General features: G+C 38.9%; 1 protein-coding gene and 1 long non-coding RNA gene across 7 annotated transcripts; one reads left to right on the top strand and one right to left on the bottom strand.

The window, feature by feature from the left end:
- Window positions 1-26474: 26474 nt before the first annotated feature.
- Window positions 26475-32255, bottom strand: LOC140620600 (uncharacterized). Its single transcript, XR_012020341.1, has 3 exons — window positions 31867-32255; window positions 28978-29198; window positions 26475-26686 (listed from the first exon to the last, which is right to left on the bottom strand). It is a non-coding gene; the product is annotated as an uncharacterized lncRNA (long non-coding RNA).
- A 579-nt stretch (window positions 32256-32834) lies between these two features.
- Window positions 32835-102890, top strand: HECTD2 (HECT domain E3 ubiquitin protein ligase 2). Of its 6 annotated transcripts, none has more exons than XM_072806134.1 (21): window positions 32836-32998; window positions 52269-52398; window positions 69115-69253; window positions 69952-70054; window positions 70466-70555; window positions 72349-72413; window positions 74478-74523; window positions 76207-76316; window positions 77789-77937; window positions 78881-79004; window positions 81396-81492; window positions 84590-84697; window positions 85527-85659; window positions 86543-86631; window positions 90004-90162; window positions 93748-93822; window positions 94456-94543; window positions 94629-94735; window positions 95998-96113; window positions 97049-97192; window positions 100407-102890. In XM_072806134.1, exons 1-21 carry the CDS (start codon window positions 32858-32860, stop codon window positions 100525-100527), a joined length of 2334 nt encoding a protein of 777 aa, XP_072662235.1. In that variant the 5' UTR covers window positions 32836-32857; the 3' UTR covers window positions 100528-102890. The 6 variants fall into 6 exon arrangements, 3 of the variants coding, with proteins under 3 accessions (XP_072662235.1, XP_072662237.1, XP_072662236.1); XM_072806135.1 differs by lacking the exon at window positions 32836-32998 and adding an exon at window positions 33106-33302; XR_012020882.1 differs by lacking the exons at window positions 94629-94735; window positions 95998-96113; window positions 97049-97192; window positions 100407-102890 and adding an exon at window positions 94210-94300.
- Window positions 102891-144179: the final 41289 nt, after the last annotated feature.

Genomic DNA, 144179 nt, shown 5'->3' with positions numbered 1-144179 from the left:
AATATTATTCCATAGGACATACAGTGCTCCATCACCCAGCCATGTGGCTGAGTGTGGAAAGCTTGCAGTTCAACTACTTAGCATATAGCAACATATACAGTAGTAGAGTAACAGGAAAAGTTTTGAATTTAATCAAGTATACAAACAGGGAGTTTTTGGATCTATGAGTAAAAAGGATGTCTTGCTGGCCTATGAGATTAACTTCCCTACTAAGACCAAGTAGTGAACACTTACAAGAACTGGGCATTAACACCCTGTTATAGATGGTAGCACTAAATCCTCTCTACTCTAGGCAAATCCAGTCCTACTCCACCCCCATTCTGGCAAAATAATGAGCAGCATAGATTCATAAGGTTGTATCAGTGAGTGGTAGGATTAAAAACAGAACTTGGGTCTGGGAATTCCTAACTTTCTATTAAAGTACAAGGGTCATTATTTCTTCCTTGTTCTTTCCCAAGAAATAAAATTTCAAAGAAATGGCAATTAATTAGGACTGAATTTATGATTATTCATTATCAATAACATTACAATGGGATTGTGCCATTAATATTTCATTCCACTTCATGCCATTTAGAAGTTTCCAATGATCATTTCTGATATTTTCCAGTGTCATATAATAAGTGATAAGATTTCTTTTTCTACTTTTTTCTTCTTCCCTCCCTTTTACTGAAACTTATGTAATTTTTATATGACTTTTCTTGCTAATTCTATATAAGAGCTACAAAGAGAAAACTTTGTTCAAACATGAAATTTTTTGTTACACCCAGAGCTGTTTGTTCTTTTGGCATTTTCTGAATACAGCTGAAGAGACAGTGTGTCTACCAGCATGTGGTCTGTAGCAGACTGCCAGACGACAATGTTATTCCAAGCATTTGGAGATTTGAGTAAATGAAAGAGTTTTCCCTTTTTAGTTTCATGTATTACCTTAATTATTTGGATGGAAGAATGCAGTTGCCATATGCCAGTCACTTTCACATGCAATAAGATTCTCTTTATCACCTTTGTCTGCTGCTTGGCTATTTATATGCTCTTGCTTTGAGAACTGAAAACTGATTTGTAAAAGCCAAATATTATTAAATTATTTCAAGCTTCCAAAGTTATCCTATTTAAACTATAATACCCCTAAGTATAATCACAAAAACCTTTTCTCTCACCCACAATTTTGAGACTCATTCTGTATATGCTGTTAACAAAAACATCCCTTAAGTGTCCAGCTTTAGACAGGGAGACATGTTTCATTTTATAGGTATGAGGAGCCAGGGGCAGGAGGGCTTTGTGTACAGAGTGCATATCCCATCAAAGGAAATCAGTTTGTTGAGGCTCAAAGAATGCAGACCAGTGGTCAACAGATTTAGGTTCTAGGCTGGACTCTGCTGCTCTCTTACTATGTGATGTTGGGCAAGTAAATTCCCTCGCCAAGTTTTACTTGTTTCATCATATATTAAAGCTCTTAGATCTACAGTGGTTTTGTAAATTTCTGTTTGTATTCATTCAAAATTTTGTTACAACAAAATTCATTGAATGTTTGTTACAACAACATTCATTGAATATCATTTAGTTCATAAAGACCAATGACTAAATCTTCACTGAGGAAATTACATATGATCAAGATAAAAGTATTCAGTGGGTTTTTTTTTTTTTACCATTTATTGCATTTTCTCTTGAATTCTACATTAGTATTGCAATCACTTCTTTCTTTTTCTTAAACATTTTGATTGAGGTTTTTGACTCATTGAGGGTATAAACATGGAACAGCTTTATTATACAAATAACCATTATCGGCTAAGCTCAAGAGACTCTATAATATTTCAGTCTGATCTCATAACTTTCACTGTCTGTTAGGTTAATGAAGTTCCCCAATTATAATATTAATCTCTTCTCCTCCAGGCCCAGGCTAGAGTTGTGCTTGCAGTACGTTGGTGAGAAAGGGTCCATGAAAATGGAAGAAGGAGGAGCAGAGATCCACAAAACCAGAGTAATGCTCTCATGCCCTCTTCCTAATTCCTGTGGCTGTTCCTCAGCTGATTAAAAGGAAAATGATTTTTCCTTGTGTGACTGTGCAAGAGAAGGTGAAGGGCCTCTGATTTGTTGGCTGTAAATGTCATTCTTTTTTGAGAGCAACCATCAATCAATGGTGACAAGGCAGCTGACTCTATTTTTTCTCATCCTGGCTGAACCAGCTCATTAACTATTGACTTGCTGAGTGTGCCCAGTGGTGATAGTTGAAATCCCAAGAACCTCCCCTGAACACAGGTGAGCCCTTATAGATTCAAATGAACTTTCCCCTGGGCCCCAAACAGTACCCCACATCCTGTGACATGCATCAGATGCATGTCCAAGCTATCCAGTCTCTAGCAAGCTGCAGCTCCCAGCCTCTTCCACAGTCTTCACCCTCAACTCTGGGAACAAGTGGATATATATTCTGGATTCTCAGGAACTCAAGGGGCAGCCTTCCAGAAGTCTCTTGTCCCTTCTCAGTTTGGCTCTTTTATCACTTAAGGTAGGTCAGTCATCACTACAGATTTCTGGACTTTCAATTAGAGAGCAAGATATGTCTCCCTTTTATGCAAAAAAACAAATCTGAAACCTTATAAATAATTCCATCTTGGGTTTCTCTTCTTTGTCCTTGGAAAGAGGAATTAGTTAAGTACTCCCTGCCTTTACAAACACCCAGGCATTCCTAAAAGTAAAGCTTCTAATACCCCTCCTCTACCTTACAGCCCTCTTTGTTGAGGGAATAGGGGATGGGGAGGCTGGAGTGTCAGTTCTACTGAAATGAAATTTCTCAGCAAGCCTTGTTGGGAGATGGCTAGCACATGAACTGGTGGTGCTCTTATAAAGAGATGAGGAGCTGTGGGTGCTAGACTGAATTACAAAAAAAAAAGGAATTGTTATAAAATCATGTTTTTGTTTTTTTGTAAATATTTTATTTATTTATTTGACAGAGAGAGAGCACAAGTAGGCAAATCAGCAGAAAGAGGGAGAGGGAGAAGCAGACTCCTTGCTGAGCCGGGAGCCAGATGAGGGGTTCTATCCCAGGACCCCAGGATCATGACCTGAGCCAAAGCCAGACGCTTAACCAACTAAGCCACCCAGAGCCCCCACATGTTTCTTTTAAATTCTTTTTTAAAATTTTGTTTTAGAACTGCCTCTAATAATTGCATATATATTTTTTAGTTCATCTGAGAGTGTTTACTATTTAACAAGAGAATTTAACTCTCTTACACCTATTATCATAATTGGCATGCTTGGTCTCACTTTCACTGTCTTTTTAGAATGCTTCCTTACTATTTCCTCTATGTATTCTATGATTTATTTTTGGTTGTTCCACCACCCCCTTTCTCTTGTGATCTGAAAGACAGGTATCATGTGCTTTATTTTTTAATTCTTTACTAGTGACTGCCACTGTAATAATACAAGTATTTAAGCCCATATAAAAATTTGAACTACTGATTTGAAACAACAAAATAAAAAGCACCAATCAATAGAAATATTTGGAGGAATCTAAGATAACTCTAAATTTTTTTTTTTACTGTGCCTGGTAAACTGTTTTGTTGTTTTGCCTAGAGAATTATTGAATTATTTCTTTATATTTAAATTTTTTTAAATGTCATCAGCCTTCAACAAGTGAACCTTTAAATAAACTGTGGTACATACATACCAGAGAATATTACTTAGTAACAAAAAAGGATGAAATTATTGATACACAACAACAGCTTGGAAGAACCTCTAAGGAATTATGCTGAGTGAATAAAGGCACTTCCAAGAGGTTACATACTGTATGATTCCATTTATACAACATTCTTAAAATTTTTTTATTTTATTTATTTAAAGATTTTCTTTATTTATTCATGATAGACGGGGAGAGAGAGAGAGAGAGAGAGAGAGAGAAGCAGAGACACAGGCAGAGGGAGAAGCAGGCTCCATGCCGGGAGCCGGATGTGGGACTCGATCCTGAGACTCCAGGACCATGCCCTGGGCCAAAGGCAGGCGCTAAACCGCTGAGCCTCTCAGGGATCCTTTTTTTTTTTTTATTTTTTAAAAAAAGATTGTATTTGTTTACTTGAGAGAGAAGACAGTGAGAGAGAGAGCACAAGCGGGGTGGGGCGGGGTGGGGGGGTGGGGGGAGAAGGAGGTTCCCCACTGAGCAGGGAGCCTGACGCAGAGCTCAATCCCAGGACCCTGAGACCACAACCGGAGCCAAAGGCAGATGCTTAACAACCAACTGAGCCATGTAGGCGCCCCTTGAAAAAATTTAGACCTGGAGAAGGGATTCGTGGTTTCCAGGAGTTAGAGATAGAAGGCAGGGTGTAGGGGTGGGAAGGATGTTAGTGTGGTTATAATAGGGCAATAGAAGGGATACTTGAGGTGATGGAAATGTTCAGCATCTTTACTGTGGCGATAGATATACAAACCTGCACGTGTGATAAAATTGTACAAAATATATACACATACAAATTGAGCAAAACACATACACATACAAATGAGTACAAGTAAAACTGAAGGAATCTGAATAAAATTGGTGGATTGTATCAATGTCAATATACTGGTTATAGAATTATACTACAATTTTGCAATTTGTTACCATTGCAAAAGCTGGGCAAAGGTATATGGGATCTCTCTGGCTCTACTTATTACAACTGCATATGAATTTAGTTTTCTCAGTAAAATTTTCAGTTAAAAATGATTCACTAGGATTTGTATAGGTCTTGGTAACTTTATAAAAACATTTCCTTTATACCACTATGAATGAATCACTTTCCTTTGCAAACTTTAGTCAAGCTTCAAATCATATATTTTTGAAACTGTTGTTTCAGTTCCACTAGCTTTTTTTTTTTTTCTTTTCTGTATCTTCAGATCTCTCTTCTTTACTCTCCACACCTGACATTCTTTTTTATCGCATTCTCTGAGTACTTTTCCTCTGTATCCTAAAAGACTTTGACATTGGCTCTCTAGTGTCTACAGTATGGATTTGGTTTTCTGTAGTGTTAATTCTTTAGTATGGATTCTGATTATTTTGTATTTTATATTTACATTTTTACTTCATTTGGACATTTTTCTTAATCCAAGGCCTTTTCTGTTTATTATTCAATAAGCTCCTTTTCCATTTTAGTGTTTTAACTTCCCATCTTTGATCTTTTGCTTTGTGTAGTCCACAGTTTTCACACTTCTAAGCATATAAGTGATTCCTAAAATTAACTAGCTCCTGGAAGTAAATCTTTATCCAAAGTAAGTTCTTTTTCAGACAGTAGTGCGTTATGTTATCATCTTTAATGCTAGAGACACATTTAGTTTTGTTTCATATTATTTTAACCTTACTCATCCCTGAAAGAGGAGAGTTTCTTTTGAGCCCAGCATTTGTCCATAAACCAAGTATGTAGTTTCTCTTAGTCTCTTTTTATTATTCACCTAGCTACCATCAAAATCTTTCTCTTTGCTCGTAACCTAAAAGGCCATTTCTAGATTACTTTCTAGATTTTTGTGCCTTTTACTTGGTATAAATTTGCAATCCTTAGGAAATGTTTTTTGATCTTTTTGCTTGATTATCTTTCCATGAGGAGTGGCGTTCATTCCAGAATTATTTGAAATCTTTTATGTTTTGTTCCCTTCCAGAAATCATTCTTTCAGATTCAGTCCCTTGCCATTACCAAATTCACAACCCACATGCCAGTGCTCCTGGCCACTTTACATTACCCAGAGCCCTATTCCAAATAATATTAGTTAATAAGCTGGGGTACCTGGGTGGCTAGGTTGGTTAAGCATCTGTCTTTGAGCCTTAGGCTCAGGTCATGATCTCAGGATCCTGGGATTGAACTCCACATGGGGCTCTCTGCTCAGCAGGGAGCTTGCTTTTCCCTCTCTCTCTGCCTGCTGCTCCCCCTACTTGTGCTCTCTCTCCATCAAATAAATAAAATCTTTTTAAAAAATACATTAGTTGATAAATTTATAGTGTTATTAATTTATCTGGATTACTTTCTATGTTTTTCAAAACAGTGGTGAATAATCCAGAAATACCCACTATGCATTGTAAGCAAGGGAATAACATGACTTGATTAATGTTTTTGAAAGACCACTCATCGGAGAAGGACAAACATTATATGGTCTCATTCATTTGGGGAATATAAAAAATAGTGAAAGGGAATAAAGGGGAAAGGAGAGAAAATGAGTGGTAAATATCAGTGAGGGTGACAGAACATGAGAGACACCTAACTCTGGGAAACGAACAAGGGGTAGTGGAAGGGGAGGTGGGTGGGGGGTTGTGGTGACTGGGTGATGGGCACTGAGGGGGGCACTTGGGATGAGCACTGGGTGTTATGCTATATGTTGGCAAATCGACTCCAATAAAAAATATATATATATACAAAAAAAAAAAAAGACCACTCAGACAACATTGTGGGAAAAAAGTTTGAAATGAATTAGAAGTGAAAGCAGAAAGTCAAATTAGGAGGGTATTGTAAGAGTGCAAGAAAGCAATGTTAAGACTTGGACCAGGGAAGCAGGAGTGGAGACTGAGGAAGCAGAGATCCATAGAGGTTTATTTTTTTTTTTAAGATTTTATTTATTTATTCATAGAGTCACAGAGAGAGAGAGAGTCAGAGACACAGGCAGAGGGAGAAGCAGGCATCATACAGAGAGCCCCATGTGGGACTCAATCCAGGGTCTCCAGGATCACCCTGGGCTGTAGGCGGCGCTAAGCCACTGCGCTACCGGGGCTGCCCTCCATAGAGGTTTATAAGGTAGAATTGACCTGAATGACTTCCCTGTGGTAAGCAGGTTAGTTCAAGATAAATAGTGGTAACCGTGCTAAATGGAGAAATCGGAAGCTCCTATGTGACTTCTGGTGAGTATGTTAAAATGTTAAACTATTTAATTTATTGGGGAAAGGATGCTAATACCAACAACCCTTCCTAAAGGTGTATACAGGGTTTTTTTCTCCCCTGTTTGTTATCAATTCTAGAATATTATGTTTATTTAACTCTGTCTTAGCCAGGTAACTTTTTAGGAAATTCTTTTATTTTGTGATACAGAGTCAATATCATTAGCTTGTCCTATGGGTAATCAAACCTGAAGAAATCACAGGATCTTTTGGTGCTGTTGTCTGGGGTGCCATCTAGTGACCAAAATTCTGCACAGCAGACAAGGAGGCCCGAGAATGTCCCAGCAAGGAATAATCCTGCTACTTGAAATTCATGTAGATTGATAGCCTCACATAGCCAGTCCAGAAGGTGAATGCTTGCCAAATACAAATCAATTAACCATCTGTGAGATTTTAAGTAACTTTATCTCAATTGGTCTGTTTCCAAATCCATAAAATGTAAGGTAAATGCTAGCTCATTTCTAAGGCACTAAAAAAGTTTAATACTTCTAGGTCTTGTCTTTTTTTTTTTTTTTTTTTTCAAACAGGTCAAAACAACAATCCAGGATGACACATATATATTTTTGCTTTAATTTGTTCACCAAAATCACATATTGTATAGCTAGCTTAAGGTCCCCTGAATGGCCTCAAATTTTAAGAGTTCATATTCAGCCATTTCATCTCATTTCAGGTCCTTCATTGCCTCAAGTAATTGTCCATATTGCTAACGCTAGTGATTTTTCTAAGAGCCAAATCAAATAATAAAATAATATCATATCACCATTTGAAACACTCCAATTGATCTTAATATGCCACAGCAATCATCTCCAAGATTTTAAGCATTCATCCTTATCTGAAAAAAATGTGAGCATGCAACTCCTATGTATAATATATAATAGTGAAGTATTATTACCTTTTCATATTATACATGCCTACTACACTAACATAAAACCAGAGGTGTTCAAAGGATAAGATAAAGATGAAATAAAATGTTATTTTTTATTTCAGGGGGAAAAAACTGTTTTCATTAAAATATCCTGACACTTTTATTTTATTTTATTTTATTTTATTTTAAAGATTTTATTTATTTATTTGTGAAAGACACACAGAGAGAGGCAGAAACATAGGCAGAAGGAGAAACAGATTCCCCCTGAGGAACCCCCAGTCTTCCCATGGGAAGCCTGATGCAGAACTTGATCCCAGGACCCTGGGATCACACCCTGAGCCAAAGGCAGATGCTCAACCACAAAACCACTCAGGTGCCCCCATCCTGGCACTTTTAAAAGGTATTTTTTTTAAGATTTATTTATTTATTCATGAGCGACAGAGAGAGAGAGAGAGAGGCAGAGACACAGGCAGAGGGAGAAGCAGACTCTTCTCAGGAGCCCAATGCGGTATTCAATCCTGGTACTCTGGGATCACAACCTGAGCCACCCAAACACTGAGCAACCCAGGGTCCCAAAAGATATTTTAAAATAAGAAAAAAAAAAAAAAGAGTCTTTTGTATTAGCTAACATATTTCCCATTTTAAGTGCTCTTCATTCCTTTATAAAAACCCAGATTTCTATCTAGTTCCATTTTCTTTTTACATTAAAGTCTATCTTTGAGATTTCTTGTAGTAATGGTCTGCTGTCAGTGAATTTCTTCAGCTTTCATATGCCTGGAAAAAAAATCTTTATGTTGGTTTCATTTTTGAAGGATATTTTTGCTGGGTATAGAATTCTAAATCCACACAGGTGTTTTTCTTTCAATACAGATGTTGCTCCACTCTCTTTTTTGTTGTTGTTTTTTTACTCACATTGTTTCCAACAAGAAGTCTACTGTCCTTCATATTTTTGTTCCCCTCTGTTTGTGTTTTTACTCTAGTTTCTTTAAAAGATTTTTCTCTTTATCACTTATTTTAATCAATTTGATTAGAATGTGCCTTGGTGTAGTATTCATTTTTCATCTGCTTGTAGTTCATTGAGATTCTTGAATCTGTAGATACATAGTTTTCATCACAGTTGGAATCTTTTCAGACATAATTTCTTCAAAAATCTTTACCCCCAACATTTCCACTCCTTTTGAAACTCCAGTTATGGACATATTTCCAAAGCTTTCTGATAATCTTTAGTATTTTAATGGAATAATTTCCATGCTGTATTCAAGTTCACTAATTGTTTTCTTCCGAAGTATCCAATCTATTATTACTCTAATTCAGTGTATTTTTCATCTTAGACATTGTGTTTTTTATTTTCAGAAGTTCAATATGAGTCTTTTTGATATCATCTCGATCTCTCCTAAAACTGCTAATGTTTCCATGTACATGCTTGAACATATGGAATATATTAATCATAGCTATTTTAACATTCTTCTTTCTTAATTTTATCATCTGTGCTGTTCCTGAATCTGTTTCTAATTGATCATTTTCCTCCTCACTGAAGTTTATCTTTTCTGCTTTTTTGCATGTCTGGAATTTTTTGATCGGATGTCAGACATGGTGAATTTTATATTTTGGCACACTAGATTGTTTGTGTTTTCAATATGCCTCAACTTTGTTTTAGAGTGCAGCAGAGTTCCTTAGAAATAATGTAATTCTTTTGCAACTTGCTTTTAAGCTCCATTAGGCAGAACCAGAGCCACTTTTCATCTCAGCAACTAATCTCCACCAGGGACAATTCTGACTCTAAGGAAGGGTGCATTGGCAATGTATGGAGATACTTTCAGTTGTCACAATTAGTGGAGTAGGTAGGCAACTGGCATCTAGCAGGTAAAGGCTAGGGATGCTGCTAAACATCCTATGACACATAGGCAGCGCTCCATGATAAAGAACTATTTGGCCCAAAATATCAATAGTGTCAAGATTGAGAAACTATTGTCTAGACTATTTGGGCTCCACTATTGAAATAGTACCCTTCTCTTTTTTTTTTTTTTTTTTTAAGTTTTTAATTTATTCATTCATGAGAGACTCAGAGGGAGAGGCAGAGACATAGGTAGAGAGAGAAGCAAGCTCCCTTTGGGGAGCCCAATGTGGGACTCAATTCCAGGACCCTGGGATCATGACCTGAGCTGAAGGCAGATGCTCAACCAATGAGCCAGCCAGATGCCCCTGAAGTAGTACCCTCCTGAGCGCTCTATGTGATGCCCCCATTTATTAAGAGATTTCTCCATTCTGGTTCTTGGGAATGTAAACTATTCCAAGTTCTTTGGGATATCTGGGAATTGTTTTCCCTACTCCTTTCTGGTGGCTTTGGGTCATTTCTTCATATATACATGCCAATCAGTTTTTTAGTTGAATAGTGAAAGAGGACCCCTGTCTCTGTGATGCTTCTCTTCTCCAGTACTTTGCCTGGTAGATTCTAGCCACTTTGGCCTCTCCAAATTCTCAACTCTTTGTCCTAAACACAGAGGCCTGCAAGCATTGGTTTGGGATTTCCTTCCCTGTGTTTTGGCCTGGAAACTCTCTGTGAGTAGTAAACTGGGGTAATTGTTGGGCTCAATTCATTCATTTCCCTCTTTCCAGGGATGACTGTTCCACACCAGCTGCCATCCAATGTCTGAAAGCCACTCTTTCATATGTTCTGGCTGTTTTTTTAGTCAAATGATTTTTAAAACAGGTGAATTATATGAAGCAGTGGCTTTGATCCTTGAGTAGTGGTTAATATCCTAAGGCACAATATGCAGTTAGATCAGGATTCATCTTTAAACATATTTCAAATAGTCCTGGTAACTGAGATTTTTCCCAGCTTCACGTCAGCTCTAATTAGATTATCATTGTTTTTATCTCATTAGATGGCTGATAAAAGGCTTACAGTAGGAGGAATATGTCAGCTCTGCTATTTTGTTGTTGGTATGCGCAGTATTTTGTATTCTTCAATCTGTCTTATCTGTAAAAATCTATTTTATTTTTATGATAGAAAAATTCAATCATATACAAAGGTAAAGAGGATAGGATAATGAATCTTGATCTGCCCTTCAGTCAGCTTCAACAATTATCAACTCACAGCCAATCTTGTTTCATCTACATTCCCACCCACTTCTCAGAGCATTCTCCTAACCCTGGATTACTCTGAAATAAATCCCAGGTATCATATCATTTTATCTATAATTATTTCAGTGTGTATATATAAAAAAGCAAAGCATAGTTCTATTGCCATACTTAAAAATGTAACAATAACTCTTTAATACCACAAATATATAATCCAGACTCAAACTTCTCTGATTATTTCAAACTTCTTGTTTGTGTGTGTGTGTTTATTTATTTGAATCATCATCCAAATAACACTCATACATTGTGATTGGTTATATGTCTCTAAAGTTGCTTTTAATTTAGTTTCTTCTCCATCTTTACCCATCCCCTCCAAGTTATATGTTAAAGAAATAGAGTCATTTGTCCTGTAGGGTGTCAGGTATCATTTAACAAATTCCTCAGTTCCCTGTATTTCCCACAATTGGTAATTATATGTAGAGATTTTATCAAATTCAGGTTCAATTTATTTGGGTAAACTACTTCATGGATGGTATGTGATTCTGTCAGGAAGCACATTTGGGGATGCTAGCAACTCTGGATAATCATTGTATAAATCCACTAATTCATTAGGGATATAGTGTCTAATATTATCATTCTTTCTTCATTATTAGCTGGAATAAATATATAAAGGCAATCTTTTCTTCATGGTTATTTCTAATTCTATCATGCTTTCTTCACTTAGTAAATTGAATACTGCTACAAAGTTAATACTTCTTAACTTCAACCATTTCTTTTCCCAAGGGATAGAAATTGTATAGGAAAAGAATAAATGCTAATCCTTTCCCTTTAGTCACTAGTTTGTTAAATAATAATTATTTTCCTATTGTTCTCCAAAGGTAACCAAAGCTTTCTGCATCATTATTAGCTCATTGATTTAAATATATTTGATGTGGGATCCCTGGGTGGCACAGCGGGTTAGCGCCTGCCTTTGGCCCAGGGCGCGATCCTGGAGACCTGGGATCGAATCCCACGTCGGGCTCCCGGTGCATGGGGCCTGCTTCTCCCTCTGCCTGTGTCTCTGCCTCTCTCTCTCTCTCTCTCTCTCTCTCTCTGTGTGTGACTATCATAAATAAATAAATTAAAAAATAAATAAATAAATAAATAAATATATTTGATGTATATCAATCCATTGCACTTTATTCTTGTTAATGCTTGATTTGTCCCATCTTTCACCACTGGGAGCCTATTCAAGTTAACTCTTGTGGCCTTTGATGACCTCAGTAGTCTCATGGCTTCTTTGCTACTTGGTTTCACAAGATATTTCAGGCATATGTGATTTTGCTAAATAGTATCAAGTTCTCTCCATTGGAATGGTACCATATTGCATCCCCACTCCCCTCCAACCCCTACAATGTGATAGCACTGGTTTCCCCACAGCCTCACCAATTGAGTATTAAGTCAAACTTGAATATTTGCAAATCTGATAGGTGACAAATAATATTCTTGTGTGGTTTTAATTTCCATTTATTGCCATGATCATCTTTACCATGGTTAAAAGCCATTTGCTGTAAGCTGTCTGTATTTCAGCCCATTACACAAAAAGCTTCTTAGTAATCTATAGTTTCTTTGTAAGACTATCTCAAGCCATGTGTCTGTCCATCTTGTAAAGTCAACTTAATCAAAATGTAATAAAATCTATCAGTCCATTTAACCAGGCAATATAAATTTGAATATGTGGTGTATGCTAAGAGGAAACAAAACTGAAGGCCCAAGTGATAGACACTGAACTATAAAGCTCCCATCTTGCTCTGTCCTCCTGATACTTCATGCTCCATCTGTGATACACTGGACAGCTGGACCAAGTGAAGGGGCCATGGTCAATCTACACAGTATAGTTGAGAACCATCTATTTTTAAATTTTTAGATTAAAAATATAATACAATTACCCCAATAAAGTTAATTTTTTTAGTGAATATAAGTAGCTCTAGATTTTCTTTCCACCCTCCAGTAGCTCACTTTGTACATCTCCAATGCGTAGACAGAGCCCACTTTGGATAGCACTGACTACACGATAAAGTTTAAGCCTTCTGGCTTGGCAGAACAGAAAGACTATCAGAAGGTGGCCCCTGCCCATCTTCCAGCCTGTCCCATGCCTCTAGTCCCCTTGCTCTAGCTCTGTCTATGTTTTTGTAGTTCTCCCTAAACTGTTGTTCTCTGTTTCAGGCACACTACATCCTTCTCCCCTCTAACTAGCAAGCTCCTACTATGGGCTGCCACATAACCTGCACAAATATGCCAAGAGCTCTACTCCTATTCCACCAGGGACAGACAGTTCCTCTGGGAAACCATTCTGACTTTTTCAGTCGGACTTAGGTCTTATCTTCCTCTAGACTCACCATGAACACTGTGGCAAAACCACTGACATCTTTGTGGAGAAGCTAGCAAGCAAGCACTATTGGGTCTCTTCCCTTGACTTGAGAATCACTCTCCAACTCTCCTCCACTGGGAAGGCAACTTCAGAGGAGGCATAAGAAGAGGTGCCTGAGAATGAGATCCAGCCTGCTCCTGACTCCCCCCATTGATAGTGATCTGCCCAGAGAAATGCCTGAGGGGTCAGAACCTGGGTACAGTTACTCGAAGGCAGGCCATAGGCAGAAGTCCTCACTGAACACAGTGGGAGAGACTTAGCTGAAAGAAAGAACTAAGCCAAAAACTGGGCTTGATAGGTGAGGTCAAAATTCATGGAAAAGCCTGGTGGAGTCCAACAGAGAGTAGCTCAAGGAAACAGAATAGCAAGCTATTCAAACACTGAATAGCAATGTAATTCTAGAAGGGAACTCTTCTGTCAGCACCTGCCTTTTCAGGGATAGTTGAGAAGAAAGAGGGACTCACTATTCACATCTGTCTACCAGGCAGAGTTACCATTTTCCAGCAGAGCCCTAACTTATCTCTTGATTCCTCTGAACCTGCCCAAATGTACCAGAACCTGTCCCCATTCTCCATGCACAAAGGTCTCCTTGTCAGGGCCTCCCTGCCATTCTCCATTTCAGACTTCTAAAAGCCCCCAAATCTAAGATCTAATAGAGAGCTGGGAGGTCCCAGCCCATCTGTCCACCTAAGCCTGACCAGAGAGGACAAAATAAAACCAGCACTTAGATCCCCATTTGACTTCTTAAACTGATTATTCAATGAATCAGAACCCAGAGAGGAGGAGAGATGAGCTCCTGGCTTCCTAGACATCACACAATAAGTTTAACTGAGCAAATCCAATCAACCAAGTGGACTTCACTTAAAGACTGAAAAGAAAGTGAATGATCAACCTAAAACTATGTTTAGGTTTTATACATCCTATGGAGAATTGATCAAATGCAGATTGCAAGGTCCTTCCCTTGAGATTTTGATTGAGAAGTCTCAGATGATACCTGAGAATCTGAATATTTAAGTTCCCTGGTGAATTTGGATGCAGGTATTTTCAGACCAGACCCTGAGAAACAGTGGTCCAGATGATAAAACAGGGAAATTTAAAGCATCTAAAGCAGCTAGGGTCATCGAAGTCACTGCCCAGGGGCTAGTCATTCTGTGTCGCTGCATCCTGGTTGTGAATTACATAGCAAACTACCCTTGTTCCGGTTGCAGGCTCATCTGCAACCTTTTGGCCACCATTTGACTTCCCTAGTCCCTTGCCTGCGGGAAGGTAACCTACAGATCTGCACACATGAACATTCTGCTCCGTCCACAGCTGTCTTTCTCATTACAAATCGATACATTGGCATTTGCTTCTATTTTCATTTCTGTGGCTTTGCTCACTACGGGTCGCTCCTGAAAAGCAGAGCTTCTCTCCCGGTACAGATGGGAACCATTTTCCGCCGGTACAGACACGGAGCCTCACCATGAGCTAGCGGATGAGTCTCGCACCCTGACACGTCCAGAAGAACGTGCGGAACACTAACGTGCGGCTGGAACCATCTGCTCTAATTCCACAGCGAGGACCGCGCGCAGAGCTCCGCCCCCGCCCCCGCCCCCGCCCCCGCCCCCGCCCGGCCTTTGTTCTCTACTGCGGGGCCACCCACGCTGTCGCTCCTCTCCCAGGGCCCCGGGGGAGCCCCCGCCCTAACCGAGTGCTTCTAGTTCCCCAGCACCTCTTGTCTTTTAAATTCCTTGGTCCCTGGCTCTCTGATCTTATCTCTTCCCCGCCTCGGCTTTTTGGTCTGTGTTGCCAATCATTCCTTTCCTTCTGCTTTTTGTTCTTTTCTTCCCCTGGGATGGAGCTGCGGAGTTTCCCCATCCCTGCTGGCGGCGGAAGTCCTGGCACAGCAAAAGAACCCTCTCGGTTGTCCTGGCCCAGCGCGCGCCCGGGCCCAGTGCCCAGTGGGGTGTGTGCCAGGCCCGGGGCACGGGGGGGGGGGGGGGGGAGGACTCGTCTGCCAATCGGATTCAACCAGCCCCTTGGCTGTGTTCAATTCACTACAGTGAATGTCACCCTGCGCTGAGTCTTGGCAGCCAGCTGGCTTTCCTGGGCCGTTCCCCCTGCGAAGTGCCTGAACTGCACGCATTAGCATTCACACTGCGTCACCATTCAAGGAAAAGAACCGATGAAAAGCTCAACTAGATTAGACCAATCTTCCTTCCCAGGCACTCCTGGGCTCCTGACAGAGGCCCTGAATGACAGGCTGCCCTCCAAGCTATTTACCTCAATAGAGGAGGGACAGCCTCACACAGCTTCTCTCCTTTGGTAACTTGTTATTTAAGCCTCTCCTTTATTCCCTCTATCAAATTTGTCATCATGCCCTGCCAATTTCTGTTGCCACCATCGTCGTTCTCTCATATCCTGGCTCCAGCGAGGGTCTGATTTCTGTGATGTCTTCCCACACCGCCCACTGAAGCCATCTTCAGGACTTTCATCATCTCACTTGGTGGCAGAGTCCTACTGGGAATAGGCGGATCAGACTCCCCTTCCCAGATCTCAACCTCCTGGCTCTACCTAATTGGCCCCTCTTCCCAGCACACAATCCCCTCTTAGTTCCAGGCCATGCTGGTCCAGTGTCCCCAAGACTTCACATTCCTGTCTGCCTGCAGTGCCCCCACCTGTGTTTTCTTTGAAATCTACCACTTTTGAAAATGCCCACCTCAACCCTTGCTATTTCAAGTGGGCAAAGGGGCTACGATGAGGTGGCACTGGGCCTGTGAGCTTGGGATGGGGGCCGGAGGCTAGGGCAGTGAAAGGACTCACCCAAGGCAGAGCAAAAGAGAAAGAAATTTATTGAATACACCCGCAAGGGAGTGGTGAGCAGGATGGCAAAGGAGAGAATGTCTGTGGTGAGAAGGGGTGGTGAGAGGCCACAGTTCCTGGACGAGTGAGGGAGTATGGGGAAGGTATGGAGTTCTCCCTTTTTGGTAATCTTAGGAACTGTGCCTGGGTGTAATTGGTCAGTTAGGGCCTATGGCTATTTTGAGGTGGGTTGCTTCATGAACCTGTTTGCATTAAGCTCCGTGGTGTCTTGGTCGCTGTGACCCCTTTAGCCTTGATCAGGTTTCCATTGCTCAAGCCTGTTGCCTAAAAGCAGCCTCCACAGGCTGGTAACTTAATGTCTCTGAACAGCATTGTTATTAGACAATAATCATAGTGCACAGGAGTTCTATACTCTCTGTTAACCACCTGAACTTGATGAAGGATACATAGTACCTGGTTTTCCTCCAGGTTCTTGCCTTCTGCCAGGTTATATAACTCTCCTCTCCTGGTCCTTGACCAACAGGTTTCTGGAAACTTTGGGTTGTAAGAGCAAATCTCACTTCCAAACATTAAAAAGTCCAGTCCGGGGATCCCTGGGTGACGCAGTGGTTTGGCGCCTGCCTTTGGCCCAGGGCGCGATCCTGGAGACCTGGGATCAAATCCCACATCGGGCTCCCGGTGCATGGAGCCTGCTTCTCCCTCTGCCTGTGTCTCTGCCGCTCTCTCTCTCTCTCTCTCTCTCTCTCTCTCTGTGACTATCATAAATAAATAAAGAAAAAAAAAAAAGTCCAGTCCAACCCAAACACAAACCTAAAAGCTTCTCCTTTGCCCTCACTCTTTCCCCTCCCCATCAACTCAGCTTGACTCGTGGCTCAGGGACCTGCTGGCGTCTACCGTTTTTCCATGCTCTTCTACTCCTTTTCTGCCTGCTTCTGGATCTTCCAGAGTCAGAAACAAAAGAAAAATGGCAGTCTTTTTACTTTGCTGGTGCTGCCTCAACCAACGATGCCCTCTGTCGTGATGGACAGCTGAAGCCTGGCTCTCCCCGTGGCAGATGTGTGTGTTCTTTGAGGCCCCCCAGGGACCTCTGCACTGCACAGCTCTATGATCATTTAGATGGACCTTCTAGGCATTTTCTTCTGTTGTAGCAAGCACAGTGTTACACATCATCAGCACAGGACATTGGAGGGACTGGAGGAGAAAGAGGCTTCTCTTCCTACTTCCAAGATACTTTCATTTGCTTCTTTTTGATCCTACTGCAAAGCCATAGGTGCTGTGGAGTGTAGAACATCCAGTGGTGCTCCAACCCCAGCCAAGTGCCCCGACATGCAACGCCTCGGCAAATTTGCACCCCTGGCCTGGTGACCACCTCATTGTGGCCCTCCTGATGGAGTACATGGGGTATGTTTTGCTCATACAACATATATCCACATGCAGAGGATGTGTGCACCTGTTAGCAATCGCCATCTCTGTGCTGTGGGTGTATGGGTAATTTTTATTTAATTGTTATGTATACATCAGGAAGCAAGGCCAAAGAAAAGATATACAAATTCTCAAATTTTAAAATATAATTGACTTTCTCCTGTCTTTTAGAAAGAAAAATTCTCTAAGCTAAACTGGTATATATCAGTAGGTTAGTTTTCCTTATGTAAGTGCACAGAACTATTACTTTGAGCTCTTTTATTGGTTTGGGCTCCATAGAAATATACAAAAATAGAGCAATCACTCCAAGTCTATTCACCTGCTACCAAGGACAATGGCAGCGCACCTGGGAGGGATATTTTACCTAGAAAAATACATCTTGTATTTCTTTCTTTAAACTTGGGAAGTAGGAGAAATTAAAAGGAATAAGGAATGCAATCAAATATGAATAATTACATGTGCAAATGTGTAGTTACTTGTTCATTTTGGGTGTTTCATTTTGCCCTGGCAGCAAATATATATTCTGAAACCTACAGGATGAGTAGTATATACCCTGAACTTCTACCTTAATTGCTGTATTGATTTGAGGGTTCCCGGAAGGAAAGCCCCAGGAAAGACAGAGGGGTAGTATGCTGGGGGCGGGGAGGTGGTTGCATTTGCAATGATAATTCTGTTATAATACCTGAGAAGCCCAAACTGTCTGTCCTCTTCTCTGTGGGTTAAAAATGTTTGTCTCTAATATCAAAATAAATCTATTCCTTGGCATTTAGAAGAAACACTCAAGTAACATAATCTCAAAGTGTTAAATCAATTTCAATTTCTGGGAGGTGAAGGAGTGTGTGTGTGTGTGTGTGTGTGTGTATAAATTCTTTTCCAAGTCTCTTGGATTGTGCTGACACCATTGTTATTTCTTGAAAATAGATCCTTCCGAAGTCACCCACTCATATTTTGAAACTTGCCAGGATTTGAAATAATTTGATGCATTTTCAGTGCTAAAATTATCCTTGGAGGAAAAGTTCTACACACCAAACGTTCACCCAGAAAAAGGACTTCTAAAAATGCTAATGGCGGGGGGTGGGGGTTCATGCCAAGAAACAAGGCAGGAGAAGTGAATTCATCCCTGCACAAGTTAGGGAGGGGGGAAAAATATCTGCTGTGCCTCTCGAAACACAACTCCTTCACCATCACGGCTTGGAAGCCTGCTCACCATGCTGCTGCGTGTGCTCCTTAGCTCACTATTGGCATTCTGATTTTTTTTAACTCAGCAAGATGAGGAGTGAATCCAAGATGTCCACATTCGGTGAGTAGCTGGGGTACAGGGGTGGAATGCACAGAGTGAATAAATCATGTTGTTGGCTAAGAAAATTTTCCTTCTTTTTAAGGTGGTTGTTGTAGTCTAGAAAATCCAGGAGTTTCTTTGAGGAAAAAATACATCACACGAATATTCATGTATATGAAATAGTACTGGCACCATGATTTCGTGAATAATTTATTGCTACTCTGACTAGGATTAGAGACACTGCGGTGTAACTAACAGCTTTGATCTGGCGTCAACTAGCCCGTGGAGGAGTTATTTCAGGTACAGGAACCTGTTTTTCCGAGAAGCTTCAGTTACCTGGGCTACAAAACCCATTCATTTCACCATATCACATTCACCAGGCACATAAATAGATGACCAAAATACAATGATCTAGAAGGTTCATTTGATCACAAATATGGATTTTGTTCTTCTAGCCTCAATAATCTGTGCTTTCTCTTTCTGGAAAAGTCCTCTCTCTCCATCTTCACCACTTTCTGTCCCCTCCCCCATCTTCCTACCCACCCACCCATCCCCCATGCATACTTCCTTTCATTTCCCACAGGAGAAACTATTATCCTTCCTGATTCACTTCAAGTGGAGAGCCCACTTCAATCCAAACACCAGCTTAAATTAGATGCCCTTCCTCTGGGCTCATTTAGCACCCCCACCCAGATCACCCACAGCCCTTACTAAGCTGAATTGTAGCTGATTTTCTCATCTGCCTCCTTGCACCTGACTAAAGGGCCTCTGCAGGGTAGCAATGGATGCTTTCATCCCAGCGTTTTATTTGGCATAGAGTAGACCTTCAATAAATGATGGGCAAGAGATGTTACAATGCTGTGCTTCACAGGGTTGGCTGCCAATCCAATGAAGTGAGGCAAAGGAGATTGAGTTTCAAATGGCAAGGCCCTTTTTAAATGTTAGGTAGTTTTGACAAAATGCAATACACAAAAAGTGTTGTTCTACTGTGCTCATATTTATGTGGAAGTTTGGAACAGCTTACACTTGTTCCAATGAATAAAGGGAGTTAGGAAGAGAACAAATCTTCACTGATCATTTTCTCTGTGCTGCATACTTTTCACACATTCTTGTTAATCCCTCCTGCAATCCTGGAGGTAGAAACTAATATCTCCATTTCATAGAGGAGGAAACTACAGCTCAGAAAGGCCAAAACATGTGCCAGCATCACATAGCTAATAAGCAAGAGAGCCAGGATTGGACCCAATCTATCTGCCTTCAGAACCCATGTTTGCTTCTCTACAGGATCTTGCTTTTGTAGAGGAAAGTATCTTGTGTCATAGATTGTATTACCTTAGTCATACCTATTCTGCTCATCCCATTCCACAGATCTGACAAAAGGGGAGGGAATGGCGGGCACCAGGAGAAATTGCCTAAGGCATGCAGCCCAGTGGTGGCTAAGCTGGGGATGGCCCATGAATCTATGCTAGTGTTGACTGGATGCACACCCAGAAGCCAGGAAGGTGCTGCATTTTTTGCACAGCCAAAGGAGAAGAAGCCCACAGAGCAGGTCAGCAAACCCACAAACCACTGGAGTCTGATAGTTAAATAAATGTATTTTTCAAGGTCTGTTTTTATCCCACAAATTAAGGAACAGGAATTTTAAAAGGGATGGTAAAACAAAGTATTATACATACACCCAAGAAGGGGAGGGTGAGAACCATAGCATGTTTTATAAAGTAGCCTGGATTATTATTAAGAACACAATCATTTACATATTATTATGTAAAATACATACATATATAATCATAATAGATAGAATCATGGTAGAACAAATTCTTGGCTATGATATAAAGGCCTATTTAAGTAGTTTGTCCCTATCTTTCCAATATAAAACCTGCAGGAACTTTATGAAGTGCTTTGTGTGTACCACATGGGGAGGCAGGATTATATTATCAGGCTGAAACACATTTGAATCTCACATGGAAGGCCCCTAGCCATCACCGGAACACACTGTGTTTTTTAATAATGAAGGACTTGCTTCCTTTATTCAGACTGCTCCTTCAATCATAAAAGCAACACACACACACACACACACTGCTGGAAAACTATGCATTTTTCAAGATGCTTCTCAAGTGTCTGGAAAATCCCTTCCAGACACACGTAGGGAGAATTAATTATTTTTTCTTCTGCATGCTCATAGATCTTTGTACATACTTCTGCTGTAGTTCCTACACTGTGCTGTAGTTAATGCCTCAACTGCTGGGCCAAGAAATCAGCAAGAGTAAGAACCAGCTCTTAACATCTCACTATTCTCAGAAGCTGTCTCAGCGCTATACAGTAGATGCTCAATAAATGTTAAGACTACCTGAAAGGAAATGTTTACTGTACTTGACACCACTAGAGGGCAATGTAGTCAAGATTACTGAACACCACTGCTATAGTTCCGGATGAATAGCTTGAAAAAAATGTATCCTTTTTCAGATGTTCTTTGGTTTTTGCTTTTTTGTTGTTTTGTTTTGTTTTGTTTTGTTTTGTTTTGTTTTGTTTTTGCCATGCCTTTTGATAAATTCTGTACCTCAGTTTAAGCAAACATTCCACAAATGTAAAAAGAACACTTGAAATAGAGGCTAAGTGCCTGAGTGTCAAGACATCTAGGAATTAAGTCCCTGGCCTAGAGAGAAGAAACCAGTCACTACAAATGCGATTAAATGCTCCTTGTTCCTCTCAGACATGAAACAGGGATCTGAAACATTGGTGCTCCATCTTTTCATATTTAAAAATGCTTGATCCTGGGACACCTGGGTGGCTCAGCAGTTTGGCGCCTGCCTTCAGCCCAGGGCGTGATCCTGGGGACCCGGGATGGAGTCCTGCATCGGGCTCCCTGCATGGAGCCTGCTTCTCTCTCTCTGCCTCTCTCTCTGCCTGTGTCTCTGCCTCTCTCTCTCTGTATCTCTCATTAATAAAAAATAAATAAAATCTTAAAAAAAAAAAAAGCTTGATCCTCCACATTCATCCCAAGTGAAGTCAAGCATCACTTCACTTAAGGAAAATCTACAGGACATGGGAATTACATCTGTGGGGTGTATGTTGAGGGGATAGAGCACAATTCTCCATCTAAATAGTTTCAGTGTATCTATTTCTGAGGAACAGCAATTCCACAGCTGGTTTTCCTTCTGTTCACATTTCAGGCCCTTGACAGGACAAGCATTCAAGGGGCAAGTTTCTAATGAGACATTTCCTCTATATAATGTAATAAACTTTGGAGGAAACCACTCAATGACCATCGTCATGGTGCCAGAGGACACCTCCATGAAGCCTTTCCAGCCCTTCCAGCCGCAGGGAAGCTCTCCACCCTGTTAGCTCCCATAGTCCTTTATTTATTCCCAACAGCCCCACAGACATTCTACCTGTATGCATTTATGTGGGTATGTGCCTCTTTGCTCCCCTCCAGGGCTGTTACACCTGTAGGGTCAAGGCAGGTTTCTGCATCCTCATAATCCAAAGAGTGTCTACCGATACCTTATGTATAGTAGGTGTTCTGTAAATTTTGTTTCATGAAACCGAATGGAAATGAGTGTTTCACTGTGACTCTAAAGCCTGCTTTTTAAATTTTTCTATTTATTATTTTTTTAAAGCCTACTCTTTCTTTCAGTCTATTTCCACTTTCTTTTCACACAACTGATCGAGCAGCAGCACTTACTAGTTTTAAACTTGGATTGATTCTTGTTTGATTAGAAAATTTTCTATCATAAACATTTAGAACTGGTGCCATGGTTTAGCTAACAGTTACATACTAATTTAGCCTAACTACTTCCCTCATCTGCATCTTTAAGGGTGGGATATGGACAAAAATAATAGTTGTTTTTTTAGACAAATTAATAACTAATGTCCATTTATTACTATCCCCTGCCCAACAAGCCTGTGGTTTGAATGATTTGACCAATCTAACTGCATTTCTACACAAGCAAGTTTATTATTATCTTTCTAATGAATTAAAAATATAATTGGCAACAATTGAATAATTGTGGTTATAATACAGACTTGATATAATTCTAACTGAAATGTTTTATTATTTATTTATCATTTATTTGTCCTAGGTTCTGTTCTTAATATTGAGCATAATGGGAATAACTTCTATTTCAGTAGGGCTGAAAACAGAGAAACTTGGTGGTTACCAAGATCAAGTAAATCTGTGTGGCAGTATTTAATAATAAATGCATGACTTAATGTAGGCTTTTTCAAGTTGGAAACTGCTTGTAGTTGCACAGTTTCCTGTGTCTAGAGACCCTCTTTGTCTAGGAAACCAGTGGCCTAAAAGCATTCTGAGGTCCCTTCTACCTTAAATATTCTGCTTGCATTTTTCTTGACCATATCAGTTTTCTATTACAATGTAAAAAATTGCCACAAACTTGGCTGCTATGATAACACCCATTTATGATCTTACAGTTCTATAGGTCAGAAGTCTAGGAGACTTGGGTGGGTTCTCTGCTTAGGGTCTCACAAGGCTGGGGTCAAACTGTTGGCCAGCTGGCTCGTGTCGTGGAAGCTCCGGGAAGAATCCACTTAGAAGCTCATTCAAGCTGTTGGTAGAATCCAGTTACTTGAGTTATAAGACTGAGGTCCTGCTGCCTGGCTGGCAGTCACTGAGGCCTCTCGGCTCCTCAAGGCCACTTACATTCCCTCTTAGGCCTCCCTCATCGTCAAAGCTATTGTGGCACATGAAGTCCCTCTCACACTTTGAATCTTTCTGATTTCCGCTGCCAGCCAGGAAAAGCACACCACTTTTCAAGACCCATGTGATTAGAGGAGATCCACCTGAATAATTGCCTTATCTTTTTTTTTTTTTTTTTTTTTTTATTCATGAGAGACACAGAGAGAGAGAGAGAGAGAGAGAGGCAGAGACAAAGGCAGAGGGAGAAGCAGGCTCTATACAGGGAGCCCGATCCTGGGACTCCAGGATCACATCCTGGGCCGAAGGCAGGCGCCAAACCGCTGAGCCACCCAGGGATCCCCAATAATCACCCTATCGTAAGGTCAGCTGTGTCCCGAAACACACGAGAGAGATGTCATCACATTCATGGGAGCTGGATCGTAGGGCAGGACATCTTTGAGGATCATTTCAGAAATTCTGCCTACCATACTGACCAGCAGAATTTCTGCCTCAAGCAATCAGTCATTTGGTGACCTCTGCTGCCAAATAGGAAGATTTCACCCAAGCCACAGATAAGGTTCTTAGAATCATATAAGATTATCTTATGGGACACCTGAGTGGCTCAGTGGTTGAGCATCTGCCTTTGGCTCAGATTGTGTCCTGGGATTGAGTCCCACACCGGGCTCCCTGCATGGAGCCTGCTTCTCCCTCTGCTTGTGTCTCTGCCTCTCTCAGTGTGTCTCTCATGAATAAATAAATAAAATCTTAAAAAGAAAAAGATTATCTTATTTAATTGAGTGGAGGTCTTTTAAAAGTGCATGTTGCAGGGTGCCTGGGTGGCTCAAAGAGTTAAGCCTCCAACTCTTGATTTTAACTCAGGTCACGATCTCAGGGCTGTGAGATGCTCAGGTTGTGGGGCTTCACACTCATTGCAGAGTCTGAGATGAGATTCTCTCTCTGCCTTACCACCCCCTCCCACCCTGCTCTCATGCACACACTGTCCCTTTATCAGTCAACCAACCGGTGTTTTTAAAAAAGCAGTGCATGTTGCAATTTTATAGAAAACTTTCTAATATTGTTTTGGTCTCTTTTCTTCAGAAAACATTAGGAGGTAGAAAGAAGTTCTCCTTGCCCAGCAATAAGCTCAGTCAGTGAGAAACCATCATTAACCTGAACTGTCCATTTCCTCCAATGGACTTCAGTTTAAAGCAGCCGTTCCCAACTTCTTCCTTTTGTCTATAAAGATGCTCTCCTTTGATCTCCAGACTTGCTTGTTTTCCCATAGCTTGCATGTCCTGAGTTGCAATTCCTCTGCTATTTCCAAATAAACTCATCTGGTGTTTTACTTTTTTTTTTTTTTTTTTTTTTTTAAGAAGGCTCCACACCCAGCATGGAGCACAACATGAGGCTTGAAATCATGACCTGAGGTCAAGATCTGAGCTGAAATTAAGAGTCGAGTGATTAACCAACTGAGCCACCCAGGCACTCCTGCTGTTTAACTTTTAAGGTCAACAGTCCCTACTCTATATAACAATATTAAAAGTAAGATTCCTGAGAAGAATACATCAACCAATCCTTGGAAAGTTCTTAGCACAGACTCTGGTACCCAGTAAGTAGTCATCAAATTAGATTTATTAAAATGCATCACAATTCACAGGGTGCCTGGGTGGCTTAGTCAGTTAAATGTCTGACTTCAGCTCAGGTCATGATCTCTGGGTCCTAGGATCAAACCGCACACTGAGCCCCACATTGAGTCCTGCATTGAGCCCCATGTCGTGCTCTGTGCTAAGCTGGGAGTCTGTTTCCCCCCTCTCCATCTACCCCTCCCCTCACTTATGCTGTCTCTCTCTCTTTCTCTCAAATAAATAAATAAATAAATAAATAAATAAATAAATAAATAATATTTTTTAAATGCATCGCAATTCACAAACCATTTTGTATAGTTTTCTCATTTTGCTTCACAATATCCATGCAAGGATAAGGAAATTAACTCAAAGATGGAGTGATTTTGCCAACACCACATAATTAGCTAAAAATTGGAAGAACCAGAACTAAAAGCCAATGCTCTAAAACTCATAATTTTACTCTCTCCAATACCTTGAGTTGAAACACAGAGGCATCTTTTCTAACTCTGAAGGGAAATGTTAATGCTTGTACAAAGGTTATTGTAATTTCCAAAGTATTATTCTTAAAATTAAGATGACACAGTTTACTTGATTAGGATTGTGTTTTCAGGGACACCTGGGTGGCTCAGTGCTTCAGCATCTGCCTTTGGCTCAGAGCATGATACCAGGATCCTGGGATCAAGTCCCACATCGGGCTCTCTGCAGGGAGCCTGCTTCTCCCTCTGTCTATGTCTCTGCCTCTCTGTGTCTCTCAGTAATAAATAAATAATATCTTTAAGAAAAAAACAAAGTAGCAAAAGTTTGCCTAAAATACTCAGCTTACACCTCATTGGCTAGAATTGTCACTTTGCCATGTGTAGCTAGCTACAAGGAAGTCCAGAAAAGCAACCACCTTTAACTGGACATCGTGCCATCTCAATTGAATCAGGGTTCTGTTAGCAAGATAAAGCCAAAGAATGAAGAGCAACATTTGCCATTTTGACTTGTTTTGATATCTTCAGCAACCTTAGAACATACAATTTTTTTATTTGTAATTTACTTTTAAAGTTTTATTTATTTAGGGGCACCTGGGTGGCTCAGTCGGTTAAGCGTCTACCTTAGGCTCAGTCATGATCCCAGAATTCCAGGATCAAACCTCGTGTTGGCTACCTGCTCAGCAGGAAATCTACTTCTCCCTCTCCCTCTCTCTCACACACACTCTTTCTCTCAAGAAAATAAATATTTTTTTAAGTTTTATTTAAATAATCTCTACACCCTACATGGGGCTCAAACTCATGACTACCAAGATCAAGAGTTGCATGCTCTTCCAACTGAGCCAGCAAGGTGCCCCGACAAAGTTTCTTTTAACTTAGATTCATGAAAATTTGAAATGAGTGCATCATGCATGAGATGTTTTTGTTGTGCCATTGTTTTATTGTTGTTTTTGTCTCACATGAGTAGAAAACAAATATAAAATTGGGGTTAAGACTTAAAAGCAACATTTGTGTACCTATATTGAGGTATCTAGGCATATACACCCATATATGTGTGTGTGTATTGATACATTGATGTTTCTTTGGAAATATTTTAAAAAGACATCCAAAACCAACTTAAAAACACATGGAGACATTTTTATTTTACTGCCATTAATACTTTCTTCTACGTTGCACTGGGCTAAGACAAGATGTTTGCTTCACCCATAAGTGTAAACTCCTATGAAAACAGAATAAAAAAAGAACTTAAAAAAGGAAGAAATTATTGAGGCTGTTAAGCTTGTTATCAGAACTCTTTTAGATCTGCCTTCATTATTTGGGGAAGATTTGCTTGCATATCTTCTAAAGAATGAGGTTAAGATGCAATAAAGCTCATTAATAAAGATGCCACTAATTTGGGGGTACTTCAAGAAGACTTCTGAAGAGTTGAGATGTGACTCTAGAGCACTGCTGTGCACTAAGGTCACCACTAGTTACATTGACTACTCAAAAATAACTAGGGCAGCTCAGGTGGCTCAGTGGTTTAGCGCCGCCTTCAGCCTAGGGCATGACTCTGGAGACCTGGGATCCAGTCCCAATCGGACTCCCTGCGAGGAGCCTGCTTCTGTCTCTGCCTCTCTCTCTGTCTCTCATGAATAAATAAATAAAATATTTTAAAAAAATAATAAAGTAACTAAAATTAACAATTCAGTTCCTCAGTCACAATAGCCACATGTGGCTAGTGGCTATTGCATAGGACAGTACAGATATAGAACACTTTCACCATTGCAGGAAGTTTTATCAGATGGCACTGCTCTAGAAGATCAAGACTTTTAAGAAGCGATACCAGACCAAATTATCTGAATGAGTGCAGCCCATCACTCAGAGCATTTTTGTAATTCCTCTTTGGAAACTGTCTTCAGAACCTTTACAAGCCATAGTAAGAAAATATCTTATTTCATTTATTCTGAGCATATCAAGTGCCTTCTTAACAGCACACTCCAGAGAGTGTGCTGAATGTAGGGATTCAAGGAGTAATGAGACATGCCCTTTCCTCTTTATGCCATGACCTACTGGGGGAAGAAAAAGCTAAGATGTAAAGTAATAGGTGTATAAATGGAAGTGTGTTAGTAGGGCACGTGATGTGATGAGCACTGGGTGTTATACACAACTGATGAATTATTGAACACTACCTCTGAAACTAATGATGTATTATATGTTGGTTAATTGAATTTAAATTTAAAAATTTAAAAATTAATTAAAAAATCAAAAAGTGTGTACAATATGCTCTTGGAGCAGAAAGAAAGAAACAATTGATTCTAATTAAGAAAATGCCTTCTTTATAAAGAATTCAGGTAAAAGCTAAATAAGGGGTTTCAAAGTTTTGCCTTGAAAGATCACTAAGTATTTTTTAAACAAAAGACTGACAAGAAGTTGTGTATTTTTGAAAAGGTTATTCTTATAGGAATTGGAGCAGGTAAAACACTGAAGGCAAGACCAACTGGCAAGCTAAGGAAATAATTTGGGTTAGAGATGCTGAAGGCCCGCGTAGGTCAATGGCCATGAGAATCCAGAGAGAAAGAACAGATTCAATAGCGATCTGATTCAGAATTCAAAGCTTGGTAATTATCCACTCCATTCTTCAGTTTTGCCTCTACATAACGTTGTGCAATTTTTTAAAAAAGTCATCCTGGGGGTATTCTAAAGAATAAGTTGCACAGATTCAAAACAGCATTTTAGCATCTTCTGTTTTTATAAAAACAAATCAAGAAACAGTGTGTGTGTGTGTGTGTAGATAGAAGATTTTGTGAAGATACAGATGAAGATCTTGGCAATTATCTGAACCTGGGTAGGATCCAGAGTTTATTTTTTTCATTTTGCTAATTTGTATTTTCTATCTTTTTCTGTAATGACAATGTATTGTTTATGTAATAAAGAAAAGCTATTTTTTTTGTTTTTATTTGCATTTATTCTATGCAGAATTTACCCCCGGGCCATAAGGTTTTTTTCTTCAGTTTCTTCTGGAATATCTTTTTCTTCTGTGAAACCTCCTCTTCTGGTTTAGGAACAATCTGCTCTTTTTCAGTCAGAATCATCTCGATGTGGCAGGGAGAGCTCATATATGGGTTAATCCGGCCATGAGCTCTGTAAGTTCTATGTCGCATCTTGGGGGCTTTGTTCACATGGATGTGCTCAATGACCAGAGAATCTACATCTAAATCCTTTTTTTTTTTAATTCTTTATTTATTTATGATAGTCATACAGAGAGAGAGAGAGGCAGAGACACAGGCAGAGGGAGAAGCAGGCTCCATGCACCGGGAGCCCGACGTGGGACTCGATCCCGGGTCTCCAGGATCACACCCTGGGCCAAAGGCAGGCACTAAACCGCTGCGCCACCCAGGGATCCCTACATCTAAATCCTTAAGTTCAGTATTACTCTCTGCATTTTTAAGCATGTGCAGTAAAAATTCACACTCTTCTTGGGCCACTGACCCTGTGTCCAGCCCCACTGTTTGGCCTGCACACACTTACCAACTCCACCATTGTAGCAACGGAACGGCACACACTGCTTCTGCAAAGTGACATCTTTCAGATACTTGGTGGCTTTTCAGAAATGCATACCCTTGATGGCCACGGCAGCTTCAAGCGTGTTCTTAAAGTGAACACAAAGATCTGAACCTCTCGATTTGCAGAATTTTGTAGGGTATTCTGGGTCCAGTGAGTAGCAAACCATTTTCAGAGGTCACCTCAGGCTGCTCGGGGAAAGAGCGGAAAAGCTATTTTTTATTTTTATTTTTATATTTTTTTAATAATATTTTTTTATTTATTTATGACAGTCACACAGAGAGAGAGAGAGAGGCAGAGACACAGGCAGAGGGAGAAGCAGGCTCCATGCACCGGGAGCCCGATGTGGGATTCGATCCCGGGTCTCCAGGATCGCGCCCTGGGCCAAAGGCAGGCGCCAAACCGCTGCGCCACCCAGGGATCCCTATTTTTTAAATAGTAATTTTTAAAAGCCATAGTCATTAAACCTAAGGAAGCGTTCTAACAATGTTTTTAACAATGCCAACATGGCTAAAATCGTGTCTTTTTCCAAGTTTACTACTACTTTAGGATAACAGTCAGTTGAAATGTGAAAGGACATTTTCTTTAACAAAACAAGCTTACTATTTCATAGCTATAAGTCACTCGTAAATGACCTGCCAAAACTTTGCTATTATTCACTAGATTAGTATTATTCTATGTAATTATAATAGAATGTTGTCTATAATTAGACTTTCCATTACCTTGTAATTTGGTCCTTCCTTTTCTTCCTTTTCTCCCATGGAAATGACCAATTCTCTGACCTATCTCCCCCCCCCCCCCCTCAAACTCCTATTCTGCATAGGTATAATTAATGAGCTTGGTTTTCCACCTGGATTCAGGAAGGTGAAATGTTTCTCCAGCTTCACTGCCAGTCTTCCGAAGGCTAATGAGTTTATACTCGGAAGCCATCACTGTTGCACTTCTGGCTGACACTTACATAGCTGAAAAGCATCTCTGCACCTTTGCACAGAACGGCTGGAGCTCTCAGCACGTCCTGCTCTACAAGCCTTGTGGGGCCTGGAGGCACATTGGTGGTGGTTGGGAATGTGCCTCTCAAGCCCATTAGTTCCCCACGGGCTATCATTCTGCAGTGTTCTAGCAGCTCCATCTGGACTCCAACCCCCACCCTGGAGTTCATGTGCATTAAAGAAGGATGGAGTGGTGCCTACAGGACAAAGTATTTAGTAGGAAGTAAAAGAAAACATCAGCAAAATATGATTTTTGGAACATAACTCACAGGTGAATTAATCAGTGGACTTGTTTAGAAATGGATTATCCATACTAATGCAGTAGCAGAAATTAAAATTTCTGACTTGCCTTGTTTTGCCAATATTTAGGCATTTTGTTCTACTGAATGTGACTACATGTACAGACACACTTTTATTTAGTCTTACACAGGAAAAGAGAAAGCATAAGGCATGTACTTTAAGTGGTTTCTCATCCAAGCATTTTTATCACAAATTACTCAATCTAGTTGAAAACAGTAAGAAGGAGAATACTTCTGCCCCTCCCCCCAGTATTTGTTCTACCAACCTAGCTTGGCAGCCCAGAATATATTGAATTATAGTTAAAATAAAGGCTTCTCTTTCTAAAACAACATTTGAGTTGTTGCCATAGCAAAAGATCAGCAAGCTGACCTGCTAAAAGTAGGATGTGATTGCATGTTCCTCTCTATAGGATGAGTATTTCAGAGGTTTAAGAAGGAAAGAAAATCCTGAAAGAGAATTCAAGAAAAATAGAAGAATGTTTCAAAGTAATGTCTGTATACATCATTTCCCTCCAAGGCTATTTGGCACATAAATACTTTTTCCTGACTATATGGCACTCACTCCATATTTTTAACTAATTAATATTTAAACAGGTGACGACAGCAACTATATTAAAACTAGAAAGCCTTTCAATAAATGAGTCAGAATTTATAACTTAGAAATTAACTGAATAGGGACGCCGACGCCTGGGTGGCTCAGGGGTTGAGCATCTGTCTTTGGCTCAGGGCGTGATTGGCCCTGGAGTTCTGGGATGAGTCCCACATCGGGCTCCCTGTGAGGAGCCTGCTTCTCCCTCTGCCTGTGTCTCTACCTCTCTTTCTGTCTCTCATGAACAAATAAATAATCTTAAAAAAAAAAAAAAGAAATTAACTCAGTACTAACTGCTATATTCATTCCACTGGTTGCTTCAGATGTGCTTGCTACAAATTCTGGGTTTGAAAAAGATGCAACCTCATCCAACGATGCACTTTAGTACTTAGTTATGCTAATAATTCTGAATTATGTAAAACAACAGGTAATTCAAACATCATCTTTGGCTTTGTTTCAGATATATTTTTGGTTCTTTTTTTTTTGGATTTTATCTATTTATTCATGAAAGAGAGAGAGAGAGAGAGAGAGAAAGGGGGGGGGGCAGAGACAAAGACAGAGGGAGAAGCCGACTCTACGCAGGGAGCCCGACGTGGGACTCGATCTCGGACTCCAGGATCACACCCCGGGCTGCAGGCGGCGCCAAACCGCTGCGCCACCCGGCTGTTCTCACATTTGGATCTGGGTATCCTCGATCTGAAATTCACTCAAGCTCAAATAAAATAACAAAGCCTAAAAACCTGAAGACTTGAATGTCGAGAAATTGCCTATTTTTAATAGGCGACACAGCGCATTCTCACTCTCCCTCCTCTTAGATCTGCAGGTGTCTCCGCGGCTCCAGTAGACAGAGAAAAGGGAAAGGAGGGGGGCGGTGGAGACCAGCAAGGAAAGGAAATCGTCTGTGTGGCTTGGCGGGCGGGGAGGGGGAGGTGTTCATGTTATGATTAAAAGCTTTCCTCTTCAGTTTGAAAGTTCTTACCCATATTAATGTTCTGACATTAAGGAATAGGAGACTGAGCAGCAGCGGAATTTGAGTCTGTCCATCTGTAACTTATAAAAGGAAAGGAACAAAGCAGGGATAGGAGGCAGGAAAGCGATGCAGGGAGAGAGCGAGATGTAGGCGCGTGGGGACGGGAAGGGAGAGGCGGACTTGGCAGCCGAAGGGGGGACGAAGGAACAGGAATGGAAAGTGTGGCCTGGCCGTCCAGCCCGGTGGCGGAGAAGGTGGAGCCCACGACGTCTCACTTCCCCCCGCCCCCAGATCCTTCTTCCGTAGGTGGAGGCTCTCAGGGCATCTGGAAAGAATCGGTGGGCTAAGGAAGGAAAGGCAGTCGCCCGAGGATGCGCAGGCTCCCGGGCGCTCGCGGGGGCGGGGGCGGGGCGGGGCCGGGGCCGGGTCGTGACCCCAAGGCGCGCGGCTCTGCGGCCGCGGGGGGGCAAGGCCGCCGGCCCACGCCCGCCGTCCCGGGGCCCAGGCCGCGGCCGCCCCGCGCTAACCCCGCCACCCGCGCGCTCTCGCTCCCGGCGCCACCCTCGGCGGGCCTCGCCTCGTCCCGCGTGCAGACCCCCCGGCGCACGGCCTGCTGGCCGGGTCGGCGGCAGGCGGCGAGCAACATGGCCGCCGGCGTCGGCCGCAGGGCCCCGGGTCCCAGCCCTCGGGGGCGGCCCGGCAGGCAGCGGCGGGCGGCGGGACCCGCGGCCCGGGAGCGCGGGGCGGGGCGGGGCGGGGGCGGCGGCCGCGGCGGGCGGGGGCGGCGGCAGGGCGGGGCATCCGGGCGCGCGCGCGGGGCCGGGCGCGGGCGCGGGCGCGGGCGCGGCGCGGGGGCGGCGCGGCGGCGGCGGCGGCGGCGGTTGGGAGCGGCGGCCCAGAGCCCTCTCGCGGCCGCGGCGGCAGCAGCGCCAGCCCCACAGCAGCCCGGCCGCCGCCGCCGCCGCCGCCGCCGCCTCGCGCTCCCGCCGCCCGGCCCGACATGAGTGAAGCGGGCCGGGTGCCCTCGCCCGCCGCGCCGCCCGAGCTGGCGGCGGCCGCCCCGGAGGACAGGAAGGGAAGGGAGCCGGAGCGCGAGAAGCTGCCGCCCATCGTGTCGGCGGGCGCCGGAGCGGCTGCGGCGGTAGGTGCGGGCGGGGGCCGCGGGCGCCCCGACGGCTGGCGTCGGAAGGGGGCGGGGGCGGGGGCGCGGGCGCCCGGCGACCCGAGGCCCGACGGCGGAGATGCTCCGAGCGGTCCCCGCCGGCTGGCGCGGGGTGTGCCTCGTGGACAGCCGCCGGCGCTTCTCGAGCTGCACCTTCCACGAAAACTGGGAAATGTTGGGGGGGGGGGGCGTCGGCTGCCTGTTCGCGGTTATTGCCTGGGAGGGGGCACTTTCTCTAAGGAAGTGACCAGCGCCCCGGGGTCGACGTGATCACATCTGTTGGGTGAGGACAATGTGTCGGGCAGGGGACAGTGGGTTTTCCGCGGAGGTGCCCGCCTGCCTTTGGGGCGCAGAGATTTTCCCCCTGGAATCTCTTCGCCTTTCCTTCCCTTCCCCCCTCTGATTGAACAGGCTGTGCGACGAGTTTCCACTTAATTGTGACCTTTCCGTTGCTGTCAGGATAGTGGGAGGTAGATGCCTCAGTGATGGTTTTATTTTTCATAAGGCACAGACATGTGACGTAAGGCGGGGAAGCTTTTTTAACCTTTTATTTAAACTCAAGTTATCTAAGCTTCACAGGGATGATTTCCCAGCTGGATTTTCTTAAGGATTATTTGGAGAGGGCTCTGAGGCTTCAAACTACATATTGCCAGATGATGTAATGGGACAGCTACCCCCCCCCCCCCCTTCCCTGTTTTTACTGGTGGTTATGACTCTCGTTACTTTGGAGCACACACACACAAATTAATCTCTGATTTTTGAGATTTTTATTTGACTTAACATTTAAATACTTTTTGAAAGTTTGCTTTCATACATTTAAAGGCCATGACTTGTCATGCATCTGTGCTTGACAAAATAGTAAAAGTTTAGAGAACATGATACATTTTTTTTATTCCTACTTGCAATTCATTTCTTGAAACCTCCCTCTTAAATGACTAAGAAGTTACTAAAATAGCTCACTCTTTAAAGTGTTAGGAATAATGTTTTGATTCTGTAGGTTTTTCAAAAATGTCTAAGGACTGGAAATTGTTAGAACAAGCTCTGCTTATTAAATTAGCAAGATGTGGACAATAATAAAAGGACATACGTATTAAAATATAGCTGCAATCGAGTGGTCTATTGGAGTTGTGCGCGGTAAAGAATCACTTAGGGAAATGCGTTAAAGGACTTTGTCACCCAACTTCTGCAGACTTGGTTCCTGCATTTGTACCCTAGGCTTTCAGAGTTTATTCAGGACATTCCGAACATGCAAAAAATTCTAAATCAGTTGTTTAAAACAATGAACGTATATGCTTATAAGAAACAGTTATATGAAATGGTTTAGGTCCTCAAGTTAGCACCCTTCCCAAAACATATTTATCTCAGTGTAACTGAAAAATTGAAGGTTTGGAATAAAAACTTGGAGAAATTGACACAATATGGACCCAGGTCTACAGACTGTTTCCTGAAGCCCTTGGAGTTTAGAGTTTTGGAATCCAGAGTTTTTCAGAGTTTAGAAAGGCAATTCAATGCATATGTTATAGATAACATCCACAGTGAGGTCCTGGCCAACTAATTCTTTGTAGTCAAGCATGTCAGTAGCTCTGGAGTGAAATGTATGTGTGTGTTCACACTAAGTGAGGTAAAGGCAGGCTTAAGTGTTAATAGCTTCATATCAGTTCACATCAGGTTGGATTGTCCGAGTTTAGGTCAGGTATATGTTTTGTCACCATATGAGTTATAAAAACCTTTCAGTTTTAAAAGCTTATAGGATTTCAGAAGTATGAATAAAGGTTTATGGATTTTTACTACTAGCTAAACAAGAGTAGAGTTTTAAGTTTTTAAAACCTTGAATGGAAAATATGTGTTTAGCCCTCCAGAGGGCAGGAGAGTTGGGATGATATCTGAGTTCAGCAGCAGGTGACTTGGAAGGCCTTGGTGTGGAGGATCAGGAAAAGACAGTTTGTGGCCTGTTTGGTTGTTTTTCAGCCTCTGGTGCGGATTAGATGAAGCTTCTGGAGGTTTGCTTAGGAACCTGATTACCATCAGTAACTTTGTCTTTGGGCCACTTTAGTGATTCTTTTTGCCCCAGGTGAACAGTTCTATGTAGACTAAGTTTATGACTCAATTAATGTGACCCTACATTATTGGCTTTTTCCAAAAATCATTCTATTACATTTTTATGGGAGTTTGGAAATAATTTAGAGTGACAGCTCCCTAGCATAAGAAGAAAGCCAGGTTACGATGACCCAAATTAAGCTTGAAGAGCTGGGACTATATCCTAGAAGTATAAAGAAATGTGCAAGGGTGGGATTGAGGGTGCTGGAAAAAGCAGCCCTAAAGTGATTGATTCTAAGACCACTTTAGTGTGAGGGAAGTCCATTCTAGCCGGGAAGTGCCTAACAAAATGTTCTCAAACCTGACCAGAGTTTCCCTGGTGGCACGTTAAAATCCTGATTCCTGATTCGAAGGTCTCACCTCAGAGCAACTGTTTTCAGCCTTTGATGCACAGTGGAACCACCTCGGGAACTTTTAGAGCCATCATTGCTCAGTTTCTATTGCAAACCAGTTGAATGAATTTCTGTGGATGGGGCTTAGACTTCTTTTTAATTCTCAGATGTAGCTAAGATTGAAAATTCATGCTTTATGTACTAAATTAAGTGCTCTATGAAATCTGTATTTTAACTACATTTCTTCAAGTCTACTTAGTTTATGGAGCAACATTTGAATGGACTGGTGAAAAGTATGGATTAAGTGAAAGGCACATCAGAAATCAAAAAGGTGGGGGAATGGAGAGAAATGGTGGTTCTAGCAGTTCTAGTTAAGAGATCCTCAAGAGGCTCAAGATAGAGACCTCAGAAAACCATCAGGGTGCATGGTTTGGCCTTGTTGCTGTGGAGAGGTGATGCAAGTCCAGAGAGTTGAGGAATTGGAAGCAGGACTTGGCTACAAAGGGATGGTGGTATGAACATTGAATCTACTGAGGTTGAGAGAGCGGAGGAGAATATTGTAAATTAGTTACTGATATAATCCAAAAGTTAGGGGAATAATGGTGAATAAGGAAGAAGAAAATGGTCAAAGGAAGAGTAGAAATAATAGTGGCTGGATGGCTCAGTTGGTTAAGTGTTCGACTCTTGGTTTCGGCTCAGGGTTGTGAGCTCGAGCCCTGCATGGGGCTCTACATTCAGTGCTGACTCTGCTTAAGATTCTCTGTCACCCTCTCTCTCTCCCCTGGCATGAGCGAGGGCTCGTGCTCTCTCTCTCAAATAAAATAAATAAATAAAATCTTTAAAAAAGAAAAGAAATAATAGTGGCAAGTGAGGATGAGTTTGTCTACTTCAGCATTTAAACCAGGTGAACAAGAAGAGGGAGGAGGTTCTCCACAGGATAGGTTAGCAAGGAATGAAATGGGTTCAAGCAAGAGCCAGATTTAATTAAGTCAGGAAGGTGAAGGAAAATGGAGAAAATCAATTTAGGATTTCAAAGGGAAGTTTGCCCACAACGAAGGTCAGAAGACTTGTCAAGGAGGTGGAACAGAAGCTGAGGAGGAGGAGGTTTTGAAGGCAAGCATAAAGTTTGCAGAGAGGATTTGATAGGAAGTAGCGAGCATGAGAAGTTCATATACGTTGTGTCAGGTGTGTATACATGGGCTTGGTGAAGCCACTAGCCAAAACATTATTGAACATCTGTTATGTTTAGCTTTGGACTGGATGCTACAGAAAACACAAAAACATGGTTTAAGAGAATTCCAGCCTCAGAGGAGGCAGGGCTAACACATGAAAGCATAACAAAGGAAAGCAAGTCACAATGAGCTGTAGAAACAATTTGCACTCTAGGAGACCAGAGAAAGGAAACCATTGTGTGCAGAACTATGAAGAAAGGCCTTCAAGTAAAGGTAATTATTTAAGCCAGCTGGCCATTGGAGGATGATAGGATTTGGATGGACAAAAGAAAGTGGGGTAAGTGATCCAGTGGGGAAAACAACATGAACAAGGCTTAAGGAAAAGCATTAGGGAGTAATACAGTGAGCCCAATGGAAGCGTGCTGGGAACTTGTGGGAGGTAAGTAAGATTGCATGGGGGCTGGAGCCAGATCACTAGGCACAGAAGTATGGACTTTTTTTTTTTTTCCTGTGGTTACTGGGAAGCCCCTGGAGTTGCTTAAAATAAAGGAATGACATAATGAAATCCACAGTAGTGATTAGCGGTAGTTGGCCTGGAGGGGGAGGAGGAAGGGCACAAAGGAAGGAGCTTTGAGCTTTGAAGTTGGTACCCAAGGTGACAGGTGCGTCCACTCAGGTGGTGGCCATGTGATAATGGAAAGAGATGGAAGAGCCCATGTGATGTGGAACCTTATTAGAGAACAGAATAGAAAAGAAGGAAGATTGATACGGAAAAAGATTCTATAGTTTCCAGACAAATTCTCTCAGAGAAAAATGTTTACATCAAAAGGCAATCCAGCCAACAGCATTCCAAGTACACATATGTGTGTGTGAACTCACATAAACACTGATCATGTAGGCATTTGGAACGATCTTTTTTTTTTAATTTATTTTTTATTGGTGTTCAATTTACCAACATACAGAATAACCCCCAGTGCCCGTCACCCATTCACCCCCACCCCCCGCCCTCCTCCCCTTCCACCACCCCTAGTTCGTTTCCCAGAGTTAGCAGTCTTTATGTTCTGTCTCCCTTTTTGATATTTCCCACACATTTCTTCTCCCTTCCCTTATATTCCCTTTCACTGTTATTTATATTCCCCAAATGAATGAGAACATATAATGTTTGTCCTTCTCCGATTGACTTACTTCACTCAGCTGGAACGATCTTATATATGAAGACTCTTGTGCCCTTTGTCCATTGTGTTTTAAATAAGAGGTGAGACGGGAAAGAGTGAAGGCTGTGATGCCGTAGGTGTTTTAGGCAATTTAATAAACCACAGATGTTATAAAAATACATCCTATATGTATATGTTAAATATATATAAGTAACATACAAGCTAGTATTTGAGTACCTACTGTATGCTAAGCATCTTCCCTATATCTCTTGCTTAGATTGCAATCAAAAACAATCACAACCACTGTGATGGTGTGGAAGCTATTCTCATGTCACAGAAAAGGAATCCAAGAGTCACAGAGATTACCTGTTACTTGCTGAAGGGTAAATGGCTAGTAAGGAGAAAAATTTGGTTTAAAATGGATATGTTTCTGACTCAGAAACCCATGTTCTTTCTATATACCGTATCTATGGTCAGGGCAATGTGGTTCAAAGAGCCTGCACCTAAAGCAATATTTGTTATTTTTGAGAAGAGGATGTGGTCCAGTGACAAGTTTGTTCAAAATTTTGTTACCAGAGATAGAACTATTATGGAGGAGAAAGTGTGTTCTAGGATATCTGATAGTGTCAGTTTTAATGGTATGAATGAAAGAATTTTCTATGTAAAATAAAACGATCTCTTTAAAGAAAAATAATCAGAGTTTTAAGACACAAAAAGGAGGGTGATAGCTATATTAATACATATCCAGGGTGTCTCTAATTTTGAGTGGGTTGTAAAATCTGTCAATTTTTTTTAACTGCATGGCCATTATGTTGTTGCCTGCTTATTCTCTCAACTGTAACTAATTCAGGATGTTAGGACACAAGTAATTTGACTCTATGTAACAATTGGAGAAAAGTGGTCATTGTAAGTTATGAACCAGGGAACCTCCAAGAGTACCCTGTAAGATACTGAACCATAGTGAGAAGATTAAATTAATATACATAGGCATTTTTTAGGACATAGTGAGCACTTGACATAGTGAGCACTCAATAAATGTTGGATGATGATATTGTTATCTTCAAACCAACCTCTGTAGCTGGAAATCTGTTTGTAAGCCAGCCAGCCCTTTCTAATTCTGTCCTGTGGCTTTGGTACTTTCCTTCCTACTGTTCTATATCAAGCCTCCAGCCCTGTACCACCCCCATCTTCCTTTTCCACTGTGGCGCGCACACACATACACACACTGAATTAGAGGACATCATGCATTCTCTGAACTCTTTGGGGCTGGTGTATGCCTGGGGTCATATACATTTCTTTTTGAAGAGGAAAACAAATAGCTTCAAAAGGGTAGAACTAGTGTTGCCAGAGTAGCAGCTTATTTTGGCATAGAGTTTGGAAATTAACTTGCTTATTTTTTGTTTGAGTTGAGGAAGACAAGAGTAGGGAAAGATCAACAGAAGACAAATAAGGAAGTGGGTGGAGCTGAGAAAACTCTGGGAAGCTTTGATTTCCCTACTTTTTCTACTGTTTTTGTTTTGTTTTGTTTCTAATATAAGTTTACTCTGTGGGTGAAGGATTCCTTCTTGCATTGCAAAAAGGTTAGACTAGTAAGCCTTACATGAGTAACTAGTTGTTCCTAAGTTGGTATTTGTAACTTAGTAACATTTTGGTAAGCAGTCAAAAAACATGTTTTGGGGAATGATTATAGTAAATGAATATGCCTTTTAAACATAGAAATTACTGAAATGTTACTAATTCAACTGAATTGAAAAGTCTGTCGGAAGTCTGAGCCTAGTCATTAAAGAAAGCTCTATTTCAAAATAACTTGGTTTTGATCCACATGTTTTTATTAAAGAACAGCAGATTGGTTGAGGAATTGTGATTGCATCAAATCATACATTTTTAAAGTAGTATTTTACTATATAATGATAATCTATTGCTGCAATTTTTTTCTTTTCCGAGGTTGTAAAATAAGTGAATAGACTCTCCCCCATGCCACCTTGCCTTCTTGATGAGTGAACACTGAATTTTCTGAGCTTCCGACTAACATTTCTTTTGTATAAAGTTTTCAGTTCTTTGTAAGATTAATTGCATTGTAACTTTCTTGGTGTGGAAATTTTGTTTCAGAATCCACATCCTTATTTCCTAGTCTCCTTTGAAAGAGGTGATTTATATCACTTAAAGAAAAGTAATTCCACTTGGACTGGTGCTACTTAGTCTGAGAGGGAAGTTCACCCCTTGCAAATAGCTAACTTTTCACATCTTAATAGAAGGCTGTCCAGCAAAGTTAGCACTTCTGATTTTATAACCCAGCACCCTAATAGGGAACTGTGAAAAAACATACAAAAAAGAAAAAGTATCTTTACCCGGTAACAGGGCCTAAAATAGTCCCCTTTGTAAACTAAATATAATTGAGCCCTCTCATCTGATATGACCCTACTTGGTCAGTTTCTATAAAAAGTTGGTAAAGCAGACTATCTTAAATATTTTTTTATTTTAACTTAAAACATATAAATGTACTTTTTTTTTCATCTGTCTTTTGACACACTAGCCTTCACTCAGTATCATAGGAAGCTACTCTCTGTACTTTTTCTGTGCATTATAGGTAGTCTCTGGATTCGTTGATACTGAATGATACATGCATTATGCATTATATTAGGAGTACTTAACCTGTTGCTGAAATATTTATCTTTAAACTTGAAAAATAAATTTGGTGAGGTATGCCCCAAAGTATAGATTGCTATTGTCCCTATATCCATATCAGAGATTACCAAAGCAAGAAACTCAGTTTTTATTCATTTAGAGATCTCTTATGCTTTGTCTGTGGAGTATTTTATACCATATTTAAATTCACTACCTTTCCAGCAAATCCCTTCTTCCAAAAATTATGTGGGGATATTCTGAATCAGAATAATTCTCTTCTTTTTCCTAAGTTTGTATGCTATATTGGATCTAATGTAGGAAAATATGTTTTCATCTGTCTAGATGAGCTCTGTCCAGGAGAAATACAATGCGAACCACATATGTAATTTAAAATTTTCTAATAGCTACATCAAAAAGAATGAAAAAGGAGGTAAAGTTACTTTTAATAATATATTTTATTTAGCCCAACATATCTGGAAATTTATCATTTCAGTATTTAATCAATATAGACACTGGTTGATATACTTTACCTCTTTTTTTTTTCATACAAAGCCTTTGAAAATTGTGTATTTTACACTTACTAAATATCTGTTTGGATTAGCACATTACAAGTGCTGCATAGCCCCCTCTAGCAAATGGCATATTAGACAGTGTAGATCTAGATGATCTCCTCTTGTCCTCCCAAGATATCTTTAATTCATTTGTAGTTTTAATTATTGTTTATCCCTATTGTAGCAGTCCTCAAAGTGTTGTCTTCCACATCCTTACAGAGGTCCATGAGGTCGAAACTACTTTTATGATATGAAGATGTCATTTGTCTTGTCTTATTGCTACTCATTCTCCTGGGTGTAGAGTGTAGTTTACTAAAGGATACCGTGACTTGGTATTGCAACAAATTGAACACAGAAGCAGATAGAAGGATCCAGTTGTCTTCTGTGAAGTCAGATGTTAAAAAATTGATTTGCAAAATGTAAATGCCATTCTTCTCACTAAGATTTTTTTGTTGTTTGAGAAAATATATTTTCCATAAATGGGTTTATTGTTATCTTAAAAGGAATTAATACATGCAATAATTTTTAAGAGTGTAAAGGGATCCTGAGACCAGAAAGTTTGAGAGCCACTACCGTAACATATGTTGAATTTTCTTTGTTTGCTTTTTATTGGGCATTATTGATGACCAGTATTCTACATAAGTGTATTTTCCAACCAACCAAGTGTTATTGAACATTTTAGAATGCCTAATCATTATTTATTGTATGGAGCGTTTTCTAAAATACTTTATGTACCTCTCAGAAGATACTAAACACAATTTAACATGTCCTGTTAACTGGATCCCTGTGACAGCTTTGCATCCAGAGCTGACCTCATCACAGAGCTCTATGCAGAGTCCACCTATCTATATATTTGTAGCATTTGTCTCTTCAGTAAGTAAAACTTCTGCCAATTGACCTTCTAAATAGCTGGAATGTAATATTAATTTTTACTTGATATGGTTTAAAATGCAAACATTTCCCAGCTTGTTCACAAAACTAGTAATTTAAAACATGTTATGAATAATTAATTTTGTAGATATAAGAATTCAATTTAAAATATTTTAATTCAAAAACTCTAAGATAGTGAGATATTATGGTCTTAAAATGTGTTTCATGATGGAACAGAGAGAGCCAACGTATTCTTTTATCAGTGATTGGTTTAGAATGTGAACAGAAATGTTGTATCTTCTGCAGCAGCTTTTGGGGGATAGAGGATAAGCAAGGTAAATTTTACCAGAATCCTGAATATGATGGAACTTGGTATCCAGTACAAAAGTTATCACAGAAAACCATGAATAGCTGTCTTACTAGCACCTGGTGAAAAATATGATAAAGGGGCGCCTGGGAGGCTCGGCTTAGTCGAGAAGGCATCTGCCTTCCACTTGGGTCATCATCCCAGGGTCCTGGGATTGAGCCCCCATCAGGCTCCCTGCTCAGTGAGGAGTCTGCTTCTCCCTCCCCCTCTCCCTCTGCCTTGCTTATACTCTCTCTCAAATAAATAAATAAATAAATAAATAAATAAATAAATAAATAAATAAATAAATAAATAAATAAATAAAATACATATTTTTAAGGTTCTATTTGTTCATGAAAGACACAGAAAGGCAGAGACATAGGCAGAGGGAGAAGCTGGCTCCCTGTAGGGAGCCTGATGTGGGACTCTATCCCAGGACAGTGGGATCACGACCTGAGCCAAAGGCAGATGCTCAACCATTGAGCCACCCAAGTGCCCCAAATAAAGTCTTTTTAAAAATATGATAAATCAGAAATATAACTCAGGTGTAGTTTGATCCTTAGTAAAGGTTGGAAATAGAAGTTTGTATTAAAATTTAAAATAAGATTGGTAATATTATATGTTAACAATAGCAGAACATAATCTAAGTATTTGTCTATATTTTTTGAAATTATTTATGATTATGAATAGTCAGACCACTGAGGTCCATTTTAGTACTTGTGAAATATGATCTTTGATTAGTTACATAATTAGTACATGAACATTTTTCTGCTATTTGTTGAACCTTTGCCTAGAGAGTCAAGTCTATTATTTATTATGCCAGGTTTAAATATTTTTGAGGGTTTTTTTTTTTCTTCAATGAATTCTTGATTTTTTTTAACCCGTGTTCTCTATTTGTGCTTATCCTCAATCTGTAACAGCTGGTTTGGTATCCTGCTACTCTCTATTCTTCAGCATATCCAGCCCACTGCTTGTAGGCTGGCCACATTCCAGGGCTTCATCCTTAGTGTTCTTCTGCTGTAGAACTCATAGATTGCATTTCCAAAACTCCTCAGGAAACCAGATGTAATAAACTGTGGTAGATCCAATTCTTAGAAGACTCAGTAATGTTCTCTAACCTTCAATTTAGTCTGATGTTTGATGTCAGTACCCAATAGCTTCTTGAGTTCATTCTCTATTTTTTAGTTTACCATGGCCAAACAATGCTGCCCTGTTTTTCTCTTGTGAAAGTATTAGGTTATGCGTAAGATTTCTCTTCTATGAGCTAGTCTGGGGCAACGGCAGATTTGCAAGTTTGCTTTTATTAATCATCTGTAGTGTGCTGTCAGCCTCTGAAATTGTACATGATTTGTTCCATGTCATTTCAAATATAAAGTATTGGGAACATAACCATCTTAAAAGACTTACTAGACCAAGGATTTTCCCCCATTGTCTTGTAAGGTTTTTGTTTTTTAATACAAGGAACAGAAAGCCAGCCCATATATGCCTCCCTTAGGAAAAGGGGGGTTTATTGGAATGATACACACACACATAGATCAGAACCAGAGAGCAAACTGGAACAGAGATTGGCTGTTCTCTCACTCTTGGGCGGGCACTCGTTTCCATATTCCTTCATCTAAAATCTGGAAAGACCTCTTTCTGATTACATACTAGAAAGCATCAATGCTCTTTATGCCAGGCCACCTAACATGTGGCCACCCAGGCTACAGATGGCTGCCTTCTGGTTGAGTGCCTATCTCTGCTCCCATCTGTGGCCATTCCTGCACAAAGAATAGCAGTAATGCTGTGGGGACCACAGAAGCAAACATTGGATTTGGCAGCCATGAAATATGCTCAGTGTTACCTTCCCTCAAACCTTTGTCCCCTTCCAGCCATTTAGCCTTTCTCCTCTTCTGTAAAACTTCTGGACAGAGCAATCCTTGCTCTTTGCCTACATTTCCTAATTTCCCAGTCATTCACTAGTCCAGTTCATATAGTTTCTGCCACCAGCATTCTACTGAATCTGTGGTCTCCAGTGTCCACAAGATTTCACAGTTGGTCATTCTAGTAGGCACATTTTAGACCTAACCAGTCTCCATTCTTTTTTTTTTTTTTTTTTCAGTCTCCATTCTTTAACATCATCGACCCACTTCTCTTGAAACTTGATCCTCCCTTCATTTGTAACACATCACCTTTTCTTGGATTGCACATCTCTTTGGCTATTGATTCTTTATCTTCTTTGTCAGCTCATATCATACATGCCTCAGAGATACTCCAGGTTCAATTCCAGACCACTGCGATAAAGCAAGTGTCACAGTTAAGTGAGTCAAATGAAATTTTTTTCATTTCCCAATACATATAAAATTATGTTGGTACTATACTGTAGCTTATTAAGTATATAAAAGCATAATATCTTGAGAAAAATATACATACCTTAATTTAAAAATGCTTTATTGCTTAAAAAATGCTAACCATCATCGGAGGATTCAGTAAGTCATAATTTTTGTTTTGTTTTGTTTTGTTTTGTTTTTTGCTAGTGGAGGGCTTTGCCTTGATGTTGATTGCTGACTGATCAGGGTGGTGATTGGTGAAGGTTGGGGTGGCTATGGCAGTTTCTTAAAATAAGACAATGAAATTTGCTGTATCAATTGACTCTTCCTTTCACAAATGATTACTCTGTAGCATGTGATGTTGTTTGATAGCATTATATCCACAATAGTACTTCTTTCCAAATTGAAGACAATTGTCTCAAACCCTGCCTCTGTTTTATCGACTAAGTTTATGTTGACATTTCAACAGTCTTTACCAGGACTAGATTTCATCTCAAGAAACGACTTTCTTTGCTCATCCATAAGAAGCAACTCCTCATCTGTTGAAGTTTTATCCTGAGATTGCAGCAGTTCAGGCACATCTTAGACTCCACTTCTAAATCAGTTTTCTTGCTATTCCTACCACATTAGCAGTAACTTCTCCACAGTAATCTTGAACCCCTTAAAAGTCATCCATGAGGGTTGGAATCCACTTCTTCCAAACACCTGTGAATATTGATATTTTGACCTCTTCCCCTGAGTCACAGATGTTCTTAATGTCATGTAGAATGGTGAATCCTTTCCAGAAGGTTTTTATTCTAGAAGGTTTTCATTTGACTTTGCCCAGATCCATCAAAGGAATTCCTATCTAGGGCAGCTACATCCTTATGAAATGTATTTTTTAAATATGACTTAGAAGTCAAAATGACTCCTTGATCCATGAGCTACAGAATGGATGTTGTGTTAGCGGTATGAAAACAGCATTCAGTTCATTGTACATCTCCATCAGCGTTCCCAGGTGACCAGGTGCATTGTCAGTAGCAGTAATATTTAGAAAGACATCTTTTTTCTGAGCAGTAGGTCTCAACAGCAGACTTAAAATACTCAGTAAACCATGTTGTAAACAGATGTGCCGTCACCCAGGCTTTATTATTCCACTATTAAGAGTACAAGCAGAATAGATCTAGCATAATATTTAAGGGCTCTAGTGTTTTTGGAATGGCCAGTGAGCATTGGCTTCAATTTAGAATCACCATCTGCATTAGCCCCTAGAAAGGGAATCAGCCTGTCTTTTGAAACCAGGTATTTATTAACTTCCTCTTTCTATGAAAGTTTTATAGTTTACGTGAATCTTCTTCCAATAGGCTATTTTGTCTACACTGAAAAACTTGTTTAGTGCAGCTGGCTTCATGAATTAGCTAAATCTGGATAACTTGCTACAGCTTCTATATCAGCATTTGCTGCTTCCCTTGCACATTTATGTTATGGAGATGGCTCCTCTCTTTACACCTCATGAAGCACCTTCTGCTGGCTTCCAACTTTTCTGTAGCTTCCGCACTTCTCGCAGCCTTCATAGAATTTCAGAGAGTTAGAGTCTTGCTCTGGATTAGGTTTTGTCTTAAGGGAAATGTTGTGGCTGGTTTGATCCTCTATGTGGACCACTAAAACTTTCTCTGTATTAGCAATAAGGCTATTTTGTTTTCTTATAATTTGTGTGTTCACTGGAGTAGCACTTTTAATTTCCTTCAAGAACTACTTTTCCTTTGTATTCACAACTTGGCTGTTTGGAGCAAGAGGCCTAATTTTCACACATTTCATACATCATCATATCTTCTTCCCTAAGCTGAATCACTTCTAGCTTTTGATATAAAGTGAGAGTATGCAACTCTTGCCTTCATTTGAATACTTTAGAGGCCATTGTAGGGTTTTTAGTTGGTCTAATTTCAATACTGTTGTGACTCAGGGAGTAGGGAAGTGGGAGAGGGGGAGAGATGGGAGAACAGCTGGTCATGAAGCAGTCAGAACACACACACTTGATCAAGTTTGCCATCTTATATGGGTGTGATTTGTGGAAACGATTGCAATAGTAACATCAAAGATCATTGATTGCAGATCATAATAATAATGATAATAATGAAAAAGTTTGAAATATTGCATGAATTATCAAAATGTGACACAGAGACCCAAAGTAAGTAAATGCTGCTGGAAAAGTGGTGCTGATAGATTTCTTGATCCAGGGTTTCCACAAAACTTAAATTTGTAAAAATGCAGTATCTGTGAAAAATAAAGTATAATAAAAGGAAGTGTGTCCATATTTCCCACAGTTCTGTCTTTATATTAGTTTTGTATAACAGTTGCTATGTGACAGTGGCATGATGATAACCTTGTCAATTAGGAAAAAATCCATTATTTTGGCACAAGAAACATGATTTTACCTAGTGTGCATTGATTCCTTTTCCAGTCACTCACAAATCATATTCTTATAAAACCCAGTCTAGAATTTTCGAGTTTTTACATATTCTTAAGACATACACCCTCTTGTTTATCATGAGGTGTCAAAGAGTGCCTGTTCTCTTGAACTTTGAAATAAAGCATTATATGTTATTTATTTTGTAATTGACAGAAACATTTTGTGATTCTTATTATGCTTCACATTTGGAACTGAAGTAACTGTTATATCATGCCATTTCTTTGGCCCAGCCTTTCATGACTCCTCATTCCTTATTCCTGTTGTCTTGGTTCTTCAGACTTTATGTTCTCTGATAGGCCTGGTTTAGCTTTTAGTATTACTTCCTTCTAGCCTCTTCCTTACACTGCTGACAGAATAATTTTGCTAGGTTACAGATATGATCATGTCACACCCTGCTTAGAAGTCCTCAGTGATTTTTCCCTTTTCTCCTTCTAGCACATCATTTCTACTCCATGGCTTGAGGGCTTCATGATGTGGTTTCTGCCTGTCTTTCAGTCTCATCTCACTGGGCCATTCTCCCTATCTGATTCTCTGTTTCAACTACACTGCTCCCTAAATCCTGTTGTTGCTCAGTCCTAGATAGCAGTTAACTGTTTCTGACAGTTATCAATGAAAAAACAACACTGCCCTTGGTATATTAAATTATTGCAGATATTTAAAGCTAAGTCGACAAAGCTACATTACTGAGAGGCTATTCATTGATCTCATTTCACAAATTGGTTATTTTATTAATTACTATGTATAAATGAAATATAATTCATCAAATTTGGCTTTTGTTCCCACTAGTATTTAAGATGTTCTATAGAACAAAACATACAAGTAAGCAAACATGGCCCTAGTAGTTAACAAAATTTTTAAGTATCCTCATATTTATAGTAAGGAATGATTTACTTTTTCAAATGTATAGTTTATTTTTATTTTCTTTTTCTTTTTTAAGATTTATTTATTTATGATATACATAGAGAGAGAGAGAGAGAGAGAGAGAGAGAGGCAGAGACACAGGAGGAGGGAGAAGCAGGCTCCACGCCAGAAGCCTGATGCGGGACTCGATCCCGGGACTCCAGGATCGCACCCTGGGCCAAAGGCAGGCGCTAAACCGCTGAGCCACCCAGGGATCCCCCTGATTTTATTTTTCTAATCAACATACTTGTTCTGTGAATTTGAGTTTATTGCTATAATTTACCAAGAAAAATACTGGATATCACTGTCTTATTATCGCATTCCCCAGTTTTCTCTTTCCTCAGGAATCTGTTAGCGATTAGAATTGATTGGCTGTTAAATGGATTTGTTGATTGAATTAGTTATTTTTTATTATTCAGAGAATCCACAAGTGAACTAAGCAATGTTCTTTAGGAACTTCTTTTATTGAGAAGGGGTAGAAGAAGCAGGAGGAAAATAAAATGTTGAGTCTTTCCTAGATTGCTAGGACCTAATTTCCTTAAAATACACTTAAGTTTTTCTCCTTATGTTGATTTCCTCTGCTTACGTGAATTGCTTCTAAAGCTATAGAATTTTCATTCAGCATATATCTGTAAAAATCTAGAGTAGCCACAAAGTGTTGCGTAAACAGTCTGATATGTGTAACATACCTACTGTCACAGGATAAACTCTTAATAGTGATATCTACTATATGGAGAGATTGATATATGGTTATTTAAGGGTACAGACTTCAGGGTCATTCAGAGCTTGAATTCCCACTTACCAGCTCTGTGAACTTGGGCTTGGTCCTTCAATTTCCTTATTCATATAGTGAGGTATAAATACATATCTCAGAGGAATGGTATATTAAGGTACTTAATACAACACCATGCCTATATAGCAAGTAGTCAATAAGTGAATTATATATTATAGGCATTTGTTGAGCCACTCATCACGTTGTAGGTTTTGTACAGGACTCTAAATGATACTGTTTATGATTGTGGTACCAGATTCATATATTACATCTATTAGAAGATTATTTTAGTTAGGCAACATGTCTAATAGACTGGCTCATGTAGACTAATCCTAACACGTAAATACTAATGAGTCTTCACTGAACCTAAATCTAGTCAGTAGGCAAGCAAAATTTATACTTGTGGCCCTATGAAAATGAATCAGATGATCCCATGTTATCTATAAGAGAGTCGGGAATGTGGGAGAGTCAATCCTTGGTAATCGTGAATGTTTTTGCTACATGGTATATGAGCTAATTCTGAAAAGGCAAATGGAACTCAGTGAATTAGGAAGGAGGAGAGGAAAAGGAAACTATTCTGAAAGCAAAGAAATTACCTTTAGAGTAAAGGAGTGAATATCAGGGAGGTAGTTATGTTCTATTAAGCATCTGTAAGCTAGAAAGATCTAGAGCTAGGAATAAACCCTGAGGTAGCTCCATAATTGAATATTGCCCTCATAATATTTTACTTATAATTATAAAGTACAGATGAATTACATGTTATGGACTATACAGTTACTGTTTTGTGGAAAGTACGCTAATGGATAGATTCTGTGCTATAGAAAGACTGTGCTGTTATATGCACCTAAGGATCCCTAAGTGCTTTGCATTATCTTTTTTTTTTTTAATCCCATCTCCTGTTTAACCCAACCCATCCCCCCATCCATCTCCCTTCTGGTAACTGTCAGTTAGTTCTCTATAGTTAAGAGTCTGTTTCTTTGTTTGCCCCCCTCCTTCTCTTTTTGCCCTTTGCTCAGTTGTTTTGTTTCTAAAATTCCACATATGAGTGAAATCAGTGGTATTTGTCTTTTTCTAACTTGCTTCACTTAGCATAATGCTCTCAAGCTCTATCTACATTGTTGCAAATGGCAAGATTTCACTCCTTTATGGCTGAGTAATACTCCTGTGTGTGTGTATACGTTTTCTTTATCCATTCATCAGTCGGTGGACATTCAAGCTCTTTCCATAATTGAATTAGTATTTTTGTATTCTTTGGGTAGATACCTAGTAGTGTAATTGCTGGATCATTGGGTAGTTCTGTTTAACTTTTTGAGGAACTTCTATACTGCTTTTCAGAGTCGCTGCACCAATTTGCATTCCCACCAACAGTGCAAGAGGGTTCCGCTTTTTCCACATCCTCGCCAACACCTTGTTTCTTGTTTCGTAGATTTTAGCCATTCTGACCAGGTGTAAGGGAATAGCTCCATTGTAGTTTTGATTTGCATTTCCCTCATGATAAGTGATGTTGAACATCTTTTATGTGTCTGTTGGCCATCTGTACTCTCCTTTGGAAAAATGTCTATTCATGTCTTGTGCCCATTTTTAGTTGGATTATTCGTTTTTGGGGTGTTGAGTTTTAAGAGTTCTTTATAGATAGATTTGGGTACTAACCCTTTTCAGATATGTCATTTGCAGATATCTTCTCCCAGTCTATAGATTGCTTCTTAGTTTTGTTGATTGTTTCCTTGCTGTACAGAAGCTTTTAATCTTGATGAAGTTCCAGTAGTTCATTTTTGCTTTTGTTTCCCTTGCTTCCAGAGATGTGTGTAGTGATGGGCAGCCCCGGTGGCTCAGCGGTTTAGCACCGCCTTCAGCCGAGGGCCTGATCCTGGAGACCCGGGATTGAGTCCCATGTCAGGTTCCCTGCATGGAGCCTGCTTCTCCCTCTGCCTATGTCTCTGCCTCTCTCTCTCTCCCTCTCTGTGTCTCTCATGAATAAATAAATAAAATCTTAAAAAAAAAAAAAAAAAAGAGAGAGAGATGTGTGTAGTGAGAAGTTGCTGCTGAGGCCAAATACGTTGCTGCCTGTGTTCTCCTCTAGGATTTTTCTGGATTCCTGCCTCACAGTTATATCTTTCATCCATTTCAAATTTATTTTTGTGTATAGTGTAAGAAAGTGGTCCAGTTTCATTCATCTGTGTCTAACTGTCTAATTCTTCTAACACTATTTGTTGAAGAGACTATCTTTTTTCCATTGGATATTCTTTCCTGCTTTGCTGAAAGTTAGTTGACTCTAGAGTTGAGAGTCCATTTCTGGGTTCTCAGTTCTGTTCCATTGATCTATATGCGTGTTTTTGTGCCAATATCCATACTGTCTTGATCATTATAGGCTTGTAATATAACTTGAAGTCCGGAATTGTGATGCCTCCAGCTTTGCTTTTCTTTTTCTCAAGATTGCTCTGGGTATTCAGGGTCTTTTGTGTTTCTGTATGAATTTTAGGATTGTTTGTTCTAGCAGTATTATTACTATTCCATTGGTATTTTGATAGGGATTACATTAAATATGTAGGCTGCTTTGTGTAGTATAGACATTTTAATGGTGTTTGTTGTTCCAGTCCATGGCATAGACTATCTTTCCCTTTCTTTGTGTCATCTTCAGTTTCTTCCATCAGTTTTTTCAGAGCACAGGCTTTCATATCTTTGGTTAGGTTTGTTCCTGGGTAGCTTATTATTTTTGGTATAATTGTAAATGGGATTGATTCCTTAATTTCTCTTTCTGCTGCTTCATTATTGGTGTAGAGAAATGTAGCAGATCTCTGTATATTGATCTTGTATCCTATAACTTTACTGAATTTTTCAGTTCTAGCAGTTTTTTCCTGGAGTCTTTCATGTTTTTTATGTATAGTGTCATGTCGTCTGCAAAAGGTGAAAGTTTTACTTCTTCTTTGCTGAGTTGGGTGCCTTTTACTTCTTTTTGTGGTCTGATTGCTGTAGGTAGAACTTCCAGGACTATGTTAAATAACAATGGTGAGAGTGGACATCCCTGTCTTGTTCTTGACTATAGAGGAAAAGCTCTCAGTTTTTTCCTCATTAGCTATGGGTTTTTCATCTATGGCCTTTATTATGTTAGCATTACCTTTTTAAATCCTGGTACACTCAAAGTATAGTCACAGTGCCTAAAAAGAAATGAACTCTAAAAAGTTTATCTTTTTACCTAAACTGTTAAAGTTGCATCAAAAGGCAAGAAAACCTTCAATGAATCAATGAAGTATCTATCACATGTGTGTTAACTATTGAAAATAATATTTGTGGTGCTCATAAAAATACTGTTACCTAAATACAAAGTCAAAAGAGCCATTAACACGAATGGAGCATGTACGATGTATGAGGAGCTGTGCCAGTGATTTTATATGCATTATCTCAGTGAAACCTCACAGTAACCCTATAAGGAAGATACCATTAATATTTCTATTTCCAAACTTTATCAATTTGTAGCATGATACAACCATTTTCATTTTATATTTAAAATAATTTGGTCCTAGAAAAGGTAAGTCAGTGTTATATATTTTATTTATATATCATATCTATCATCAAATTAAAATCTCGGTTATAAGTGTCTATGATTTCTGCGATAAAATAATTTAAATATAGCTAGTGAGAATTATGCTGCAATGTTAACTTTTCTGTTTTTAGGGTTTGGACAGAGGATCCAAAGGTCAAACTTCCACTTTTAGCAGTTTTATTTCAACTGTTAACCAGAAGAAAGAAGCTGCTGAAAACAGAAGTTCACCTACACATCTCATTTTCCCTAACATCAAGAATGGTAAAATAATAATTATTATTATTATACACACAGTCTGTATATTTTGGCTGAAAATGTATTATCAAACTATTAAAAAGTAGTTTTTTGGTAGGTGAAGTTAATATATAGTATGAAAAAATAAGCTGTATAAATATTTACAGAAAGGAGCAAAATTGTTATTTTTAGGTGATTGTTACCTGGGGTAAGGCATGAATGACATACAAAGCTGATGAATAACAGAATTTGGTTAGGCAGCCAGACACAATACAAATATATGAAAATTCAATAGACTTCTTTTATTTGAGGAATAATCTATTAGAAGACTTGATGGAAAATAATGAAATACTTAGAAATAAACCTAAAAGAAGGTAAGCAAACCTGTATGAGGAAAACTGTAAGACTTTATCAAAATACTAAAAGGTCATGAGAGGGAAAAACAAGATGTCAAGTATATCCAGTTTACTCTCTGCATTTAATACGTTTTTCAACAGTTTTGGGGCGAGGGGGGTGTGAATTGTAAGAAAGTAATGCCGTTTGTGCGCTATAAGAATTAGTGTCCAAGAAAATGCAAGCAAAAATAATGAAGGAGCCTTTTCCTCCATAGTACGTATATTATAGAGCTATTGTAATTGCAATACTGCCACAAAGACAGCCAAATAGGTAGAGATAAATGAGTAAAAAATATAGTATGTAAGTGGTATTCATTTATTCAAAAAAATAGAGTTAGGATGACTGGATAATATTGCTAATAATAACCTGAGATTTTTTAAAACTACAAAGTACTAGAAGAAAACACAGGGGGTTATTTATATAAAAAATCTCTTGGCACAATAACAATGTCAAGAGCCATAAAACAAAAAATTGACAAGTTTAGATACATAAAAAAATGTAAAACTTCCATAGGAATTCCTTAAAGTCATAAAGTATAAACATCTACAAATGTCATAGTCCTTGAAAAACATATCATTGATCATAAAGACTATTAATAAATCAGTAAAATGAACATTCCAATAAAGAAAAGGCAAGGGATCTGAACAGACCAATCAAAAGAGGAAATTTAAGCAATTACTACTAAATATGAAAGGATGCTCAATCCTTTTAAATACAATCTTGTATTTAAAGTACAAATAACAATAAGTTAACATTTTCCTCTGTGGTTGCAGAGAATGAAAGGATTTGCATCTGTGATGTCTAGGGAGTGTGAAAATTGGCACTTTATGAATGAGTAGCTTGGAGTACTATGCCTGGTTACGAAAAATGTGATACGTGTATAAAGTGTCTAGGAGAAATGCCCACAGTACACTGTAAAATGAAAAACACAAGTTATACATAATAGGTGCAATATGACTCCAGGTTTTTAAGAGTGAGGAAACCTTTTATACTTCTTTGAGCATATAAAGAGGTATGGAAGGATGCCCACTAATCAGTTTTATGGTTTCCTCAAGAAAGTAGAATTTAAATATGCTTTATTTCTTCATACAGCTCTGTATTGTTTTGTCTCAGGAAACATCCATTACTTGCATAATTTTAAGTTCCCCTAGCCTATAACAAAACAAATCTGCAAAGTTTCAAATGTCCCTGCATCCAAATGACACAAAACAAACCTAGAAATGTTTAAGGACATAGTTTTTGGTAAATTGCTTGTGTCCATAAGCTGCATGTGGCATAAATTACTCTCACACAGATTTTCAGGTGACACTCCATGCTAGTGCTAGACTTATTCTATGCTTTTGCAAGTTCATCTTTACATTATTTCATTTATCAACCTTTGCCTTTGATAACTTCTTTCTTCCTTTATTTGTACATTCACAGTGTGCGCGCACGCACACACACACACACACACACAGTCACACACACATTCTATCACTTCAGTCTCCCTCCAAGGAGGCACTAGTGCCCTTTATTTCAGTCCCCCAACCCACAACTAAACAAAACAAGCCTGTAATTGTGGTACCTTTAAAGAAATAAAGAAATTGAGCCTATTTGATGAGTTGAGAGAAATGACATGTTAACTGGAAAACAGCTATAAATTATATTTATGTATATACATTTTTTTGAGTCTCGCAACAATCACGTAAAATAGAGTAGATATTAGAATCCCTGCTGTATTAGTTTTCTATTGCTGTCTAACGAATCACCACAAACCTAATGGTTTAAAAGCAATACCCACTTCTTAGCTGATAGTTCTTTAAGTCAGAGATCTTGGTGAGTGTGGCTGGGTTTTCTACTCAGATCTCACAAAGTGTTGGCTGGGCTGTACTCTGGGAAAGAATCCTCCTCCAAGCATCTTCAGGTTGCTGGCAGAACCTCTGCTGGCTATCAGGCAGGGCTGTTCTCCGCTCCTAACAAGACCACTTGGAGTCTGCCACATCCACTCACAGAGCCTCTTGGAGTATTGTCGCTTCCTGTTTTAAGGCTGGTGGCAGGAGCCCTTGTGTTGAATCCCCTTCATGCTTCTAGTCTCCCTGACTTTGTCTTTTGCAACCAGTGGGAGAAAACTCTGCTTCTCAAGGTCTTGTGTTATTAGGTTTTGCCTACCTGGATAATCTCCCTGTTTTAAGGTCAACCAATTAATTATTTATATCTGCACAGTCCTTTTGTCATGTAATGTAATGTAATCCTGATGGGACATGAAAAAGTTGAGACTAATGGGGGCCATCTTAGTTTCTGTTTACCACACTATTTTGTAAGGAAACAAGTTCAGAGAGGGTAAATGACTTGGCTGAGGTCACTGCTAAATGTCCAATGTCCAAACCAATATTCAATCCACATTTTCTGACAAAACTTTTGTTCCTCTATCTGACAGAGGAAATTCCTGATTGACTTGTTTCTCTTGCCTGATTAATCATATCACATTAATCATACAACTCTAATTACATCATCTTCATACTCCCTAATGCTTCCAAAATTAAATAAAAAATTTTTACCTTGACACTCAAGGACATTCAAAATATGACAGCTTTTCAATGTTATCTCCCACTTTTCTCCTACATATAACTTATATTTCAGCTGTTCTCTTGGATGCCTCATACCTTACCTCAGAGATTTTGCCAGTTTATTCCCACTGCCTGGAATGCACTCTCTCCTCTTTTCTACCTGACAGATCCTATCCTTCAATGCTACTTCTTTATTGAACCTTTGCTGATTCTCCCCAACCAGATATAGTTCTTCCCTTCTTTGACTTTCCATTTAGATTTTCCTTTGTTATTACTTCTTATCAGTCACTTAGTCTTACATATTATCATTTGAATACTGTAATCTCTTAGACTGTATCCCATGAAGGAATAAATACCTTTGTAATCTTTGCAGGCCCTAAGCAGTTTTTACCTTGTCCATTAGAGGTTCTTAGCAAGTACAGTTGACCAGTTGACTCTTGAATGGCACAGATTTGAACTGCATAGGTCCACTTATATGCAGATTTTTTTCAATAAATACAGTATAATAAATGTATTTTCCTTGTGATTTTCCTGTTTTATTTTCTCTAGCTTATTATAAGAATACAGTATATAATACACATACAAAATACCAACTGTTTATATTATCATTAAGGCTTCCAGTCAATAGTAAGCTATTAGTAATTAAGTTTTGGTGTCAAAAGCTATACATGGATTATACCTCAACTGCACGAGAGTTTGGTACTCCTGACCCCCATATTGTTAAAGGGTCAACTGTGTTTATTGCATAGAGTAAAAAAAGAGAGAACTCAAGGCAGAGGAAATAGCTGTCAGAGTGTTTGTGCCAAAGCAATAAAGGCAGCAGCCACAACAGCAACTTCATGTAGTTCTTACTATGTGCCATTCGTGTTATGAGCACTGTGCATATATGAATTCATTTAGTCCTTACAGTAGCCAAAGGTTGGAATTATTTTCTCATTTTAAAGGCAAGGAAACTTAGGCCACAGAGAGTTTTAAGTGACTTGTCCTTCAGGAACTTATATAGCTAATGAATGGCAGACAAAGAAAAAGGAAAAGTGAGCCAAAGGTAGTTTTGGATAATGCCTTCATTAAAAGAGTTGGTAAAAGAAAAGAAAGTGAGTCCTTTAAGAGGGTAAAGAACCATGTTGTGCTGTGACTTGGAAATCAAGGGAAAAGAGGGGTGCCTGGGTAGCTTAGTCAGATAAGCATCTGACTCTTGGTTTTAGCTCAGGTGATGATCTCATGGGTCATGAGGTCAGGCACCATGTGGAGCCCTTCGTTAGGCTCTGCACTTGATGAGGAGTGTACTTGAAATTCTCTTCCTCTGTCCCTCCTCCAACTCCTGCATCGTGCCTATACCCTTTTCTTTTCCTCTACATTAAATAAATAAATCTTTTAAAAAATCGAGAAAATTTACAGGAGAGGATTTTGTCTACAGTGTCATTGCTAAGTGAGAACACCGATGAGATGAGTAAGCACCGAGACAAAGCCAAGGATTTGTTGTTTAATGCGTATATTGGTGACTTTTAAGATAACAGTTTTAATAGGATGGTATGAGAAGAATTCAAGTTGTAGAAAGTTAGGGGACAGATTAGTGGCAAGGATATAGGGACAGTGTAGACTGCCTTTATTTAGCTTAGCTTGAACTGAAAGAAAAGCGGGATCTTGCAGAGTAGTGTGGTCAAGGGAAAGGATCTAATACAGATGGAGAGACTAAAGTTGCAGTGGGAAAATAGAATAATAAAACAAACTAGTAGAATAGAGAAGTGGTATGAGGATAGGATCAAAGAAAAAATGCAAACCACAGTGGTTAAGTTGTCAGCTCCAGCAAAGAGAGAAGAGCACTTCTTATACTATGGAATGAGAGGGAAGAGAGGAAGTAGGAAGAGGAAATGGAAGTAGGAAACTTACTTCTTCTTGCCTTGAATTCACTAATCTCCTTGGAGGGTGTATTAATTTCCTCCTATTGCTATAACATAGAACACAAACCTGATAGCTTAAAACAGCAGAATTTTATTCTCTCATGGTTCTGGAGGGGTCTGAAATCCAGACATTGGTAGAATTGGTTCCTTTTGAAGGTTCTTAGGGAGAATCTGTTCCATGCCTCTGTCCTAGCCTCTGGTGATGACCAGCAATCCTTGGTGTCTCTTGGCTTGTAGATGCCTCTCAACAATTGCTATCTCTGTCTTCACGTGGCATTCTCTCCTGTATGTCTGTGTCCAAATTGCCCTCTTCTTGTAAGGACACCAATCATTGAATTAGGGCCCACCCTAATCCAGTATGACCTCGTCTTAATTTGTTTGCATCTACAAAGACCCTTTTTCCAAATAAGGTCACATTCACAGGTCATAGAGTTTAGGACTTCAAAATATCTTCAAACTTATTTATTTGACAGACACACAGTTCAGCGCACAACAGTGTTAAGAATCTTAAGAACATTGAAATGTCTGCTATGGAGAATGGTAGTCAGAAAGTCATGAATAGCTATAACCTTCTTTGTTTGGACTGTTGTTCAAATTCATTAGCCTTTGCTTCCACTCTGATTCCTATATTCTATTCTGTCTGTACCAAAATCCTGCTGTCTGAACCAATGTATTTGCCCACAACCTACCTGCCTTCTCCTTGGGTGGATGCACTGACTCTGAATATGGTCTGTCTGTTTGAGCTCCCACCACTTGTCTGTTTCCCTCTCATCTGTGCCAGTCCTGTGGAATCTGGAATCAGCCCCAATCTGAACTTGGAGTATGTGTTTACACCACTCTCGAGAAGCAGACTCTTAGCACACTTCTTTTACTTCATTAGAACTCCTAGTGTTAACTTCTTCTAGCTATTTCGTCTGGATGCCACCTGGATTCAGGTGTGACTTGGAGTTCATACACTATGGAACTGTCAGGGCTGTTGCAGAAAGAATTCTTTTATTGAATGGGAAATTAGACTCAGTCTTCTAAATGTAAGCATGTTTATACCTCCTTGATCTTTTGGAAAGCCTCTTTTACTTGCCAGTTAGATTGTTTCCTCAAAGATGTACCATCTTTGGCAGTTATTATCATTTCCTCCCTCTTCTCTGGTAGCAGGACCTATGCTGTGTATTCTCTAACAGCTTGTCTCCCCATCTGATCTTCAAGTGGTATTAGAGAAGCTGCAAAAGCCCAGCGTGGGTTTACCTAACAGCTGAGGGATGCCTTTCCTCCCTGTAGATCACATGACTAGGTATGCCTGTCGAGTTGGCTGTCCTTTTGAAGATCAGAGAAGTGTAGGAGTTTTACCTACTACAACAGCTGCTAGGGATGATACATCTTCAGAAAAACAATATAAACTGGTAAGTAATGGTGGAAGGGGATTAGCATTACATTCTCTTATTCTTTTGTATCTTTCTTTCTAAACTGTTAATGTATCCTGCATGGCTTAGCAGTTGGGAGCCTGCCTTCAGCTCAGGGCATGATCCTGGGATCCGGAATCGAGTCCCACATCGGGAACCTGCTTCTCTCTCTGCCTATGTCTCTGCCTTTCTCTCTCAGTCTGTGTCTCTCATGAATAAATAAACATTTTTTTAAATGTCTTTAAATAGCACAGAATATCTTTAGAAGAGGTGAAGCAGTTTCTCCCCATATCTTTTATAATGTCTTTGCAGTCCTGATAATTCAGAAAAGAGTAGACAGGAACTCTGACGTTTACCTCAGGGACACTGTTCCTCTCCCAGCTCAGTGCATTTCATGAGTTTGCTCTAGAGGAGCCCCAATGGGACATAGTGAGCACTGCAGTTTTCTGCCTAACTCTGGAGGAATGCAGATCATGATCTTTACCATTCTGAAATAGCTCAGGGAAAAACAAAGTGGTCTTTAGCTCAAATGGCGGTTGGATCTCTGCGTGGTGGGGTCCTGCAATTCTACACAGGTGAAGTACCCGAGAGTTTTCACAGTTCCTCCAAGAGCAACTTTAGAAGCAGACAGAGAAGCAAGCTGTTAGAAGAAACTCAGCGCAGGACTTGCCATCTGGGAAGATGAAAAGGTCTTGAAATAGCTGCTTTAGGAATCTTACCCTAGAAGAAGTATCTACAAAGCCTCAAATGACCCCATCTCCAGGTTTTTGTGGAGAATGAACTGATTTTAGACTCAATCTCCAAAATCCTTCCCCTGGGTCAGAGTAAGTACATTGGACTTGACTCTTGCTAACTATGCCTATGGGAGAAATGTATCTATCAAGAACTTAGAGTACCCTGCTGCATTTATTTGTTTACTTACATGTCTCTTTACCAGTTTTTAGGCTTCTTAAACCTCTATTTTGGAGAGGGAAAGGCCTATCCTTTTTATTTTTTATATTGAAGTTAGTTTTTTGAATAGGTGACACACTTGTGTGTTTCCAAAGTCGAAACTGTTTTTAAAAATATGTTTCAGATGTCTCATCTTTACCTTCTTCTCTGCTGTCTATTATTTCCTGTGTTTCTTTATGCAAATGAAAGCAAATATACATTCTCATTTCCCACCTCTTCTTAAAGAAAAGATAACTGTATATGCCTTGTCCAGCACCTTGTTGTTTTTAGTTAGTACATCTGGATTTTTTTTCTTTATTGGTATATAAAGAGATCCCTCATTCTTTTTTATAATTCCACTGTATTAGATATACTATAACTTATTTAATAAGATCATATTAAAAGAGGGACGCCAGGGTGGCTCGGCGGTTGGGTGTCTGTCTTTGGCCCAGGACATGATCCTCGAGTCCCAGGACCGAGTCCCGTATCAGGCTCCCTACATAGAGCCTTCTTCTCTCTCTGTCTGTGTCTCTGCCTCTGTCTCTCTGTGTCTCTCATGAATAAATAAGTAAAATCTTTAAAAAAAATCCTATTAGGGATCCCTGGGTGGCGCAGTGGTTTGGCGCCTGCCTTTAGCCCAGCGCGCGATCCTGGAGACCCGGGATCGAATCCCACGTCGGGCTCCCGGTGCATGGAGCCTGCTTCTCCCTCTGCCTGTGTCTCTGCCTTTCTCTCTCTCTCTCTCTCTCTCTCTCTCTCTCTCTCTCTGACTATCATAAATAAATAAATAAAATTTTTAAATCCTATTAAAAGAAATGAGTTGTGTCCATTCTTTTACTAAATGATGCCACAGTGAATGAATCTGTACATACATCTTTTTGTGTTTCTAAGATATTCCTAAAAGTGGAATTGTTGGGTCTGAGAGTAAATGCATCTACAGTCTCCTTGAGTTTTTAATTCATCTGTGTATCTTCAGGTTCTAGCCTCTGTGGTACATAGGGTCTTTACTTGGCAGATAGTTTACTAAACGAGGAAATATATCTGGGTTTCTGGTCAGTTTTCCCTGTTGGAATGTTAGACCTTTCTCTATAATAAATTCTCTAAGATACATCCAGTATAAGGCATCCTTTCCACTAGAGGTAACCTTTTGTAAAAAGGACTTTTGAATATTTTTATAACTAGATCTGTAAAGAACATTTCACCTGTGTTTTTATTGCAGTTTTACAAACATAAACATCATTAAACTAAGTAAAAAGTACATCTTCAAAAAACTAATGAAAATATTGCAATATATTTGGCTCTGGTGACTAAAGTCCTATGAGTCAGAGGGTTTTTTTTCTCCCTCTTTCTTCCTTTCTCTCTCCCACCTTCAATTTTATTTTTTGCCAAATGTTTAGAAAATCACCCTAAAGACAATGATGTAAACACCACCTGTTATGACTAATCACTCTGGCCTCCCTGTTTTCAGTTGCCTGCCTGCCACTACTGACATAGTCAAAAGCAGTAAAAATACTGAATTGATAGAGGGATCCTTCAGTTTGTAGCTCATTTATTACCTGTCTGATACCCACACATTGTAAATTATGATATTAAATAAGAACTGAGTATTTGAGCTAATTACTACCAGTAACTGTCAGTTGCGATCTTAGACATTACACTTAGCCCTCATAAGCCTCCATTTACTCATTTATAGAATGAGGAATTGGAGTATTATGAGTTGTAAAATATCCTCTACTTCAAAGTTTTGTGACTTAAAGGGTTCATTTTCTAACATAGTGATTTTGTTTGATCCTTGTTGAGCTTTGTTTTGATATTTCATAGTTTACCAAGTCCTACTTCCATGTAAATTTAGGGTTCAGTTTTGCTACTTGTTCTTATACATGGTGGAAGATTTGGCATTATTTGATTGTGGAAAAAACATGGTGGTGTAACTTATCCAGATGGGTTTGAATCCTGGCTCTGTAACTGATGATTCTGGAAAAGTTAGATCTCTGTGCTTGTTTTTCCGTCTGTAACATAGCATAACAAAGAAGCTACCTCATAAGGCTGTAAGGATAAATGGAAAAAAAGCATTTAAAAGTATTCAGTTTCATGCCTTATGAAATTCAGTAAATGTGATAATATTATGGGCAGCTAAGTTGTAGGGAAGGGGCTGTGGTGGCAGGAGTTTTCTTTCTCTTGTTTCAGTTTTCTTTCTCTTATTTCATGAGTAATTGCACAAATGTTTAAAAATTTGAAACATCACACATATAGAAGAATCAACAGTTGTATACGGTTTTAGTAATAAAAGGAAAGCACATGAACTTAGTGCTCGAATTAGGAAAAAGAACATTACAAGCTTCTGTGAACCCACCCAGTTGCATTGCCCTACCTTTTTGTCCAGGGGTAACTACTGTTCCTGTGATTTAAAAAAAAAATAGTTTTGCTGTCTTTATACATTGCTATAAGCAATATACTGCTTAAATTATATATGTAATCACATACACACACTGCTTAGTTTTGAAAAATGGAATAGCAAGCATAAACTTTGGGTGTTTAAGGGACAGTATTCCCATTATTAGGTGAAGAGATGATAGTCTGAACAGTCTCTTGAGTCAGATCTAGCTTCAGCTTCCATAAGAATGCATGACTCCTTTCTGGGGAAGTTAGTGAGCAAGGTCATGAGTGAGTCCAGAGGAACAAAGCATGTCTGACAGAGCTGTGATTTGTTGGACTATGTATGTATTAGATGTCAGACAGAAATACAACCCCTCCATCTGTCAGGAGTACCAGGTTAAAGTGCCCTGAGGTGACCGGAGTGCCCTCAGCTGATTCAGATAGCACAGCAAGAAATGGAGACCAGGGATTTCATCACCCCACTGGCAAGACAAGCCAAAGTACAGATAACAGTCTGGGCTGGGCTCACCTCTTCTTTCTATCTTCAGTTTAAAAAGAAGAGTACAGAAGTAGTCAGGATCTTGGTGTTGGCAGGCATCAAAATGACTCACTCTTGGGTCATTCTGTTTAAGTGTGTGCGGGGTACAGCTCTCACTTTCCAGGTCCTTTGTATAAGGACAACAACAAAAACAAAAAACCCCTCAAGATTAAAATACATGCATACATACATAGAATGATCTTGTTGCTTTGGGGCTTTCTCTAAAATTGCACAGAGCTGTGACTTGGTGTGGGTCTAGTTTCATCCCTTGTGCAACATGTTTGGTAGGCCTTTTTCATCTAGCAGTTCATGTCCTTGGATTCCAAGAAATTTTCTAGAAACTTTTCATTGATGATTTCCTCTCATCTGCTTCTCTTTTCTTGAGTAATAGGATCTCCTATTACTCAAAAGCCAGACTTTCTAATTTCCTAATTTCCGTATTTTTTTTCACTTCTATTTTCCATTTCTTTATGCTTTTGCTATACATTTTAAGGGCATTCCCTCAAAACCCTTCTATTAAATATTTTGTTTCTGCTAATATACTTTTAACGAATAGGAATTCTTTTTTCTCCCCTCTCTAAATATTTCATTTTTTATAGAACCCTCTTGTTTCCTGATTGTACTGTGTTTTATCCCTCTAAGTTAGTGATAGGTTTTTATTTTATGTATTTATGCATGTATTTTAGTCTCAAGGGGTTTTTGGGGGGTTTGTTGTTGTTCTTTACATTTATCCTGCCATGAATTCATAGGGAATGGGTTCCAGCAGCAGAGGTTCCTTTCCATTGGTTCTCACAAAATGTGCTTTGCTGGGTGGAGCAGGCTGGTGCTTCAGTTGAACCCAAATGCCTTTTTCTTCAGCTTCCTACTTTCTCTGATCATTTTCCTTCATGAACTTCAAGAAGCTATCTCGGCTCTTTGAGTGCTTAATATGCTCCATATATACATTAATTCTCTTGGCAAGAACCTTGCCTTTAACTTGCTTGTTTACAGCAATACCAACAGCAAGCTGGGTAACGTTGTAGACTCTTCCAGTTTTGCCATGGTAACATCTATGGGGCATTCATTTTTTAACAGTGCCCATTCCTTTGGTGGCGACAATATTACTTTTCTTGTAGATTAGCATCTATGTGGCCAAAGGAACAACTCCATGTTTTCTAAAAGTCCTAGAGAACACATAGCAGGTGCCTTTCCCCTTTCCCTATGAGTTGATGATTTTGGCAAATTACTAGAAGATGGTAGTTCTGGCTGAAAGTCTAGTGATAGGTTTCTACATTTTTTTCCCCTCCCTGCATGATTTCTGACTCTTCAAGGTTGCTCTTGTTTATTTGTTTTGGTTTCTACAATATTGAAATCCCATGAAGTCTGTTCACTCACATGCTGGTGGTTGATACTGGCTATAGGCCTTAAACTTTAAATAGGTTCTAGCTGGAACACCTACAGCTGGCCTTTTCATGGACTGCTTGGCTTCTTCACAGCATGGTGACTGAATTCCAAGGTGGAGCACCCCAAAAAGAGGCAGCCAAGCAGAAATTTTATTACCTTTTATAACCTAGTCATACAGCATCACTCTGTCACATTTTTTTATTAGTTAGGGATCCATTAAGGCTGACCCATATTCCAAGGGAGAAAAGTTAGACTCCATCTTTTCATAGAGGAATCTAAAAGAATTTATGGACTGACCTTAAAATGACTGCATCATGTCAACGTAAAATCCCAAAAGAGAACCCAGATCTTTTGACTCTTATTTTAGAACTTTTTCTTATACCCTGTTGTGGGGATAGGAAGTCGTAACTAAAATCAGGCGTTTAGATGACATTATGCATGGTAAGTTTCCATGCTGCTTCAGTTTCTCTATTATATGTCTTCATATAGTTCACTCTAATAGAGAATTTTAACTTTTTTGATTGGTTTGTAAGCCCTACCCATTTTGTTCTTAAATAGTTGTAAAGATGGAAGTTAGAGATTATTAAACTAGTGGTTTTCAAACCTATTTTTATTTTTTATTTTCATAGCAAAACACTTTTGAAAAGTAAAATTTTTCTTAGAGCATCATTATATTAAACAGAGGAAAGCTGAACTGCTCTAAGTAAACATACCCGCCATTACCAGTCCCATGAGGTAGCCCTTGAAGTTCTTTGGAGTCTTGGGAACAACAGACTTAGGTCACCTCTTTCATTTTATAATGTCAAAATTGAGGTTTAAGGAATTTCAGTGACCTATCTAAGGTTATGAAGGTTAGTGACCTAGCCAACAACAGGACCAAGCCCCTTACTCCCAAGGCTGGTGCTTTTTTTGTTGTTGTTACTACTTATTTATTATTTACTTAATTATAACTTAATTCAGGATGAAACGTAGAGTATAGCATTTTGCAACAGTATGTCACCAGCCGCAAACCTTTTAAAACAATATTTCCTTTCCAGCAATAGAGGGATAAGGAACGAACACCTAACCTCCATAGAGACTCTTGTTTACCTGTGATGTTGTCATTGCCATCTGTGCTAGATGGCGGGGAACAATCTTCAGTGTCCTAATCATGTGGCCAATTTAAAATGTCAGTCTTAATTTTGGTGACTACAGTTGTGGAAAACCACATATTACTAGTTTTCAACCAGAGTCAGCTTCTGATAGCTTCTTGAAAACAGTGAGTTGGCTGGCAAAATTTGACTGATAATCTCACACTCTCATACACAGTTGTATTATGATCTTCATGGTTTTTTTCTATATACTTTCAGCTTCTACTAGAACCCTTATTCTTCTTGCACTGGCTTCAAGTGTTTTACTTAATGTTTCTAAGCAACCAACTAAAATTGGCAGCACTATATTAAAAGCAAGGGAAAATGATTACTGCTTATCAATTTAGCACACAGTGTTCCCAAGTATTGGCTGAATGAAACCAAAATGACAGGTTTTCGCTGATAAATATATTTTGGCTTTTTTCAGTGAATTTACGGTATTCTATGTTGCAGAAAAAAACCTGTATGTGATGGAACAAAGAATTGCCTGTTCCATTTATAATATCAGTTTGAGATTTAATTAATCTCACATCACTACATTTATTGATTTTCTCTTTTGAATTAGATTTTAATAACCATCTGTGAGAACAGACTGAAAGCTTGTCTCTGGAAACAATGCCTTGATATTTAGGGACATGAGAGCAGCTGTGAGCTGTTGTTCTTCCTTTCTTAATAGCTGAGTGTCACATCCTGTAGTTTGGCTTTCATTCACTAATGTGAGCAAATGATCTGCCTTTCTTTCTGACTCAAGTTCCATTTACATAGTACTTTAGCATTCTGTATTACTTTTCAGTCCAAGTTACCTTCTGACCTAAAAATAAATCCTGTCTGGGCCTCTGGTTCTAATCTCACCCTATAATCCTCTTGGCCTTACCATTACTATTTCTCTTACGTAAGAATCTTCCCACTCTCAGGCATTGCCAAAATCTAATTCTCTTGCTAAAATTTCACTCTTCTTCCACCTCAGCATGGTATTAATAAAAATGAGTGGGTATAAAAATGTGTATATATGCTCTTGTGAGTGAATAAGTTAATTTATATTTGAATGAGTCTGTGTGTATCTAATAGTGGGTGTTTATAGCCAGGTTGGGAAAGGTGTGTGGGAAGGGATAGGAAAGGGTAAGCCTGGTGAAGAGGAAGAGAAACTGTAGAGGAGCCTCAAGACAATAGTAACAAGACTAGTGTTGGAGAGAAGAGACTATCATCTGTTTCTTTGCTGCTGAGATGCCCTTTCTTTCTTAATAAAGATTTCCAAACATAATAAATCATTTGTAGAGATATCTAATCTTACTTGCTAATGAATTAAACATCTGTCCAATATGTGCCTAAAGTAAAAATTACTAGAAATTGGATATTTCCATACTTAATAAAGGATATAAAAATCAGTTATGTAGAAGTGAATGAAAGAAACTTAATGTTTTTACTGTCAGCACCATGGTTCTTTCCTCTTACCACTGAACAATGTTTCTCAGTGTGACCCTCAGACTAGCAGCATCACCATCATCTGGTAACATGTTAGAAATACAAATTCTCGGGCCCCACCCCAGACCTACTGAATCACAAACTTTGGGGAAGGGCCTAGTAATCTGTGTTTTAACAAGCTCTCTATGTGATTCTGATATATTGTGAAATTTGAAAATCATCGCTTTTAATTATAAGAAATTGGCATCTCTGTAGTATCTTCTAATATGAAAGACATTTTAGTATAAAATATGCCCTAACACTAATGAAATTTATCTTAGTTCATTGAAGTTAGTGATAGATCTAGGAATAGATATTTATTGGGAGAGCGGATAAGGAAATACCTTATAGCTGCGTTACTACTGTCATGATTGATATAGCTATGTTTGTTTAGTTCAAAAATGTATCTTGATTACATAAGAATAGAATTAAAATTCTACATATGTACATTCCACTATTGTAGAATTTAGAATATGTAAAATATTCACCTATTCTATTGGTTTGAAAGTATTAATAATTAAGAAAATACAGTGACCAAAATAAAGTGCTTAGTAGATGGGCTCAGCAGCAGAATGGAGGAGACAGGAATAAATGAACTGGAATATAGAACAATGGAAATTACCCAATCTGAGCAATAGACAGAAAATAGACTAGAAAGCATGAATTATCTCAGGGACCTGCAGGACCATAACAGAAGTAGTTACATTCTTGTCATTGGTGTCTTGGAAGGACAGTAGAAAGAGGGTAAGCTGAAAAAGTACTCAGAAATGACTGAAAGCTTCCTATATTTGGCAAGAGACCTAAACCTACAGGTTTGAGAAACTGAGCAAACCACATTCAGGATAAGCCCAAAGAAATCTATGTCAAGATATATGATAACTTAAATCTCTGAAAACTAAAGACCTTTGAAAAGCAGCCAGGGAGAAACACCCCCTTACTTACAGAATAAGGATAATTAATAATTATAAACTGAGAACTGAAGAAGAAACGTAATAGGTACAATTTCTACACTGATAAAATGATAACACCAATAGACTATGATAAGTTATGTATATATAATATATTTAGAGCAACAGATGAATCAAAATGGAATTCTAAAAAATGTTCAAGTAATCCACAAGACAATAGGAAAAAGAAAACCAATGGAAAATAAAAAATAAAATGACAAACTTAAGCCCTAATGAATCAATATAGCCAGGTTACATTAAATGTAAGTGGTCTAAAATACATCAACTAAAAGAGATTGGCAGAGTAGATTAAAAAACATGACCTAACTATATGCCGTCTATAAGAAACTCAATTCAAATACAATAATATAGGCAGGTTGAAAGTAAAAGGGTGGGAAAAGATATATATAGTAATGGCTGTATTAATATCAGATAAGGCAGACTTAGCACAAAGAAATTATTGGAGAGAGAAAGGGACATTATATAGTGATAAAATCAAAATTACAAGGAAACAATTAGAAATATTTTTTAGAATTTAAAAATGAACCAGAAAGAACACAAAAGCAAACAAACACACATACCAGAGAATGCCTTGAGAGAACTAGAAGATGAACGAAATGTTTAAAATTTAAAAAGAAATGAAGAAAGCTAAAAATTTGAGAGAAATTAAAATTAAAATAGGCAGAGTCTAACATCTGGATAATTGGAGCAGGGAGGAACTTGGTAAGACTCTATTCCTCAACTGGTCAATGGTTTCAGAGGTGTTTATCTTATAATAACTCATTAAGCCATAGATTCCTTCTGTGAGATTTTTTTGTATTTTCTTTTTTTTTTTTTAAGATTTTATTTATTTATTCATGATAGACATAGAGAGAGAGAGAGAGAGAGAGAGGCAGAGACACAGGCAGAGGGAGAAGCAGGCTCCATGCCGGGAGCCCAATGTGGGACTCGATCCCAGGACTCCAGGATCACGCCCTGGACCAAAGGCAGGCGTCAAACCACTGAGCCACCCAGGGATCCCCTGTATTTATTTTCTTTCCAATTAAAAGATTATGAAATGCAACAAAAAGGCAAAGGGTAAACTGGCAAATATTTAACAAAAAAATATATTAAAATGTCATACAAATTGATTTTTTTAAAGAGGCAAAAACTACAGTAGTTACAGAGAATGTAAATAAATGGTTTGCTTATATTCAGAAAGGTAATAACACTAAAAACATTGAGTCTTACTAAAGTACTTCCTGGAAGACAACTTTTGGGAAAGGAAAAAGGGAAAGAAACTTTACATTACCTCTGGATAATGTTTAATATAAGATATGGCCTAATATCTGTTGTGGATGAAGTTGGGGTTAGGGGGGACTGGTGGCAATAGAGCCTTCAGTAAGTACCCTTCCCTGTGGTAGATTTTCTGTTATATGATCTCAAGGGGAATGCAATCCCAAATAATTCATTTGCTTTCTGTTCATGTTGAGTTAGCCTGACATTTTATGATTTAGAAAAATTTTACTATTAATTACATTGAATGGGGGATCCCTGGGTGGCTCAGCGGTTTAGTGCCTGCCTTCCACCCAAGGTGTGGTCCTGGAGTCCTGGGATCCAGTCCCACATCAGGCTCCCTGCATGGAGCCTGTTTCTCCCTCTGCCTGTGTCTCTGCCTCTCTCTCTCTGTGTCTCTCATGAATGAATCAATAAAAAAATTTTTAAAAATTACATTGAATGCTTTTTTTATACTTCCCAGTGAGAGACCTACCATCAATTTGCCTTGATGTTAGACAAAAACAGCGCATTTCTGTAGACCCATTATCATCTGAAATAAAGGCCCCAGTTCTTCCAGAACCTGTCCTTCCTCGCCAGCCCAAAACTATGAAAGACTTTCAGTAAGTTTCAGCTCACTGTTATGTGTAGACATACAGTCATCTGCATGCCAGTACTTTACATCATTTAATATTTTTGTGTGAGAAATTGATTGAACCTGCGGCTCTTTATAAGGCCTTGGTCAAGAGTGAAGATACAAAAGATTGGATATCTCAAGTTGAAAGTGAAAATAAATATATAAATAACCGGTAAGGGGTAGCTAATGCTGCAGCAAAAGAAACAACACTAAATAAGAATATGAGTTAAAACAGACAAAAGGAGGTAAAGGTGGTGATAAAATAATGTTTCCTTTTTTAAAAAAATACAATTTCATCTACTATGTGACACATAAACTGTAAAAGCTATGTGACTACCAAAAATAATCCAAATGGGTACTAGAAGGACTAAGTGATAATAAGAAAGTAGAGACAGAGAATGTAAACAGAATCTCTCAAGAAGTTTGGCTATGAAAAGTATTAATTGTAAGGAGCATGTCAAGAATGACCTTTTTAAAGAGCAAGTGAATGGAAAGCTGAATTAATATCATGATCTATTTAAGAATTATAAGTTCATAAACTATATTTACATTAACTGGAACATACTGTATTCAGCTTCAGTGTTTCAGATTACATATTTGGTGACATTTATTTTTAAAGAAGTAATGCTATTTTATCTGAATAATATTTCTATCTGTTATAGTTAATGTATGTTTTCATTTTAGGGAAGATGTAGAAAAAGCTAAGTCAACAGGAGATTGGAAAGCAGTACATGATTTTTATCTAACAACATTTGATTCTTTCCCAGAACTAAATGCTGCATTTAAGGTAATAACACATAAAACACATTTTTCAGTTTTAGTTTTAAATTTTCCAAAGAAGATATGATAACTTAGTTCTTTTTCTACCTAATAATGACTTAAGCAGCTATTTAACAAACATATGTATATATTAATTTCTGAAATTATACCCATCACAAATAAATATTACTTAAGTGTTATCTCAAAGATTGTGTTTGTACTAATGATGAAGTTTGACTCCATTCTTTTAGTTTTAAAAAACAAACTGATTAAAATAATTCTTATATATTCATTTTTATTTCTAGCCTTTTGCCTAAAAGTTCTTTTTCATCATCCTTGTAAAAAATATTAGAAATTGTGAAGTAATGGTTATGTTTCAAAATTACTAAGAACAGTCCTTAAATGTTATATACACTTAATTTATTAATTGCATTTGCAGAAAGATGCCACCGCCTCATTTAATACCATTGAAGATTCTGGGATTAATGCTAAATTTGTGAATGCTGTGTATGATGCCTTACTTAATACTGTAAGTACTATTTATGAACAAATGCAAATATTATAGTTCTTTGTCTCTTTTGTATTTCAAAAGCAGCCACACAAATACTGTAATAATCACCTTGTAGCCTAATTATATAATTTTATAGTAAATTTAGTTGGAATTCTCAAAAGTTAGACTTTTTTGTTATTAAATGAGAATTAAGGAGAAAATACTTTTATGTCTAGTCCTTCTTTGGGAAAGCTCGCTGAAATAAAATCATGCTTCATTTAGTCAGCAAAAGGAAATAAATTATTTGATTGTATTGACATTGCACTGAATCTATAGTGGTTCTCAAATTTTAGTATGTATCAGAATACAGGAAGGGCTTCTTAAAATACAGAGTTTCAGATTCATTGGGTCTGGCATATAGCCCAAGCATTTATGTTTCTAACAAGTTCCCAGAGACCACATTTTGAGAACTACAGTGCTGTCGATGAATTTATGAGGAGTTGACATTTTTTAATCCATGAGCATGGTATATCTCTCCAATCATACTTAGATCTTCTTTAGTTTTTCTTGGTAATGCTTTGTAATTTTTGGATAAATACCTTATACATATCTTGTTACATTTAGTTCTAATACTTAATTTTTTATGCTATTGTAGTTTCATTTTCTAATTACTAGGATATAGAAATACTTTCATATATTTATTTTTATTTACCATGCCAAATTCACTCATTAATTCTAATAGCTCATCAGTCATTTTATTTGGATTTTCTGTATTGACAGCCTTATCATTTGTGAAAAATAAGACTTTCACCTCTTCAGTCCTTCTGTCTTGCATATATGGATGGATAGATATAAGTATTTGCCTCATTGCACTGGCTAGAATCTCTTGTATCATTTTGCATGAAAGAAGTAATAGTATCTTTGTCTTATTTCTAATCTTTGTACTTATTATTAAATACGTGAAAAGCTACATAATAACAATTGTCATGAGAGAAATGTAAATAACATTACACATCCATTCAAAATGAGTAAAAGGTTTTTTAAGTACCATGAATTGTGGGACAGCTGGAACTTTCATACCGTGATGTAGTAGTATAAACTAGTACAACCACTTTGGAGAATTGACGTTATTTACTAACACTAAGCATGTATATATACTGTGACCCAAAATGTTCCATTCCTAGGACATTTGTCTGACTTCTTTTGGCTCGAAATGATATCAGTGTTTTATAGACACTAAAAAATTAAAGCTACAACACAAGGGGAAAACTCTCTAAAATGGAAATAAGATTTTTCTTTTAATATTTGAATTATTAAACTATATAGGAATGTTATTTTATGCCTTTTCCAAGTCCAGTTATGATAAAAATTGTATTTTTTATTGAACATAATTTTATTGCACTTAATAATGAATTGTGGATTTAGCTGCTAATTGTAACTTGTTAATGGTAGTAATAAATTTATTTAAATATATGCAGTTGTGTTCTATTGTTAAACATGCTACTCTTTGATTTGTGTTCATGATTTTATCCTGCCAAGCCAGGGAAAGTGAAATTTTTTTCAGTTATATAAAACTGATTGGCCATCAGAGGGCCACCATATACATTTTGCAGGGTTTTTTTGTGCACAGCACATCTCAGGGAGCATTCTCATTGTACTCTTATGACATTGGTGCTCTAGTGCTTAGATGTGAAAATCATACTGCCATAAATGGTAGTCCTCAGTCATCAAGCCTTATTTTAGTTATTAAAACAGCTCTGTAAATACAAATAACATATAAAAGTCACCTAAGTACCTAATCCTGATTTTTTATTATTTTCTTTTGTCCGTAGCCTCAAGACATTCAGAAGACAGTATTAAAGGGAATCATTAACAGCTTATTACGAGAATGGAAAGGGTAATTTTACCTAATATTTAGTTAATATAAATAATTTCTATGTCCCATACAATATATATATATATATGTATTATAAATAAGTATATACTTATTGGTATATATAAATATATACCAATTTATATATATATAAATATATATTTATAATATATATTTTTTTTTACTCTCAGATTTTAGTTGATTTAAAAACAGATCAGAAAGAAACTATAAACCATTTATGACCAAAAAAACCCTGTAAAACACTTATGACAAAACTTTTTAACTTGAGATTTGTGACTTCTCAGAAGGCTCCATAAAGGGTGGGCTTCACAGAATCTGTGAATCCTTTAAAATTGTATATAAAATTTGTTATGTACAGATATATGTGTGGTATAAAAATGGGGTGGATAGTTACATCAGTAACCTAGAATTAAATTATATGGACATTAAATTTAGCCTTGGATTTCTTAGTAGCTAGAGCAAAATTTTTCTTCTTTCTAATATAAGGAAATATAAGTTTGGCTACTGAAATTTTTTTTTCTGGAACTAAATCTTGAATCATTATATAAGGAATGATGAGCAATGTAATTAATATTATTTAAGTAGCGTATAACTTAAATAATAGCTTCTACCAAAGCCAAAGAAATAATAATTCAAATGTTTATATTAAGCCCCATTTAAATATAATATTAAGCCCCATTTAAAAATTATTAAATGTTAAGGGGCACTTGGGTGGCTCAGTCAATTGAGCACCTGAGTCTTGGTTTCAGCTCAAGTCATGATCTCATGGGTCATGGGATCTAGCCCCACATCAGGCTTCACACTCTGGTGGGGATCTGCTTGAGCTTCTCTCCCTCTGCCCATCCTCACTCACATGCATGCACTTTCCCTCTCTTTCTCTCTCTCTTTCAAATAAATTTTTAAAATTATTACTAAATGTTAAATGTACCCTATTTTTTTAATAGCATTGCTCTGATTTTCAAAGAAATTCATGGCTATTACAGAAAATTTAGAGAAAGCACTACTAGTATTTTTTTTTTAAAAGTAAACATGTCAATATTTTGCCATCTTTTTTCTAGTCACCTTTTTAAAACAATTGAAACTATACTGTGTAGTTTCATGTGATTTTTTAACAGTATTTTTCCTAATTTGTCATTATTGTAATAAATTTGCATTTTCCTTAAATTGTATGGTTTTGAGGTGAACCATTTTTAATTCAAGAAGTTACTTCAGAGTATTTATGAAAGGGTATTCAGTAGATCCTGAGAGGGCAAGAAAGAAACACTCGGCAGCTTTGAGGATAACAACAACTCTTGGTCAAATTTGATAATGTGAATATCCAGATTAATATGGAAAAAGATTACATATTAGTTACTTCCCAGAGGTATTCAAATACGAATTTAATTTCAAATTTAATTAGAAACATACTAGATGCATTTACAGTGTGATTTGATTTGCAGACTTTTCTATATCATTTCAGAAATAGATGTATAAACACAAGCATATTTTCTTTCTTCAATTCATCAATATTTTTAAGCTATCAACTATCCTTTATTAAAACAAAAATATAAATATTCTAAAATTGTTGATTATTCTTCAGGCTTTCAACTCTTTCCTGAGTTAGTCTTGATATTTACCTTATAAAATGTTATAGCCCACTTAATTCATTTTTTTCTTTTAAGATTTTGTTTATTTGAGAGAAAGAGCATGTAAGAACATGAGCAGGGGGAGGGGCAGAGAGAAAGAATCTCAAGCAGACCCCATGCTGAGTGTGGAGCCCAACACAGGGCTCCATCTCACAACCCTGAGATCATGACCTGAGCTAAAATTGAGAATAAGATGCTTAACCGACTGGACCACCCAGGCGCCCCTACTTAATTCACTTTTTAGGTGTCTTCTGAACCAGCCAAGAATAAGCACAGAAGAATCTATATATTTCTATGTCTCAGTAATTATACATATTAACTTAAGTCTCATTTTTGGCTTTTACCAACTGAATTCTCACAAAAACATGTGCTGATCATTTTTTGTTAGATGCCATAAGATTAAATACTAATCTGTAAGCAATTATGCTTGTTTCTTTTACAGTCCACGAACAAAAGATGATCTTAGAGCATATTTTATACTTTTACAGGTAAGAAAGCAAGAACTAAAGTTGTCTAATTGAGATCTCAATCTATGCATGTGTTAAGGGAAATGATACCAAGTGCTAGGTATTATTTTTTTGCAACATTATTGATATTTTTTAGATTATAGTGTTACTAGAGCATGAAAGTTATAACAGATAAACAATGAGAAGCTAAATTATATTTGGGATTAAAATTTTAATGTAGTTCTTGCCTTTCTGCTGTGGTATTCAGGAATAAGCAGAATGAAAGCACCTTTTCTTCCTCTAATCACCTTCTTCTAACTAGCTTTACTGGGCTCCAGAACTTTCTTTTATTTCCCAACTAGTAGTTTTCTAACTTCTCTAGGTATTTTTAATAATTGCTTACATTACATTTCAATGGAAAAATCAAGGTGGTTGCTTATGTTTGCTGAAGGAAAGGTGATGAACTTTCTCCTCTTGAAAGATACAGATTTGTAGATACAAATAAAAAGGTCCAAACAAATGAAAAGCGATTTTTAGTTTGTATTATTTTTTTGAGAAAGAAGTATGTTATTACATAACTAGCATACTGCTTTTGTATTAGTCTTTACAATTTACAAAAGGTGTTTGCATATATTATTATCTCACTTAAAGGTAAGAAAAATAAGATACAGAGTTCAGTTTAATATTATGTCCAGTAAAAGGAAATATGCATGGTGAAAATAAAAGAAGGGGGATAAAGGAGAAAAAATTGGAGAAAAAGGAGAAAAATAGACAAGAGGTAGTTGAGAGATATAAGAAGGAGAAATAGGAAGGACAAAGGCAACACTAAAAGAACAGACATCTATGTAGACAGTAAAAGCTAGAGAAATGACAGCTGAAGTTTGGATTTTGTGAGCGAGTCTGTGGGTCAGCGGTAAGCTCTGCCCATGATGCCTTCTCATGAGCACCACTAGGTGAGGCTATCAGCTGGAGGTACTCTGATTTTGAATTTGTCCTTGCCACTAAGTCAGTTTTGAAAAATAGATGGTGCTTAATTCCCACAGCTTATTTTTCAGTAATACTGATTTTTTTCCAGGAAATTCTGAAATACACATTGTGATGAGAGTATAGGTTTTAGAGATGTAACTAGAGACTCCAAGCATTCCTTCTGTGTCCCTTTGACATTTGAAAGCTGCCAGAAGCTGTGATGTGGTTCTCTCCTTATTCTTTGTAAGACATGCACCGAATTCATTTCACAGTGGCAAAAGTTTCACAACCAGCTTTTATTTCATTTTTCTAGCATTCTTTTTTAATCAAGGAAGAACTAGGTTTTTTTGTTTGTTTGCTTAATTGGATCATAGTGACTACCATGGAACAAGGTGCCTTACATACACTTTATTTTTACTACTTAAAAGAAATAAGATAGATATTATCATTCCTATTTTACAGATGAGGACATTGAGAATCAAACTTTAAGGAATATGCCTGCAGTGGTAGAATCAGCCCTCAGACCCAGATCTGTCTTAATTTCAAAGCCCATGCTCTTTCTGCTATACCACAGCCAAAATCAAAGTCTCTGTTAATTAAATAATTAAACAAATAGATTATTGTTTTTTAGGATTTCACCCAGTATTTCATAGTCTCAAATTTAGTTTCCGAATTTACCACTTAGCTCATTAAGCTTAGTGTCTTTCCTTTTACATGTTAACAAAATTTTAACACAATTATCTTTAATATCTTTTTCAGAATCCTCAATTTAATAATACATCTACGTATGTCATCTATGCTCACTTGCTACGGCAGATAGCTACCTTAGTGGAAGCTGATCATCATTTCCTAGTTCACTGGTTTAAAAAGTAAATCATTCTATCATATTAATAAGAACTCTTATAATCGTACAGTATCAAGTTTGATATTAGTTATTTTATAATAAAATATATTTAAATGTTTTCAGGTCTTTAGAAATGATCTACTTAACCATATTCAAAGCCAATTATAAACATATACCTTAGTACCACAGAGAAGATAATTAAACATCTGTTTTGAAAGCAAGTAACCATTTTGCTGGTGCAGACTGTTGTTCAAGTTTCTGTCCACAGCTCTAGCTTATTACACAGCACCTTCCTGTCAGTGGTTTTCATATGTCACAAAGGTGGTGACTGGATTTTCTCAGATACTGCTACTTCAATTTGTGTCTTCTTATTTCCTGTTCATCATTACTTCCATAGTACCTTTTCCTTACCTAATGACGGCACCATAAAATATAGGGTAGCCATCAATATCAACTTACTAAAAAAACAGTCTGTTTTTCCATAGAAGTACACTCCCATACACAATGATTTTTCTCCATTTTTGATAAAATGTTAGAGGGAATATTTTCAAAATTAATTTTAAAGACAGTTGGTTCTCATTATTCATATTTATGTTCTGTAAAGTCACTGCTAACACTGAATTAACAAATACTGAATCACTGATCCTATGGGACATAACAGGGTTAGGTTCCAATGAGCTGTTGGTCATAGCATTTCCATCAACCAATGAATACATGATCTTATTTTATCTGCATTGTATGTAAAGACATCTTATTTAATAGAAGTTGTTGATTCGTTAACAATGACCTCACAACCAACAGCACTGTGACTAATGTCTGAATGAATTTTATCTAACAGAACTTTATTCTGAAAAAAAAAAAAAAAAGAACTTTATTCTGCATAAGCTACCTCATGTTCCTCTTGTGCTTGAAACGCTAGACAGAACTTTAGCACTACATGCTGGGAGCCATTTTAAAACACCAGAATTACTAACAAAAAGCACAAAAATGTGAAAAACACGACTCTAAATAAACTGTGTAAAAGTTACTCATTTACCATCTGAGAGCTAAACCCAGAAGGCAGAGTGTTTCTTTGTTCCACCTCATCTGGGAGCATGCATATCTGGCAACTCCCATTTTTGGCCATTCTGCCCATCTGCAGATGCCTATGACTGAACTCCACTGACCCTGAGTTTGGGGTTACAATTAAATTTTAGCAGGGAGGGAAATTTGCAAATACTGAGTCTAAAGAACAAGGATTGACTGAATATTAAAAGCCTTAAAAATGAAATGCTTAATGCTACCACTATAGTAATTTTGGTGTTTATTTCTTATTTAAGAAACAATACTCCAGGTAAGATTTTGCATCTTTTCAAACATTTGGCAACTTTAAAGGAATAGAATTTGGGGGGATATTCTAAAACTTTATGTGTACAGAATGCATTTTGATATCTAACAAACATATTGCCAAAATAGAAAATGTGAATTTGATTGGAATTATTTCAAAATCTTTACCAGAATATCCCAGAAGAGGTTCAAACAATTGGTAGAGAGATTGCTGCAGTTTATTTCTTTGCGCCTGTTTCCTGCAAAGCCTGAAGAATTTCCACCTATCACAAAGTGTTCCTGGTGGATCCCATCAGCATCTAAAGTGTTGGCTTTACTTAGTAGGTTTTATTATTCTATCTTCTCTTTTGTTAAATATTAGGGACTTTTCTATAAAGATCTCAAAGTGCTGTGGAGATTCTTAAATTTTAACCTTCTTTAAAGTTGAGAGTTGTAATTTATTTCCTGTTTTGATATTTGATAATGGATTTCACAATTTATAAGCATAAAAAAGCTTTATGCATTTTATTGGACAGTATTCTGTGTCCATCTGCTGCATGTGACCTGCTAAGTAGAGTCCCCTAAGAAAGCAAGAACTTGCATTAATTTATGAGAACTCCTGCAGGGGAACATGCTGATAGGAAAGTGGTGTGAAGAGGTGCTCATCTGTTTACTCCCTTCTCTGTACTGTTCTAATCCCCACCATAAGTTGTTTTTTTTTTTTTTTTAAGATTTTATTTATTTATTCATGAGACACACACAGAGAGAGAGAGAGAGAGGCAGAGACAGAGGCAGAGGGAAAAGCAGGCTCCATGCAGGGAGCCTGGTGTGGGACTCGATCCCGGGACTCCAGGATCACGCCCTGGGCTAAAGGCAGGTGCCAAACTGCTGAGCCACCAAGGGATCCCCACAAGTTGTTTTATAAAAGCAAGAACTTACTGGCTACATCTGAACCACATTTTTTTTTTTTAAGATTTTATTTTATTTGAGAGAGAGAGACGGTGGGGGTAGAGAGAGCATGAGCAGGGAGAGAGGCAGAGGGAGAAGCAGACTCCCAGGGCTCCGTCCTAGGACCCTGAGATCATGACTTGAGCCAAAGGCAGACACTTAAGCGATTGATCCACCCAGGCATCCCCTGAACCACAATTTTAAAACTACTTTTTTAATTTGGAGCTTAAAATAGGAATTTTTAGATAAAGACTATCTGGTGAACATTAAAATGTTCTTATTAGAATGAATCATGCACGTGTTGGAAAAGATCATTGTTAGAATTTATCTTTACAGATACTGCAAACAGTTTGATTCATCCTTCCCTTATTCCTTATACTGATTTCTATAATTCTACATTGGATCACATTGATCTTATGGAAGAATACCACACCTGGCAGAGCTTTGGAAACTCTCACAGGTACAATCAGAAGCTCATTTTGATTAGTTACCTAAATGAAATACTATTCAAAATAGTGATTGGATGTTAAATTTGTATAAATAAATTTAAGTATGTACATAACTTTATATATAAACTTACAGTTTAGATATCCAGCCCTGAAATATCATTACATTTCTTAAAACATTTTCTTTTTCTTACATTTTGAATTTATGTACATGTTAATTTGATTTTGGTTTGATTAACAACATCTTTTTAAGAAGGGAAAGGTTCTATCTTAGTATGCAAGTTTCTTATATCTCCTTTTTCTATATGCTATCATCCAGTACAGGGGCACAGACTTTCTCTAAAAAAAAGTACTTCTCTAAAGTACTAAATGGTAAATATTTTTGGAACTCTGGTGTACCATTGTAACACAAAAACAGCATTAGGCAATATGTAAATAAACAGGTGTGTCTGAGTCCCAGAAAACTTTCTGTATACAGGTGGTAGGCCGTATTTGTCCCATGGGCCCTAGTTTGCCAATGCCTGTTCTAACACAGTGATCATACACATGTGCACATACACACATGCGTTTCACTCCTTTTCTCCTTTATTCTGTAGAAAAAGTGATTGTCCCTTATACATAATATAAAATAAAGAATGGGAGTTACAGCAAAAGGGCTTCACACAAATTATTTATTACAGTAGTAGAATGGGTTTTCAGAACACTTGACCAAATTCTTTAATATACTACATCAATATCCATACTTCTAGTTTGGATTAAAACAGCATGAGTATCCCAAACATAATTTATTCCCAGACCATGTTGATATCTTAGTGTGTCTATTCTAAAGAAGTCTTAAGAGATATAATAGGGATATAAGAAACCTCAAAACCCTAAATTAGTTTATAAATTGGTTCAGTCTGCCAGGGACCCTTTCTATCAGAATCAGCCATAGCCATAGACTGGCCTTCTAGACATATCTCAGTCCACATCTGAACACTCAACTAAATAGGAATTGTTTCTAAGGACCTTGTTCTGTCAAATGGATATTTTCTTGACAAAGTATATTTATTTTACAAAGACGCTTTTTTCTCCAACTTTAATATAATTGTGTTGTTGTAGACAAAACAACTCCCAAGAGCTACTGTGCATATTTCAATGCCATCTTTTAATAAATACAGAGCTCTTCTAACCACTGTGTCACAGCACTGGTGTACTGAGAACAAGTTACAAAGGAGTTTTGATGCTATGATCCTTTCAGTGTGGGGAAAACCAGCCTGGACTTAGAGGGGTACCTGGGGCCTGAGGGCAAGTCACCTCTGGTGATGAGCAGCCACATCTGTTTATTTCAGTGTGTCACACAGAGTATCACTTTTTCTGTGTGCATAACTAGAGAAAGGCTGAGTCACACCATTTTAAGATACATGATAAGACCAATATATATCCTACTGAGTTCGTTGTACTTCTTTCATTTCCAGATTTTTAGTTAGCCCTTATTGATTCAATACTATTACATATTAGTGCTGAACAACTCATTAAGTAACAATTGCATTTCGGGGAAAACCATTTTATTTGCGATTCACACAAGGGCTCCTTTTTTTCCCTCATCATGCCTTCTTCACATCCAGTGAAGTTGACTAACTTGGATGGATTCTAGCTGTAACTGATGAATTCATTGAAGCCACTTCTGACGGAAGTTTGGCTTCTGTAGTGTCACTGTCACCTACTAGCTCTCGAAATGTATTTCTCTCTGGGTAGTTGGTGGCTTTTTTACATAACATAGGATCAGCTCTGACCCAGAAAGGAAGTTACTTTCTTGGCCTTCGATCATAATGTTATACTTTACAGATACATACCATTTCATACTACTACACCATTAAACACAATACCAGCAACAACATACTTTTCATCCTTTTATTTTATTGATCTTAAATTTATTACTTTTCTTTTTACTACTGTACTTATTGCTAGATTTCTTCATTTCTGAAGCTTGCACATCAGAAATATCCATGTAATCATGGATCTTTATAATAATTTCTGCACATGAACTTTCTCTCCTAATCCTCCTTTGTTAGTACTTCTGTCTCCAGGTTCTGGTGTTGGCCATATTTTCACAGGTAATGATCTACAGGTGACTACATAAACTGAAACTATTTGTATAAACCATCTAAATGGTTAGTACATTTCAGAATGTTAGATGTAGCTTTCTCTAGAGAATGAGTGCACAGTGCATCTAGTAATGATACGAGCTTCACAAGGCTGTGGGGATTAAAAGAAATGATGCACATAAAATCATTTTGTAGATGGTAAAACACAATACAAAAGTAATGTTTTATATTGTTAGGAGGGGTACCTTAGATATTCCCTTAGTATAATTTTGCTAAAAATACACCATTTTGCTTTTTCTGTTTTCACTTGTTGAGCAGGTTTTCCTTCTGTCAGTACCCATTCGTTATTTCTATAGCTGCAAAAAAAATCATTATTCAAAGAGACTCAGAACAACAGATGATAAGCATCGCAAGGGTAAGCCAGCTACAAAAACATATTTATGCTGACTATAATCAATATAGTAAATAATTTAATAAATAAATCAAATGTCTTGTGAATTGTTCTAGCATAATCAGGAAATGTTAAAAGTAAAATTCATTTCATAACTCCCTCCAAATTGCTTAAACCTGTGCACGATACAGGAAAGACATACATACCCCTCATCAAATTCTCATTATATTATAAATAGCGCAGGAAGATTAAATGCCTCTCACAGACCATCAAAGTACTGGGAACTTGTTGGGCATCATGTGAACACCATATTCCAGCTCCACGGTAGCCAACAGAGCACTGGTGAAGACTACCGTAAAGGCAAGGAGTGTCCCTAAGAGCAAACCACTGAAACCACTGAAATCAAATAGAAACAACAAAAAAATTAGAAGATGTACAACCTTGGGAAACTGAGAAATATATCCAAAAGAGGTGAAAGATGTTTTATGGAGTCTTAGGAAACTAAAATGCATTGAGACCATAGAGACTAGGCTAGCAGTCAAGACTGGCTGTAGGCAGACCATGTAGCAGGATGAAATTTCTCTCTGGGCCTAGCCTTACCACCCCCTACCACTTGTTTTTCGGCACAGCAGAGTAAAGTTGCGTATGTTACTAAGAGATACAGACTGAGTGAGCAGTTTTTCTTTTATTGGAGCACTAGACTATACATTTAAATGCTCATGTATTTTGAGTATCTGCTTTCATGACACTAAACTACTTTAAAAATTAGAGGGAAGGCTGGCTGTAGTCTTCTTAAGATAAAAAGAGATTCTCAAATTTAAAAAAAAATGATTTCCATGTCTTGTCCAAGAATATAAAAACAACCCTAAAGTATAAATTATAATGCTTTAAAATGCTTTTAAAAATAAGAAATGTTTATTCTTCAGTAATTCAGTTCCCAGAAGGTGAGTATTTTTTTCTATCACAGAGCAGGACAAAAGATTTAAGTGACTGGTGACATCCCAGAGTCAGCTTACACTGACTATGAGAATATTAGAAGAAACGTTATTGCCTGTGTGTACCAAGAGAGTTCCAAAGCCACTCTACCCCCCTGAAAAGTAAATTTAAACAGGTATATTTGGCATCAGAATTATTATTTAATCTTGGGTAGATACTAGCACAAAGATTAGTCTATACAACTAGTCATTTTGGCAGTTTCTGTTAGCTGCATTTATGCAATTTCACATGCCTTTTTAGTACGTTTTTACCTTGGGCTATGACTTTTATATTTGTAAAACAAAACAAAACAAAACTCAAAGAGCTAGAAGTTTACCTCAGTTTCTCTGAGCAGTTTTTTGCCATGTCACTCACACTTAAAACGTCAAATATCTTCTATTATGGAAGTTTTCTTCTAATAAAAGGAGAGTGGCAGGTGTGGACTCTGTCACAGGCTGTCTTGCACAGAGGATGGACACAGATGAGTAGAGATTGAAGAGTTAGGTGTCATCATCTGTTCTTACAGAGATCTCCCAACATTTTAACTTGTAAACTGCCACACCACTTGGAATTAATGACCGATGATTATTTTGACATGAGGACAGACAGCCTTACAGGTAGTTAATATAAACAAGAACTTATATGGTATCTGAAATTGCAACAGAAATTCCCCAACCTAAAAATAACTTCCTCATCAGATTGGGTCTAAATTCTACTTTTGGAGATTATTTCTTTCATTTGAGGCATATTCTATTAAATATTCCAGATGAGAGGAGTGGCTTCTAAGCCTTGTCTACCATTAGCATCTTAGTATGAATTTGTTTGCTGGATATTTCCGGTGTAGTGGCTTTCCACGAGTAGACTATGAACACAACATAGGAAAGGGTAGGACAATAGGTCCATGACATAAGATACTATCCCAGGAATACAGATCCATTTGAGCATCAAAGGGGGAGCCCTAAAAAGAAAAGAAAAAAAAAAACCCACAATATTAAAAGCCTTTAGAATTGGAAATTGGAGAAATGAAGTGCTCTGAATTAGAGTGTTTTATTATAGCAGTCTACAAAATCAAGAACATGGCCTTCTACAGATTTTATTAAATTAAAATTTTACCTACTAAAGCACTTCTCTGCACTATTTAAAATGTCTGAAATGTTCATCTCTAGTATGTACAATAATTTTTCTTTGTTAGCAAAGAAGATGTAGTCTGATAAAATAATTTAATTAGATTATATAAACTTGAATTATACAAGCATGTAGATTTCTTATGATCCTGTATATTTCTAACATATTTTAATGTGTTTTTTACATACTCATTACTTATACTTTGAAAAACCATGAAAAATAGATTTTTTAAATTACCCACATTTCCATTACCCAGACATAACAACTGTTAATATTTTAGTAAACTTTCTTTTGATATTTCTTCTCTATATTATCTTTAAAAGGCAATAGGGTTGAAACAATTTTGTATATATACTTTTGTTCCCTGTTTTTTCATCTGTACCTTTCTTAAATATCTTCCATGTTATTTATATAATTATACCATCCATTTTAATAGTTGTATTATATTCTATTAGATGGATACATATATATTTCTAAAGTTTCACTCTTATAGGTAATGCTGTGATGAACATCTCACTGTATAAAACATTGTTTAGAATTCCCAGAAACGAAATTATTGGGGCAAAGGGTATGAACATTGCTAATGTTTCTGATAAATGTTAACAAATAACTTTCTAAAAGTAGACTAATTGTGCTTTTATGGTAAATTCAGTATCTAAAAAGCTTAAACCAAGTTTATCATCAGTAGTATATACCTCGTTTCAGATGTTCCCACTTTGTATTTATTGAACAAAAAGCCTTGCTATTTAAGAGATGAGACATGGAAACTGTAATGCAACATTCTTTACTATAGAAGGTGAATTTTTTTGGTCCTCCATTTTGGACTGCCTTTGGCTACCATTGTTTCAAAATGAAAAGATCTATATAATAAATAACAAAAATTTGCATAATTGAGTTTATGAAAATACAGGAGAGATAGCATAGTGAAGGATTTAAGTAATTTTTACTATAGTGCTTAAATGTTTTAAATGAAATTACAGTTTAAGTAAAAGTAAAAATGCTTGCTTTCTTTTTTAATTAGCAAAGTCTGGTGGATAAAGTATCTCGAAGACAGAGACCTGATATGAACATGTTATTTCTAAATATGAAAGTAAGACGGACACATTTGGTTAGTGACTCGCTTGATGAGGTATATAGATCATTTATTCCAAAATGGCACTCACTGATTAAAACTTTAAATAAATTCTACAATATAGTGTATTATGAAAATCTGTTTTTTATTTTTGTATGCTAATAAGTGTACTTCCTTATATTTTGGTACCATTGTTAAAATCAGTTGTGTATTCACAATTAAGCCATATGTTCATTATTTATATGTTTATTAATAATTTGTTATTAACACCTCAGAAAAGGATTTTATGTAGAACACTTAAGTGAGCGATTCATGTTTCTGAATATGTAACTTAGATACTGGACCCATCTTTTTTACTTGTTGGGTATGTAACAAGCCATTTTAAATTCTCTGGGCCTGAGATTATTCATCTACAAAATTAGAGTTCTGTACTCCAGGGTAGACTGAGTGTAGAGTGTACTCAGGCCCCAGTGTACTTTGATTGTGTGTATATTACTAACCTACATGTATTGCACGGTGCTTCAGCCAGATCTTCATTACAAGATAATGGCTAATGTCATTATGTGATTTTTAAAATCAAGAAGGAAATTAAATATTTTATGATATAATCTGCTAAATTGAAATCTTGGAGGCAATATGATACCAGGATACAGTAACTTTGAGCAAGATACTTGATACTTGACCTAATTCTCTTGATCTCTACAGCAAACATAATAATGCTTAATTGATACAGTAACTGACAAATTATTGAATGAATGGATGGAGTGAATTTTGTGACATTGTAAATAAAGATAAAGATTGCCTAATACATTTCCCAGAATTGAAAAAGTTAATTTCCCTTTTTACTGCCCTTTGTTCTTCTCTTCGATATAATTTCTTTAAATAGTTAACCCGGAAAAGAGCAGACTTAAAAAAGAAGTTGAAAGTTACATTTGTAGGGGAAGCTGGTTTGGACATGGGTGGCTTGACTAAAGAATGGTTCCTTCTTCTAATTCGCCAAATTTTTCATCCAGATTATGGTGAGTATTCAATTTTTATGAACAGTGTATCTTCATAATTATTATATTAAGTAGGCACTCTCATTTGCAACCTACCATATGACTTTATGGATATTTTTGTCCACCATAAATGTTGAATAATTTAAGGATTGTTATTTACCTCTTTAAAAGTGCCCAAATTGATGATCAAAATGTTCATTATCTTACTGTAAATCCTACACTATAAAGACTGAAAGTATATATTTGCAAGGTAGCATCCCCATCTTTCCTGAACAAACCAAATGCAAGAAAATTTGTCATTGAAATAAAGAACATTCAGAATTTAAAAACAAGACTGTAGCTTCCTCCGTACTAATATTTGAAGCCTCTTTCATTAGATTTTGAGCCATTTTGATAAATAAGAATTCGTTAATTTTTAAGACATGAGTAAACTTTTGAATTTTGTTTTACCTTATTTAGAGAAAACTTATATAATCCTTAGTATCTGTAAAAGATCTTTCTTCAAAGAGAGTTTTAAGTGTTTTTCTTACTCTTTGTTTTGTATACCTGTATGTATGACCGCTTTCTGGGAATGGAGAATAGCGATGACATAGATAAATTAAAATCTTTAGATAATTCTCAAACTTAATTTTGATCATGTTATAAAACTATCATTTTTATAAAAGAAAATCAACTTATTGAGTTTTCTATCTTTTTAGCCCATTTATACCATTGGTTCAGGATACCAGTAAAGAGTAAAATGCTCTTAGACATCAGTGTGCTTATATTTTATATATTTTAACATGAAAAATGGTTTATAACAACTACTGCTGAAATATTTTGCTTCTAACAGATGAGATACTATGTATATTTTTAATACTTTAATTTTTTTTTAATCAGTCATGTTAATGTTTCTTTTTTTCAGGCATGTTTACATATCACAAGGATTCACACTGCCATTGGTTTAGCAGTTTTAAATGTGATAACTATTCTGAATTCCGATTGGTTGGAATTGTATCCTTTAAACTTTCCACTAGGAGGTGCTAGTACATTAGAGATTTTAAATTTTATCTGAATTTTGGAAAACTGTTCTCATTAAGCCTTTTATTCAGATATAACATTCTTGTCAAATTTACTAATAGATTTTCAATTATTTGCAATATCACAGCTATATAATGTCACCAGAGTTAATTAATTAAAAGGAATTGTGAGTTTTCTCTATTTTTCTCTGAAAATGTGATCTCAAAATAAAAATAACTATTGCCTATTTCATATATTATCTGAATTGTCAGAAAATTAAGACATTTTTAAAATTAAAGTATCTTTTCCCTTCATAAGGAACTACTTTTCTGTTCTTTTACTTTGTGCTTATTTTGCTTAATTTAATAAATTGAAATTGTGGAAATTAAATCTAGGTCGTTAATATGTCCCTAAATCTGGAGATATCCATAAAAATTAAAAATTGAATGGAATGGGAATATTTAAAGTATATATTATTTTATAGTATATTTTAAATTATATAAATCCTTGTGCTATCCTCTGATCCCTATCAGGTGTAGTGGAGAGGACATTCCTGCACTGGGTAGGAGATTGGAAAAGATAACTTCCACAGTATTTTTTTAATTCTAAGAGATATAATTGACTATGGAAGAAAGAAGGGAAGAGTAAATAAATGAGCACACACTGGAGATCCGTAGAGTAAAAGAGGGGGAAATATCCTCTTATGAAGGTTAATGAATAGCCTTATGAAGGTTATGGTCTAGATAGGCAGAGGACTACCAGTTCAAGGTCATCAGTTCTCAGACTCATGATTTTGTGACATTAAGTACTAAGGAGTTCTGAGATGGAAGAGGATAGGTGTATTCCTCCCAGAGAAGGGAGAGGCTTATAAATGGAACCATTCTATCTGATTAGCACAGCGTTGGAGGTAGTAGGAAACAGTCTGGGAGAATGGCTGGAAAGCAGGCTACATTGTCCTAGGCCCCTTGGGTGAAGCAGAGGGCCCCCCCGGGAGTCACGGAGGATACCTTCAACAAAGGGATCAGGAGTGATGCTGGAGAGGGCTTGGAATGCTCAGTTGCATTTGATGGAATAAATCCTGAGGAATGTATATTAAACTTGATGGGAAAAAAGTTAGCAGGGAGAAAACTGCATGTTAAGATGGTAAACCTTATTTGAAATGTTATATATGTCATCATGTCCAAAGATCTAAACACCAAGTTCCACAATATGAAGTCCTGTCAGTTCTTAGATGTCTGGTTTTATTGTGTTCTCTACAGTGATCATTTGTTGAATGTTTCCGTTTCATTGAAGGCCTGAGTCACCAGTACTTTCACTACATTATGAGCTATTTGAATTCCCTGACATATATGTTTGTCATACTTTACATTCTTAGCACAGTTTAGCTTTGTGTGATATTTTGACTTTCAGATATTTATAATGCAGTATTAGATTTTACTTTAGCTATCTCATTTTTAGAATGGTGTTATACGTAAAATCATAAGTTTACTAATCAGCTGCTTTTGCAGTGGGCATTAGTTTCTATTCCAATCATTACCCAAAAGAGCAAGGTCATTAAGCATACTTACATATGCTGCATATTTCAAGTTAGTTAATTAAAGCTAAAATTAAATTATTAAGGCCACTGCCATCTCATTATTATGTGTATTTATCTCACATGCAGACTCACAAAGAAACTGTAGGACATGAAATAGGTGCCCAAAAAGCACGATTAATATATAGGAAAAATATGAGATGATAATGGATTATGATCATGTAAGTAGGTGATAGATCTATCACCGGTGAGGAGAAGTAAAAATTGAGAACACACATTCTATATTGAGAAAATATCATTGGTTCTGTACATATTTTCACTTTCTAAATTTTAGGACCAAAGATTTCTCGTGCTAGTAGTTCTGACAGCATTGCATTCCTAATACCTCAATTTTAAATAGAATAAGGCTTTGGAGTTTACAAGAAATGTTATAGTAAAACCTGTAATAATAATTATAGAATGTTTTGAAGATTGCATGAAGAGCTATAAATATAACAGTTTTTTAAAACTATAATCACAAAAAAAAATAAATAAAATAAAAAAATAATAAAACTATAATCACTTTTACCAAATGGGGCATTTGAAACAGGATTTTCAAACTCTGGTTGCACCACGTGATGCTTCAGTGGCCCAGCGGAATTCCCCCGTCCTCTTCTCGTCCCTGCTTCAGCCAGCATGGATTGACTTAGTATGACATGAAACACTGTAGTCTGCATATGAAAATGCCCTGAGGCAAATCTTATGGGCCTACTCAACTGCTCAAAACCTGCCTTTAGGGTTATAATTTTTTTTTAATAAAAAAATACTTAGAACTTGGCACTGTGGTGGATGATTATAAATGGTAACCATCTTAGTATTATGGCCACTATCATTGTTGCTATCATCACAGTATAGAAGTATATTAGACCTTATTTTCAATATCTGTCCCTTGAATATACTGCTCAGTCCCTGTTGATATGGTTACCTATAAAGTAATATATCTATTCCTTAAATTACTATTAACTCTCATTCTGCCTTGACAAATTGAAATACTGGTTGTCTTCTAATTTTAAAAATTATTTTCAGTAATTTATCCAGCCCATATATTTAGATTTCCTTTGAGCCAATAAAATTGATGACTTCTTTAATAACTTTGACAGCTGAAATATGACATTTAAAACCCCTCACAGCAAATGGATAAGTTACATATTGCCGTATAAGTAATAAATAAAATATAATTGGGCAAGGTTTATATGTATAATATCTGTAGCTTTTAACTTCAACACTTTGTGTACACTTCAAGTAATAAAGGCCTTTCAGGTATTTCTGTAGGAGATTAATTGTCTTGTTAGCCTATCAGTAGTAAGTGTGTACATCTGTGTGTGTTCCCGTGTCCATATGTTTATTCAGTTCAGCTCTCTTTACATAGTCTGTATTTAGTTTTAAAATAGTTAAAATGATCACCAAAATTAGTAGTGTGTTCTGTGTGGAGTTCTGAATAAATTGCTGCTGCTACCTATAAAGTCACCAACACCATTTAAATTTAGAAAATGTTTTTCTTTTGTGTCAAATAATTTATGAAATGTCTGAAATTGCTATCTGTTATGATCTTAGATAAAATTTTCTAGGGAAATCATCAAATACTATCAACCGACCCCTCCCTTTCACATAACTTTTGGTAATCAAGGAATTACATTATGTAAAATAAAGGGAAAATAAAGAAAAGGAAGTATGTGGGATTAATTAAAGTCAGTGTTAGATCTGACAGTATGCAAGAAGTAGACTGATGCATAATTCAAAACTCATTTTTTGTCATGGATTTTATGTTAATGCTTAACATTCAGTATGCATAGCTTATGGGACTAGCTGTGTATAACAGCATCACCTTGGATATTCGTTTCCCTCCCTGCTGTTACAAGAAATTATTGAGCCCTCCCATCATTCCTAGTGATCAAAATATACCAGTAGGCATCTGCAGTGTGACCACTGACGACTTATGTCAAATTATGCCTGTAAGTATAAAGTTATTAGCATCTTATTCCTTAATGCTGAATCATCTGTCTTCTACCTGAAATATTTCTCCTCCTAATGCTCTTCTTATTTTTAAATATAATTTCTGTCTACCTATGTAACCCATCTCCTTTTTTGTCTAGCTTTCTCCTTCCTCATAGAGACTTAGCACCCACTTTGCTGCACTCTTGGGCCTTTACAGCATAGCAGAACAGGCTTTGAAGTGAGAGAGACAGAGATTAGAATTCAGGCTCTGCCACTTACTGGTTCTATAAACTTGGATAAGTTTTTTTAACCTTTCTGACCTCTAGTTTCCTTATGTGATCAGTGGGACAGCAAAACTTATATACTGGGGGGTTAGATGAGATAATAAAGCTCTCCTGTGGATTCTAAAATTAGATGATACTGTGCCATATTGGTTAATAGTGTCTGCAAAAACATCTCTAAAATAAATACAACAAATGAATTTAATGGTACTGTCTTTCATAACATTCCTCCATTCAGAAATTAGATTTCTCATCATCAAATGTAATCAAAGATTAAAATTTAGCAGAAGAGTGGATACTATACATATACTTCTGACTATCCTCTATAGTATTTTTTACAGCTGATTTTTGATAACTGTTGGTTAGCAGAAAATTCTTGGTAATATCTTTAGCAAATAGCCTAGATGTGAAGAATCTCTTTTACTAAATATTCCTATCTAAATAGCCCTGTGTTTTAATAATCTAATGAGTTTGATATAAGTTTGGTGCTTTCCTGTGAAAGTTGAGAAATCTCTTTAGAACATGTGTTTGGAAAAAAAAAAAAAGAACATGTGTTTGGTTAGAAAACTAATCTTCATACTCTGCGGGGTTTGATATCAGGCACATTTTTTGGAAGTTGGTTTAGGATATTTTCAATTAAGGGCATAAAGCCACATTTTTAGAAGACTTAATAGTGGGGTGCCTGGGTGGCTCAATTGGTTGGGCATCAGACCCTTGAGTTTGGCTCCGGTCATGGGGCTCTGTGCTGGGTGTGAAACCATCTTAATATTCTCTCCCTCTGCCTCCATCCCCCAACTCCCTCCCGCAACATGTGCATTCTCTCTCTCTCTCAAAAAAAAAAAAGACTTAATAGAAAAATAGTGTGACATGAGAGTGCACAAGTTAATAGAGCAGGTCCTGATTAAGAAACTGAAAGGTCTCCTTTCTGTAATCTTCTCTCTGAAACATATTAGCTTTGACTCTCGATTATTCACTTAATTTCCTTACTGTAAAATGTAGGAAATAAACTAATCTCTGAGTTAACCATCTCATTTTAGATTTTTGTGATTTTTAAAAATTACACATATTCCATTTCTGTCAAATTTTTTACCAACTTTATAATTTTATTATTGGTTTTTGCCAATAAATTGCGTAATTTTATGAGTAAAGCTATTCAATATTGGCTTATTTAGAGCTAGCTTTTTTTAAGTTAATGGATATTTTATGAATGACTACACTGAAATGTTTTATATTATGGAGCTGAAGATTTCACTGTGCTAATTTCATATTCTTATGTTGGCCCTTTAATAATGAATCAAGATTCCTGCAGTGTGGTGCCAATAAATGCAGTAATATTCCACTGTTTCCTTAGAGCACTGGGATTGTCCAGCGGGAACAATAAGAAACCTTCCCAACCACAGCCTTGTAAGATTATACTCGAGGGTTTTAGATGAGAATAGAGACTCAAGCATATCCTGAAATCAGCAACTTATAATATTTCTTCTGCTTAAATCACTCCCAAATATGTTGTATTAAATAAGATTAAGCAAAAAAAAAATAAAATAAGATTAAGCAGGGTATTCAAATGGTGTGTAAAAGCAGTATTCAGTGTCTTCAGTGTGACACTGAATACTGCCCAGTGGTTAATTAATCATATTTCAGAAATAGCATATTATAGTTAAGAGTCTATAAGACTAAGATTGACAGTGTAGGTAAACAAAAAAAAAAAATCTCAACAAAAATAGGGGTTTGAAAATACAAAGTCTGGAAATAAAGGGCCTAATAGTCCTAAATAAAACAGATTTGAATACATAACTTCATAACCTATTGACTTTGTATTTTGTCATTAAAAATTTCATCTCTAAAAGATTATGACGGTAAGTCCTTTTCCATGGGTTCACCTGGTAGTCTGTGGAGTTCCTAAAAAAATGGAAACTCAGGGCAGCCCAGATGGCTCAGCGGTTTTTTTTTTTTTTTTTTTTTAAGATTTTATTTTTTTATAGAGACACGGAGAGGGAATGAGAGGCAGAGACACAGGCAGATGGAGAAGCAGGCCCCATGCAGAGAGCGTGACGTGGGACTCAATCCGGGGTCTCCAGGATCACGCCCCAGGCTGCAGGCGGCGCCAAACCGCTGCGCCACCGGGGCTGCCCTGGCTCAGCGGTTTAGCGCCGCCTTCACCCTGGGCGTGATCCTGGAGACCTGGGATTGAGTCCCAGGTCGGGCTCCCTCTGCTTCTCCCTCTGCCTGTATCTCTGCCTGTGTGTGTGTGTGTGTGTGTGTGTGTGTGTGTGTGTGTGTGTGTGTGTCTCATGAATAAATAAATAAATAAAATCTTTTAAAAAAATGGAAACTCAATTTTCAGTGTTCATGATTTTTATTAATAATTGAAGCAAATGATGACAGTCATACCAAATCTATGCCAGCCTAGATTTGTATAAAAATTTCTGATTTTAAGAGATTGGAAAATTTATTACGTGTATAAATATGTAAGATCATTCTAACTATGCTGCTTACCTTTTTCCTCTAATAATTTAAAATAAAACTTTAATTTTTTTCATAAAACCTGAAAAGTATCTTTAAATATTGGGCCAGGGGATCCCTGGTTGGCGCAGTGGTTTGGCGCCTGCCTTTGGCCCAGGGCGCGATCCTGGAGACCCGGGATCAAATCCCACGTCGGGCTCCCGGTGCATGGAGCCTGCTTCTCCCTCTGCCTGAGTCTCTGCCTCTCTCTCTCTCTGTGTGACTATCATAAATAAATAAAAATTTAAAAAAAAAATAATAAATATTGGGTCAGTTTTTCTGTTTGTAAATCTTTGTTCATGGATAACATGAATTATAGGAATATATTTCTTCCACTGTTTCCAACTTTTTGGGGGGAGAGAAGAGCACTGTAACTGAAATGTAGAAACTACTTAACATGTATGAACTGTTTTTTTATGCTTAAATGATTAATCCTAAGATTTTTAAAGATTATATATGGAGAAATACTACAAATTCATAAATAGTAATGTTGCAGATGGCAGTAAATTATAGTGGAAAGCTGTGCTCTTAGCTTGCTGCATAAGAATAGGTCCCAGAATTATGCCTCTATCATTTGAACTGGATGTTTTCCTCTTACATGACTTTTCCCAGTGAGTTTTTCCAAGCCTTTTATGTGGTAGAAATCATTAACAAACATTGTGTGCCCTGGAAAAATATATCTGAAATACTATCTTTAGTTCAAAATCTGAAAGAGTCTATCTACTCTATCTTACATGTGAGTTCACTCTAAGATCTGCTTAACTAGTTTTAGGTAATATTTTTTTATTAAAAACATAGGTAACAGATTTCTTTTTACAGGAGTTGGCCCATGGGTTAAGTGAACTCTTGTCGTATGAAGGCAATGTTGAAGAAGATTTCTATTCAACATTCCAGGTACTGTTAAGGGCAAATGGCTTTCTGTTAACCATGTATTTCATATATGAAAATTGCCATTTGTTATTCAACACCTATTACTAGAAAAGATGACCGAGAATTGATCAACACACACCATACCATCCCTTATCATAAAGGGTCTTAACCTGATAAAGTAGAGACAGTGCAGCAGATACTTGGAGATGAACAGTCAAGGAAAGTGCCTAAAGAAATTCCCCAAGGGTGAAGGCACCCTGCTAGGCACCTAGCATATTCCCTTGCTTCAGTTACTTTCTCAGAGCTCTTCAGCTTCTAAAAATAAGCCTCTCCTAAGCTCTTCTCACAAGAAGTTAGGAGCAGAAACTAATGGATCAGACCAAAACAGTCTCATTTCCTTTCCCTTAACAGTAATTGGGAAATGGAAGTCAGAGTAATCCACATAGCTGCAAAGAGCTGAGTATTATCTCAATGGCTACACAAGTTGATGAACAGCAGTAAGGTATTTAACTGTATTCAACAGAGCGGGCTCAGTCCCTGTAGTTTGTATGTTGACAAGTGGGAGGAAACCCATGCTTAAATTTTACAAACTTGTTCATTGAAGTCTATTATTTTTAACCATACCAGTAAATATCTTATGTTGGAATCTTCCATTAGGTTTTTCAAGAAGAATTTGGAATAATTAAGTCCTACAATTTAAAGCCAGGTGGTGATAAAATTCCAGTTACCAATCAAAATAGGAAAGGTAAGTAAACACCATTTCTTAATTAAAATGCATTAATGTTTACCATTTACTTTTACTATTTAATGGATATAAAATTGCTTTCCAGAATATGTACAGCTTTATATTGACTTTCTTCTCAACAAATCCATCTATAAGCAGTTTGCTGCATTTTATTATGGATTTCATAGTGTGTGTGCTTCAAATGCCCTGATGGTGAGTTTAAAACTAAATTATGCTTTCAATTAGGTTTTGTAATACTATAATATTGACAAGTCCTTAAATAGATAAGCTTCTAAAGCAGAAAATACGTTTTACTTTTTAAAAGTAGAGCTAGAAATAAAAATAGTTTTCTCATTTTAGCCTTAATTCTCTAATGGAAAAAAAGACCAGTCAACTCGATTTTTCTTTCCTTGGACTGTGTCTTATTCTGTATCTTTTGGGGCTTACGAATTTTCCTTAAGAGTAGATGAAGAGATCCCATAGGCTCAATGTCTTAATCCTGAGGGACAAAGCACAGAAAACAGAGTTAACACGTAAGCTCCAGGGCCGAAGCCATAAGTTCTGATTAAGGAATATATTTATAACTGCTTCCTGAGTCACTTTTTACCCATCGGAAGTAGTATGTCTTCAGAGTCATGATAAACTCTGTTTGGTTTGACTTGCCTTAGTCATGTGAATACCGTGTCAGAATTACCCTTACCCTAAGGTAAAATTCTTCTAAAGAAGTACTGCTCTCCGGCCCAGCTACACAAGGGGCATTCCATCATGCCACTTGTATCTCCCCTCAGTTTTACTATGAGGGTATGGAGTAAGGTCTTCCCTTTGATTTGCTATTATAGGAGAGAGCTTGTTTTAAGGTAACTTTTGTCACGTATTTGTTATTAGAAGCACCTTTGAAAAAGGAGCACTTTATTGAGCTCTAACTGGGTTTTTGTCTGTGAAGCACTGGTAGTTGTGGGGTTGGAGGAAGGGAAAATAAGTAAATGGCATAGCATGGTCTCTATTCTTAAGTTTTAATCTCTTTAGGTGAGAGACAACTTATGTAAGTGAAAAACCAGTGAACGACATGAGGCAGAGTATAACCAAGTATCCAAACTCTGCAGTGCACCTAGGAGACGTGTGGGATATTGGAAGGAGGCTGAAATAGCTAGGAGAGTTTCAAGCAGGCTTTGTGGGAAGAGTTGTAATTTGGATTCATGCTTAGTCATCTGCTTGTTTCTCTGGCAAACTGCTAATTACTATTTGCAAAAGGGAGAGCCTAATAGTTTGACAAGATTTATAAATTTTTAGAAGCAAAAATACCTTAGCCTCAGTAGAAAAATAAAAATGGAGATTTTTTCCCCAGTAAAAATGGCTTGATTTACTATAAGAGAAGTCATGTGTTTTATAATATGATTCAGTGAAGATAGTTCCAATTTCATTTTTTTTAATCATCTTTTTTTTTTAAATCATTTTTGGAAAATGATTATTGGCAGCTGCTTCGTCCAGAAGAGGTTGAAATTCTGGTATGTGGAAGCCCTGAACTGGATATGTATGCTCTACAAAGAAGTACTCAGTATGATGGCTATGCCAAAACAGACTTAACTATAAGGTTAGCTCATTCTACTTCTGAAAGTGAGATTGCCAGAGAGGGAATGAAAGAGAATGTGACTTACTTGTATAATTTAGTCTTTAAATCAAGTTAGCTGAAATATTGTAGAGTCCTACCTTGCTTTATCTTTAGAAAGTAATGTGAGAATATTAAATATGAAATCATTTAGCAATCCCCTTGGGAGAAAGTGATATAAATAAGTTTCTACGAAAGTATAAAAAGTTTTTGTTTTTTATTAGAGTGTGGGGTGGGTAGGGCAGAGAGAGAGAGAGAGAGAGAATCTTAAGCAGACTCCACATCTAGCACAGAGCCCAACACGGGACTCAATCTCATGATCCTGAGATCATGACCTGAGCCAAAATCAAGAGTCAGATGCTTATCCTACTGAGCCACCCACGTACTCCAAGATTTTTTTTTTTTTAATGGCTTTGAAAAAAAAAATGGCTTTGGTTCTAGAATTTCAGGGATGCTATACTTATAAATAGCATTTTTAAAATACTGTGCTGAAAAAAAATAAGACTTGTGAATTATATAGGAGATAAGTGACTTTGGTACTATCCACTGTTGGATTACTTTTGTAATTCTATAAAGTAACATGTTACTTTTGAGATGCTTTGGTGGCTCAGTTCACTAAGTGTCTGACTCTTGATTTCAGCTCAGGTCTTGATCTTAGGGTCTTGAGTTCAGGTCCCATGTTGGGCTCCCTGCAAAGCATGGGGTTTACTTTAAAAAAAAAAAAGTTACTTTTATAATAATATTAGTCAAAAATCCAATTCATATGTAGAATCTTATGGCTCCTTAACTTCACATTAAGGGCTATTGTGTATGTTTAAGGGAATTTTTTTTCCTTAAGAGTTTACTTTATGTTACCTTATTCTGATCTGTAGGATTTTTAACAAGACATTTTTATATAAATTTCCTTTGGTGTTCTTTAGATATTTTTGGGATGTTGTGCTTGGATTTCCTCTTGATCTTCAAAAGAAGTTGCTACATTTTACTACAGGAAGTGACAGAGTACCGGTAGGAGGAATGGCTGACTTGAACTTTAAAATCTCAAAGAATGAAACTTCTACTAACTGGTAAACTTCCAGATTGTAATTTTATTTTTAATCTGTAAATTTTGCTAATAATAATGTGTTTGGAGGGGATCCCTGGGTGGCTCAGCAGTTAAGCACCTGTCTTCAACCCAGGGTGTGATCCTGGAGACCCTGGATTGAGTCCCACGTTGGGCTCCCTGCAGGGAGCCTGCTTCTCCCTCTGCCTGTCTCTCTGCCTCCTCTCTCTCTCTGTGTCTCTCATGAATAAATAAAATCCTTAAAAAAAAAAAAAAAATGTGTTTGGAATTAGAGGATTCTTTCAATCAGGAGTCATTTTTGTAGGAGAAATCTTGGGAGTAAATAAAGCCTTGACATGAGACAAAATATGCATTCAAATTCTCTACTAATTTTGAACACTTATCAATGCCAACTGTTAATTCCTTTCTATCAGCTTTTTACTTTGCTAAGTCAACTGCTTCGTAGTCTCTTTTAGAATCTAGCTGGCTTTTTGTAGTATACTGTATAATGTTCTTTTTTATTTAAAGGTGTTTTTTATTAAAAATATTAAGGTGAGTTTTTTTGGCTACTGCAGTTAATACAAGTCCTCTAGTAGTAGTCCTCTCTCTCTCTCTCTTTTTTTTTTAATCTAGTATGCTTTGCATATGAAAATAACAATGATGGCTTTATTTTCTAATAGTATTGATGGGTTTAATGCTTATCTACTTGTTTTCTCAAACACCTTATAATTTCCAAAGCTGATTTGAGTAGTCACTATTTTTATTAGAATCATTTTTTTTCTCCCACTCAATATGTTCCCTGAGTTTTGTCAGCTTTTCCTTTCATTTTAAAACTAGACTCTGTTCTTTCCTTTCACTACTGTCACCACCCTGGTGTAGTTACTTTTTGCCTCATTCCTAGCTTATTGAAATGGACTTCTTCCTGGTCTAGTTGCTCAGATTCTTCCCTTCTTAGTTACTTTATCTTACTAAATTCATTGTCCTTAACACTGCTTTGTTCATGGTTATTTCCTTAGGCCATAATAGCTTTACTGCTCTCCTTCAGTTTAAGTTCTAGACTCTGGAGCCTGTCAGATAAATTATGCTCTACAGTCTTCTCCCCAAGATTACATATCAATTTTCCTTTCTTGTCTTGCTTTAGTCAGCAGGCTATTTTGCTATTCCTTAGATACAAAGACACATTTTGTCCTTTCCTTTTTTCATATGTTTAAGTAATTCTCTTAAAACACTTCCTAAAAAAAAAAAAAAAAAAAAAAACTTCCTATCTCTCTACTCATGAAAGTTCTACCCCTCCTTAAAGATCCAGTTTCACATCAATTTCCTCTGTAAAGCCAAAAATCATTCCTTTAATGTGCACATCAATTGTTTTATAGAAGTCTTAATGTCACTTAGCATTTTGCACCTTTATCCTAGTCATTTAGCCCCTCAAGACAGAGGCCATGTCTTATACATCTTTGTAATTTTCAAGTAGCCACACACATATTAGGTGCCCGATAAGTGTTTCTTGAAAGAATATTTAAGTCAACATCATTATATTAAAATACAAGATAAATATTCATGCATATGTATATATAATGAAAAAATGTCCAAATAAGATTTACAACTAAAGACCTAAAATGAAAAAAATTCAAAAGAAGCTTTTTAAAGGTTATATAGGCTTTTTTACTTAACAGAAATTAATTTTTTAGAATATTAACAAAACTATTGTCAATTTAAAAAGAGTAATCTAAAAAAAATAATAAATAAATAATAAATAAATAAAAAGAGTAATCTGAGGGGTTCCTGGGTGGCTCAGTTGGTTAAACGCCCAACTCTTGATTTTGGCTTAGGTCTTGATCTCCATGTCGTGAGTTCAATCCCGCATCGGGTTCCATGCCCAATGTGGAGCCAACTTTCAAAATAAGGAAGGAGGTGAATGAATGAATGAATGAATGAATGAATGAATGAATGAATAAGTAATAAAGGATAATGTGAATAATGCAATTTAAAACAAAAAGTGACATTACAACCAAACTTTTCTGTTATCATTTCAGGGATTATTTTGTCGGCACACATGGTTTAGGCATAAATCTTTCACAACTCTAGGATTTGCAGTAGGACATTCACATAGATTAAATATAGTTGACTATCAAAGATGGTCATCACCATTGTAGATCCATTAGATTTTTGTTCAATAAGAGTGTTCAATTTTTACATGGCAACAGTACTGGTGTAAGGTCAAACAAATCAGGGTTTGATTATTGGGTCTACAGCTTTACCAGCTCTATAATGTCAGACAGATTGCTTAACGTGTATGTTCCCATGTTTATTTTTTCTCATCAGTAAAAGGAGGATAACAAAAACCACTTTTTAGGTTGCTTTGAGGCTTAAACACTGCATATAAAAGCACTTAGCACAATACTTGTTGTAGACCAACCACTCAATAAATGCAAACTGATTATAACAATTTTAAGTCTCTTAATAACAAGGGCTATCGAAGTTTAGTTTCTAATCATACAAACTTCTTTAAAAATGTTCTCCTTTTCTCTGGTACCTTCCCTATTTTTGTTCACTGCCTTCTCTGACTGACAGCTGTTCTGATGCTGCGAAATCCATAAAGTCTGAAGAAAGGGCATAAGAAATCAGTAGCAATCTAAAGTGAAGATGAACAGTATCATCAGGGAAAGGGACTGGGGGCTGGTCCAGAAGATTCAGAGGATGAATGCTGCACGTGCCCTGAGGGCAGCGGCATTGAAAGTATGGGCATCAAATATCCAGAAATGTTCTTTCAATTATTTTTGTATAGTCAAGACTGAAATAATAGTAACAGCTCTATTATCTACTATTCTGCTGGGTGTTTTATACACATAGCTCTTGAAATCTTTTAAACAACCTACTTAGATAGGTTTACCCTGTCATGGTAACAAAGACACTGACATGTGGAGACCTGAAGCCACAGCCAGTAAGTTGGGGAGACAGCATTCAAATTCAGGTCTGACTCCAACAATAATGCCGCCAGGATGCAAGTTTCACAAGAGCATAGGGACATTGACTGGTCCATAAACCCAGCCCTAGTGTCTAGAACAACAGTGCGCATACATAGGAGGTACCCTGTAAGTATCTGTTCCATGAAGAAATTAATGAGTCACCTCTTGGTACAGCAGCAGAGATCTGAATTGGCCATATTTGACAGTAGCTTAGCTCTTAGCCTATATGTATTTTGAGACTTAGTGTCTTTAACAAAATTTTTTTTTCCCTAGGTTGCCTGTGGCCCACACCTGCTTCAATCAACTTTGCCTTCCCCCCTACAAGAGCAAAAAGGACCTAAAACAGAAATTGATCATTGGAATTTCAAATTCAGAAGGTTTTGGACTTGAGTAACCTAGAAGACTTGAAATATATTTTATATGTAGCATTCACTTCCCTCTTATTGTGCCTTTAACCTTTTCATGTCTCTGTCTCACAGTACCTTGATAAAGCTCACCAACTTTAAAATACTGATTTTTTAAAAATCAAATATGAAATATGTTCACTGGAGGAGGCATGATTTTCTGAAAACACAGAAATTACTTGAGTGAGGAAAAGACCAGATGGCAGAGACAGGTGTGGGTCCAGCCCCTCTTTTTTATAGCACTTTATGATTCTCCATAAGTAGTTTCTCACAGGTGTTCCACTGGGAAAGCAAAGCACAGTCAATGCATTGACCACACAGTGGAGCCCAGTGGCAGATTGTGTGCTGCTAGCACACGGTAGCAACACACATAGCTACATTCTCATTAATGTAAAGCATGTAGCCATATTTTCATATAGAGGTGAACAACAATAGTATAAAATGCAGTTTACAGGGTTTTTTTGATATACTGGCTTTGGTCCTTTAAGATTCTTTTCAACTTGCTGAAAAGCATGTAAATAACTACATAATAGCCTGAGATTAATGGGATTTTGATAGTGCCATTTATTGCTAAAAGATTTATTTTTACAAAGTAAATTCAGGGTTTTAGATGTGTATACAGCTTTTACAAATCAATAAAGATGATTGTACAAGAGTGTTAACTATTTTCAGACTAATTGGATTTGAGGTTCTGTTCTTTTAAGTAATGTTAGTCTGCATGCACATTGGCAGTAAACTAGTTACTTTGAGTATTCTGTAATATTTGTATAATGATTTCTTCTTAAGGGTCAGGACATTAGAAGGGAAATCAGATCTAACTGTTGATAAATTAAGTCAATTACAAGCACAAAAGAACTGTTTTTATATATACTTTGATGTACAAGGCTTATTTCTAATACTTTTTGATCACCAGTTACACTGAAACACTAATTTTTGAGAAAGGCTAGGATAAGATATTTGACAAAAGTGAATATAATGATGACATGTGTCAAAATGATGTAGCTTGGTGTAAAAATAAAGTTCAACATTTTGGCCAAAATGTTTGTATTTCACTGGATTCTGAATGTAGTAAATTCAAAAGTACCCTTCTTGGAGTTTCTAAAAAGTAGCATGTAAAAAGAAACTGCATTTTAAGTCAGACTGTAAATGGTTTTCTTTTTATTTACAGCAAATGAAGCAGTTTTATTGGCATGGTACAAATATTTCCGAATCGAGACTTCTCTATTATACTTTGATAGCTTTTCTTCAGAAAACTCTGAAGATATATTTGCAATAATAATGAAGCCAGCATTTGGTACCAGCATACGGTTCACAGGCAAATAATACTCTCCCCCAATTTTTTCTTAGTTACACTGTTTTCTTATTGCTATGCTTCCTGAACCCCACCAGCAGAATTCTTTCAGGGTGGGGGAATGAATCTGCTTGTTCTCCTGTAGTGCTAAAGCCAATTCGAGAATCTTTGAGGAATAGGAGTTAGATTACCATTTGTTCTCCTTGAGACAGCAGTGACTCTGCTTTCCCACTGACTATATACTACGTAAAGGAGTTTTCTCTTAAAAATCTTGGAAAAGCCTAAGAGAGTTAAAGGCATGTTGGTTTTGTTTGGTTTGCTCAGTTTTTTATCCATATATGCAAATAAAACTGCTTCTCTGTTACACTGCTTGAATTAGAACGTAAGATGTTTAATGTAGGTTACTACTTACTAATAAGCACAAAAGAATCATGTATCAGAAATCAGATTTAAGTATTTTAAATAAAATGTAAACAGTTTTTATTTGGTAGAGATGGAAAAATTGTGTTGGCTTGGTCTGCATGTGTTTAATGATGTGCTTGTATATCGATAGCTCTGTCACTTTTAGATAAGTACACAAGCAAGCCAAATTTTTAAATGACAAAGTCCATAAGTAACTAGAAAATTATTGTTGTCTGTTGTTATTAAGTTGAAATCTGTAACCATTTATCACTTAATTACACATTGCCTTTATTTATTTATGTTCTGTTTTTGGTTTACAGTGTATTAATACCTCATTTTCTTAAAAAAAACAAAAAAACAAAAAAACCCCACTACTGTTCTATTTCGTAAATTTAAATAGCTAGAAAATTCATGTAGTTGCTTTTTCTAATATAATCTGTTAGAGAATTCTTAATTTTTATATCTGCCACAGTAAATTAAAGCATTGTGCAGTATTAGTATTTACAAAATGTCCTATCCTTTTTAAATCTTTGCTTAATCATATTTTTGTCTGTATCATCAAAAGTTTTTAACAGTCTGTCTTTTTTGTACAAATCTGTATTAAGTTGTTCATTTCTGGATAAATTTTTTCAAATATTAAAGTTATACAGTCAGGTTTCAGCTCAATTTTTTAATATTAGGCAATTAATTAAAACCATAAGTTTAAAATACCTTATAAAATCAAACCATTCTCTTCATTATACTCTTAAACTTGTGCTTAGGACAACTTCTGATACATACAGCTTCAAAAGATATGTGTTGATATTGACACCAAATAAAATCAGCTTCTTTCACATTTTCACAGTATGAAACAATGTCTATCCAGTGTCTGGATGGTCCCAGACCATTCTGTCAAATGAACGTTACAACGCCACGGAGGCTACCCAGAAAGGAACCAAGTATGACATTTCATTGGGCAACTTCAGATCTTTAGTATTCCTCCCCAAAACCGTTAGTTTGGCCTTCTTTCCCTTGCCCACATCTCCTATGCTTAAGGAAAGAGAGGATATTATGAGAATGTAGGGAGGAATGTCCTGGTGATTCATGGAAGAAGAGAGGTGACTGATTAATGAAAGATAGGTAGCTTAGTAGGAGGAAGAAAGACCAGGGTAGGTTTTCACAGTGGGAAGTACAAGATTAGTTCACCTAGATGGCCACACAGCCTTTGGTCTGGTGGTCTGGTGTGGTGGTTACGAACCACACTTAGGAGCCAGAATACCTGGGTTTGGGTTTGCTATTCACTAGCTGGTTTCCTTCGGCAAGTTACTCTCCCCATGCTTCAATTACCATGTGAAAATAATTTGTAAATGGAAATATACCTATCTATCTCATAGGTAGACTTGTAGGAGGATTAAATGAGTCAATGTGTGTAAAGCACTCACAGCACCTGGCATATTGTAAATAATATGTGATGCAAGAGGGACCATGGTGCTAATGTGATAACGTCTTAAAACCACTGCTTTTGAAGCCTTCTGCAGAGTTTTGAATATCAGACACTGGGGACAACCACAAATTAAAGAACACAAAGTGCTTCTGAGGCATTAAAATTGTGTTAGAATATTTCTTATTCTAGAAACAGTGCTTTAGAATTTATCCTTCTAGATATTTCACTAGACAAGGGTTTGGGTTTTTTTGCATCAATTTCTCTTTGTATTTTATTTTCTTTGTTTAAATTTCATTGATGTATTACTAGCTTCAGAGGTAGAGGTCAGTGATTCATCAGTCTTATATGACACCCAGTGCTCATTATATCACGTGCTCTCCTTACTGTCCATCATCCAGTTACCCCATCTCCCCATCCCCCTTCCCCTCCAGTAACCTTCAGTTTGCTTCCTATGATTAAGAGTCATTTATGGTTTGTCTCTCTCTCTCTCTCTCTCTGGTTTTATCTTGTTTTATTTTACCCTCCTCCTATGATCCTCTGCTTTCTTTCTTAAATTCCACATATGAGTGAAATCATATAATTGTCTTTCTCTGATTCACTTACTTCACTTAGCATAATACCCTTTAATTCTGTCCATATCGTTGCAAATGGCAAGATTTCATTTTTCTCTGATGGCTGAGTAGTATTCTATTGTATATATATACATATACATATATATATACCACATCTTCCTTACCCATTCAGATGAACATCTGGGCTTTTTCCATAGTTTGGCTATTGTGGACATTACTGCTATAAACATTGGGGTGCAGGTGCCCCTTCTGATCACTATATTTGTATCTTTGGGGGTAAATACCTAGTAGTGCAATTGCTAGGTCATAGGGTAGCTCTGTTTTCCAACTTTTCAAGGAACATACTGTTTTCCAGAGTGACTGCACCAGCCTGCATTCTCACCAACAGTGTATGAGTGTTCCCCTTTGTCCACATCCTCTAGGCAAGGGCTTCCAAGACTATTTTACAGATATGTAAATGGCATAATTTTAAAAGTCATAGATGAGTTTATTTTTAAAGAAATATTTCAAATACAGAGATTTCAGGGATTAATAAAACCATGTCCCTACATTCAGATCTAACAAATGTTAACATTTGGTCAGTTTTATTTAAAAATAAAATATTCGTGTCTAAATAAATACTTATATTTATGCCTGAGCCTTAATCATATGTTTGGTATTATGACTATTATTATCATAGTTTATACATTTAGAGATATTTAGTATGAGGCCTGACTTTCATAATACGAATTTTTTAATTTTAATGTAGTTCATGCAATGAAACATGGTTGATGTTTGTTTAGATTTAACCATATATTTGCAATTTCCTTGCACACCATTCCCTCATCTTTTGTTTCTCACATTTACCTCTGGGATCAATTTTCTTCCTAAATTACAATTATTAGAAGCTCCTTTAATGTTTGTTGGTAGTAAATTCTTTTTTTCATTCATCTGAGAATGACTTTCTTTCACTTTTATTCATGAAAGATAGCTTTACTAAGCATACATTTTTATGCTGATGGTTATTTTTCTCTTAGGACTTTTAATACATTAATCTATGTTCGGGTTTCATTATTGATATGAAATAAGCTGTCAGTATAATTGCCATTTCTTGGTAGATAATCTCTTTCTATTTAATATTTTCTCATGACACTACTGAACATCAAAGATTATATATTTATATAGTGTGTGTGTGTATATGTATGTATATATATAGTGTATTTTTTATCCCACTTAGAATTCATTATGGTTCTTAAGTCTATGGATTTGCATCTTTCAATTCTAGAAAATGCTTCAGCCATTTCCTCTTTAAATAATGCTTCTTTCCTGTTCTCTCTAATTTCTCTTATTAAGCATATATTGGAACATCTCATTCAACCATTCCATCTCTCTATGTGCCTAATCTGTTGTTTAGCCAACCCACTGATTTTTTTTTTAATTTTCAGTGGCTCTGTTTTTTATTTCCAGAAATTCTTTTAGTTCCTTTTCAAGCTCACTTGCCCTTTCTTCACACTGTTCTTTCCTTCATATGCCACCCAGTTTTATTTCTTTAATAATTTTCAGCATATTTGTTTGATACTCTCTTTTAGATGGTTCTACTCTTCAGTTCTTGAAGTACCAATTATTTATTTTTATTTTTTTCAATAAAGATTTAATTTTTAAGTAATCTATACACCCAATGTGGGCCTGAAACCCATGACCCCAAGGCTCAGAGTCACATGCTCCATCGACTGAGCCAGCCAGATGCTCCTAATTCTTGTACTTCTTCATCTGCTGGCTCTCTTAGTGATTTGTTTCCTTGTGTGATTTGTGATTTTGTGTTTTTGCATTTTCTGTTTACTTTTGGATCCTGAATCGTGCAGGTGCCCTTAGCAGAGTAATTCCATGTTGTTCTCAGCCAAAGCCCTCCAGGTTTCCCACACTGTAGCAATTATACAACTCAATGTTTTCATGCCATTTAGACATTCTAACTGAACCCATGGGTGTACAGACAACAGGAATATTAGTCCCCATTGAGTTTAGCTGCTGGATTTTCCAGCAACAAAACTTGGCTTTTTCTATATGCACATATACCCCCACACCTATACAAATCACAATAGAAAAAATATAGAATCATTTCAGTAGGATTTCTCAGGGGGCACAATCTCGTGCTGTGTTTCCACATGTATATAGGCCACCTCTCAATATGCCTCCCTTATTTGTCAGTGGCAATCTTACTCTCCTGATTGACCTGGCTTGTAAAGAATGCTCTCATTTCAACTTTTCCTACTCTTCAACCTCTTATCAGCAAGCTTCACCTGCATGATGTTTCTCCCATTTGACCCTTCTTTGTATTCCACTCCTACAGCTTCCTCCTTTGTTTAGACACTCAACCCCTGATAGTTAACTGGCCTCCCTGACTGTAGACTCACTCTTCCCTCAATTATCCGAGGGCTCCTACAGTTAATCTTTAAAAAAAAAAAAGATTTTATTTATTTATTCATGAGAGACACAGAGAGAGAGAGAGAGGCAGAGAAACAGGCAGAGGGAGAAGCAGGCTCCATGCAGGAAGCCTGATGTGGGACTTGATCCTGGGACTCCAAAGGCAGGCGCTAAACTGCTGAGCCACCCAGGGATCCCTCCTACAGTTAATCTTTATAAAATTCTACTCTTGTCATATGCCTTGCTATCAAGTTGCTTACCTGACCACCTTCCAACTCCAAAACCTAACATGCATTCCACTTCTATTTTCCCCAACACCAACTTCCAAGAGGATATATAGCTCCTTTACTGAACAGCCCTGTTCAGTCCCATCCCTGCTCAGCCTAGTGCTTCTGGGGTACTCTTCCTTCAACTCTTACCATCCAACTCCTCCCTTGGCCCTACCCCCTAATCAGCTCACATCTCCTGCCCTCCATAGCCTCCCAGACTTGAATTTTCTCTCCCTTGCCAAACCTTGCCTGAACAATTACTAACCCCCTACGCAAACAAAAAAGCTAGCTGGAAGGTAAACTTCACTCTTTTTTCACACCATCCTACCTATCTTCATTTCTCAGGTGGTGCTCAGTGTTTTCAAACTGGTGTGTGGTTCAGTATATGCATTATCAGCAGCTTGAGAACGGAAGTATTTCCTGTGTCCCCACCTAGCACCTAGCACAGTGCTGGGTCAGTAAACTCAGAAAGTATTCTCCCTGACTTGTTGACTGGGCAGGTGAAAGAGTCATCAAATCAGTGGAGTGAACCAGAGAACTACTTGCCCTGCTTGGGTATATAGTTTCATCGTTAATCATAGCCTACTGTTCTGACTCACACAAACCAGTCCACACCCTGGCTATCAAGACTCCAGTGGGTCAGCCTTGGGGAAAGGCTGGGAAAACCTTCTGAATCCCCACCTACAACCATGTTCCCATCAGCCTAAGCCTACCCTTCCACTCCAAACTACATGGAGCCTAAGCTTGCCTACCTCCAATTACCGAGTGGCTCGTTCTCCAAATGAAACAAAATCAATGAGCAGTGGCGGTCATTGTACATTAACTGTGAAAGGGGGGAAAATGACCACAAAATAGTTTCGTGGTATAATCCAAATTTTGGTTATGTGAGTATGTATATATGTGTGTACATAAATGTATGTATATGTGTGCATATGTTCTGAAAGATTATATTGCACTTGGTTACTAGTAGTTATCATTGGGATTATGCATGATTTTACTATTGTCTTTTTGCTTGTGTGTTTTTAATTTCTCTGCAATGAACACTTTGTAAGAAGGAAAAAACACTTATTTTTAAAAACAGTTGTCTAGTACTCTAATCATCTACAGAATATTAATTGAAGGAGAAGAGATGTATATATATATTGATCACCTATGGTATATGAGACATTTTATGTACACCATTTCACATTTCATTTAATCTTTACAACAGCAGTACAAAATTGATAATTGAAACTCAGATAAGTCTAGACATTTGCCATGCAGGAACCGAGGCAGAATTTGAAGTCATGTCTGTCTGACTCTAAATATGATTTTCCATTTCAAATGCTTTCCCAAACTAGTGAGGCTCTCCAGAAACTCCTAAGTTTAAACTATGCTGCTAGAAGTGTGTAACATTTGATGATTTCCTTATTTGCCTCCATTTTGTCTTCCAAAAAAATGACAGATATTCTTGGAATTTTAAAATAGAGTACAGAATAATAATTTCCTCTGGGTCAATGAAAAAATTTCATCTACAATAATACCTTAGGGAAACCATGATAGTAAAACACTATACATCTGATCACCTGGAATATAGGCAGAGTATTTATGGGGAAACTTAACAGCTCTAAATATTTTTATTGCTAAAAGATAAAATTCATTAATTCAACAAATAAATTAAATTTCAGTGAGAGGGGAACAGGAAACAAAGAATAATAAAGATAAAAAGATAAGAAGCATTAGTAAATAGATTGGAAAACATAAAAACAGTATAATTGAGACATTAACCCAAAAGCAGATCCCTTGAAGGGGCTGATAAAATTGATAAACTTCTATCAAATATTAATCAAGAAAAGGGGAAAACCACCCCAGATTAGAAAGGAGAAGCAGTTGCAAGTGGCAGGATGTGCTGCGGAGCCCATGTTTCTCCTCAGCAGAGGCTGCCAAGTCCATCACCGTCACCATCTGGAAGAAAACATGGTTGACAGGACAGATGTCAGAGGCTATTCTCATAGCACCCTCCAGAAACATGGCTAGGGAGGAAGAAACTGTATTGGACTCTTTCCTGTTCTGCTCTGTCCCTCGCCATAACCTCTCTGAATTCTCTCCCAAATCTGCTCCCCTGAGGGTCCTAACAGCTCCTCCAAAATGTGGCCACTTAGATCTCCAATCTCAGGTCCTCCCTTTCTCCTCTCATCCTCCCATTGTCCTTAATCTCTCTTCCTCCACCTTTCTTCTCTGGTGCTAAAAAATGATACCACCTACCTGGTAACCCCAGGTCTCCCTTGTCCTTGTCCTTGTCCAAGCAGTTGCTGAGCTCCATCAATTGTCTCCACAGCATTATCTGTTTACTGGTCCAGGCCTTGACCACCTACTTACATGGTGAGCTCCAATCTGGTCTTTCTGTGGCCTCTTTCCTCCCAAATCCATCTATGCCCCAGCTACCAGCAACACATCATTCCCAGAAGCCCTCAATGGCTCTCTGTTGCCCACAACACAGGGTCAAAACATGGCAGCAGATCGGAGACTTTCCATTGTTCAACCCAATTTAATTAACCTTAGTGCCTATGCTTCTCCTTCAAATACATCGTAAACCTTCCAGACTTGTTGAAAAGCCATAACAAGAGTTCTGAGGGATACCTGGATGGCTAGTAAGTTAAGCATCTGACTTTGGCTCAGGCCATGATCCCAGGGTCCTGGGATTGAGCCCCATCATTGAGCTCCCCATTCAGTGGGGAGTCTGCTTCTCCCTCTCCCCTGCCCCTCTCCCTGCTTGTGCTCTCTCTCTCTCTTTCTCTCACACACACACAAATAGATAAATGAGATATTTTTTTAAGTATTAAAAAAGTTCTGAGAGTGTTACTAAGAAATTGTGTAGACACCCAAGTTATTCTTTGAACAAAAATGCAATAAACATTTTTTTAAATAGGCTATATGCCCAGTGTGGAGCCCACTGCAGGGCTTGAAATCACAACTCTGAGATCAAGACTTAAGCTGAGATCTAACTGAGCCACCCAGGAACCCTACAATAAACATTTTTGAGCATGCAAGAATTTAGGGAACACAGACCCTTAAATGCCCATCTTAACCAAACAAACAAAAAAACTACCAGATGACAAAATACAAGCTACAAGTAGATTAATCCTAAATGTAAGAAAACAAAAGCAAACAAAATGTTTTATGTGCAAGTGAAACCTGTGTATGAGGCAAACAAGACATGTTATGCATCATCCTCAGCAGAGAAAAGTATATGGTGCTTTTAAGTCCCACCTCTGAGTCAGACTAGACCTGGATTTGAATCCTCCTCTGTTCCATAGTGGTTATAGGACTATGGAGACATACCTCAATGTCTCTGGGCCTTGATTTCCTACCTATCTGCCTACTTACCTGTCCTTATCATCATCTACTCTTATCTATTCATTATCTATCTAATATCTATCTATAGGGATGCCTGGGTGGCTCAGTGGTTGTCTGCCTTTGGCTCAGGGCGTGATCCCGGACTTCCAGGATTGAGTCCCCCATCAGGCTTCCTGCATGGAGCCTGCTTCTTCCTCTGCCTATGTCTCTGCCTCTGTGTGTGTGTGTGTCTCATGAATAAATAAATAAAATCTTTAAGAAAAAAAAATATCTATCTATATACCATCTATCATCTACTTCTCCGTCTATCATCTATCACCTAGCCATCTGTGAATTACAGAAACAACTGAATTAGTCCATTGTTGGGGAAATCCTCCTTCTTCTCCTGCATACCAGCCTTGGTGTGCATACACACACACACACACACACACACACACAAGGCCTTTGATTCTCCTGTTCACTCAGTGCATGTTAGAATGAAAATATGCTTTCTCTCCACTCTCTCCACTCTCTGCCCCCAAGGGGGCAGCTGCTTTTGGGCTGATGAGAGCCCAGGCTCACTGGGCTATGTTTCACTGGAGTATGGATCTATGCACAGAGAAGCTGCCCTAGGGCTTATGCTTCTCTTTAGTCCTCTAGGAACCTCTGGCCTAGCCACAGTGGTCACCTGAGCTTCCAGTCTCCTCAGTCAATGGCCATGCCTATGAGGCTCATCATTCTTTAGCTCCTCCATTTGTGTCTGGGGAAGTAAGTGCGGAGGGGAGAGAAGTCAGGGATGACCAGCTAGCGAAACAAATAGATGCCCCAAACTCATGGCTTTGTAGAGTAGAAGTTAATTTTTAACTTAACAGTTCTGGGAGGAGATTCAGGTCAGCAGGACAGTTGTCTCTATTGTCATGGCCAGGCCATTGCCATCTTGTGGTTCCACCATCCCTTAGGGCATCATTGATGTTTGCATCCAGTGTGTTGAAGGAGAAAGCATGGCAATCCACCCAGAAGATTTTCATGGGTCCAGGCCTAAAAATAGCATACACTGTGTCTGCTCATATTGCTTTGGAGAGAACTCAGTGACACAGAGTCACAGGCTGGATTCTCAAGAACCAGATGCTGCCATTGAAGTTCAGGGGTACACAAAAGTCATTCAAAAGCAATCCCTGTGAAAGGAAAGGGGAAGAAGCAGAACAGGGCAGAGGGAGAAGCCAGGCTATAACAACACAATCATACAACACAATGGCCAACCCAGTTGGGAACTCTGGAGTGAATATTACCTGTCAGAGTTCTCTTTTTTGGGTCAAAATGGCCAGGCCTTTCTGTCATGCCTCAGGCAATCTGGCAGGCCTGGGAAGGGTGTGATGTTGGGTGAAGTGGCTCTCTGTAGCTTAAGCCCACACTTACCTGACCACGCTTCCTGCCTGGGGGCAGCAGGCCCTTCCTGGAAGGGATGTCTGGAGGCACAGCTCTATGTCTGCCATACATGTCCACACCTAACTGCAAGAAAGTCTGAAAAATGTGATCCAGCCCTAGGCCCAAGAAGAGGGGAGAGCAGGGCATGGTGACAGCTAACAGGCAAGATCTCTGCATGTTCCCCAAGCCCAAGAGGAGCCTGTGCTTGGAAGTTCAATGTCACAGCAGATAGATACTCTGATCTCCATTTAGCCACATGTGCTTACTTTACCTGCTATAACCCTGAAGAGAGCAGGGTGATGGGCACAGGAACCTAACCCTGGCACTAATGTCTATAGAGTATCTGTACAAGAAGTGCCTGAACAATGTGGCTTCCATCTGCAGCTTTTCCTGCTGAATTGGACTTCTTTGAGGGTATGAACAACCTCATTAGGTGCCCAGCTTATCAGTGTTTGGAGTGATTTATTAAGTAAAAGGAGGAGATGAAAATGGCCTCTGAATTACACAACTGCCCTAGATTATGTATGGGCCCATCAGCCTTGACCTCTGAGCTGCTGAAGGCCTATAATTGCTTTCTAGTCCAAGAGAAAAATCTAGAAACCTAGAAATAAATCCCCCACTTTATACCAAATGACCTACTTTTCTCTTCTGCTGTCATTTCTGAGGTTCCAGTGGTCAAAGGAGAAGTTGGGAAGTTGTCTGTGCTGGTCATAGCTTAGGACAGAGCTGCCAAGCTCTTCTCTTTGATCTCTCACATGAGAACATTGGGAAATTCAAGCCAAACACACGTCCTGGCTGGCCAGGGAAGCTACCTGGGTTAACTTCTAGTCATCTGGATTCACAGGCAACCAGCATTGGGTGCTCACCGCCCTGAGCAGGGAAGCTGGCAGGTTGGTGCCAACGTCAGTGAGAGCAGTAAGGTTGCAAAGGAGGGCCTGGTGGGATAGGCAAATCTGGGCCTACCCTTCCTCCTCCTGTCACCCTTCAGTGGTACCCTAAGCCTTGTGTTCCCTTTAAAGAGAAGAGAAACCATCACAGAACTAAGAGGAAGAGACCATCTCAGCCCTGCTCAGGCCCTTGCCTGCTCTGTGACCTTGAACAAGTGACCTCGCAGGGCATCCATGATATAACCATTAAATGAGGTGATAATATCAAGTTTGTAAACCTTGAGTTTGTAAACCTCCCGGCTCTGTGCACATCTTCCTTGAGGTTAATGGGTTCTCCTTTGTCACTTTTCTTTTTTATTTTGATAACCAAAAATGGTTTCTACAAGATGACTCTTGGCTTACCTGAGGGCCATGTTATACTGAATCCTGGGTTAGTTCCTGCTCATCCAGAACCACAGACATATCATGGTTTCAGACATGGTGTTTGTGTTTGAATCCAAGGGACCAACTGGCATCTCAGCAGGCAAGACGAATGAATGAAGGTGTATTAGTTTCTTATGGCGGCTGTGAGAAATTACCACAAGCTTAGATGCCTAAAACAACATGAATTTACTTTCCTATAGCTCTGGGTCTTAGCAAGTTAAAATCAAGTTAGTTGTCAGAAGGGCTGCATTTCTTCTGGAGGCTCTAGGGGAGAATCTGTTTCCTTGCCTTTTCCAGCTTCTAGAGATTGCTCGCATTCCTTGGCTTGTGACCACTTCCTTCATCTTCAAAGCCAGCATTGTAGCATCTTGTAATCTCTCACTCTGAGGCTCCCGCCTCCCACTTTCACTTATAAAGGCCCCTGTGATTACATTGGGCCCACCCAGATTATCCAGCATAATCTGCCCATCTCAAGATCCCTCACTTTGTAACAGCTGCAAAGTCCCACTCCGGCTAAAGCAATATATTCACAAATTCCTGGGCTTAAGACGTGGACATCTTTGGGGGCCATCATTCTGTCTGCCACAGAAAGCTTTGCATTGCTCAACCAACGAAGTCCAATTGAAGACAAAATGGACATAAGAATAAGGAAAGGTCAGAACAGTAAAGCGGGTCTTTTTCATTTACTCACTGAAGCAATGCAAGCGTCATTCTTGTGATGTTTTTTTTACTCAACTGTGTCTGAAGTATTTGAAAACTAATTTTAGATATTCTGCTCTTCCTAAATACAGCAGGAATAATATAGAAAATGAAAGAAAACAAGCTTTATATACATCATGGTTTCCTCCTTTTTCTAAAGTCCCCAAAGCATTAAGAAAACCTCTTCTTGATGGAGTACTTCCAAATTCGTTCTATGAGGCCAGCATCACCTTAATTCCAAAACCAGACAAAGACCCCACCAAAAAGGAGAATTACAGACCAATATCCCTGATGAACATGGATGCAAAAATTCTCAACAAGATACTGGCCAATAGGATCCAACAATACATTAAGAAAATTATTCACCATGACCAAGTAGGGTTTATCCCTGGGACACAAGGCTGGTTCAACACCCGTAAAACAATCAATGTGATTCATCATATCAGCAAGAGAAAAACCAAGAACCATATGATCCTCTCATTGGATGCAGAGAAAGCATTTGACAAAATACAGCATCCATTCCTGATCAAAACTCTTCAGAGTGTAGGGATAGAGGGAACATTCCTCGACATCTTAAAAGCCATCTATGAAAAGCCCACAGCAAATATCATTCTCAATGGGGAAGCACTGGGAGCCTTTCCCCTAAGATCAGGAACAAGACAGGGATGTCCACTCTCACCACTGCTATTCAACATAGTACTGGAAGTCCTAGCCTCAGCAATCAGACAACAAAAAGACATTAAAGGCATTCAAATTGGCAAAGAAGAAGTCAAACTCTCCCTCTTCGTCGATGACCTGATACTCTACATAGAAAACCCAAAAGTCTCCACCCCAAGATTGCTAGAACTCATACAGCAATTCGGCAGTGTGGCAGGATACAAAATCAATGCCCAGAAATCAGTGGCATTTCTATACACTAACAATGAGACTGAAGAAAGAGAAATTAAGGAGTCAATCCCATTTACAATTGCACCCAAAAGCATAAGATACCTAGGAATAAACCTAACCAAAGAGGTAAAGGATCTATACCCTCAAAACTATAGAACACTTCTGAAAGAAATTGAGGAAGACACAAAGAGATGGAAAAATATTCCATGCTCATGGATTGGCAGAATTAATATTGTGAAAATGTCAATGTTACCCAGGGCAATATACACGTTTAATGCAATCCCTATCAAAATACCATGGACTTTCTTCAGAGAGTTAGAACAAATTATTTTAAGATTTGTGTGGAATCAGAAAAGACCCCGAATAGCCAGGGGAATTTTAAAAAAGAAAACCATATCTGGGGGCATCACAATGCCGATTTCAGGTTGTACTACAAAGCTGTGGTCATCAAGACAATGTGGTACTGGCACAAAAACGGACACATAGATCAGTGGAACAGAATAGAGAATCCAGAAGTGGACCCTGAACTTTATGGGCAACTAATATTCGATAAAGGAGGAAAGACTATCCATTGGAAAAAAGACAGTCTCTTCAATAAATGGTGCTGGGAAAATTGGACATCCACATGCAGAAGAATGAAACTAGACCACTCTCTTGCACCATACACAAAGATAAACTCAAAATGGATGAAAGATCTAAATGAGAGACAAGATTCCATCAAAATCCTAGAGAAGAACACAGGCAACACCCTTTTTGAACTCGGCCATAGTAACTTCTTGCAAGATACATCCACGAAGGCAAAAGAAACAAAAGCAAAAATGAACTATTGGGACTTCATCAAGATAAGAAGCTTTTGCACAGCAAAGGATACAGTCAACAAAACTCAAAGACAACCTACAGAATGGGAGAAGATATTTGCAAATGACATATCAGATAAAGGGCTAGTTTCCAAGATCTATAAAGAACTTCTTAAACTCAACACCAAAGAAACAAACAATCCAATCATGAAATGGGCAAAAGACATGAACAGAAATCTCACAGAGGAAGACATAGACATGGCCAACATGCATATGAGAAAATGCTCTGCATCACTTGCCATCAGGGAAATACAAATCAAAACCACAATGAGATACCACCTCACACCGGTGAGAATGGGGCAAATTAACAAGGCAGGAAACAACAAATGTTGGAGAGGATGCGGAGAAAAGGGAACCCTCTTACACTGTTGGTGGGAATGTGAACTGGTGCAGCCACTCTGGAAAACTGTGTGGAGGTTCCTCAAACAGTTAAAAATAGACCTGCCCTACGACCCAGCAATTGCACTGTTGGGGATTTACCCCAAAGATACAAATGCAATGAAACGCCGGGACACCTGCACCCCGATGTTTATAGCAGCAATGGCCACGATAGCCAAATTGTGGAAGGAGCCTCGGTGTCCAACGAAAGATGAATGGATAAAGAAGATGTGGTTTATGTATACAATGGAATATTACTCAGCTGTTAGAAATGACAAATACCCACCATTTGCTTCAACGTGGATGGAACTGGAGGGTATTATGCTGAGTGAAGTAAGTCAGTCGGAGAAGGACAAACATTATATGTTCTCATTCATTTGGGGAATATAAATAGTAGTGAAAGGGAATATAAGGGAAGGGAGAAGAAATGTGTGGGAAATATCAGAAAGGGAGACAGAACGTAAAGACTGCTAACTCTGGGAAACGAACTAGGGGTGGTGGAAGGGGAGGAGGGCGGGGGGTGGGAGTGAATGGGTGACGGGCACTGGGGGTTATTCTGTATGTTAGTAAATTGAACACCAATAAAAAATAAATTAAAAAAAAAAAAAGAAAAGAAAACCTCTTCTTACACTAACATGGACCAAGGTCCAAAATATGTGGTTAAGTGTGAAAAGCAACCCTCAGAGCAGCATGTTTATTGTATTTCCATAAAATAATAGATTTGGGTTTGTTTCTACGTAGAAAATACCTACACGCATATACACTGAACTATTAACTGTGTTAATAGGGACTGGGCACCACAGGGAGAAAGCAGCTACAGGATTACAGATTTTCTAAGTTATAATTTCAATAATGTTCAATTGTACTTTTATATATATGCAAAATGTTATGTATAATACAGCAATGTATATAATAAACTCACATTATTTTTTATAAGTAGGAGAAAATAAGACAGTGCTTGTTTGTGTTTAAGAGGCTCTTCTAGGGATGTCCGGATGGCTCAGTGGTTAAGCATCTGCCTTGGGCCCAGGGTGTGATCCCGGGACCCCGGATCAGGATCGAGTCCCACGTCGGGCTCCCTGCAGGGAGCCTGCTTCTCCCTCTGCCTCTGTCTCTGCCTCTCTCTGTGTCTTTCATAAATAAATAAATAAATAAACAAACAAACAAATAAATAAATAAATGCAAGCTTAAAAAAAAAAAAAGCGGCTTTTCTAAAATATAGTTTTTGCTGGAGAGCTTGAATCAAAGCTTCAGGATTCTGTCCAGTCAGTGAGAACCTTAAGTCTCACCTCCAGGTGCTTCCTATTATCTCTTTTCCAATTTCTCTTTAGAAATTTGAGGTCTGTCCCTCGCCATTATAATCACATGGAATGTAGGTCATGTAATTAGTAACCAGGGTTTGTTTACTTTGGAAAACACTCAGTCCACTCAAACAAAATAGGCCGTTCCCCATTCCTCAGGACGGCGGAACCCCAGGGCTTTTGAGAGAAAAGAGATTGTGAAGTCAGGAAGGAAGCCCCTTGCCCCCTGAGGCCCAGATCTCGATCACGAGCTAGTAAGGAGCAGTGCTGAGATTCAAGCCAGGTCTGTGGGATTCTGGAAGTTTTGTTCTTGCTGCTTGACTGCCCTCCCCGCCCACCCCCTACCACCACCTCCCACCCCCGGTCAACTACTGAACATGGGCCTTCCTGGAGGGATTCCAACCTGGGTTCCAGTGAGTTCGCAGGGCCCAGGTGTGCAGCAATGGCTGGCCGCCCATGCCCCCTGTCACCTGGACCTGGGTTACTGGTGACCATGGGGAAGGATCAGAAGCATGGGTGACTCAAACAGCCCAGAGATGCACATGTTGCAAATGGATGGAAGGTTGGTTGGCGGGCAGGAGGGACTGGGCTGCTCCTGCTGCAAAGCAGCATCTCTGTTAACGCTACAGTCTTGACAATTTGCTATGTAGCCCCCTGGCTCCTTAAATGTAGAGCTTTACAAGGCCATTCTCTTGAGTGAACTGAATATGCTATGACTCATGGACTCGAGAATGGCTCTGGCCAGTGAGAATATCAGTGCCAATAAATGGGAGCAGTTTTTGAAAATTACTGAGGATGTTTACATCACTCACTAAGCATCAGGGGAACTGGAAGATTCACATGCAGAAAAGCCTGAGATTCACCCAGAGGGTCAGGACAGGAGGTCTCAGAATATAGCAGCATTGGCCCCCCAGCTCACCAGTAGGTGCGAGCCTATGAAGAAAGGAGGCCCAGCGAGTAGCCATCCTGGAGATACTACTTGGTGTTTCCTCACCAGACTCTTTGCTGGTGTTAATGTGGCCACCATACTCTCCTCCAATCCGGACAAGTCATATAGTAGAAGATGCTGGGGACACATAGCATTGGTGAATGGGTAAAAGCTGCTTCTGTTTGACACCTCCAGTGTGTCACCACCCATGAGCAAAGCCTGATCCCAGAAAGTCACTGGGCTTCATCTCCAAGGAAGTGGGATCCTGGTGCCACACATATAGATCCAGCTACTACATAGCTACATTCCCTTGAAAGTTGGAAACATGTGCTTTGTTCTATGGGGATGAGATGAATAAGGACTGGAGCATCTACTCCAACTCAGAATTCTGAACCATCCCCTCCAGAGCCTTCTAGAGTTGTTCTCATCATTTCCAATTTTCAAGGATTCACCAGTGGGGAAAGACAACTAGCTATTCTCTATTCCAGAGGTGTGGTCCTAGAAATTCTATCCAGAATGGCAGGTTTTGGAATATAGGGTGGATGTGAGACCAGATCTCAGACATCAGGAAGATCTTTCTTCCAATGGAGGCCTTCTGTTCCTTCTGAGATCCTGTGTTCAAATGCCTGGGGACTATGAGGAAGTCACTGTGTACCACTAAAGGTTGATTTGTTGAAGGCCTGCTTCTTTCTTGCCTCCTCACTGTAGACAGTATCATAGTCTGGCTACAAGGGAAGAAAAGGCCACAGAAACAGAACTCAGAAGCCATCTAGGAACACAGCCCTACCATCAGGAGCTTTGAATGCAAGGTTGCAAAGGAAATGGATGATCTTACCGCATATAAGGCCCCAGACTTCTGGGAGTCACTCAGGAGAATGACCATATCATATTTCAGTTTCACTATCCAGGATGTGCCAGAAAGCAAGAAAAGGCAGATGGTTCTGCAGTGCCATGACCACCTTGACAGTCTTCCCTCCCTCCTCCACTCTGAGGAATGAAATGACTCATCACACCTTCCTTCCCTTCTCAAGACCTGATGATTTCCTATCTAAGGGTGGGCTGTGGAAGGTGAAATAGGTCAAGGCTCAGGGTAGGAGCAGAGGAGGATGGTGAGGAGATAAGAGGGGGCCCTAGAGAACTAAGAAGAAATCAACTAGGAGAGGAGCTGCTTCATTTGACATGGACCCCAAGGGACTCAAGCCTTCCAAAACCCTAGGTAGAGAAAGTCATCCATCTAATCCAGCCTCCTCAGGGCACAGCTGTGGGAGGAGTCAAAGAAAAGGAGAGGACAACCTGCGCCACACCAAACACATTCCTGGCTGGGCCTTCCAGGCTCCACCTTGGCTCCCCTGGACCGCTCTTTCTCTTTTCAGGGTTTCTTGGAGCTCTGACAACCATGTCAACTTGCAACAAAGCTTGTGGTTGCATCATTACTGACCCCAGACAGTTTACATTTAGGCTCCTCGATGTGGTATGGCCCAGCACTGAGGCACGTGGTAGGGATGGAGGCTGCCCTTCCTGTCTCCCAGTCACCCTGCCTGTTGCCTGTAACCAAGCCACTGCAGGGCACTGATGAAACACTGTGTGAACAAGGGGGTGATGGGATGGTCTTTCTGGCATCTCTGAAAGAGCAGTTCAAACAAGAACATGGGAATGATGAGTGTCTCTGAATTTCTTCCTAAATCTTTGTCCAGGCATTTAATCTCCAAAGCATGAGGATTGTCATCCCCTATCCCCCACAAAAAGACCTTTGTCTCAATTTACTGGCCTTTGCCCATAAGATCCCAGGATTCTTCTGGCTCATCTCTGCCCCCAAAATTCCACCCAAGGACTCTACAGCTAAGGTTCTGTATAATGCAGCTCCAAACTTCCTTCTCTGCTTTGTTGGCATGAAGGCACAGAAAACACAGAGATGAAATAAGACTCTACTCTTGCTGAGATCACCGTCTGGTAGGGAGATGGGATCTAGGTGCTCTAGTCCCTAGAGGTGGTGTGTGCTGTGGGAGAGAATTCTCAAAGAGCCATGGAATCCCAAGAAGAGAGCCATCAATTCTAAGTGAGTAGATCTGGGACAGCTCAGGGAGGATCAGGAGAGTAGAAGGATGAAGAATAAGGACTTGGGCTGAGCAGACCAAGTATAAATCCTCCTGCTGTGTGACTTGGTGCATGTTAACATCTCTAGCCCAGGGTCACATGTAAAATGGGGATAATAATACTCATCTCACTGGGCCATTGAAAGTTATTGAAGATTGTGTGCTTGATGCTTGCCCATTGCGCTTGCTCAGTATACATTATTTCCAAGAAGGAGGAAACCATCTGAGGCCAAAGGCTATTGCAGTTTAGGTCATGGGCTGTGTAATCCGAAGACCTGGGTTCAAATTCTGACAAAGTATGTGGTTTATCTGAACATCAGTTTCTTCATCTATAAAATAGGAATGATAATAGGACCCAACTCAGAGGGCTATTGGGAAACTAAATAGAACACACTTGTAAGATGATTAGTGTAGGACCTGGTATTTATTAAGCACTTAATAAATGTTGGCTACTTTCACAACTGGTAGACTCATGCAGCCTGGGTTGAGTGGTACACATCACTCACTGGCCCAAATCCCAAATGGCCTACAGTGAGGACAGGGCATGAGGGTCTCTCAGGGGCCACAGAGAGAGCAGCCACGATCACATGCTTCAAATGAGTGAGTCCTTTCACCAAGAGACCACAAAGTCACCAAAGCTTTGTGGAAACACCTGTCTGTTTGCTCAGTGGATTTCAACACCCGACCTATTGGTCCTAGCTCCATCCATGAATTCCAATCTGTTTGTCTGAAACTTTCTTCCTGATAGATGGTGTACGAGTTCAACTTTAAGTAGTCAGTGGTATTGTCAACAGTCCACCCACTCCTCAGTTTAGTTACTTTAAAGATGAAGCAGGTTGGACTTTGATCTTGCCTCTGAACTGTTATGACAACACAGTAGTAAACAATGTCTGTCCAGCTCATACAACATCTCTGCTACACACTCTCACACTCACTCCTCATGACTGCCTGTGAGTCTGATGGGGCAAGGGTATCTCAGCAGGTTAGGAGGAGATGGGCCTCCAGTGGCCACTCTATGTTTTGTAAATTGTCAGCGGTCTGGAGGGGGATTCTCTTCAAACTGCATGTGCATGATAGCACCCTGTTGTGGGTTGATCTGTTGGTGGCTGGTGGCTTGAAGAACTGATAGCCTCCCCGGGGGACCACTAGACGTTCAGTATAATCTAATTCAACTTTCTTATTTTGCAAATGGAGGAAGTTGGGGTCCAAACAAGGGAAGTAACTTATCCAAGGTTATGTGACAGGAACAGGAATTCCCATATCCCAGTTCCCACTTTGTGATTTTTCTACTAAACCACCACACTACCCAGCATATTTTGACTTGGTAATTTTTTCGTTAGAAAAAAATCATTTCTGCCTTTGAAGTAGTATAGTGAGAAAACAATCTTTTTAAAAAAGCTTTTATTCGATTTACTTAAACTAAAAAAACCAACAGTTTTTCTCCCAGCCCTGTCCCTGGCCTATTACAACCACTCATCTGTTTTCTCTATCAGCTTATTTTTTGCTTTTTAATTTGATTCCACATAAAGCAAAATCATATGGTATTGAACTTTCTCTGTCTGACTTATCTTACTTAGCATAATGCCCTCAAGGTCCATCCATGTTGTCACAAGTGGTAAGATTTCCTTCTTTTCATGGCTGAGTAATATCCCATTGTGTGTCCATATACCATGATTTGTCCAGTCATCCATCAGTGGGCACTTAGGTTGTTTCCATATCTTGGCAATTGTAAATAATGCTGCAACAAACATGGCACAGACACCTTTTCAAATTAGTGTTCTGGTTTTCCTCAAATAAATACCCAGAAGTAGAGTTTCTGGATTATACAGTAGATTTTCAATTTTTTGAAGAATCTCCATACTATTTCTGCAGTGGCTACACCAATTTACGTTCCCACCAATAGTGCCGGAGGGTTCCCTTTTCTCCACATTCTTGCCAATACATTATCTCTTATTTTTTTTTATTCTTGTCATTCTAACAGCGTGAGGTGACATTTCATTGTGGTTTTGATTTGCATTTCCCTGATGATTAATGATATTGAGCATCTTTTCATTTATCTGTTGGCCATTTGTGTGTCTTCTTTGGAAAAATGTCTATTCAAATATTCTGCCCATTTTTTAATTGGATTTTTTTTTATTTATTATTTTTTTTGCTAGTGAGTTGTATGATGAGGCATTTGTTTTGTTTTGTTTTGTTTTGTTTTGTTTTGTTTGGGGAGGGTTAGTTGTATAAGTTCTTCATATATTTTGGATATTAGCCCTTATCAGATATATGATTTACAAATATTTTCTCCCATTCAGTAGGTTACCTTTCATTTTATCGATGATTTCCTTTGTTGTGAAGAAGCTTTTTAGTTCGATGTAGTCGAACTACATTTTTTTATTTTTACTTTTGTTCCTATTGCTTTTTGGTGCCAGATTTTAAAAATCCTCACCAATTTTTAGTTCGATGTAGTCGAACTACATTTTTTTATTTTTACTTTTGTTCCTATTGCTTTTTGGTGCCAGATTTTAAAAATCCTCACCAAGGCCTACTATGTCAAGGAGCTTACTGCCTATGTTTTATTCTAGGAGTTTTATGGTTTCGGGTCTTATGTCCAAGTCTCCAATTCGCATTGAATAAATACACCATATGTGTTTCAGAGTTCTACCCCAGCACTATTTTCATTTGAGCAAAACTGGGGCCCTGAAAGGGCAAGTGACTTGCCTCAGGCCATAGAGCCAGGAAGTGGCAAAGTTGAACAGGTTTTCTTGTTCTTTCCCCTGCCCCTCTGGCCCAACCCCTCAAACATAAATGTGCATGCCCCAGCCTGAGGCTCCAGGCTAAGCTCCTCTTGTGCCGGAGTGATCTTCTCACCCCTTGATCGTTTCTGGCATGTTTTGCAGTCTCCCTGATTGTTGAAGCACAAAACTGAAGCCTACATGGTTTTGGGAATGGATATGCTTTTGTTTCCTGGGAAAGCCAAGCTCCCTTGAATAGACTGGACATGATAGAATGTGATAGAACATTAGGGCTGTGGCAGCGCCTGCCTGAAATGCAAAGGAAAAGAAAAGTATTTCGCTGGCTAGGGGATGAAGGGTGGGGATGGTGAAGCAGATGAGATTAGGCATCTTCCACCTCACAATTTCTTACCACTAATATGTCTTCTACATGATGGCTAGTCTTGGTGGCCTTCCCAAAGGTAATTTTTTCTAAGAAAAGTGGCATTTTGCCACTCCCATATAAGGGATAGGCTGGGTTTCTTATGTCTGCATCAGGGGGTACATGAGGAGAGTTGGCAGGGAGGTGGGAGGAAGGGAGGATACTGAGGTGGAAACTGCAGTGTTTGGTTCATGGTGAAGACATAAGAAAGAATAAGAGGACAGTTGATTTGCTGAAAAAGGAAGCTAGAGAAGATTAATAATAATATTAAATAATGATAATTTATTGGACATATTTTACATGCTGGCATTATTGTAAAGGAAATATTCAAATCACCACTTTATAGATGAAGAAATCAAGGCGTAGAAAGCTTCAGTCCATCAATGATCACCCAAGATAGAAATTAACATTTTGCTCACCACCTGAAAGTACCCAATTTAAATACTATTTAAAAGGTTTTTGTTGTTGTTGCAAGATTACTCAGTCTTTTTTATAATAGTACAGGTTAATTTCTTGTTTTATTAGTTTCAGAGGTAGAATTTAGTGATCCATCAGTTGCATCTAACACCCAGTGGTCATCACTTCAAGTGCTCTCCTTAATGCCCATCACCCAGTTAGCCCATCCCCCAACCCACTTCCCCTCCAGCAACCCTCAGTTTGTTTCCTAGGGTTCAGCCTCTTTTGTGATTTGTCTCTGTCAGTTTTTTCATCTTATTTTATTTTTCCTTCCCTTCCACTATGTTCACCTGTTTTGTTTCTTAAATTCCACATGTGAGTGAAATCATACGGTATTTCTTTTTCTCTGACTGACTTATTTCACTTAGCATAATACCCTCTAGTTCCAACCACATCATTGCAAATGACAAGATTTCATTTTTTCTAATAGCTGATTCCGTTGTATATCTATCTCACATCTTCTTTATCCATTAAATTTGTAGATAGACATCTAGGCTCTTTCCATATTTTGGCTATCACAGACATTGCTGCTATAAACATTGAGGTGCAGGTGCCTCTTTGAATCACCATGTTTGTATCCTTTGGATAAATACCTAGTAGTGCAACCAGTGAGTCATAGGGCAGTTGTATTTTTAACCTTTTGAGGAACCTCCATACTTCCCAGAGTGGCTGTACTAGCTTGCATTCCCACCAACAGTGTAAGAGGGTTCCCCTTTCTCCACAATGTGGGTTAATTTCTAAAAGAAAAATCATTTGTAAAACTTTTTCCAAACTTTAAGTCCTTTTTTCCCAGCAAACGCTTCTTAGTATCTTCATAACTAACACAGGTGGGAAATGTTGTTCTTATCTTGTCTATCTATTTGCATCTAAAGAAAAAAATCATTTCCTAAGCCAAAAATCAATCATGACTCAGAAGGTAAAGAGAGGGGCCTCTTCTCAAAATGAAAAAAAGAAATCCCAACAAAGATTCATTATGAACATGAGACTGCCTTGACTGCTGATCCTTCATGAAACATCCAGTAAAGGTGGAGGTGAAGCTGGAGGAAGTATGCCAGACTGTATTTTACAATGACAGCTGCAAAAATGCCTGTCCCACTTTCTTTCTTTTTGTTTGACATTTTTTATGTATGTATATTTTTTTATTGGAGTTTGATTTGCCAACATATAGTGTAACACTCAGTGCTCATCCTGTCCAGTGCCACTCTCAGTGCCAGTCACCCAGTCACCCCACCCCACCTCCACCTCCCCTTCCACTACCCCTTGTTCATTTCCCAGATTTAGGAGTCTCTCATGTTTTGTCACCCTCTCTGATTTTTCCCACTCATTTTCTCTTGTTTCCCCTAATCTGTCCCACTTTCTCTTCTACAGTGCAACCTTGCCAAGCTGCCATTAGGAGGCATAGCAGATTTCCCTTCTGCGGAAAACTCAGTCACAAAACCTTATGACTGTTTTGACCAATAGAATAGGGCAGGAAGTAACACTGAGTTCTGGGGGCTGAGTCATAAAAAGTGATGCATCTTCTACTTAGGCTCGCTGAAATACTCATGAAAGAATTCCAGCTGCCCCAAGGTGGCCATGCTCTGAGGGAGCCCAAGTCACAGGGAAAGGCCAAATGTAGGTGCTCTGATCAGCAGTCCACGTCTTCAAGTCATAGTAGCCAAGGCACCAAACATGAAAGTAAAGGAACCTCCAGGTGACTATGGCCCCCACCTCTGAGGTCACTCCTAGCCTTCTAGTCTTCTCAGCTGAGGTCCCAGATGGCACGGAGCAGAGATAAGCCATCTCCTTTGTGCTCTGTCTAAATCCCTGACTCAAGGAACCCGTGAGCATAATAAAAATGGTTGTTTTAAAGTCACTAAATTTTGGGGTTGCGTGTTATGCAGCAATAGTAACTGGAAGAGCGAGTGTGTGTGATAGGGCACAGAGAACACATTTAACTGAGGATTTAGGTAGGTTTCAATATTCTCTTTTATGTTGATAAGTGATTCTCCTGTATGCCTTTTTGACTGGCATTCAGCCTTTTGACTGGGGACTCATTTATTCAACAATACCTATTCAGAGATGCCTGGGTGGCTCAGTGGTTGAGTGTCTGCCTTTGGCTCAGGTTGTGATCCCAGGGTCCCAGGATCGAGTCCTGCATTGGACTCTGCCTATGTCTCTGCCTCTCTCTCAGTGTCTCTCATGAATAAGTAAATAAAATCTTTAAGAAAAAATTACTGAAAAAAAATTTAAATACATATTCACATACAGCTATTTGTAGGATCAAAGGGGTACCATCTCCATGGTGCTTCTATTTATGTGGTTATTTAGTCAAATGCTAGTTTCACACAACTGGAAATACTCAACAGGAAGGAGGGACTGGGGGAGGAAAAGGAAGGAGAAACTCCCTGGTAACCAGGAGATAAATAAAGCTCTGGGTGCTCAAAGCCCTGAAGACAGTAAGTCAAATGGCTTGATGCCGGAAATGGTTTTCCACCCAGCTGTGAATTTGAAAATCCCGTATGTGGTACAACATTAAGCTGCTATTTTGGAATTTCTTTCATCTTTTTCAGAAGCATCTCAGGAGCCCTTCCTTCCTCTTGAAAGGCAGCCAGTCCTCTGCAGAAATCACTTCATCAGCAGGAGCCGAGGCATTTCGCATGCAACTGTATAATTCTGGAATCAGAGCTTTAAAAATATTCTCTCCGGGGTGAAGAAAGAAACATCGAGGAGCAGTGTTTCTGTAAGCACCAGCTGGGCAGCTTCGAATGCACTCTTTTTTCCTTTTCCCTTTGAAATGGCAAAATCCTGGCATCTGCTTATGAGCGTAATGCAGCATTGTTGATTTTCTTAAAAGAATGATGATTCCACTTCTGAGTTATTGAAAATTTTCCATGATCACCAGTGTCTATGGCACTGGGAGCATCCTTAAATGTTCAACTGAATTTATACTTATTCATTATTTGTGCCAGACACTGCCAGGAGCTGGAGATGGGGTAATGAACAAGAGTCTCCCTCTTAGCCAGGCCACAGGAGGAAAAGCAAGGATGATGTTCCCTGGGGTGGAAGCGGTACTAAAAGCACCCTGCATCAGGATGAATGGGAACCCATCCTAATGAATACATTTTGGATGCGAGAAGAAAAAGTCATTGAGACTGAGAAATTTTAACGTGAACGGGGTATTAGGAATTATTAACTATGTTTATATGATAATAGTACTGTATGCAGGTGGACTGTTGTTGCTTGGTTTTTATTGTAGTCCTTTTCTGTTACAGGCACATACTGTATTTATAAGTGAAATAATATGCTGTCTGGGATGTGCCTTTTGAATGTCCAGGAGCACACACACACACACACACACACAGAGTAAAGCCCCAGACTACTTCCCAAGAGTATTCTATCAACCCTTTAGGAACACATCATTACAATGCTATTTAAACTGTTCAGACGACTGAAGACAGATTCACTTATTTAGTCCCCATTCTCTCATTTAGTGGCCCTATGAGGAAGAGAGCATCCTCACTTTACATATAAGGTCACTAAATCAGAGATGTGAAGAATCTAGGAGGTGGTGGAAACAGATTTGAAACCAATCGATGCAATTTCAGTGCAATGCCCCTAACCTAGGGCTGCCACATATGGTCCTTTGGGAATAGCACTCTCTGGAGTTGAGCAGAACATAGCACAACCTTTAGAATGTTCATGTGAACCTACCTTTATCACTAAAGTGACAGATTCCTGTCATTGACATTACTTGCTTAGATTAAGGCTCAAACAAAATGTGGATCTATAAGGTAAGGGTAAAAGCACACAGAAACACATTATTTCATCCACAAGCTAAGAGAAAGTAGGACCAAGAGAAATGAGATCCAAAAGAGTATCATGAGAGAAGAGAGAAATCCCCAAAGTCCCAAGTGCAGAGCTATTTGTTGAGAAGAACTTACCTCTGGTACCATTTTGGAGGGAAGGATGGTCTGGGAAGATGGGCCAGGCAGGGTATGGACATTGGAAGACCAGCCAAAGACCTGGGAGACCAAGAGCTGTAAAAAGAGAGAAGATTGAGAAAGGGTTGAGATGGATGTGTTGGTTTTTATTTCTGTGTGTACAGAACACTTTCCCATACTTTTTCTTTTAGATCCTTTGAGGAATCCCTCTCCATTTCATAAGGTCTCCAGTGACTCTCTTAATCACAGTGTCCAACTCTCATCTCAATGAAATGAGAGTGTGATCCAGGCTAACCAGTTAGACTCTTCCATGAGACTGATACATAGACTTTGAGAGAGAGAAGTCTGCCATCAACATCTTTTTAAATTTTGCTTTAGTTTATATTTTCAAAAAACTCCAAATGTACAGAAAAATAGCAAGAATAGTATAATGAACTGAGTATGTCCTTCACCAAGATTAACACTTTGCTATATTTGTTTATCACTTTTTCTCTTTTCCCTTCTCTACATAATCTTTTCTGTTCTATGTTGTTTTGTTCAATTCTATTCTATTCTGTGGTATTATAGTTTTATTGTGGTTATTTTGTAATTGTTACTGAACTATTTGAGGAAAAGTTACAGACATCATGATCCTTTATTCCTGAATACATTTATCTCTTAAGATCAAGAATATTCTTTTATATAACCATAATACAATGATCAAGTTCAGGAAATGTAAGGTTGAATCAATACTATTACCTTAGGTACAGTAAATTCCTTTATAACAACTTTTCTTCCCAGATCGAATCAAGGATCCAGGATGGTGCATTGCATTTAATTTTCATGAATACAAATAAGACTCTGTGGTTTCATTTAGTTTGAAGAACTCCTTAGTCTTTCTTTGTTTTTCATGACATTGACATTTTAAAAAATATATAGGCTGGTTGTTTTATAGAATGTTCCTGAATTTGGGTTTGTCTGACTGTTTCCTCATGAGTGGATTCACTTTTGGCAGGAGTACCAGCAGCCTTATTGACAGATAGGGAGAGCCAGTCAGAGGAATGACGCGGTATGGAGATGAGATGAACAAAGAGGTAGAGAGAGATAAACCAACCCTGATGAGCCTCTTAATCCAGTGTACCTAACATCAACTGCAGCTCTGGACCTTCCAGTTACAAAAGGTTACATAAGCCAATAAATTCCTCTTTTTTGCTTAATTTAATCTGAGTGGGTTGGTGGCTACTCACTCATCTCTTAGCCAATAATTTTGGGCTATGCAGTATGCTCAAAAGGCCTCAAAAGAGTAGGACCAAATGAAGTCTGACCAGAAGAACATATCCCAGGCATCCCAACAAAACTGACCATCTCCCCTAGTAGCAAGTCAGAGCAAGCTACTTTCTCTTGTTTCCCACCTAAAAGCTCTTGTCTCTGGAGAAAGCACATAATGTGCTATGGTCTGAGACCTAGTGACATAGAAAGGAACCTGGCTTATCCATAGTCCAAGGATATGGTCTTTCTCTTCTTTCTGCCTCTACTCCTTCTCTGGGACCTCCCCATGGGGGGGGGGGGGGTGGCCTCCATTTTCTTCTCCTATGTCCATCAACCTATAGTCACCAGATGTCCTATCTTCATTTACCATTCATGCCTCATTACCATCTCATTATATGGCACAGGCTCTTGGGCAGCGGCGTGCCAGAGGTCCAGCTGAGCGATGCAGGGGGAACTGGAGACAAGGAGAATCACTAGGAGATCCTCAGCCCCCCAGAAAGGGGGGCCCCAGTTTTGGAAGCTAGAGAGGAGAGAGGCATCCAGAAAGAAGATGGGCCGACTGGAGAAGCACAAAGGAAGGCAGAAACGGCAGAGCTCCAGGATTAAGCATGGAGAATAGACACAGAAACCAGGAGATCAAAATCTCCCCTTGTACAGGCTGAGGACACACACAGCTGCTCTCCATCTGTGTTAAGCCTCATCCTGACACCCCGAGTTGGTTAGGAAATGGCTTGGCAAGGTCCCTTCTGGGTTTTTGGAAATTCTTCTGAGCTACTGGTCATTTCCCCTCCATCCCTCTTCCTTCCCTTTTTCCTCCCATCTTCCTCTTTCTTCCTCCCAACCTCCTTCTCTTTCTCCCTCTCCTCATTCTCTCTCTTTCCTCTTTGCCTCCTTCCCTTCTAACTTCCTGGCTTCTGGGGGAAAAGTTGCCCCCAGCTATGCCTCCAATTCTTGGAGGACAGTCCCCCCTTACTCACTGGACGTAGAAGAGCAGAACGATGCCAGAACACTTCTGCTAATTGTTCCCACCAGCTCCAACTGCCTCACCCCCAGAAACCTGTCCATAGGAGAAGGTCCAGTTCAATGACACAGGAAGCCCCTTTTTCTCTCAAAACTCTCCAAGCTGTTGATAATCAGCTTGTAGGGAGAAGGGATGCAATGGCATTTAGAGCAGAAAGGCCATCAGCTCCTTAGAAAGGCTGGCTTCCATTGCAAGGGACCTTCCATTGCTCAGAGGTCTGTGTCCAGGTATGGCCAACACACCCTGGGTCAGTCTTGGCATGTATCCTCAAGGGGGCAGGCTGCCTCTTCTTAAGTGTGTATGTGCGCACAAGCACACAGGTACTCACACACACATACACACAGGCACAGTAATCCACCCCACATTAGGAAAGAGCCATTCTAACCCCTAGTTGGTAGAAATGGACTCTTGCAGCTCTAGATGGGAATTCGAAAGCCCAGGTCAGCAGGAAACCAGCTTTAACTCCTTCCTTGAGTCAGTCATCTCAGCTAATAAATCCTGGTGCCTGGGAAGTCCTGCTGACCTACATAGACTGAGCCTCCTAAGTGTTCCCTGTCCTTTGTGCAGCCATCCTCTCACGAAAACTACTTCCTCTGTCACACAGCACTCCGTACACTGGGGGTGTCCCACAAACACTGTGCAAGGGGATGTGGATTTTCCCAGGGAAGGCTTTAAACCACCAGTGGTCTTGGCTGCAAGGCTACAGCCTCTCCTCCAGCCTCTTCCATTTGTGATTTATCCAGGGCCCTTCAGTTCAGCAAGGACCCCTGGAACAGGCCACACCTGCAATGCAGGAAATGTTTATGTCAAAAGTTTCAAGTAAGGTGCATATCCTTAAGAGTTCTTTCCAAACTGCAAGGTTTGAATGATTTGTACTGAAAGTACTGCTGTCACCTGAGACTTCATCCCCCATATACACACATGTGCACCCACACTCATGTAAACACTTAGACATATACAGACGTGTATACACATTAATCTATTCACTTGCATGCATAATTACAGAATTTTATTTTTTATTTTTTAAGATTTATTTATTATTTTTAGGGAGAGAGAGAGAGAGAGAGAGCAAGGAGGAGGGGCAGAGGGAGAAAAAGCCAAGCAGGCTCCCTGTTGAGCTTGGAGCCCAATGCGGGGTTTTATCTCACTACCCTTGAGATGGCAACCTAAGCTGAAACCAAGAGTTGGCCACTTAACCAACTGGGCCACTGAGGTGCGCCTCTTTTTTAATTTTATTTAGGATTTTATGGGGCACCTGGGTGGCTCAGTCGGTCAAGTGTCTGCCTTTGGCTCAGGTCATGATCTCAGTATCCTAGGATCTAGCCCCGAGTCAGGATCCCTGTTCAGCAGGGAGGCTCCTCCCTCTCCCTCAGCCTCTCCCCACTGCTCATGCTCTCTCTTTCTCTCTCAAATAAATAAATAAAATCTTTTTAAAAGATTGTATAATTACAAGGCATTTATAATTATAATAGGCCAAATATTACAGAGATTATACTTTAATAATTTCAATACTTCAAGTCATCAGTGTTAGCATTTTGGAATATATGCTCTTGTATCTTTCTCTGACCTGATACAAACACATAGAAACACTCACCAGGGACTTTTAGATCTAAAAACAGGATCATTACTAAACTTGTTTTTCAGCAACCTACATCTTTTAACAGTTTTTGGGCATTCCTTCAACTCAATATGGATTTGATCCTTTATAATAGCTGTACACCCACACTTAATCCACATGTACTTATGTTTGCACAAACCTGTGTGTATAATTATACACACACACACACACGCACACACACATCCATCCCCAAGGCTAATCATGCTGGTACTGCCCCCAGTCTGCCAAACATGAGGTCACTGCCATGTGGTTTCCGCCTCATAACCACTTTCCAGACCTCACTGGCTTGACTCTAGAAGGTGGTTAAGGACGTTCCACCTGACCCAGCCTGAGCATCAGAGAACAGGCTGCTCTTGCATCTCACCAGCCCCTACTTTCAGAGGTAAAAACTTTATCCTGAGAACATGGACCATGCTCAGTCCAAGGCAAACACATTCAGAGGCTGCTATGGTGATGGGAACGGAGAGGGGAAATTGGTAGGCACAGCAAGAAGCTAGGAGTGTCCTGGAGCAGCAGCAAGAGACCCCTAAGCTTAGGGATCAGAAACTGGGTTCTAGCCCCAGCCATGACATTAACTCACTGTGTGATGATCTTAAGCAAGCCTTTACCCTCCCTGGGCCTCTGTTTCCTCGGCCATAAAATGAGGGCTTAGCACTGAAGTTCTGAAGGTCCTTCAGCACAAATACTGGGTTTGGTCAGTATTTGTGACCAAAGAAGAGAGTCTTGCTTCTTTCTCTGTGCTGGGAGCTCCCTCTTACACCATCCTCCCCTAAGACCCTGCTTCCTGCACCCCTGGGGCTGAGGGCTCCTGGGAGGGAGCTGGGGAGGCCAGGGCAGAGGTTGCGCCTGCTGAGAAAGGCTGGCAGAAAGGCTGCCCTGGAGGCCAGAAGAGACTAGAATTTCCTAGGCCTACACAAAGCCCCACCACCTCCTCCTTGAGCAGGAAATGCCCATTCTGCCTAACTGGTCTCAGCTTTAACTGTTTATCTGGGCTGGTCTCTAAGTAGAATCTGTGGCCACCCTCAAATCAGGCAACTGGCACAGCCTCTGGGTATTGACTGATTCAAAGATTATAATTGAGCAAACAGGAGCACGTTAATTTTTAATTTCACTTTGTTGACTGGTGATCAGGCTTCCTCTTTGTCCCATAACCGAAGATGACCTGGTCAGAAGAAACATGCGATCCTTGCCCTGAAAGTCCACTCATCTGGCCTTCCTGGTCCTAGCAGGGCTTTTTAAAGCAACTCCCATATTGATTTGGTCTCAGTCAACAGAGAAGTAAGGGACTTCTGAGTTGGGCAACCCTGGATCAATAAGAGGCCCAGGCTGAGCAGCATGATCCTCCAAGAAGTAAAGAGGTGGAGGTCTTTGAGGTTTGGGCTTTTGGGTAGGGACAGGGCCTTTCTTCTAACAATGGAGAGACTGTGACAGAGCAGGGGTCTCTTTCCGGGGCCCCAGGTCAGGATGAGTCACCACCTACCATAGACAGCCTGCAGCACAGCACAAGGGCAGAGAAGACCGGCGATGTTCAACTCATCCTCACAGGGATGCTGCTATTTGCCACATTCCTTTTTTTAAAAAAAATAATATGGAAAATTTATTGGCTATATAACTAAAATGTCCAAAGATATAGTGGCCTTCAGGAAAGATTTGATCCAGCATTGTCAGTATCACCACATTATTGTTTTTTTGTGGGGTTTTTTTGTATATTTTTTTTATTGGAGTTTGATTTGCCAACATAAATTGTAACACCCAGTGCTCATCCTGTCAAGTGCTCCCCTCAGTGCCCATTGCCCAGTCACCCCATCCCCCTGCCCACCTCCCCTTCCACTACCCCATGTTTGTTTCCCAGAGTTAGGAGTCTCTCATGGTCTGTCACCCTCTGATTTTTCCCACTAATTTTCTCTCCTTTCCCCTTTAATCCCTTTCAGTATTTTTTATATTCCCCATATGAATGAAACCATATGACGATTGTCCTTCTCTGATTGACTTACTTCACTCAGCATAATACACTCTAGTTCCATCCACATCGAAGCAATGGTGAGTATTTGTCGTTTCTAATGGTTGAGTAATATTCCATTGTATACATAGACCACATCTTTATCCATTCATCTTTTGAAGGACATCGAGCCTCCTTCCACAATTTGGTGTCAAACTCTCCCTCTTCACAGATGACATGATACTGTACATAGAAAACCCAAGACTCCACCCCAAGATTGCTAGAACTCATACAGCAATTTGGCAGTGTGGCAAGATACAAAATCAATGCCCAGAAATCAGTGGCATTTCTACACACTAACAATGAGACTGAAGAAAGAGAAATTAAGAGATCGATCCCATTTACAATTGAATCCAAAAGCATAAGATACCTAGGAATGGGCAGCCCCAGTGGCCCAGTGGTTTAGCGCCGCCTTCAGCCCAGAGCGTGATCCTGGAGACCTGGCATGAGTCCCATGTTGGGCTCCCTGCATGGAGCCTGCTTCTCTCTCTGCCTGTGTCTCTGCATCTCTCTCTCTCTCTCTGTATCTCTCTTGAATAAATAAATAAAATCTTTAAAAAAAAGATACCCAGGAATAAACCTAACCAAAGAGATAAAGGGTCTATACCCTAAAACTACAGAACACCTCTGAAAGAAATTGAGGAAGACACAAAGAGATGGATAAATATTCCATGCTCAAGGAAGAATTAATGTTGTGAAAATGTCTATGCTGCCCAGGGCAATTTACACATTCAATGCAATCCTGATAGGGATTGCAAATACCCATGGACTTTCTTCACAGTGTTGGAACAAATCAACTTAAGATTTGTGTGGAATCGGGATGCATGGGTGGCTCAGTGGTTGAGCATCTGCCTTTGGCTCAAGGTGTGATCCTGGAGTCCCAAGATCAAGTCCCACAGCGGGCTCCCTGTGAGGAGCCTGCTTCTCCCTCCGCCTCTGCCTCTCTCTGTGTGTTTCTCTCATGAATAAACAAATAAAATCTTAAAAAAAAAAAAAAAGATTTGTGTGGAATCAAAAAAGACCCCAAATAGCCAGGGGAATATTGAAAAAGAAAACCAGAGCCGGGGGCATCACAATGCTGGATTTCAAGTTGTACTACAAAGCTGTAATCATCAAGACAGTGTGGTACTGGCACAAAAACAGACACATAGATCAGTGGAACAGAATAGAGAACCCAGAAATAGGCCCTCATCTCTATGCTCAACTCTTCTTCGACAAAGCAAGAAGGACTATCCACTGGTAAAAGGACAGTCTCTTCAATAAATGGTGCTGGGAAAATTGGACAGCCACGTGCAGAAGAATGAAACTGGACCATTCTCTTACACCATACACAAAGACACACTCAAAGTGGATGAAAGATCTAATTTTGAGACAAGAATCCATCAAAATCCTAGAGGAGAACACAGGCAACACCATTTTTTAACTTGTCCACAGCAACTTTTTGCAAGATACATCCATGAAGGCAAGAGAAACAAAAGCAACAATGAACTATTGGGACTTAATCAAGATAAAAAGCTTCTGCACAGCAAAAGAAACAGTCAACAAAACTCAAAGACAACCTACAGAATGGGAGAAGATATTTGCAAATGACCTATCTGATAAAGGGCTAGTTTCCAAGATCTATAAAGAACTTATTAAACTCAACACCAAAGAAACAAACAATCCAGTCATGAAATGGGCAAAAGACATGAAGAGAAATCTCACAGAGGAAGGCATAGACATGGCCAACATGCACATGAGAAAATGCTCTGCATCACTTGCCGTCAGGGAAATACACATCAAAACCACAATAAGATATCACCTCACACCAGTGAGAATGGGGAAAATGAACAAGACAGGAAACCACAAATGTTGGAGAGGATGCGGAGAAAAGGGAACCCTCTTGACTGTTGATGGGAATGTGAACTGGTGCAGCCACCCTGGAAAACTGTGTGGAGGTTCCTCAAAGAGTTAAAAGTAGACCTGCCCTACGACCCAGCAATTGCACTGCTGGGGATTGACCCCAAAGATGCAGATGCAATGAAATGCCGGGACACCTGCACCCCGATGTTTATAGCAACAATGTCCACAATAGCCAAACTGTGGAAGGAGCCTTGGTGTCCATCGAAAGATGTTTGCCACACTTCTTAGTTCCCATCGACAGCATGCTGTTCCTAGCAGGTCACCACCAGCACTCCCTGGCATAGAAAGGGAAACTGAGGATAATTAACCTGCCAAAATTCCACAGTTTTTCAGTATCTTACGGGGTACACTCACTTCATGTAGAGTTCTGCCACATGTTCTTCTTCTTCCTATTTTTATTTTTTTGGGGCCAAAGTGGTTTCAGTTTGAAAACTATGTGGAATTTAGCATAGATCAAGAAAAATTGCAGAAGCAGTTTTTCCCATCTACTCCCTGTGATGGAGTAGATGCTTCTATTTTATGCCACTGTGTCTACCCTGTCACTCACTGCAGAGATAACATTCTGACATTTCCCTGAGGCTGTTGGACCAAAAACAACCCAGAGAAATAAAATATGTAGTCAGAACCTGAGCAAAACTTGGTATTGGGAACTCCTGAGTGACTCAGTTGTTGAGCATCTGCCTTTCAGCTCAGGTCCTGACCTGGGGTCCTGGGATTGAGTCCCATGTCAGGCTCCCTGCATGGAGCCTGCTTCTCCCTCTGCCTGTCTCTGCCTCTCTCTCTCTCTCTGTGTGTCTCATGAATAAATAAATAAGATCTTTAAAAAAAACTTGAATGTTAGAGACCCACTGAGTAAGGATTCATTCAACTGGCTTTTTAAAACAACTAACTCCAGAAAAAGATGGGTCAAAGACACATGTATGTGTATATATATCTTGCCAACTTCAACTTCATTCACAGATGTTGGCAAGTGACTAAAAAAAAGGGGGGAAATTTTGTTCCAAGCTCAGAGATGAATGTATTAAATCCTACAAGCCCCACAGAATTTGAGAACCAGAGGGAGGCTAAGAAATGAGTTAGGAGAGTAAGTCAGGGCTTGTAACCTTTTTCTGAAGAGCTACTTCCAAGTTTCCTTAAATGTTATGGTCTTGGGAGACATCATGGTTGGTGTGGCTGGGGAGTTAGGGGCAGGGCTTCCTGAGCACATGATGCTATCATTTGCCTGCTTCATGTACCATGAGTCTTCCCATCACCTGTACCAGTGTTTCTGTCGAAGGTCAGTCTCCTGGGGTCCTTCTCTATGCACATTTGCATGGTCATGCTTGTTTGGGAGATGCTGCACATCACAGGCTATTCTTGGATGTTTATGATATCCATCAAAAATAAAGGCTGTTGCACTAAGAAATCCCAGAACAAAGGAAACCTTATTAACTTTGTTTAAGCCAAGCCCCCAGTCTTATTTCATGATTAACAGGTAGGATACAGCTGCAAGTAACAAAAATTCTGACTCAAAACTGTGATGAACAAGAGTGGAAGTTGATACTTCACAAAACAGACGTTCAGCAGGGTAAACAGGCTTTGGAGATTTTTCTAGTCTGGCATTCTCCGTTGCAGCTTTCATGTCAGACCCACTATGAGATGGCAATTCGAGGCATCACGCTCAGGCCTAATGCATGAGAGAGAAAGATGAAAGATGATTCCTTCATAAGAAGAAACTTCTCTGCAAGGACTCTGGCATCCACTCAGGTCTCACTGGCCAAAATCAGGTATCATAGCCACTCCTGAATCAATCATTGGGAGAAGAAATATCATTCCCTTCTGATCAATCCCTCTCCTGCTAGAAGTGGGTCAGCTTCCCTAAAGCAGGTGGCTGTATGGAGCCGAAATATATTTCTGAACAAAAGTGGAGCTCTAGTAGGAAGGCAGAGGAGAGCCGATTCACAGGCAACTAAAACCACAGACCCCCTTTACACCTAACACACTGTGATGGTTAATTTTATGTGTCTACTTGACTGGTTCACAGGGTCCTCAGAAATTTGGTTAAACATTACTCTGGGTGTGTCTGTGAGGGCATTTCTAGAGGAGATTAACATCTGAATTGGTCAGGCAGATTGCCCCACCTGATGTGGGTAAACTCATCCATGGAAGACCTGAATAGCCTGAAAGGCTAACTCAAGAGTGAACTCCTGCCTGACTGCCTGACCTATGACACTGGTCTTGCCCAGCCTTTGCACTTGGACTAAAACATCAACTCTTCTTGGGTCTCCAGCCTGCTGACTTTCAGACTGGAATTTGCACCCACTCTCCTGGTTCTCTAGCTTGCTGACGGCACATCTCAGGACTTCTCAGCCTCCAATTCCTTATAATAAATATCTCTATACAGATACACACACAGACACACACACACACATCTGTTGGTTCTGTTTCTCTGGAGAATCCTAACTAATATACACATTTTCTTTTCTTTTCTTTTTTAAGATTTTATTTATTGGGACGCCTGGGTGGCTCAATGGTTAAGCATCTGCCTTCTGCTCAGGGCATGATCCTGGAGTTCTGGGATGGACTCCTCGGGCTCCCAGCATGGGGCCTGCTTCTCCTTCTACCTGTGTCAGTGCCTCTGTGTCTCTCATGAATAAATAAATAAAATCTTTTTTTTTAAGGTTTTATTTATTTATTTGAGAGAGAAAGAGAGCATGAGCAGGGTGAGGGGTGGCAGAGAAAGAGGGAGAAGCTCCAGTAGGGAGTCAAACTCAGGGCTAGACCCCAGGACCCTGGGATCATCACTTGAGCCAAAGGCAGACGCTTAACCGACTGAGCCACCCAGGTGCCCCTATTAATATACACCTATTATTGTCCTCAGAACTTGGACTCCTCCATACTTTGGGAAATACTAGAAAACTTTCCTGAGAGTCCAAATTCTCTCATATAGCCAATCAGAGCAAACAAGGTGCTCATTCAGACACAGTGTGCTTTTGCAGGTTCCATTCCCACTATTTGCCCCTTTCACATCCATCAAGTGCCCACTTAGTTCTTAAGCACGGTTCAAACACCACATCCTTCAATGAATCCTACTCCATCTTCCCAATCCACTATCAATTTTGTTTAAGAGCAATCAAACTGAGTCCTGGCTCTGCTTCTCACTAACTACTGGAAACTTGGGCAAGTTGCCTAAACTCTGTGCCTCAATTCTTTCTAGAAAATGGAGGTCACATCATCAGAATGACTTCCTATATTTACATGCCATGGCCTCCTAGGAGTAATGTGCACACTCTGGACTTTGTTTCTATTTCCACATCTTTGCTCATTTGGTGCCTCCCATCTAACAATCATCCTCTGCTCTCAACCTATAACTGGTGTGACCCACTTTATTATTTTGGAGTACAAACATAGTCACTTTTTTCCCCAAATTAATCCCCTGGAGATCCTATTAGACCTCCTATTAGAATGATATTTTCCTCTTTGTGTTCTCCTAAAATTTGTATAAGCATACTAGGGGCTTTTTAAGTACAAATAATACACCAACTAGAAAATCTAATCTGGGGGCACCTGGATGATATGCAGATGGTTAAGCCTTGGACTTTTGGTTTCTGCACAGGTCGTGATCTCAAGATTGTGAGACTGAGCACTACACTGGGCTCTGTGCTCGTGCAGAGTCTACTCTCACCCTCTGCCCCTCTCCCCACCTCAAATAAATAAATCATTAAAAAAAAAAAAAAAAAGAAAGGAAAAGAAACTCTGTTCACTTTTTGTTACCTCATGCAGTTGAAGGGTTGCCCTGCACCATCTTGGGATACTTGTCTGCCCAGTGATTATGCTCTGTTCCAGGTCCTAACTCAGGTTGCAAGTTACAGCTCTTATAATCACAGCTATCTGCTGAGCCATGCCCTCAGAGCTTTATTCTAGTGACTTCCACTGCTGTCATTAGGCCATGTAGAGCCCAAGTCACAAAGCCAGATTCCTCTTTTCCTCGGAGTAAGTCCCTCTCTGGAGACTTTGGAGTGATATTCTGCTAGTCAGTTCAAAGTCCTGACCACCCCATTACGCCCCCATCAGATTCCTCTCATTTCCAAACTCTGCTCCTGCCCTTTCCCTTCTCAGAAGGGCCATGTGTGCAAATTGACCCAACCTTCTTCAGAGTGCTACAAACCAGAGGGAGAAGCCAATAAACAAGTCTCCATTATACCTTTCTCCGAGGCCATAGGTGTCTGCTTACATTTGCTTAACAAAGAGACACTACAGTGAATAGCTATGCCCATCCTCTCAGAGGTAAGCTGGTGGTTGCCCAGTCTAAGCTGTTTTTCTAGCTTGCTCCCTACCTAGTAACACATTATACAACCATGTCATATCTCATCCTTCAAAGCCCTGAGAAAGGGTAAAATATATTTCTTCTAAAATTCTCATAGTACTTATATATAGTCCATATCTTGATTTATTCATTTATTAAACAAATATTTATTGAGTACTAATGATGTACGAGGCCCAGGCACTGGCATTGCAGAATTAAATGGGCCACAGCCTCTGCTTCCAGAGCCTACTAAGCCCATGGATTCTATATTGAGCTGTGTTGGTCATTGTGACAGTTGCCAAAGCCATGTGCCCACAGCTGTAATGCCAGAAGGCCCACTTGCTCTGTTACAGTTAATCTGGTGGATAATAGATAAGGTTGCAGCTTCGAATTGCAGCCCAGTTTCTGCCTTCCCATGATCATGACTATTACCTCTTCTACCTTCAGCCCATCAGCACCTGCTCCATTTGAAAGGACAGTGAAAAAGGATCCCCTACCCTCCTACAGAAGCATTTGTAAGTGATAAGGCAGAAAGCATCTTAGCTGAGACACACTAAGCATTGGGTTGGGTTTCTGAAAACCATGTAACCTGGTATAGTCATCAAAAACTAATTCAATTCAAATGAATTGAATATATTTGAAAACAAATATACGAATGCTTATATGGCAACTGCCCAATGGCCTGATGAGTAGTCAGTATCAATCAACATTTTGGACCTTCTTTGTTTTTGTTGAGACTAACAATAATCCTAGTGTACATAGAGTTGTTTTGTAAATATAGATTCTTCTCTGAGTGAAGGGGAAGTAAAAGAAAATGGAAGGCTCGAGACTAAGTGCCTACCTGCCTACAAAAAAGATAAACATGTGAAGTTGAATGAGATGATGGACATTAATAAAACTTCTCCAGGCTCAGGATCCCAGGTGGAGGAAACATTACAGGTTCCTAAGTGAGCGTGGAATCCAAAAGAAGGAACCAATAGCACCCCAGTGGCTGCAGAAGAGCTGGGTGTGAGGTCCAGCCAGAAAGGAGTAGATTTCACTAAAAGCTGAGGCTGAACAAACTCACTGAACAGACCAGGTGATCACCAGAATGCATATAGCCAGGCCACTGTGGATCTGGAGACTTTGGAGCACACCTGTAAATTGCTTTCCTATACATCACGTATGCCCTGAAATTCCTAGCAGGGGAGTGCAATTTCTGGGAGAGTCATATGCTTCAGATGATTCACCACAAAACAAGTTTAAGGCAGAAAGAGGAACAAGGAATCAAATTTTAGATCTTGGTTCACAGGCAAGAGAAGGAAAAGGCTCCAGTTTCTTGAGGGGCTCGAAGTGACCAATAATGAAAAAGGTAGCCTCCCATTTGAGGATGTCATCCAGGAACTGACCACAAGCTAAGATAAGAATCATTCATCTGCAGGAGGGACCACAAAATCTCCTAAAAAGGCCTAGTTGGCAAGGAGAAGCCAATCATACTGCACACTCAGCTCAGGTCCCAGGTACAGCCTTGCTCTCCATGAAGTGATTGATCCCATAGATGCCCATGCGAGTCCCAATTGGCTGGCATCGGTGGGCTGAGAGTCAGATCCTGTGGGGATGAGTTTCAAGACAATGCACAGTTCTGAAATCGTAGCTTGTTGTCAAGGTGATCCTCACAAGGCACATTTGGAGCAAGGACTGCCCCAGGACAAGCCAGTCCAGCTTCCATGGAGCTCAGACAGTAGGGAGGAACCATTTTTCCCACAAATATCATCTGGGGTATAGGATAGGTCAGTTTTCTGAGGCTTTCAAGGAATTAAAAAACAACAACAACAAACATTTCTTGGGGGGGTGATTCAGAGATGCTTCTAAGGACAAGAGAACAGAGTATTAGGAGAAGGAGAGGTTAAGAAGTAGGAATTATTGAATATCTAACGTGTACCAGCTGCTTTATTTACATTCTATTTCTTAATCCTGAAAAAAATTCCATAAAGGAAATGTGACCTCTCTGCATGAGGCAAATGAGAAAACAGATTGAGAGAGTGTGTGAGCTGCCTGTGGATGCTAGGAAGTGGCTGGGTCAGGATGCAAAGCCAGTTCTCATTTTTGGCAGAACCTATGTTTTCCTAATTAGATTGAAAATCTAATTCAATAACAACAAAATATTAAGTGTCTTTTATTTAATAAGGCATTGAGCTGGGGCCTGTGGGCGTACACAAATATGGACAAGAAACACTGTCTCTGCCTCACAGGCTACAAGGAGACACAAGAACTGTAATTATAAAGGCTGGAAACTGATAGCAGGTAAAATAGTCAATATTAACAGCTCCTCAACCTCACCTTGCTCACTCTCCTCTTAGTCACTAAGTCTGACTTAGACTGGCCATCTTCCTGGTCCACATAAGTCTAGCTCATTCCTGCTGCAAAGTCTCTGTATTTGTCCCTCTCATACCTTTCCTGACCTTCCCCAGCTCAATGTCGCTTTCTCAAAGTCTTTATCCATCTCCCTTGCCCCCTTTTGACACATCCTCACTCTCTTGCCTCCCTCCTGGCTTTATTTTCTTCCTCTTAAGGACAGGCTTTGAAGTCTTATTGTCTGGATTCCAGTCTTAGCTTCACCACTTTCTAGCTGTATGATTTTGGGCAAATTAGTAACTCCCTGAGCTTCAGTTTCTTGTTGGTAGATAATAATTGTATGTAGTGCAGAGTGTTTTTGTGAGGACAAAAGAGAATAATTAAAATTCCTAGAGCAATGACCGGTATATAGAAACTGCTTAACATGGGACAGCTCTTGCTGTTATTATTAATTTATTTGTTTCTTTTATTTCTTTCCCACTACAATGTGAGCTCCGTGAAGGCATACATAGTCTATTCACTGTGACATTCTCAGCACACAGTAGCCCCACAATAAATATATATTAAATGAATAACTTTCTATGTACCAGGCATGCATGGTTTATCCATGGTTATTACAAAAACTCCATGAGGCAAGAATTATCATCATCCTCGTTTTACAGATAAGATTTTAAAAGGCTAAATACATCTCCTAGACCACATAGCCAAAACATGGTGAACCAGGATTCAGACCAAGTACCTCCACCCTGTTATACCACCTGGCTTGAAAGCCAGGGAGGACATGGAAGTGCAGTGAATGAGGCAGAAGCAAAGGGCAGGAAGAAGGAGAATTGGTTGTTTTGTGACCTTCAGTTTAGGTACCCTGGAAAAGCTGAATAGGTCTGGACAGGGTTTCTGAGTGCGTCTGACGGATGGGCAGGATTTGTGGATAGAGATCGAGGAGAAAAGACTTCTGGAAGCAGGAGAAGGAAGCAGTAGAACATAGGCCTGAAAACAGGAAAGCTCTGGGCATGTTTAAAAAGCAAATTGTCTGACTAGGATATGAATGCCCTGGGGTGTGACATATTGAGTCACTGCTGGCCATAGTCATTGCTGGAGTTATTGCATTATTTGAAAAGGGGTGACTGCTGAGGGAAATTATGCAATGCCAGTCTTCTCTGTGTCCAGGGGTGGAGACAGCTAGTCATCTTGAAGCAGACTTTTGTATTAATGGGAAAAATCACTTGAGTGACCCCTTGTCCAGGGAAGGGGAAAAATGGGGACTCTTTCCTGTGGTCTGGCCATGGCTGCCTCCTCCCCACAGCTCTACATGTAGAAACCCCGAGTAGTGGAGCCAGGAAATGATGAAAAGCAATTGGCAAAGGAGCCCTTCTGGAAAGGAAGAGACCACAACCACACTTCTCTTCCCAGAGCAGAAAGGTAGAAGTAATTAGTCCCGCTCACTGGAAAGGACACAAACAGCCCAGAAGGAACTTGACCCAAGGTAAAAGCCATGGACTGGTGTCTTGAGTTTAACACAAAGTTAAGGTAATTGGTGTGGCACAGGGTGAGGACACAGGACACAGGGTCCAAAGGACCCCAACCACCCTGATCAGTATCATTCTTTGGAAGCATCCCTTAAGCACATAAGAGAGCTGAAAACCATGACCCTGGGGTCACAGCCCTGCTGTGATCACTCACAGCTCTCTGCATCGTTAGATGAGTGTCCACAGACAGTGAGGGATGGAATGGCATAACCAGAATAGTGACACTGTTGGAATGATAGAACATTCCAGTACTCTCGATCTGGAAATGGTTTTGATGGCCACTTGTGATTTTTGGCTAATTCTAAAGGAGATAAGCTTTAAAAGCAGATATCAGTCTTTTTGCTACTAAGAAAAGAGGAGCTAGAGCAACTAACTGGAAAAAAGAGATTGAAATTTGAGCATATTGGTATTTTAACCTAATGATGTGGTTATAGTTTTCCAGAAATAAGCAAGATATTTCCCAGCAACACCCTGCAGCAATAAAGCAGGTGACTAGTTAGCCAAGATACGCTAACTAGTAGGAAGAGGGTAGGAAGAGGGAGGAGGCTGAGAGCCCAGGATAAGGAGCAATGTCAGGTTAGCAGGAAGGAGTGGGAAAGCAGGCGGACGCCAGGGAAGACACAGCATGTCTATGTCTA

This window comes from Canis lupus, chromosome 29, assembly GCF_048164855.1.
Source record: "Canis lupus baileyi chromosome 29, mCanLup2.hap1, whole genome shotgun sequence".
Classification (NCBI taxonomy): Eukaryota; Metazoa; Chordata; class Mammalia; order Carnivora; family Canidae; genus Canis; species Canis lupus.
This window is presented reverse-complemented; position numbering and strand designations above follow the sequence as displayed.

Excerpts from the sequence above, each read along its gene's own strand:
- HECTD2 (XM_072806134.1), top strand. The coding sequence starts at position 32,858 with ATGAGTGAAGCGGGCCGGGTGCCCTCGCCCGCCGCGCCGCCCGAGCTG. Across the intron at positions 52,399-69,114 it reads TTTCCCTAACATCAAGAATG|TGAGAGACCTACCATCAATT; the intron begins GTAAAATAATAA and ends TATACTTCCCAG. Across the intron at positions 76,317-77,788 it reads CTAGTTCACTGGTTTAAAAA|AATATCCCAGAAGAGGTTCA; the intron begins GTAAATCATTCT and ends AATCTTTACCAG.